Source organism: Prionailurus bengalensis, chromosome C1 (genome assembly GCF_016509475.1).
Source record: "Prionailurus bengalensis isolate Pbe53 chromosome C1, Fcat_Pben_1.1_paternal_pri, whole genome shotgun sequence".
Lineage (NCBI taxonomy): Eukaryota > Metazoa > Chordata > Mammalia > Carnivora > Felidae > Prionailurus > Prionailurus bengalensis.
In genome coordinates this window covers 194,662,566-194,806,744 of record NC_057345.1, presented here as the reverse complement: position 1 = coordinate 194,806,744, position 144,179 = coordinate 194,662,566, and the positions used below count along the sequence as shown (strand labels likewise).

General features: G+C 39.9%; 2 protein-coding genes, 1 long non-coding RNA gene and 1 other non-coding gene across 13 annotated transcripts; 2 read left to right on the top strand and 2 right to left on the bottom strand.

Moving 5' to 3' along the window:
- Positions 1-26,576: 26,576 nt before the first annotated feature.
- On the bottom strand, positions 26,577-108,943 carry PIKFYVE (phosphoinositide kinase, FYVE-type zinc finger containing). 8 transcript variants are annotated; one of them, XM_043577660.1, is made up of 43 exons: positions 108,882-108,943; positions 105,266-105,446; positions 102,825-102,977; positions 102,527-102,562; positions 99,230-99,348; positions 98,351-98,522; positions 93,227-93,434; positions 90,961-91,050; positions 87,850-87,988; positions 86,408-86,565; positions 85,104-85,215; positions 84,025-84,172; positions 83,316-83,483; positions 75,574-75,633; positions 73,563-73,692; positions 72,966-73,146; positions 72,243-72,317; positions 70,183-70,290; positions 65,590-65,730; positions 64,845-64,971; positions 63,403-64,562; positions 59,944-60,044; positions 58,597-58,668; positions 57,755-57,926; positions 55,592-55,770; positions 53,877-53,990; positions 53,055-53,163; positions 52,790-52,944; positions 51,130-51,220; positions 47,878-47,938; positions 46,419-46,556; positions 45,229-45,349; positions 43,216-43,311; positions 41,423-41,506; positions 40,236-40,333; positions 38,331-38,495; positions 35,827-35,886; positions 34,985-35,161; positions 33,897-34,000; positions 32,758-32,886; positions 31,411-31,672; positions 30,932-31,006; positions 26,577-29,830 (listed from the first exon to the last, which is right to left on the bottom strand). In XM_043577660.1, the coding sequence occupies exons 2-43, from the start codon at positions 105,435-105,437 to the stop codon at positions 29,715-29,717; spliced, it is 6,336 nt and encodes a 2,111-aa protein (XP_043433595.1). In that variant the 5' UTR covers positions 105,438-105,446; positions 108,882-108,943; the 3' UTR covers positions 26,577-29,714. The 8 variants fall into 8 exon arrangements, with proteins under 8 accessions (XP_043433595.1, XP_043433593.1, XP_043433596.1 ...); XM_043577658.1 differs by lacking the exon at positions 108,882-108,943 and adding an exon at positions 108,738-108,875; XM_043577661.1 differs by lacking the exon at positions 108,882-108,943 and adding an exon at positions 108,738-108,875 and having other exon boundaries at positions 84,043-84,172.
- Positions 108,944-108,989: 46 nt separating this feature from the next.
- On the top strand, positions 108,990-110,656 carry LOC122479721. Its single transcript, XR_006296414.1, has 2 exons — positions 108,990-109,436; positions 110,199-110,656. It is a non-coding gene; the product is annotated as an uncharacterized LOC122479721 (long non-coding RNA).
- Positions 110,657-115,074: 4,418 nt separating this feature from the next.
- On the top strand, positions 115,075-133,314 carry IDH1 (isocitrate dehydrogenase (NADP(+)) 1). 3 transcript variants are annotated; one of them, XM_043577656.1, is made up of 10 exons: positions 115,075-115,276; positions 116,332-116,397; positions 119,012-119,196; positions 121,788-122,079; positions 124,651-124,756; positions 126,500-126,677; positions 127,703-127,854; positions 129,772-129,912; positions 131,023-131,185; positions 132,367-133,314. In XM_043577656.1, exons 3-10 carry the CDS (start codon positions 119,075-119,077, stop codon positions 132,455-132,457), a joined length of 1,245 nt encoding a protein of 414 aa, XP_043433591.1. In that variant the 5' UTR covers positions 115,075-115,276; positions 116,332-116,397; positions 119,012-119,074; the 3' UTR covers positions 132,458-133,314. The 3 variants fall into 3 exon arrangements, with proteins under 3 accessions (XP_043433591.1, XP_043433592.1, XP_043433590.1); XM_043577657.1 differs by having other exon boundaries at positions 115,111-115,225; XM_043577655.1 differs by lacking the exon at positions 115,075-115,276 and adding an exon at positions 115,902-116,162.
- On the bottom strand, positions 122,989-123,093 carry LOC122482245. The gene has a single exon (XR_006297050.1). It is a non-coding gene; the product is annotated as a U6 spliceosomal RNA (small nuclear RNA).
- Positions 133,315-144,179: the final 10,865 nt, after the last annotated feature.

Below are 144,179 nucleotides of genomic sequence, written 5' to 3'. Positions count from 1 at the left end.
TAAATTAAAAAATATATATATACATATATATGTGTGTGTATATATATATATACACACATATATATGTGTGTGTATATATATATACACATATATATGTGTGTGTATGTATATATATATAAAATCCCCTTCGGGGATGCCTGGGTGGCTCAGTTGGTTAAGCATCAGATTCTTGATCTTGGCTCAGGTCATGACCTCATGGGTTTATGAATTTAAGCCCCACATCCGGCCTCATGTGGAGTCCCAAATCGGGCTACGCACTGTCAGTACCGAGCCTGCTTAGGATTCTCTCTGTCCCTCCCCTACTCATGTGCATTCCCTCTCTCAGAATAAATAAAAATTTTTAAAATACCTTTTTGCAAGTCTTGGAGCCCAAAAGTATGGGAACAGTGTTGAAGGCAGGAAAGGATACTGCTTTGCCAGGGGAGAAATGCTCATCTTTAACACTTGATGTTGTGTTTCGGGACCACTGGAACATACAGGTGGCAGGAGGGGGAGAATGGCAACAGAGGAGAACGTGGAATCGGAGTGGGGCCACAATGACAGCCCTGAAGACAGATTTAGGAACAGTCCTGATACAAGCGGAGGCTGAGACCACAGAGTGGATGAATTACTTGAAGAAACTCAATGTATGCAAGAATACAAATGACTTCCTTGTATAATTTGTATACACACATCCAGTATACCCAAGCGTGGCATAACCCTGTTATGCATCGTTCACACACCTGGGGTAATGGACGGGCGAGCAGAGGGCTACAAAAACAGGCCCACCACCTCTCGTATCCTATCCAGTTGGTTTCTACTCCACAAATACGAAGTCAACACTTGTCAAATATTTATTAAGATTTACTATGAAATGTGCATTTATCTTCTCCAAAAGACTTTGTTTTGCTTTTTAGGAAAGATATGAGAGATACAAACATGTAGTTAAATATCCATTTAGACACCAAATATCTTTTGATAAAAGACTACCTTGCTTAGTTGAACATAACACACATACATCCTATTTCCAATAAAACATAAATAGGCTGAAAAATTAAAGAAATTATTCTTAGCAATTATTTATTGAACTCTCATTGGCTTAACTTGAAAATATTTAGATAAAATTAAGTTATTGTCTGATTTTTTCCATATCTAAAATAAGTTTCCCTAAATTAAATCAATGGGGTCTGTAGAAAAAGTTATAGATAATATAATAAACCTAATACCAATGTAACCACTAATATAATTTATTCAGAGCCATCCCTTAGCAATCTGGGCAATGTTGCTGTTTTTACTGCATTACCAGGCTAAACTAATATTAGGGGAAAAAAGGTTCTAATGAGACATTCAAATAGCTCTTGCCACTTTTGAAAATTTAAGAATATCCCACTGCAGTATAAATAAACATATCTTTTCATTTTAGGTGGTCCCAAAGATAGGTACTGTTGACTAATTTAATAACTAAGCAGATTTTTTTGGCAACTGCTTCTAAAGAGAAAGAGAAAAGTCTACTGAAGTCAATTCTATCCCCTTACATTTCGGGAAATTCGAACATTACTATTTAGAATTCATATTTTGTTTTGTTGGCCATAAGCAAGTATGCTACCAGCCTCTGGACATATAACCACCATAATATTTATTTTAGTAGGCTATAAAGAGCAGCATTGTCTGCAGAAACAACATGGGCCAAATAACTAAAAGTAATAGCTAGAGATTGAAGATCTATTGAAATAAGTGCTTTTTTTTCCCCCCCATGGGATTATTAATGAAGGTTTAAGTCTCTAGAGACAGAGTGAGTAGAATGTCAATATAAAGGGCTGGAGGGATATTACACAGGGATTTGGAGCTCCACGCTGAGAAAGAAAAGGTTAAGTTGAAGGCAGGCAAACTTTCTATCAGAAAAGAAAGTCGGGGGAACCTTGGTTAAGTGTCTGACTTCGGCTCAGGTCATGATCTCATGGTTCATGAGTTCAAGCCCCAAATTGGGCTCTCCACTCTGAGCAGGGAGCCCGCTTCAGATCCTCTGTCTCCCTCTCTCTCTGCCCCTCCCACGAGCTCTGTCTTTCTCTCAAAAATAAATAAACATTAAAAAAAAATTTTTTTTTGAAAGAAAAGTCAAACCTCAACTCTCTTTCAAATGTGCTGTGTTGGGGGTCTCCAAGCACACCATCTTCACTCTGGATGATTTGCTAGAAGGACTCAGAGGACTCAGAAGCTGTTATACTCATGGTCTCAGTTCATGGCAGTAAAAGGATACAGATGAAATTCAACAAAGAGACACAGTGCAAAACAAAGTTCAGGAGGAATCAAACACAAGCTTCCAGGCGTCTTCTCCCAGTAGAGTTGCACAGACAAGCTTACTTCTCCCACAAATGAAACATGACAACTCATGAGGAGCACTGCAAACCAAGGACACTCACCCAAGCTTTGGGGCCCATGGTTTTTACTGAAACCTACTCCAGCCTCCCACCTACTGAAGCAAAAATAGGCATTTTCCTGGGATCACATTTTTAGCATAAACTATCTGGTCAAACTAAGGCATACAAAACCACTCTTATCCAGAAGAACATTCCAAAAACTCAGATCTCATCTCCCAGGAACTTTTTTGGGAATGTGCAGGGTTTGAGCACCCCAAGCCTACTGAGTTAACCCATTCCTGCACATACACTGATGACCAGACTTCCCAGTAAACTTACTAATGGTACTTACTAGGAGTGGAAAGATGATGATCTGTATCTGCAGAATGTTTTGGGAGGACATGTCTTAATTATGTAGGTTGTCTATTATAAATACACTTAGCATTTGCAGATTTATTGGTGGCACAATTCGTTGCAAAACAAGGGCTGTTCATGCAAACAGTTAATCAATGGGATATGAAGAAGAGATGTTCCCTAACCCAAATGACTCCCTTTGTTTGAACAATGTTTCTACATACCCTGCTTAGGAAGAGTCTTGTCTATTACATCTAAACCAAAGCTCCTCCTACTGCATAAGAGTAGGACCATTTTAAAAGCCATACTGAATGGTCTCAAACTTCTCCAAGAAAAGACTATTTTATTTGTGCCTGCTGTTCGCCTGATCTTTTGAATCATTAGTCAAGTTTAGTGCTGGTTAAGAGCTAGTATTCAAGACGGTGTAATGTGATAATTCAAGCCTTTGCTATGTTATCACAAGGGACACAGGTCAATGGGACAACTCTTCTCTGCCTTAAGAACCAAATTGTCTGGCACAAAAACAGACACATAGACCAATGGAATAGAATAGAAACCCCAGAACTAGACCCACAAACGTATGGCCAACTCATCTTTGACAAAGCAGGAAAGAACATCCAATGGAAAAAAGACAGCCTCTTTAACAAATGGTGCTGGGAGAACTGGACAGCAACATGCAGAAGGTTGAAACTAGACCACTTTCTCACACCATTCACAAAAATAAACTCAAAATGGATAAAGGACCTGAATGTGAGACAGGAAACCATCAAAACCCTACAGGAGAAAGCAGGAAAAGACCTCTCTGACCTCAGCCGTAGCAATCTCTTACTCGACACATCCCCAAAGGCAAGGGAATTAAAAGCAAAAGTGAATTACTGGGACCTTATGAAGATAAAAAGCTTCTGCACAGCAAAGGAAACAACCAACAAAACTAAAAGGCAACCAACGGAATGGGAAAAGATATTCGCAAATGACATATCGGACAAAGGGCTAGTATCCAAAATCTATAAAGAGCTCACCAAACTCCACACCCGAAAAACAAATAACCCAGTGAAGAAATGGGCAGAAAACATGAATAGACACTTCTCTAACGAAGACATCCGGATGGCCAACAGGCACATGAAAAGATGTTCAGCGTCGCTCCTTATCAGGGAACTACAAATCAAAACCACACTCAGGTATCACCTCACGCCAGTCAGAGTGGCCAAAATGAACAAATCGGGAGACTATAGATGCTGGAGAGGATGTGGAGAAACAGGAACCCTCTTGCACTGTTGGTGGGAAAGCAAATTGGTGCAGCCGCTCTGGAAAGCAGTGTGGAGGTTCCTCAGAAAATTAAAAATAGACCTACCCTATGACCCAGCAATAGCACTGCTAGGAATTTATCCAAGGGATACAGGAGTACTGATGCATAGGGCCACTTGTACCCCAATGTTCATAGCAGCACTCTCAACAATAGCCAAATTATGGAAAGAGCCTAAATGTCCATCAACTGATGAATGGATAAAGAAATTGTGGTTTATATACACAATGGAATATTACGTGGCAATGAGAAAAAAATGAAATATGGCCTTTTGTAGCAACGTGGATGGAACTGGAGAGTGTGATGCTAAGTGAAATAAGCCATACAGAGAAAGACAGATACCATATGGTTTCACTCTTATGTGGATCCTGAGAAACTTAACAGGAACCCATGGGGGAGGGGAAGGAAAAAAAAAAAAAAAAAGAGGTTAGAGTGCCAGAGAGCCAAAGCATAAGAGACTGTTAAAAACTGAGAACAAACTGAGGGTTGATGGGGGGTGGGAGGGAGGAGAGGGTGGGTGATGGGTATTGAGGAGGGCACCTTTTGGGATGAGCACTGGGTGTTGTATGGAAACCAATTTGTCAATATATTTCATATAAAAAAAATTGTAAGCTTAAGAAAAAAAAAATCTCTGGACCTCAATTTTCTCATTAAAAAAAAAAAATAGAAAAAGAACCAAATTGTCCCAGGTATGTATCAAATGGCACAAAAGCAAGATAGCAAAGTAATTAGTAATATAATAACTTTGGGGAAGAGAGAAGTCCCCTTAAATATTTTTAACAGAACAGTCTAATTATGTTCCTAAACCACGTCCATATACCTCATATACTGGCTCTAAAAGGACTCCCTTAATAATGATATCATGAGCCTTAAAAAGCTTTTCTTTTTGAATGCTTTCTTCCTTTTTTCAGGCTCTATGTCTAAGGACATACATCTAACCCATCCACTAAATCACCACAGTAATTGGAAATGGGTGGAACACTGATCTAGCTGCAACAAACAAATAAACACTTCCAACCAAGCATTTCTATAAACCCACAGTGAATTTGTCAGTCCATTTCTTGCACAGGATGTGTTTGGCTTTCACGGCCATCCGGCAACAGATCCTTCTAGACAATACCAAGGAGTGTTAAGTGTGGGACCTAAATGCTACATATTAAAAATTAAGTAAACATTATCATTTCAAGAAAGATAATGAAGATACATGTGCACTGAAACTTAAAATACATCATTCTAAAAGAAAAAGAAACTAGTATTTTTGAGTGAAGTGCTTAGGGTGGTAAATTCAGTGTTTTCCAAGATTTCTATGGCTTAAAGAATCTTAAGAAACAAAGACCCCCAAAATTAAGTTTCTATTGTTGAGCATTATTTTTAGACTGGATGAATAAATTGCTTTTTAGTCATAAATCACATGTATTACAATGATTATTATTCATTGGATAAAAAATATTTACTTTCAACAACAATTTTATGGTACGTGGTATTTGGAGACCAAGAAAAATATTAGTACCCTCTCAAAGACAGGACTAAAAGCAACTTGTTCATCTTTTCAACAAATATTTCTTTAACACCTACTATGTGCTGATGGCTATTCTAGATTATTGCAATATAGCTATTTTTTTTAAAAATCTTCTTTCAAGAATCTTAAAAATTTTCTCTTTGATGATTTGCAATAAAACATCAATGTTAGAGGCACGTGGGTGGCTCTGTCCGTTGAGTGTCCGACTCGATTTCAGCTCTGGTCATGATCTCGGGGTCATGACTCAGAGCCCCGCATCGGACTCCACACTGGGCGTGGAGTCTGCTTAAGATTCTCTCTCTTCCTCTAGTGCTCATGCTTTCTCTCCCTCTCTAAGAAACAAACAAATACATCAGTATTGAGAACACTATGTTAGCCAGAGTCACCTTAACCCTGATACACTAACTTCTCCTCATGGGCCACATACAGCTTAGACTTTGAGGAAAAGTGCCACTCCAGAGTCAACCTGCTTTCCATTGACAACCTGCAAACTAACATGCGCTAAATTGTATTTGTAGGCTAGAAATTAAAAGATGCATTTAATTATCAGTCCTCCAGTGCTTCTGCTATCTTTTGGCATTTATGAGAGTTAATAAACTGCCATGGTTTCTGCAAACAGAACTGGCAGTAATCCACAATTGATTGAATTAATTAAGCAGAACAATTGGCAAGAGCTAAAAATAATGAGAAGAATTTTAATGAAATGGTGCATAATGCTGTAGACCTACACTAAGGAGTATAGACAATCTATTTAGAGATTTTTTCCTAATAAATTATGTGTGTGCTTGCTTTTAATGTACCGCTGTAAAAAGCATGGCATATTTCTAACATTCTTAGTAATGGAAAATAGCCTAATAGAAATTTAGTCTTTTCTAACATCTTGAATGTGTAATATTCTCTAATGCTTAAATTCAGATATAATGAGACCATCTCCATTATGAACACCCTATAATTATTAATCAGAATCTCTTGATTCTAAGAAGAAGGGGGCAAGGATGTTGATGCTAAGGCTACTTTATTCAATTCAACATATTCATGAAATGTTCAAATAATCTTCCATTGCTTTTCTAAGTGTGTGCTATGCTCCAAGGAGTCTGTGCTACAAGATTTTGCTGGTTATGTCCATGAGTACCAGACTGGGTACCAGACCCTGGGTTTGTATTCTCTCCTCTAAAAATTGCATTTGAAACTGCTGGGGATAGAATTTCAACCAAACATCAAGAGAAGCAGAAATTTAAGGATATTGAGCAGTGAGTTGCAGTATCTTCTCCTAATAGTTTGGCCACGGTCTTTGACAGCTTTCTTTCTTCTTTAAAAAAATTTTTTTTTTAAATGTTTACTCATTTTTGAGAGACAGAGTGTGAACAGGGGAAGGGCAGAGAAAGAGGGAGACACAGAATCTGATGCAGGCTCTGGGCTCTGTGCTGATGAGCCCAATGTAGGGCTCAAACTCACGAACCATGAGATCATGACCTGAGCTGAAGTTGGACGCTTAACCAACTGGGCCACCCAGGCATCCCTTGACAGCTTTCTTTCAAAAGTCGTGTTTAGTATACCATTTCCATTTTGCCTAAATAATGCGATTCTTATGTCAACATGTCTGTAGCAGAGAAATTACTATTACTTGGACATTCAAAGCACACAATTTATAATGATGCATTTTATGCAAAGATAGAGGACTTCAGGATTTACAATAGCTATGTACCCACATAGTAGTAGGTAGATAGGAAGATAAATACGATCTAACAGGTTATTTCAAGCCTTGATGGAATGGAACCCAGGAGTGGACGCAACAGAAGAAAAGCTATCTATGACAGACAGTGTTGACCAATGGCCTGGAACATCACCCAAGGCAACACCTTACAGAAATCATATGTGGAATTGTAGCTTCGATGGTGTTGGGACCAACGCAGACTGAAGGGTGAAGTCTTCAACTGTTACGAGTTCACTCATGGCCTCCATCCCCAGCCGTGTAGCCTGTGTTCTGAGGAAGCATGGCATGGTATTGGGGGACTGACTTTGAGTGGGATAGCCCTGCACCCACATCCAAGTTCTGCCACTGCCAGAGTCATCTCTGATCCTGGGAGAAGTTATTTAACACCTGTCCACCGGTTTCCTGTTCTTTGTAAAATGAAGGGGTGAGGGGGTGGGGAGGGACGTCTGGATCAGAGTTGTTGCAATGATGTAATTAGTGACTGAGACAGATGTCATTAATTCCCCTTCAGAGAACAGTCAAGTAAAAAGATTTCAATAGTGTGACATCCTCTAGGTAATAACGGTATGATGGCAGAATGAAGAAGCAAAAGCACCTGAGCGATATTTTGCCTCAGTCATTTTCATTATGGAAAATGATCATCTAACTGCAAAGAATGGAGCCACACTTTTAAGAGGGGGATAAAGTTCTAATGTAATTAAGTGACTCCTCATTTCTGAGGCCCTTTTCTAAAGGAACTAGAACAGTAGTCAGGGGCTTCAGCAATCAGGAAGGTAGGGACAAAGAGTAGAATAGGGTAGAGACTTTCAGGAGGGTGTTCCTTTGAGGGTGCAATGTACTGCCTCATGGGATGGGGACACACAAATGTGCATTGGGACAAAGGCCTGTTTATTTAGGATTTAGCACCACTATGTTCTAGCTGTGTAATCTAACGCACCCTGGACTCCACCGGGAGCTTATCTGTGAAATAAATATATATGTCTTTTCTACCTCATAGAACGTTTCATGAGAAACCAAATTTGACACAACATATAAAACTGTTTTTCGGGGCGCCTGGGTGGCGCAGTCGGTTAAGCGTCCGACTTCAGCCAGGTCACGATCTCGCGGTCCGGGAGTTCGAGCCCCGCGTCAGGCTCTGGGCTGATGGCTCAGAGCCTGGAGCCTGTTTCCGATTCTGTGTCTCCCTCTCTCTCTGCCCCTCCCCCGTTCAAGCTCTGTCTCTCTCTGTCTCAAAAATAAATAAACATTGAAAAAAAAATAATAATAATAAAATAATAAAACTGTTTTAAAAATACAAGGTGCCATCTCTGCAAATATAAGACTATAGGATGCTCATGATTATAGTAGTCCAAATAACAATCCAGATCTCAAAAAGCAGAAACATTTAGTCAAACTGTTGTTCCTTTGCCTATGGAAGTTCAAGAACTGAAAAGTAGAAGAATTTTTTTTTTAAAGAGAGAACATAGACTACAAATTGCCATTTAACCTTAACATTAAAGCCTTATCTGCTATGGGTTTGAATGTTTGGTCTCCCCAAAACTTATATGTAACCCCCAATGTGATGTATTTGGAGGTGGAGCCTTCAGGAGCTAATTAGGTCATGAAGGTGGAGCCCCCATGATGAGATTAGCTCTTAGACACAAGAAAGCCGATATCCGTAGATAGATTAGATTAGATTAGATTAGATAGATACATGATCATTGGTAAACAGATAGATAGATATCCGCCATGTGAAGATACAGCAAAAAGGTGGCCACCTACAAACCAGGAAGAAGGAACCAAATCTTCCAGCACCGTGATCTTGGACCTCCCAGCCTCCAGAACTGAGAAATGTCTGTTGTGTAAGCCATTCATTCCATATTTTATTACAGCAGCCTAAACTAAGATATGACCAAATCAATTACATTTATTAGCAGGTTCTCTCTGTGTCTGTCTCTCCCTGCCTCTCTCTGCATCTGTCTTTCGGTCTCTCACTCTTTCTCTATTATTGATTGCAATGTTCCAAGTGCTATGCTAAGAGCTTCACATGTATCAACTTATTTATGCCTCACAACTCAATAAGGTATTGATGTGGATCCAGTCTAGATGTATATGAAATACATATGTAATTACACAGTTGTGCTGTATCTTTGCCAATACTCTGCCTACATCTACTTGTATCATCATCTGTGTGTACCTCCATCTAAATACATCACAATACAAATACAATGTCCTATACGTATACACATGTCAATGTGAGTTAAGTGAGTACAACTCATCAGGGCTTAATTCGTATGTCCATAAGATGAATACAACAACGAACATAAGTCTAAATTTCACTCTCTCTGGCATAAGATAATGAGAAAACCTCTTTGTGCCAGATATATGAAATGAATCAAAGATTTGATGATTCAAATATTTTCAGGAACTTTCTGTATCTGAAGAGACACAGGAGAATCGCGAGTGGGGGAACAGTGATCTAGCTGCTAAAAGTCATTACTCACAGAATCTGGTGAAAATGAACGCCCAGAAATTTGGGTCTCTGAGTCAAGGCAAAAGGGTGGTCGGTTTCTTCACGTGTGTTTCAAATGGGTAGAGTTGTTTTGTTTAATAAGAGAAAGCTTCTTTACAGTTTTTCCTCCGTTTCGCCCTATCGACCAAGTATTTAGTAATTTTGGCAATAAATTATTTGTCAAGGATTCTTGTTGATTTGTTTTTTGTTTTTGTTTTTTTATCTTCTGTGTCTAGCTCTTCAGAGGTTTTTTACAATGGAGCCGTGAGAAGCCACAGCACGTTTAAGAGCCTGATTCGACTTCAAATCCAGAGTCCTATAAAAAGATCCGACTTAGGAGCTTGACTGGTATTACTGAAAATTAGAGGATCAACCACTGCAAAAAAAGATTACAGCCCAGGGGAGGGAAGGACTGCTTTGCTCTGACGCCTCTGGACCTCATCAGGCTTTCTCCCAGATGACCACAGAGCAAAGTCTAGAAGTAGGAATGCTGGGTCAAAGCACAGGAACATCTTTAGAGTTTTTATTACGTGCCTCCATTGCCCGAAATGTGTTGGCTTGCAATCCTAGCCATAAAATTTATGCAACAATTTTCAGAAATATTAATTTGACAGGCAAAAATGGCATGTCATTATTTTAATTTGCATTTCTTTGAGTATTAGTGAAGGAACGTTTTTTAACACATTTATTAGCCACATTTACTGCTTGTTTTGTAAGTGACCTGTTCATATCCTTTACTCAATAGGCCACTTTAAAAATAATCACAGTACACACACAATTGAGTTAAAGGACACCGTTTCTTGGAACAGGTCACTTCCCCTGTATTTTTTAAAGAAGGGTACTAAACAAAAGTATTAACACTATCAGGTAGTGATTGTAACTTGGAGAACGGCAAGTACAAATAAAATTTCTCTATCCAATATTTTAAAGCACAAGTCTTTTATTTCTGTTCTAGGAAGGGAGTGCCGGAAGAGAGATGTGTGGTTTTTCAAATGTTCCTGCTGTTTTCGCTTACGCTCTTTTATTTCAGTCCAAAACTCTCAACCGGAATCCGTTTGCCATACAGACATAACAATAATCTCTCCTTTGGGGGTGAGCACCTAACTGCTTCGTTCTTTTATGGGACTATGTCACTTTTTAATTTAAAAAACAATTCATCTAAAAGAAACATTCTCAAGAGAAAAATGTGTGTGTGTGTGTGTGTGTGTGTGTGTGTGTGTAAATAAAGAAACTGGGACTCAGCAGTAGCACTGAATCAACAACTGTCTTTACACCAAGTTGTTAGCAGGGGTGCTATTCCTTGTGGGAGAGGTAACAGAAGGGGCGGATGTTTGGGGTTTACTCATTCTGCTGACCAACTTCAGACTTTGAAAAAGCTTTCACAGGTCTCTCTTCAGATCTCCAGAGCCCCTCGTCAACATGCCTCAAACTGGATATCGAGCCTCCCTACTTTCAAGGATTCCATATCACCATGCCCTACTTTTACTGGGTTTTCTGACACAAATAACTACTCGCTTGTCCTCAAATCCACTGGCATGGCTGGGTTTTGGCATGAGACACCCTCCCTTTCTTCCCACCAATCCAAACCCTGGTCAAGCACCTGGCCAAGCCCTACCTGAACCATAACACCTGCTCATACCTGTGTGCCCCGCACAGAGCTCACTCTGCTAACAGGTTTGTGCACTTATTTCCATGTGACACGTGCAACGGCTTGGTCAGATGCTCTCTGGTTTGGACAGCTAGTTTTCACAGTAAATGTTAGGTGGAAACATTCATTCCTTACTATTAGCTGACACAGAAAGGGTCCTAATTAGATGGAAAAGCCTGACTTTTTCCCATGTCTCACCCTCCATTTGCTCCTCTCAGAATACTACCTTCATCGCGGCAAATAGTCATTCAACATGGAGGAGATCAGTCTTGCCCCGAGCATGTGGGTCCCCCCCTGAGGCTCAGTATGGGACTGGGATGCGCCCCGGGTCTCAGCAGGGAAGTGACAGCAACCTGTTTTCACAGGGATGATGAACACCAGTCCTCACACTCATATAATCATGCTCAAGTTTGGCTGTTGGCAAGCTACATGTTCCCGGTTCATTACTTCAGGGGAACGTTGTATTTCTAGATTGTTTTCCTGGGATCGTTTATAGGTCAGAAAAAAATTTTAGGTAAAGAGGTTACAAGTAACCGTGCTTTTCTATGCTGCAAAATGTGGCCAGAATAAAATCAAGCTTTCGAGGTGTTAGAGTCATCACAGCATGAGGTATGAGTTTCAGAAGAATCTAAGCATTTCTACCTTTTGCAGTAATTCCATCAGAAAATTTAAGGAATTCTTTACATATTCTAAAGTGCCATGGGGTCCCTGATAATGTTATCTCTCTTCAGCTGTGAACACCACTCCCCTAAATTTCTCTTGGTAGTGACCAGTGAGCAGTTCAACAGAGGCAGCAAATCGTTGGAGGAGGTCATCGAGACCACATGACCACCGGCTGACATGCAAGCTGGACCCACAAAACTCACCATCTCTCATATCCTTGAAATGTACATTCTGCCCCCCATTCCCATAGCTGGAGCCATTTCCAGGATGCAACCTTGAGAGAATAATGTGTGGTTGAGAGCATCTGGGTGGTATACACGACCGAACCCAGTTAAGGCCTCTATATAAACTTTTAAGATTCTGGTGGGCCCGGTGAGAGTGGGGAGCGGGGGGCCAGGCTGTAGAGATCCACTCATCTTGCAACCGCCCAAGAGAAGCCCCCTATGTAAGTTTCCTCGAGTATCAAAACTGCCACCTACCAACGTGAAGTGGTCTGCCCCTTTCTTCAGTGTCTTCTTGTATCCCATGCACGGGGGCCAGGTTCAGATTCAGATAGGGAACTCCCGAGGCTGCAAACCAACACAGACACACCTTCATTTCACATCCGTACCCTCTGACAAATTTCTGCCCAAGGTTTAAAAATCAATTGATAAACATTACACTTAAAAGAAAGAAAAATACTTAGCACCTTACAGCTTCGAACTACTTCCCTCCAGGTATTTTTCTCACTGATGAATTTCTAGACAACCTAACAGTTTTACTGCAGAAAGGTTTCCATACATCCCTAGGTCGGCCCATCAGGGTGAAACAGAAAGAGGGAACTGATTAGCGTGTAGGTGCAGTTCTTGGGCAGAAGAGACTAATAACAATGATAAGCCGAAGCCCCAGGTCTCCCAAGGGGACGGCAATGGGAAGGTACAGCAAGGAGCTTGGCGTGGAGTCACTGCTAAAGACCCAGCCTTATGACCCAGGGCACACACCAACGGCAGGAAGCGAACCTCAGACAGTAACAGAATTCTAGTCAGCACTGAGCTAATAAATGTCCAGCTGAGTTGGCAGCTGGGGTGACCTGTACAGCTATCCAAAATTTCCCTGGAAGAGCTTACGCTCTTCCTGCCTCCATCTGATGGTGCAGTGACTAGAACAGAAAAGGGCCTGAAGGCTGAAGAATCCGTCTGCTTGTGAGTAGAGATCAGACTCTGGAATGCAGCGGGATAAGGAAACTAAAGCAAAACTTTCCAGCCCAAGCTTCCTGTGCACCTGCTTCGTCCATCCACACTCTCCATGCATTTCCCACACAATTTCCCACACTGATCGGGAGGCTATTTGATTCTCTAAGGTGGTGGACAGACAGCATCAAAATAGCTAATCTATGACTTCTTTTAAAAATCAAGTGTGGTAAAACCATTGTAAAAAACAGTTTGGTAACTCCTTCTCGTTATAAACATATACTTAACCACAGGACCTAGCAATTCCACTCCTACGTATTTACTTAATAAGGTAGCTATTATTGGCCCCATTTTATAAACAAGTAAACCAAGGCTCAGTGAAGGTAAGAGACTTGCCAAGGCCACAGCTTTCGTCTGTGGTGGGTGCTGAAATCGAAACCCAGGGGTGCTGTCCCCTCCTCCCTACCAAACCTGGCATCCCATCATGCTATCCCGTCCCATCATGTTATGGTGCCTCCTTAGGAAAAAAAAAAAATTTCAATCCAAGTTTAGCTTAAGAAGGAAGTAGTCAGAAAAATGAAAGGAGACATCCTTTTTAATGCTTCATTATCAAGTAAACCATATTCTTCTGAAGATTTTCATTGTACTGATTTTAACACCATTCACGTTTGTTATTTTATTAAAGCCTGGAAATATTTAATATGCCTAATCAATTTTCTATGATGCTGACTTCATGAAAATGGAGGCTGTACAATCATTACTGGAAGTATTCTGCTCAAGCTTAATGGAGACCAAATTCTCCTTTCAAGACTGGTTTGGGAACAAATAGAACCCAGTTACTTGGGTCGATGTCATAAGTTAAACAAGACCTCCCCCCTCCCTCCCGGAAAACAATTTTACATTCACTTGCAATTTGTTTGCTAGCATAATATTATACTGTAGAACCTACCTTCAGTAATTTTACTATCCTCTAGAGAGGTTTATGTTTATGTCTACAGAATAGAGAAATTACTAAAGGTAGGCTATACAGGTCTGTAATATTATGCTAGCAAACAAACAGCAAATGAACACAAAATTGTTTTCTAGGAAAACAACAAAATAATTATACACTTTGATTAATATAAATAGGCCGTGATTTTACCTCTAATTTAAGATGGAAACTATCTTAATGATTTATGAAGCCGATGGTTGGTTAGAACAAAAACCTTGATTGCACCAAAGGAATCTTCTACATCCTTTGTAGTAACAACTGGTTAGAATCCAAAGAGAACAGCTGAGAACAGGTGTCTCTATAATGTACTGCATTACTCCTGTTTGAGAGGAAGTAGCTATTATTGAATTTTATTGGAACAGAAATAACTTTCCATTGCAGAAGAGGGTCTTCCTTATATGTGAGTCATTATTTTCAGTCAGTAAAGATTTGACAACTAGATGAATCAAAAACAAGATACCAAACAAAAAAGAGAAATGCCAAAATCTACACAATGATAGACTGGGCTCTATTTAGAACGTCCATAGTCTTAACTTAGTTGTAAATGCTTGCCTGTGATTTCAGGATTTAAGCTAATTTAGCAGGAGCCCAATACAAATCTAGCAACAATTCTTAATAATTTGGCTACCTTCTTGCCTTCCTGTATTGTTTTTAATGTTTGTTTATTTTTGAGAGAGAGAGAGAGTGTGTGTGTGTGTGAGTGGGGAAGGGGTGGCAGGGGAGAGGGGAGGGACAGAGGATCCCAAGAGGGCTTGCACTGATAGCATTGAGTCCAATGCAGGGCTGGAACCCACGAACCGTGAGATCATGCCCTGAACCGAAATCAGACACTCAACTGAGCCACCCAGGCACCCTGCCTTCCTGTATTTTTCCATGTCATTATGAAATTCTTAAACTTTCATGAAAAGGCCACTATATTTCCAGTGTATATACTTATATATTTTTTAATTTTTATAACATTTGCATGTGAAAAGCCTGGGTTGGTCATTTTTAAATGTTTGCTAAATGTTTTTAAATTCACAGAGCAGTGGGGACTAGGGAAAGCACATACATTATCAGATGCCTTGCAAAGTCAATTCTACCTGGAAGCCCTAGAATGTCATGGCCACTGAGTTGGCTCTATACTTAAATTAAAAGAGATCTGAATTCTGTTAGAGTTCAAGTCAGTCTTTAGCACTAAGGAAGGATACCAGCTCTGTCTGGGAGACCAAATATAGCTGAATAACTGAATTTTCCCTCATTTTACTCTGAATTTCTGGTTTTAGGTTCATGGATACTGCATTAAAAAAAAAAAAAAAAGCACATATTCTCAAGTTCCTGAGAGAGGAGGCGTTAGGTGCTGAACTGAAGGTAGTTATCAATGAAATGTAATTTAGATATTTGAAAGAGGCATTTTTATTCACAAGGAGGTGGGAGGGAATGGGAGTGCATAATAAGGAAAGATAGAAGGAGAATTGGAATACTGCAGAAAACAGAGCCCATACATGTGAATATGATCAACACATATGCTAAATATTATGAGATCAAAAAATAAAATGTTGTGTCTTAGAGTGGAACCTAGACTTTAATAGAGGATTCAGATGAGTGTTTCCTTTTTTTCTTACTCTGACTTAATTGCCTGTGTGGGCTGGGAAGCAACTCCAAAAATAGTTAAAACCCTGCGGGTACTCTTTTACAGATCAATTTACTGATTGTACCTGAGCTTCTGCTGATCAATTCTTACAGAAACACGAAATTTCAATTTCAAACAAGGACAAGTGTTACAAAAGCATTTTCCTATCTGATGAAAATGGTCAGATTTTCCAGTCCTGATTTAAATTTTTTTAATGTTTATTTATTTTTGAGACAGAGAGAGGGAGGGAGAGAGAGAGAGAGAGCAGTCACCGGGGCAGAGAGAGATGGAGACACAGAATCCAAAGGAGGCTCCAGACTCTATGCTGTCAGTACAGAGCCTGATATGGGACTTGAACCCACAAGCCAGGAGATTATGACCTGAGCCAAAGTCGAATGCTTAACTAAGTCACCCAGGTGCCCCCAGTCCTGATTTTATTTACATGTACAAAACGCATTAAAATAGAACAGCGGGCATTTTGATTTAAATAAAACTATTCTAGGGGCGCCTGGGTGGCTCAGTCAGTTGAGCGTCCGACTTTGGCTCAGGTCATGATCTCACAGCTCGTGAGTTCGAGCCCCGGGTCGGGCTCTGTGCTGACAGCTCAGAGCCTGGAACCTGCTTCTGCTTCTGTGTCTCCCTCTCTCTCTGCCCTAACCCATTCGCATTCTGTCTCTGTCTCTCTCAAAAATAAATAAAAATATTAAAAAATATTTTTTAATAAAATAAAACTATTCTAAAATAAGATGAATAATAAAATCCTTTCTCAGGCTTACCTGGTTAATTTTGTAATACTTTTTAAAGTGCTAGCTTACATTAAAATCACAGTATTTCAAGAATACAGTTTAACACTCTTATTATATTGGCAAAAATGCAAGCATTACTGACTTGCAAACACAGAGTCAGCATAAGGCTAAATGTGAATAGGATAGTGAGGTCGGCATGTTGTTACAATGTGTAATATGGTAATGGAAGCATTAATAATTCCTTTTAGAATTATCACTGCCTAAATATTGTGTTAGCCTCTTACAGACTATGAGGAGTAGGCAATACCCACCTCATCTGATGGGCATCTGTTATGCACATGCCAGAAAGAAAGGAAACCCTAGGATCTTTATGGGCTTGCGGAGTTAGAAAAGTCATCCTTATTCATGAGAGAGTGGCCACTCAGACAACTCGAACAAGTGCTCGAAACACAACATCCAGTCAGCCCCTCAGAAGCCAGCTTTCTCTCACCCTCTCCTCTACTGAGCCCACTATATTCATGACCCAGACGCGCTCTCCGTTTCCCCCTCTGCTGCCTCAGCTTACACACAGTCCCTGCTTCCACTGCCTCCTCTGCAAATCAAAATGACCAAAAAAGAGAATCTGACTGAATCCACTGGGTACCATCCAACATGGAGTCTTTCTACTGGGCAGACTCCTCAAACTAGATCATCTCCTAGGCTGGTGGACTCTGTACGTGTAGCCTATTTGGAGAGTTGCTTGGGGCATAAAGACGTGTTGGGTCAACCAGTAAGGGTCATGATAAAAACCAAGTCAAACCAGGGGAGCTCACACGGAAGAAACCGTGAGTGCATAATTAGCGCTCTGTCCTGAGAGTGCCACGGCCTTGTCTCCAGTTCAACTATGCAGAGAACTGCTTTGGAGGACACAAGAAGCAAAGAAAGGTCCCTGCCTTCACAGGGACACTTAGGCATCTTCACAAGGGTTTTGAGTTATCCTCCTGCGTTAGCCTAGAGAACCTTCCTCACTGAGCAACTCAGCTTCCATGACAGATGCTTAAAATTGGCTGTTCGTGTTAAGCTTTCTCTTCCTTGACATTCAAATGGGGAAACGCAATACTTTACAAGGAAAACTGCCTCAAGTGTACATCTTCAAGAAAAAAATAAAATATTTTTGTAACTAACATTCTCTAAAATTAAAAAAGTAAGGGGTGCTTGGTGGCTCAGTTGGTTAAACATCTGACTCTTGATTTCAGCTCAGGTCACGATCTTACGGTTCATGAGTTCGAGCCCCACATTGGGCTCTGGTCTGACAGAGCGGAGCCTGCTTGGGATCCTCTCTCCTCTCTCTCTCTCCTCCTCTCTCGCTGTCCCTTCTCCACTTGCACACATGCACTCTTTCTCTCTCTAAATAAAATAAAGTCATTTCAAAAAACAGTAAAAACCAATCTCTTCTCAAGTCACTTAAACATAGCATACTTCAAATCGGCAAATTTGCATGTAGCCAATTGAATAAACATTCCCAGAGAATAAAGTTCACCTCCACTAACAAAACAGACATTTATCCGACTTTACCCCAAGTAATCATCTGGTTATTTGTTTTATATCCATTTCCACCACCGAACTGTAAGCTCCTTGAGACTGAGAGTGGGGACTCTTATCTCCGCAGCAGCAGGAACCAGTCCAAAGTACATGTTCCATGCAAGTTTCTTGACTGAACGAGCGAAAGTATTAATTACCAGCAGCAGACAACAGAAATGTGTGGCTGATTCACTATTGTGAATTGCACACACCACGTTCATGGGGACTAGCAGATAAAAGTCCCACTCCTGCAGCAGCCAGACAGAATGTACCGGACAGCAGCTTCCAGGCTTGGACTAAGACGAAGGTGGTGAGTGTCCACCTTCTGTTACAATTGAAGAGCTTGGATCTCTCAGAGCCATCACATCCATTTTATTTAGCATTACTTACAATGCATTCACTTCTGAAAGGCAGGAGGAAAAGGCAAGATCTCTGATATTAAGAGCAAAATCTCTCCAATTTCCACCGATGGGTCTTTAGAGGTGGGCACAGAGAAGATAAAAGAGGGCCCCTCTACACTGGTGGTGTGAAACCAGTTGAAACAGATGTTGCTACAGGAATCACTTCTAGAAAATCAGGGTGTTCTCTCCCACTAGCAGTTTGAGCTGGTCTCTCCTACGGAGCACTTCCTTAATGGTATGTTGTAGTTTGGCACTTTATGTGATATTACCGTAGGCAATGATGACAATCAGAGTATGGGGGGGTGGGGGCTGGCTGGAACTGCCAGATGGGTTTCTCTCCGATCACACAGCACGTTAGCAATAGAAATGCCCATGACATTCTCTGTGGAAAAATCTAGAGGTACCTACCAAGGTCTGTGGCCAATAAGCTACAGAGCAATTAGTTATGCCTATATATTCTTAAACAACCTTGAAGTTCCCCAGCATTTTCAAGATGAGAAGCTAAAAGGCAGACATGGTGGCAACACCAGGAATCTGGCTCAGGGTTCTTTGCTCCCCGGAACATGCTCTGCCCAGGTGATAACGTGTACCTGTGTACAGGATCACAATTATCTGCTGGTACCTCAAGGCATATAATTGCACACTGAATTTAAATCTTCTCTCCTAGTTACATTATTACCTCTCTATTTTAATTTGTTGCAGATAATAGGACTTCAATTAGAAGAGATAGGGTTTTTTTTAATCATTTTTAAAACAGTCATAAATAGGGTATTACTTTTTACTTTGACAGAGGAACACTGTATCAATTTCAACACAGCACTTAGATATAATCTTTATAAATTCCATCTGCTTTGGGCTCCTGCTTCCACCAAAGTGAGGTAGGAGGGTCCAGATTTTCTGAAGCCATCATGAAAACCAGGAAAAATACATAGAACAATGTTTTTCAAAACTGGTTATCAGCCAGCAAAGGAAAAGGAAAAAAAGTGGATCCTTTTTTGTTTTTAAACCATTTATTTAGAATTTTTAAACATATTGAATGGTTTTTTATGAATATAATTTATTGTCAAATTGGCTTACATACAACACCCAGGGCTCATGCCAATGAGTACCCTCCTCAATGCCCATCACCCATTTTCCCCTCTCCCATACTTCCCCCATCCACCCTCAGTTTGTTCTATTTAAGAGTCTCTTATGGTTGGCCTCCCTCCCTCTCTGTAACTTTTTTTTTCCCCTTCCCTTCCCCCATGGTCTTCTGTTAAGTTTCTCAAGATCCACATGAGTGAAAACATTTGATATAGGACAGCGGATCCTTGAGAGGTGAGAAACAAATGAGGTTGAGCCCAGTTTATCCCAGATTATGCTCAAAAAGCTTTTAGGTCAAAGCAGAGAAAGGGGCAACTGAGGAGGATCCTGTTCTAGTCCTTGGGGGAAGACCTAAGGCAGCTGAGTTCATGGGACAGAGTCTGGAAGGGAGAGGGCCTCGCAGCGAGAGAGCCCCAGAGATCTGCAGTTGATAGGTACCCGGCACAGCACTGCTCTTACCTACACGAGGAAACTGCCCACGGCAAGATGGTGGGAAGAAGCCATCAGAAATGGAAGTGTATTCTCTTTTCACGTGCCTATATCCTTCTAAAGAACAGTTGGTTCTTTGAATTGGGGAAGGAAGAAAGTATTCTAATAGGATAATAGCAGTAAAGGACAAAAAGACCTCCCCTCCCCATTTAATTTCATTAAGATCACATCTCTAAAGTGAGGTTATTCCTATCTACAATATCATCACTTATTTGTTTTGGATTTTTTGTTTTTTTGTTTCAGAAAAATAATTACAAAGGTAGTATAGACAGTTTCCATACCCCCAGCTTCCCCTACTATTGATATCTTACATTTACTAAGGGGTGATTGTCACAATGAACCAATACTGATATTTTTATTAATTAAAGTTCATATTGTGAGATTTTCCTAATTTTTCCTAATGTCCTTTTTCTGATAGTCACTCATTTGTACTTATGACTCTATTTCAGTGGTGTATGGACAGCAAATTTATCAAATACGTGCTCTTTCAAATGAAAAGCTGTTAATGCTACCTTCATTTGAAAAAAAGAATTACAATTCTGAGTAGAAAATATTAAACTATTTCTAACTTACACCTCCATCTGAAAACTAAATATTCTAACATATAACAGACTCTTGTCAAAAAGTAGCTTAGAAGGCACTTGGGACTCTGGTAAAGATTTTTGGGACTTGGGTCCCCTTGTCTCAGGGGTTTCCTATTGCTCTAAAGAAAGAATTCAGAAATCTTAGAACCAAGTACTTCAGAGCCCTCTACTGGCCTCTCCTCACCATTGCAACCTCATTTAGGTTCATTTCTAACCCTAGCCAACTCCCTGAAAATACCTTCCTCCCTCAACCATAAAAGCAGGGGCAGCTTTTATGATACCTTGCTAAGAGCCATAGAAGTGCAATCAATGTCTTAAAGGTGAGAATTTATAAAGTTAAAAGTTTTCTCAGTCCTGTTACACATATTCTGACAAACTTGAAAAGTTTAAATGTAGTCAGTAAATAATAACCGATCAGAGCCAAATTCAAGAGAGCTAACTCCAAGGATGCATTAAAGGACATTTACTACAGTAAAATTATCATCTCATAGCTTTTGTTTTCAGTTTTAAAAACCAGGAATAGAGGGGCGCCTGGGTGTCAGCCGGTTAAAGCCTCCAGCTTCGGCTCGGGTCATGATCCCATGGTTCGTGGGTTTGAGCCCCGTGTCAAGTTCTGTGTTGACAGCTCAGAGCCTGGAGCCTGCTTCAGATTCTGTGTCTCCCCCTCTCTCTACCCCTCTCCCACTCATGCTCTGTCTCTCTTTCTCAAAAATAAGTAAGTATTTAAAAAATTTTTTTTTAAATCAGGAATAGAGATTTTTAAAAAAGTAAAAGAAACTTCTTTCAATAGGTGAAGACACTGGGGAAAATTTCTGGGTTAACAACTGGTAACTTAGTCACTTTCTCACTCCATGACATTCAATTTCAAAACACTTTCCTTGGATATCTACCTTCTCTTTTGTTTTAACCTAAGACATCAGAATACGTGTTCTAGAACAGAAGTTCTCTTTTGGGCACAAATTGTTAAGATTCGAATCATACCAAGTATCCTTATCAACCACGATGGAATAAAACTACACATCAACAGCAGTAGGGAAACTGGAAAATTCATAAATACACAAGAATTAATAAACAGCACGCACTTGAACAACCACAAGTTCAAGGAAGAAATCACAAGAGAGATTAGAAAATATCTTGAGACAAATCAACAGGCAGACACAACATACCAAAACTTACGGGATGTAGTCAGAGCAGAATGAAGAGGGAAGTTCACAGGCATGAACATGTACACCGAAAAAGGAAGGTCTCACATCAACAACATAGCTTTACATCTCAACGAACTAGAAAAAGAACAACTAAACCCAAAATTGGCAGATGGAAGGAAATAAGGATTGACAACAGAGATAAAGTAGAGAATAGAAAAAACCCCACAGGGGTGCCTGGGTGGCTCATTCGGTTAAACATCTGACTTCAGTTCAGGTTATGATCTCACAGTTTGTGAGTTCAAGCCCCGCATCGGACTCTACGCTGACAGCTCAGAGCCTGGAGCCTGCTTCAGATTCTGTGTCTCCCTCTCTCTCTACTCCACCTCTGCTCATGCTCTGTCTCTCTCTTGCTCTCTCTCCAAATTAAATAAACATGAAAAAAAATTGTTAAGAAAAAAACAAAAGGGCTGGGTTTTGGGAAAGATCAACAAAATTGACAATCCCTCAGCTGGATTAAGAAAACAAGAAAAAAGACTCAAATATGTAAAATCACAAATGAAAGGAGGGGCATTACAACTAATGTCACAGAAATGAAAAGGATCGTAAGCGAATACTATGAACAATTATAGGCCAAAAAACTGGGTAATCTACAAGAAATGGTAATTTCCTAGAAATATATAATCTACCGACACTGAATCAAAGAGAGTCTGAACAGACCTATAAATAGTAAAGAGACTGAATCAATAATCAAAAACCTCCCAACAAAGAAAATCCAGGACCAGACGGCTTCACTGCTGAATTCTACCAATGATTCAAAGAAGTAATGCCAATCCTATACCAACACTTCCTAAAAACTGAAGAAATGAAAATACTCCCAAACTGATTTTATAAGGCCAGCATTACCCTGATGTTAAAGCCCAAGAAAGACATAACAAGAAAAAAAAAAAAAAAAAAAAAAAGCTATAGGCCACTATCCCTGATAATATAGATGCAAAAATCCTCAACAAAATACTAGCAAACTGAATTTAACAGTACATTAAAAGGATCAGACACCAGGACTAAATGGGATTTATCCTCAGGAGGCAAGGATGCTTTAATTAACGCAAAAATCAATCAACGCACTATACCACATTAATAGAACGAATAAAAACCACTTAACCATTTCAATCGATGCAGAAAAAGCATCTGACAATACTGAACACACTTTCATGATAAAAACACTCAACAAACTGCAAATAAAGAACTACCTCAACATAATAAAGGTCATATATGAAGAGTCCACAGCTAGCATCACTGAAACCTTTTCCCCTAAGGTCAGAAACAAGGCAAGAATGTGCACATTCACCATTTATATCCAAAATAGTACTGAAGCCCTGGCCAGAGCAATTAGGCAAGAAAGCAAAAGAAAAGCATGTTAATTAAAAAGGAAGAAATAAAAAGATCTATTTGCAATTGACATCATCTTACATGTAAAAAACCCTGAAGAGTATATACACACACAAAACATGTTAAAATAAATTCAGGAGAATTGCAGGATATGAAATCAACACACTAAAATCAGTTGTGCTTCTACACACTAACAATGAACAATCTGAAAAGGCAATTAACAAAACAAGTTCATTTATAACAGCATCAAAAAGAATAAAATACTAAGAATAAACCTAACCAAAAAGTGAAAGCCTTGTACTCTGAAAGCTACAAAACACTGGGGAAAGAAATTAAAGGCAGCAAAAAAGGGGGAAAGACATCTTATGATCACAGGTTGGAAGATTTAATATAGTTAAGATGTCCAAGGGCGCCTGGGGTGGCTCAGTTGGTGAAGCATCCAATTCTTGATTTCAGCTCAGGTCATGAGCTCACGGTTCATGAGATCAAGCTCTGCATCAGGCTCTGTGCTGACAGACTGGAGCCTGCTTGGGATTCTCTATATCTCTCTCTGCCCCTCCCCAACTCACACTCACTTGCACCCTCTCTCTCAAAATAAATAAATATTTTTAAAAAGAAAAAAAAAAGATATCCATATTACTCAAAGCAGATTCAACATAATCCCTATCTACAGATTCAACATAATCCCTATCAAAATGACAATGGCATTTTTTTAATGTAAAAATAGAAAATTTCATCCTAAAACACATTTGGAATCTCAAGGGACCTCAAATAGCCAAAAGAATTTTGAAAAAGAAAAATAAAGTTGGAGATCTCAAACTTCCTTACTTCAAAATATATTACAAAGCCACAGGAAGCAAACAGTGTAGTACTGGCCTAGGGACAGATACATAAATAAATGGGATACAATAAAGAGGTCAGAAATAAACCCTTGCTTATATAGCCAAGTGGTCTTCGATAAGGGTGCCAAAATCACTTAATGGGGAAAAGACAGTCTCTTCAACAAATGGTATTAAGAAACCGGATATCCACATGCAAAAGTTGAAGTTGAACCCTTATTTTACACCATATAAAAAAGCTCAAAAGGGTTGATAAGACCTAAACATTAAGACCTAAAACTGTGAAGCTAGAGGAAAACAGGGGGAAAGCTTCAAGATACTGAATTTGGCAAAGATTTATTGGTTATGACACCAAAAGCACAAGCAAAAGGAGACAAACGGGACTACATCAAACTTAAAAACGTTTGCATATCAAAGGACACAATCAACAGACTGAAATGGCAGTCTATGGGATGAGAGACAATACTAACAAATCTTATGTCTGGTAAGGAGTTAACATCCACAACATGTAAGAACTCCTACAACCCAACAACAACAAAAAAGGAGTCCAATTAAAAATGGCAAAAGGACTTGAATAGACATTTCTCCAAAGATAATGTACAAATGATCCACAAGCATATGAAAACATGTTCAACATCACTCATCATGAGAGGAATGCAAATCAAAACCACAATGAGGGGCTCCTGGGTGGCTCAGTGGGTTAAGTGTCTGATTTCCTCAGGTCATGATCTCGTGGTTCGTGAGTTCCAGCCCTGCATCTGGCTCTGCCTTGATAGTGCAGAGCCTGCCTGGGATTCTCTCTCTCCCTCTCTGCCCCTCCCCAACTCACAAATGTGCACATATACGCACACACACACACACATCCCCTCAAAAATAAATAATAAAATAAATTCAAAACAAAACAAAACAAAATAAAACTTAGAGGGGCACCTGGGTAGCTCAGCTGGTTAAGCATCCAAGTTCAGCTCGGGACATCATCTCGTGGTCCGTAAGTTCAAGCCCCACATCGGGCTCTGTGCTGACAGCTCAGAGCCTGAAGCTTGCTTTGGATTCTGTGTCTCCCTCTCTCTGCACCTCCTCTGCTCATGCTCTGACTCTCAAAAATAAAGAAATTTAAAAACAAAAATTAAAAAAGAAAAAACTTAGAAAAAGCACATGAGATATTATGTCACACTCATTAGGATGGCTACCATCAAAATAAGTATCTAAGTGTTAAAAAAGGATGTGAAGAAATTGGTACCCTTGTGTACAGTGGGTGGGACCGTAAAACAGTAGGGCTGCTAGGGGAGACAGTGTGGAGGTTCCTCAAAACATTAAAAAAAAAAAAAAAATAGAACTGCCTTGTGATCCAGCAATCCCACTTCTCCATATTTATCTAAAAGAAGTTTTTGAAAGAATCTTGCACATACATTTGAATTTCCATGTTCGTGATAGCATTATTCACAGCAGCCAAGAGGCAGAAGCAATTTCAAAGGTGCACTGATGATGAAAAAAGAAATGTGGTGCCTACATACAATGGAATATCATTCAACCTGGAATAGCACTTAACAGAGGGAGGAAATGCTACAACATGAATGAATCTTGAGGATAGTACACTAAGCAACATAAGCCGGCCCCAGAGAGACAAATCCTGTCTGATTTCTCCTAAAGTACCCGAAGTGGTCAGATTACCGGGAACAGAAAGCAGGATGGTCACGAGAGACCAGGGTGAGCAGGAAGAGTTGTTAAATGGATACAGTTGCAGGCCTGCAAGATGAGTACGTGCTGGGGGTATAAAGTGCAACGTGAGTATAGTTAACACCACTAAAGTATAAACTTAAACGCGGTGAAGATGATACATTTGGGATTGTCTTAACCACAGTTTTTAAACGTGGGTTAACAATCTTAACTTTGTTAAGCACTGACCCAGGAATTGTACAAGAAATGAATTTCCAACACAAGACACTTCCTTCACGTAAGTGAGAACAGAGCACTGGCTGGCAGGTGCCTGCACTGTCTCTTTACCCGCAGGGCAGAGGCGGGGCGCAGGAGCCGACGCGGCGGCCGCCAGGTGGCGACGCTGTGTCCCGGGGGAGCCCAGGCGCGGTGAAAGGGAGCGCGCTTCCACAGCTGCGAGCTTGCAGCACAGCGGATCCACCGCAGGCAGACGGGTCGTGTCTGAACACGTCTGCGAGCAGCAAGGCTGAGAGCCTGCCAGAGAGGCGAATTCGGCCCTCCCTGGCTTTCCTGAGCGTCCTGCCAGGAAAACGGAAACACATGAAGACCAGGAGGAGGACAGAAGAGGCGAGGCCATTAGTGGTAGACGCAAACACACAGGTTTAAGACCCCCTTTCTGAGACTTAAGAAGGAAGGGCTATTTACTAGTGAAAGACTTAAATTCTCCAGGGGGAAAAATGATGGGGAAGAGAATGAACAGAAGGCAACGCTTTGAGGCTAGAGGCCAGGGGCGAGGGGCGAGGGGCAAGGGGCGAGGTTTGGGCCCCAAACTCCATCTCCCCTTGTTAATTTCCTGAAGCCGATTCAAAACAAACTGAAGTTGATTCTCAGTTTATTGTAAGTGTTCTTTATTTATAGTATGTCTCCAAAAGGTCAAGGCAGTTTTATCTCTTAAATAACATGTCAATCATATAAAACAGCTAGAACCAAGGTAGAGAAATATATACAATATAATACAGTAAGTATTTTCAATATTGTTAATTGAATTTTTCATATTAAATTAAAAGAGGATATTGTGATTTACAATGTCATTTCTCTAGTTAAAATTAAACCTGTCAAAAGGCATAATGTACATTTTTTACAAAACCAGCACAGCAGCATTAATAAAACTGCTCATGATTGTAATCTTTATTTTTCTATAATACACTGCACCCGTGTTACAAAAACAAACAAACAAAAAGGCATTGCACTAGATGGTCTGAATACTGCATAAGTCAGTATGTTAACACTTGAGGAATAATGAATGGCCTGACCTATTTCCCCACCAGGCTCATTCACAACAGTTTCACTCTGCTAGCTAAGCAAACTTTCTACAGGTAGGTTACTTTTCCTTGGCAGTTTTATACAAGCCCACTGCTAATGGGTAAAATGCCAAGGAGACACTGATGCCACCAAAACCAATACGACCCTATTTACAAAACCCAATAAAAGCCAAGGCTAGAAAAGCACTCACAACTGGATCAAGAAAAAAATTATAAGCAGCATATTTTGTAGGAAATTTTAAATGTCTAGAAATTTAAATTATTCAACAGACTACAAAAGGGCTTGCAATAGCTGGTTCCCCTTATTTTTCTCAGGCTTGGATAAGAAAAAAGGAAATCCTTTTTATTTTTCCATAAAGTTTTCATGGCATCAACAACCTTCACATTTATAAATAGTATTTTTATACAATGCAACACATTCACATAGTTTTCTTGTGCTACTATCAGTTATTCTTAGGATTCATATTTTATTCTAAGGAAGAAAGTACTCTGGTATCTTCCTCAGTCGTAACTTTCCAACATTGACATCCTCCAAGCCTCGAAAGGGAATTCAAGAGAGGCGAGCAGTCATTCAATGCTTACCACTGAAGAGCATGCTATTTGAAACACCTTATATATATATATGTGTATATATATATATATGGTAGTGGCCTCAACAAAAGCAGCAAGGGCTGAGGACATAGTTCTACCACTCATGACAAATTAATTTCCCTTGCATTAAGACAGTTTTAAAAGGACAGGTCACCCTTGCAAGGCAGCAAGTATTGCTTCAAGATTATATTATCCGGGAATTTTTTTAGCCACAGAATTATCTAAGAGGCAGCAGTGCTTTAAAAAATAATCTTTCAAGTCATGAGCAAGCCAAACAAAATCAACGTGACATATTATTATCAGGAGTTATTCCAGTGAAGGATCCAAGCTACACGTACACATAGTGTTGAGGCTAAAACTGAGAAACGACCTGATTACAGCTGAGGGAAGATACCTTGTGGAGGTGTGCGTGACTGGGGGTACAGGAAACGGACAAGATAAATACTCCCAAGTATCCTGACAGAAAAAAAGAACAGAGACAAAACGTGTTTACATTCAGAATGAGATGCACGATCCATATTGTTGACAAGAAGTTAACAATGTTCCAATGTTTCTCTTGCAGGACGCAGTCCTTTTCTCCTCTAAAACCACCAGTGTTCTGTGTGTTTTCAAAAGGCACACCCAGGTTTTTGCGGGGTTTTTTTTTTTTTTTAAGCTTATCATCAGTTTTAAGTCCTTGGCCAACTTGTTTCTAGTTCAAAAGAAACCACGTTTCCAATAAGCACCAAACACCCAACTAATGTTTTCATTCTCTAAAGCAAACTTTCCAAAATGTTCCTATTTCACATACTTATAAGTCTCTGTAACCGGAATGTACCCAGATTCCTTTTTCTTGTTTCGGGAAGTTACAATAGAAATGTGCTCTTACAGGAAAACCTGAAAAGAATAGAACTTTATATAAAACTTTATAAACCCCCCAAGTATCCTTGTTAGGGAAAGAAGCCACGAGGAAATATTTGGCATTCTGTTATTTCCCCAAAGATAGTTAGTTTAGTACTCTATCTGATCATATTTTAAAACAAACAAAACTCTATTAAACAAGAAGTTCCTTACTACAAATATTTTATCTCTTAACATTTCTCAATAATCAGAACTGGCCTAGAAACTGGCACAGAAAGTTAAGAAACAGGGATGTCCACACTAGAAACCTCTTGGTTTTATAGATGCCACTTAAATTGCTATCTGTATTGAAAAAGACACTTTACCTTTACAAAAAACAAGCAAGTGCCTACCTCTCACCCAATTTCTTGGATAAGGTCTAATTCATTTTTTACATTAAAAAAAAATCCTTAGTAATTCTCCCTTTGGGAATTTAGTCACTATAGACTCATTTACTGTTTCCCTGAAAGTGGAGGAAACCCTACAAGATGAGCAGGTGCAGATAAGTGTAGTTGAACATATTAATTGCAAAAAAGTTACAAACAAGCTTAAAAAACAGCTCCAAAAGAAGGCTTCGAGTTAATAGCTATAGTCTCCTGTCATCCACAGAGAAGAGAGAACCTAAAAAACATCAAGCATACTGAAAACCAGAGCAAGATAAGAACACACAACAGGGTTCCCAATTTAAGTCAAATTCTTCAATAAAACAAGAACAGACTGTGTCAATCTGTTTGACTGGCCATTAATAGTATAATTTGGAATTTTTTAAAGATTTCATAAATTCTGATAATACATAACATTACATTGTCACATAAGAAACACAAAGTCACCAGCTCTACAAATGCTTTCTAAGTAAAGAATACGTCCAACATGATGCCAGGAAACAATCTAGGAGACGTTATTTTCTTAACAGGATTGTTAACAAGTCTGACAACCCGTTTTTTACCCTATCTCATCTCTGACCACACATTTGTCTTTAATCCTTTGAAATGGGTCTATATTCCCGCTTAAGTGGAAAAACGTTCATGCAACCTCCCCGCCTAAGGACAGCTAATTTGTAGGTATCAAAACCAAAGTGCAAATCCATGGAGTTTTAACACTTCAGGTACACGGAGCCCACACAACCACAGAACGGAAAGGCCTTGGCATACTGTGGAGAATGTGATGAAGAAATAAAACATGTAGCTTATTTTTGGTCCTTTGTTCCAGGCACCTTTTCACTCATGGTCTATGTCAGCAGTTCAGACCTAAGCCTGTCCAGTGGTCTGGTACCATCAGGAAGTACTTGTCCATTGCTTCACAAAATCTAGTCCTGTACAACTCTGGAGAGACCACGGTGGGCATTTTACCTGAGATTATGAAAAGAGCAAAGGGAAAAAGCTGTTACATAGTTGATCAACAACTGATCTGAATAGCTATGTTCTTTCACGAAAACTGCCATAAAGACACACACACACCACAGCAGTCTCAGAAAGGACAGAGGGGTGTTCACTGTGCCCCATGACATGGGACAGGTCCTTCCTGCTAGGGGGTTCCATTTTAAAAGACTGGCTCTTGCCTAGAGATGCGAAATGTTTGAAAGCACAAATGGAGCTGGCAGTGCTCAGAGAACTTTGAAGATTGAAGCGTTAATTAGAGACAACCTCTTATTCAGAATCTATGGCCTTTTTTGGGTAACTTCTCAACTTGAGAACCCTTGGCAACTTAACACAAATTTAAAACCAATTATTCCCCCACCTACGCAATTCCCTTTATTATTTGATCATCTGGGAAATGATAAAATCAGAGATAACCACTTACTTTTTTAGAAATTAAAAAAGTACTCACTTTTTATTTCTGGGGTTTTTAATTTTTTTTTTTTTTTTTTTAGAGAAAGAGCGAGCATGAGCAGGGAGAGGAGCGGGAAGAGAAAGGGAGGGAGGGAGGCAGCGGGGGTGGGGAGAGAGGGAGAGAGAGAGGAAGAAAGAGGAAGAGAGCGAGAGACAGAGGGAGGGAGGGAGAGGGAGAGAACCTTAAGGAGGCTCCATCCATGCTCAGCACAGAGCCTGCCACAGGACTTGATCCTACAACCCTGGGATCATGACCTGAGCCGAAATCAAGAGTCAGATGCTTGGGGCGTTTGGGTGGCTCAGTCAGTTGAGCATCCGACTTCGGCTCAGGTCAAGATCTCATGGTTCGGGAATTCGAGCCCCGCATCAGGCACTGTGCTGACAGCTCAGAGCCTGGAGCTGGCTTCCGATTCCGTGTTTCCCTCTCTCTCTGCCCCTCCCTGCTCGTGCTCTGTCTCTCAAAAATAAATAAACGTTAGAAAAGTTTTTTTTAAAAAAAAGAGTCAGATGCTCAACCAACTGAGGCCACCCAGGTGCCCCAAAAAAGTATCCATTTTTTAAATGTTAACTGATAAGGAAGGCAGAAGAACAGTTTAAAGAATAAACAAAAATTCTGCTCACCTTGTCCCCCTAAAATTCCTGTTGATTTCACAACCATCTCAAGCTTTTTGTCCCATGTAAATGTTCGAATATAATCTGTTACAGGAGGCAATATTGGCAGTAAAGCTACGTTAGTAAGTGTGAGAAAATAACGACAGGAATTACTATTACTTCTACCATGTTTACTGAGTGCTAACAATACTGCCAAGTGCTATCCCCAAGGTTTGTCTCCATATTAATTCATTTAATCCTCATTACAACTTCACAGCGCTTCATTTACAAGTAACTTTTTCAATACAGATTGTTTTTGGTAAAGATAATGAAAATGAAAATGAGGACGCTGAATAGAAGGTAACTAGAATTTAAAAGCTATTGATTGTGAATTTTCAAGTGTAAGTTGGTGAAAATATTTAACAAGCTATTACGAGACCAGGCTGAGTATAATCTTCAAATATACTCTGGCTTCAATCATGAACTAGAAGGTATGCTTGCCAACTCACCTATAATTCCGACTACCAGCTCATTGCTGGTATCATCTCGTCCAACCAGCAAAGAATAATCTATAATGAGGTGGCTAGAAAGGAAGTGGGAATCACTACGGATCGAGGCTCTCAGCACGGCTTTGGAATGAGAACGGATATACAGGGGATTGTCTCGAACCATCTTTAAGAGATTTTCATCCAGCAGGACTACATCACAGCTCTCTTTCCCAGTATCAGTTTTTACATTTCTATTCCTAAGTGAACCCTTCAAATCAAAAACCTAGCAGAAAGGAAATTCTCTGTTATTTATGCATGAGTTGTGCAATGAATTAATGTAATTAAATTGGAAATGCAGAAAGACTCTTTACAGCCCATACCATTATATACACTGTTAAATTTAATTTTAAAACTTAATCATAACTTATAGAAGCCATTAAATGCATGCATTATAACTGTTCAATACATAAAATAAATGGTGATATGATTCATCATTGAAAATTAATACCCAGGTAGTCAACTACTCAAACATTTCAGAAATACACTAACACACTCAATCAACTTTAAGAAACATTAACAAATAACTCCAAAAGTATATCACTGGATGGTAAAGCAGTTAAAATACAGATGCAAACAGTCTTAGGAAACTTACAGCTTTGATACCAAAACCCTATGCAATACTTACGGCAATGTAGAAGCAACAGCAGGTCTCTAGAAATTTGGGGGTAGTAAAAGCCACACACTCAAAGGTCAGGGGACTTAGGTCCTAGATCAGTGCAACATGAAGTGTATTCTGCAGACTAATGCTAGTCAATTGTCGCTGGCTCATGACAACATAAGGAGCTGGTGCCAGAATGTGAAACAGTTGCATCATTAAGCACACTGTTCATTCAGCACAGCACCACACTCTCAATGAAGAAAGCAATGCATTGAATTATATTCTAGTATAAGCTCCTTACCTCACCAGACTAGGGACAAACAGTTCAAGGACCAACACTCTTGAAAGGTACTTTTCTAGAATCTAAAACAACTTGAGTTCTGGTAGTATCTGTGTGACTGTCAAAAAGTTAAATTTTTCTGGGTCTTAGTTTCTTCATCTTTAAAACAGAGATGATGGAAACAGATCTGCCTTCTAATTCTGTAATTCTGTGTTTCTACGATATTGGAGAGGTTAAATTTTAGGACCCATCTACAATATTCCTCTTTATTCTTTCCTACAGGGTTCAACAATTCCAAAGTTAAAATTGGCCTAGTCACAAAGGCTTAATACTATTAAATAAGATGTTATTCTCTAACTCCTTATAATCCGGAACCAGAAGTGCCAAAGTTTCCAGTAGCTAAGTGGCTTGCATAGTTCAATATCCTTACCTGTGCCATCTTTCTCCCATAGAAAAGATTTTCCATGACAAGGAGATCTAACTTCTTCTCAGTATTGTTCTGAGAATTCTTATAACCAATTCTGTAAACTCCAAGAATTTTGGCCAATGCAGTGGGCCTCTGATCAAGAAAAAAAAAAAAAAAAAATGAAAGTCAACTCTTATCAAAAATAATTATTTGTAATTTAATACCCATATCTGGATTATCCATGTAATATCCAAACTAATGTTCTATTAATAGGACCAGAGGGCCTTGAAAGAAACTTAAACCCTTGAATCTCAGAAGCAAGTGAAAAGTAAAACAGCAGTGCCAATAAAAACATTAATGATCCTTAATGTTTGCCCAAAGGATAAGGCTTTACAATTTCTCAAATCACAAATTTTACTATGACATATAATTTCCTCTAAAATATGCAATAAACCATAAGTGAAAAACAATCTATGTGACTCCCTTACACACTCACTGGGAAGATCATGGCTAAATGTCAAGTGGGCAAACCTGAACCACTGGTTGCCTCTCTCTCTACCTAAGGATCCATACACCTGTATTAACAAACACTTCTAGTTTCTGTCTTAACAAAATTACAAATTCTAATGTGCAGTCATTAGCATTCAATCTTAATGTTTCTACACACACACACACACACACACACACACACACACTCTCTAAATGCAACCTGCTCAAGATCTCTTGGTTCCTGGCTGGCAAAGGTAGGAAAGAGGGTTTGAAATGACTACATTCTCTCACACTTTAATAACATAACAGAGGGGCGCCTGGGTGGCGCAGTCGGTTAAGCGTCCGACTTCAGCCAGGTCACGATCTCGCGGTCCGTGAGTTCGAGCCCCACGTCAGGCTCTGGGCTGATGGCTCGGAGCCTGGAGCCTGTTTCCCATTCTGTGTTTCCCTCTCTCTCTGCCCCTCCCCCGTTCATGCTCTGTCTCTCTCTGTCCCCAAAAAAATAAATAAACGTTGAAAAAAAAAATTTAAAAAAAATAAATAAATAACATAACAGAGATCCAGTCATGTCCTGTCCCTATTTTAGCATGGAAAAGACTGCCATTGGGATGAATTCTCAGGATATGAAAAAGCCCAGAAAACTCTAATTACGGAACAAGGTTTGGGATTTCTACCTTTTGTTGAACAGCATTTGTAATATAATTGAAGTAGTGTGGTGCAAAGTCAAGGAAAGACTGGACTTCCAGACGAGGCATCTGCTTCAAAATGAATCTATCATCTAAAAGGTAGAAGTGTCACATGTGTTTATTCAGTCACAGTATTTCCTGAGGTAATCTATAATAAATCATTCCAAAGATCCCAAATGATTTGTTTGCTTCATAGCTTTAAGGGATATTTTCTAATGTCAAGAGAAAATTTTAATCAGAATATAGTTCTCAATGGGGTGCCTGGGGTGGCTCAGTTGGTTAAGCATCTGACGTGAACTGAGGTCATGATCTCACAGTTCGTGAGTTCGAGCCCCGCAGCAGGCTCTCGGCTGTCAGCATAGAGCCCATTTCGGATCCTCTGTCTCTCTCTCTGTCTCTCAAAAATAAATAAACAAACAAACAAATAAATAAATAAATAGAATATAGTTCTCAAGTAATTGAGGGCTCAACAGGTTCCTGAGGATTTATGTAGTCAAGAACCACACGTAAATTCATAACTAGATACTAAGTAAAACTACTTACTGAGTGCTAACTACTAAGTAAAATTTTATAAACTCCTTTGTTAACAGTGCAGTAAGTCACAGTTATGAAGGCTTGTATCAAGCAACATTCCTCCTGCGGCATTTTCTCAAATAATTTTGCTCCCAGAGTATGGAGGACGGAACATAAAGTACAAACGGTCATCACCTTCTATGATACCTCTGCAGGTGAAGAACCTGGCCTTCCGATTTTCAAGTTAAGTATTTGTATTTTTATCTTTCTCTCACCAGCTCTGAGGTACCCCTTTTGACTCTTCTAGAAATTCTCTGTTACTATTTACATTTGGAGAAGTCAGGACCAGATCAGAGTTTAGCAAGGATCGGATCAATGTCTGTCTCTAAATACACACCACACATATGTACACTCTTAAAAATTATTACATCCTTTCAACCATAAAAAAAGAAACCCTTGCTTGACGACTGGCAGTATCATACAACCTCAATTTAAGTGAGTCCTAAATTATCTGAGGGCAAAAGATAGCTACTACTCAGTCAGTAGAAGATAAAAAGACTTCCCTTCCGTGGCATAGAAGGCAGCTCCTGATTTGCCCCCACGGGCCTGCCAGGGCGACGAGTGGGAAAGAGAACGAATGAAATCTTCTTCACTGCTCCCCAGAATCACCTCACGCATCTTATGAAACTCTCCCGCATAGTAGAGCCGACAGTAAAACTTGGCATTCGCATCAGAAAATTCTATAAACAGAAGTGTTAAAGATAAAAGGGGGGTGAGGGGCTTTTATGAGCCAAAAATCTCTCTTCCTTCTTGCTCACTCCCACCACCAACAAATGCAACCATTTGGTTTTCTTCATGACGGCATTTCTCACGCCACATCTACATCCCTGTTTATCACAGTTCTGTTAAAGTAACCCTCAGGGAAAATTAAAATGCACCTTATGACCTTACAGAAAAATCAAACATGAAATAAGACCCATTTCTAACTTTATAGGTTACTGTATTTTCCTCATTGTGCTTTTACATCTTAAATTTTACTACATATTCTGGATGATACGTTTTGGCGCGCGCGCGCGCACACACACACACACACACACACACACACACACAAAATGCTAGACACCTGGTCACAGCTATAGCTCTAGACTACATAATAATTACTTAAATGTTAGAAATCAAATCATTATAAATTAAATTATAATTTAAACTAAGCTTCTTTATAAACTAAATAATGTTTATTTTATAAACTAAATCTAGATTAAATAAAGCTTATGTCAGGACACAGACTTAATATTTATTCTAAGAAACAGGATATTTATCTAGTATAAAACTAGAAGCCTTAAATAACAGTTTTCTCAATTACAGTCCCCGTCCCTGCACCATCAGTATTTTATCTCTTACTTACGTAGCTCCACGTGAGGATTTATGAGTTGTTTCTTTTGTGTATCTCCTCCATCTACCTCATCTACAAGGTTTAATATCATTAGTTAAGCCAAAGTTTTAAATGGGTTACCAGTTCATTTTGTTTCCCCCCCCCCACACCCCCGACATAATAATAAAAACTAACAAGTCAACCCCCTGTTATCCTGGTCAAATCACTCTCAAGCAAGTATTATATGTACAATTAAGCTTGTGTAGACTATTACAAAAATATAGGTACCTTTGGAAACATCAATTTTCATATGAAAAATAGAGAAATTCAGGTTGAAGAATAATTTTCTTGTATTTGATGCTTCTGATAGTAATATACTAACTCCGCTCTTACATCAGGTTTCCATTACTTTCTTTCTCAGTTTATGACTGTCTTCCCTGTGTGTGGAATAATGCTTCTCCAATAGCCTGAAATGCTTTTTTTTTTTTGATGGATAATCTTTTTTTAATTTTAACTCCAGTGTAGTTAATATATAGTGTTATATTAGTTTCAGTTGTACAATACAGTGATTCAACAATTACATTACACAGTGCTCATCATGATAAATACACTCTTTAATCCCCCTCTCCTATTTCACCCATCCTCACACCCACCTCCCTTCTGGTAACTATCAGTTTGTTCTCTATAGTTAAGAATGTTTGCTTTTTTTCTTTCTTTCTTCCTTCATTTGTTTTCTTAAATTCCACATGTGAGTGAAATCATATGGTACTTGACTTTCTCTGATTTATTTCACTTAGGATGACAGCCTCTACGTTCATCCATGTTGTTGCAATATATACATATATAAATGGTATAGATGCTACTTCTTTATACATTCATCTGTTGATGAACACTGAGCTACTTCCATAATTTGGCTATTGTAAATAATGCTGCAATAAACATAGGGGAGAATATATCTTTTAAAGTTAGTGTTTTTGTATTTATTTTATTTTGTTTTTTATTTTTTAAAATTTACATCCAAATTAGTTAGCATACAGTGAAGCAATGATTTCAGGAGTAGATTCCTTAATGCCCCTTACCCATTTAGCCCGTCCCCCCTCCCACAACCCCTCCAGTAACCCTCTGTTTGTTCTCCATATTTATGAGTCTCTTCTGTTTAGTCCCCCTCCCTGTTTTGATATTATTTTTGTTTCCCTTTCCTTATGTTCATCTGGTTTGTCTCTTAAAGTCCTCATATGAGTGGAGTCATACGATTTTTGTCTTTCTCTGACTGACTAATTTCACTTAGCGTAATACCCTCCAGTTCCATCCACGTAGCTGCAAATGGCAAGATTTCATTTTTTTTGATTGCCGAGTAATACTCCATTGTATATATATCCCACGTCTTCTTCATCCATTCATCCATTGATGGGCATTTGGGCTCTTTCCATACTTTGGCTATTGTTGATAGTGCTGCTATAAACATGGGGGTGCATGTGTCCCTTCGAAATAGCACTCCTGTATCCCTTGGAAAAATGCCTAGTAGTGCAATTCCTGGGTAATAGGGTAGTTCTATTTTTAGTTTTTTGAGGAACCTCCATACTGTTTTCCAGGGTGGCTGCACCGGCTTGCATTCCCAGATGCTTTCTTTGTTATACGCTAAGATATATATACAATACATAAAATATACTAGTGTCTACCTCAGAGCAATTTTTTATATTTGATTTGTGTGTCTAGATCTACTCTAATTATTACAAGTTTGGAACATACTTTAATAGTTAGAAGAAATAATCTTCTATGTCTCACATTTCAACATTAGTTTTCTAAGCACCAATGTCTTCCAAGGATTACAGCCCAACAGAAGCCTACAGAATCCTAAACAGATAGCTTAAGTACTAATGAAAATATATTATGCTATCTTGTAGACTACTAATTCATGATCTAACCCAGGGTCACCGAACTATTTCTGTAAGGGCTAGATGGTAAGTATTTTATTCAGTCAAAACTATTCAATTTTTCAATATAACACGAAAGCAGCCAGACAGTAAGTAAATGAATGGGTGTGCTTATGTTCCAATACAACTTTACTTACAAAAACAGGGGAGCATGATTTGCCTATGCCTGGTCTAACCTCATATCCAAACACAATCAAGCAGACATATTTTAAAGTATCAAAACGAAGGCAGACATCAATGCCCTCAACCCTATAGAGACTGGAAAAGAAAGGAAATGTCTAAGGGGGTAGTGGAGTGAAAACATCTGAATATATACTGTGACTTACATGTTTTACGTGTGTAATGTCACTCAGTCCTAGTAAGCCTCAGAAGACATTGCTTTTGCCACCTTACACGTATGGAAACTAAGGATTTCTGATTCTACCACACAGTAAGTGACAGCAATAACATCTGGCCTCTATCAGCACCATGCTTTTTCCACTCTGCCATACTGAGGCATGAGAAGACAGCGAATGTCTGAGTTTCAGCAGTAAGAATTAACTACTTTAGGCTAGAAAGAACACAAGCAGCTAAAATAAGCTCATTTGGTTTCCTTTAACACACCTTGAGACTCAGCACCTTGATTCTCCGTCCCCTCCTTGCTCGTCTGCCCAACCTGGTAGTAAGCACTGTCTGCTCCACGTAAGGTCTCTCTTTTCTGGGAAGAGAGATCAGGGCTTTTCCCTGCTGTCCCTCGGAAGAAGGACAGCATTCCAGAAGTCTTTTTGGCTAAAAATAAAAGGTAACATATTAAGTACAGGTCACTACAGGTGAAAAGAAAAAAAACGATTTTCAACTCATTCCTTTCTTAGCAAGAACCCATTACACGAAGGTAATAACATTATTCCATATGTTTTATGGGTTTGGGGGGGAGGTCGTTAGTCAAGCACTTTTATTATCAGAAACATAAAAGAAGAGCAATGTTCAGGTAGCTATATATCAAAATGAGAAATTGTACAGAAAAACAGAATTCAGAGTTAAAGGTAATATCTCTGTACCATTTGTGTTCCTATATTTTAACACAGCAAAATATAAGATTTTTTCATCATTTTTCAGAAATTAGTATAAGATGGCCAAAGCTTACATACCTTTTTTTAATGTATTTACTTGGGGTGGGGGGAGAGGAAGAGACAGAGAGGGAGAAATAGAAATAGAGAATCCCACGCAGGCTCTGCACCGTCAGTACAGATCCCGGAGGCGGGGGGGGGGGGCGGGGGGGGAGGGCAGGGGCTCAATCCCACCAACCATGAGATCACGATCTGAGCCAAAATCAAGAGTTGGACGTTCAACCGACTGAGCCACCCAGGCGCCCTAGCTCACTCTGTAATTTTATTCCTAGTTTTGAATTTGGTATATACATATATATCATCTATGTATCATCTCTGAGCTTAGCATATATGATTCTAATCTTGTTCAATTTACCATCTATAAAATCCACATAAAATGTCATTCATAAAGTGCTTATTAGTTTAGGGTGGCAGACCCCATTATGGCCTCCTTAATATCCAAGCCCACCTTGTTCCTTGCTGAAAGAACTGCAATTCTGGTTGGGGTGGCAATGTGGAGAACCCCAGAAAACGAATCACGATTTGTATGAGCAACCAGGACAGCGCTGTTGTTCCTTCCAGGAAGGGGTGGTCACAAGACTCCTCACTAGCCAATGAGACTGCAGGGGAAGCCTCTGCATTCCTCATCACAGGAAACAGCTGCAGCTTATACCTACTTCCCTTCTCTCTGCCTCAAATGGAGACATGAACTGGAACATTCTGATCACGAGGAAAATTTAAGAGAATCATAAAGAAACTACCCTCTCTACTGTCATGACAATGCTAACTGAACCAATGCCAGCAACTGCCTGCCTCCGGATGTTGCTTTTTTAGAAAAATAAACTGTTATTTGGTTAAGCCCCAGTAGTCACTTGAGTCTTCTGCTATTTGTAGTAAATAGATTCCTGACAAAGCCAAAGAGATCCATGCTCAAATCCCACCTTCCAGCTACTTCTGTAATCTTGAGCAAGGTACTTAAGTTTAACTTTCTGAAAACTGAGGATATATACAATAATTCTTAGTAGTTATTATGGGGATTAAAGGACATGACACATGAGAAGTTCTTTTCACAATGCTAACAATACTGTAAAAACTTTTTTAAGTTTCAAACACAAAAGTTAAAGTTTTTTAAAGCCACCCTTAGCTTGTATACTTCAAACTAAAAACTCTAAGGCAGATTCTGCTTCTTTTTGCAAAGACCTATGAGTTTCTAGAAGTTTCAAATCCAATAATCAGGTAAAGATCAAACGAAAGCAAAGTATGTATAAAAGAGGGCATACAAAAATGTATTAACGCATATAATACTGTAAAGACCAGAAGTAATAAATTCTTGCCAGATGCTATTTCTTATTTAATGTTTTCTTCTTCAAACCATAATTATAAATAAAACTAATAATAACTACTCCTCTATGTATAATCTTACTTGGCTGTGGTTCTGCTTCTGCTGTGCGGTTTGTCTGTCCTCCGCTGACCTCAGGTAATCTAATAGGGCTGCTGCTCTTTGGTCGGCTGTCCAAAGTACTGAAAAAAAAAAAAAAAAAGGAAAAGTTAGATTCATACTATTCACACAGAAAATGGTTCCTACATTAATTGACTCCCCACCTAACCCCACCCACAGTATCCAAAATTCAATTCATAAGTCATACAAACACAGGTTATAACACAGAAGAAAGATCTTCCTCTGAAGCAAAATGTTGTAACTATGAAAGTATACGGAAAATATATGACAGCAGAGCCTTTTACAATACTTTCCCCAAGTCCATTAGAGCTATATTAGCACCTGTAAGTCAAACAATTACAGAAAATACCAATTTCGTATTTCTCAGTCTAGTTACCATGTTAATAAATCAGATCAAATTGTGTCACATTAGTGAAAGTCAAAAACCTATGTCAATTAGAAAATAATGAGCCTACAACAATTTCTGTCTACATGTGTAAAATACCGAACATACTAAAAGAACCAGTTTGCGGGGGGGGGGGGGGGGGGGGGGGGGGGTTTGTTTTTAAACTATTAGAACGTTTAATTATTATGGAAAATTCACAAGTAGTTTAAATTACAAAGTAAAGCAGTGGGTTACTAATTTCACAAGTTACTATTATTTAAATAAAAACAATAAGGAGAATTTAAAATGCTGAAAGTTTAAATCTGCAATATACACTGAACTTCTATGGCTATGATCAGAAAACTACTATCCAAAAGCACCGCTGAAGGCCTTTTGCTATCCTTGAATTTCGTTCTGTTAATTGTTGGCTCAAGTTTGAATGCCACTGTCAGTATCCTAGAAACTTTCATGCTGATAATATATTACAATAAAATTGAAGTATGAGCATTTAAAAAATGATGACAAAGGGGCGCCTGAGCGCTTCGGTTGGTTAAGCCTCTGATTTCAGCTCAGGTCACGATCTCACACTTCGTGAGTTCAAGCCCCATGTCGGGCTCTGTGCTGACACCTCAGAGCCTGCAGCCTGCCTCTGATTCTGTGTCTTCCTCTCTCTCTGCCCCTTCCCCACTCGCATTCTGTCTCTCAAAATAAACTTAATAAAAATAAAAAACTAAAAAAATGATGACATATAGCCAAATTAAATAAATTCTACTCAATCACAGATTACCTATTTGTTGGAAGCCCTTCTTCGGCACTGTTCCGCTGAGTCGCTTTGGATAATTCCTCTAAGGCATTTCGGTATTCTTTACAACTTAGGGTAGAAATAGGTTGCAACATGTTAAACGTTAAACTTCTCTTCAAAATAACTCATATACTTTAGAATAAGCTCTGCATTACAGAAATACAATCGTTTTGTGTACCCATAACTAAACATGTTTGAGTCAACTAACAAAAGTTATCAAGTAGAAGCTTCATGAAGAAGGTCATCTTCACAGATAATACTGCAAAATACAAACCAACACACCAACCAGTATCAATATCCTAAACGGTGATTGTGAAAGCCTTTGTATTAATATTTAGACCAAATATCTTCAGGAATACAACAGGTAATTTAAAGTATAAAACTTCAGACTTTAGTGTAACTGTGAAAAGGGACGTGAGAATGTTTTTCTACTTAGAGGTACTAAACTTGAAGAAAAAAAATTCAACTCTTAGACTAGCAGTCTGGGAGCCCTGATTTAGACAGATGTCAGGGAACAAGATAAGCATGTATTATTTTTCCAAGACATTAGAAGAAAGTGACTTCTACTAATATACTCCATTCCTAACAGTACAATAGGAATTTTTTATTTAGTTGGCTTTCTTACCTTTCTATCTATTAATGGAGCAAGACTAAGCAATAAAGTAAGAAGCAAATACTAACTTCATAAAGGCCAAAAGGCAAAAAAAAAAAAAAAAAAAAAAAAAAAATTGTCATATGGAATCTCCTAAAGGAAAGAAATTCCTCATTACCCAAACGTGTGAACTCTAATAAATGCTAAGGCATATAAATCTACCTTGTTTACTTCTACATATCCAATACCTAGTATACCACATCTTATAGACATTTAAGTATTTGTTGAATAAGCAGCCTTCTTGTAAATAATATATAAAAAGAAAATTTTAAATTTCAATGTCTTCCAACAGAAAAAAAATTTTAATTAAACATCTTAGATTATACTTAAACTAAGTTCTGTCACTACCAAGATATTGTCTGTGCTGTCTTTTTAGGGGCGCCTGGGTGGCTCAGTGGGTTAAGTGTCTGACTTCGGCTCAGGTCATGATCTCCCAGATCTGTGCTGACAGCCCAGAGCCTGGAGCCTGTTTTGGATTCTCTCTCTCTCTCTCTCTCTCTCTCTCTCTCTCTGCCCCTCCCCACCTTGTGCTCCGTCTCTCCCTCTCTCTCTCTCTCTCAGAGATAAGTAAACATTAATAACATTATAAATAAATAAATTAAATTAAATTAAAAGTGCTGTCTTTTTAGACAGAAGATATAAATACTTTTATAGAGGAATGCTTGTTTAAAACATATGATAAGTGTGGGCATGTAAGTGGGTTAAGGCATAGGAATGGCATTACTCTAGTAAGGAAACTACCTGCTACGTGTGGGAAGCAAGAAGGAAAGGAAGACCACAAAAAGGAACTCAGATGACATAAGACATTCTAGTATATCAGTAAGTAAATGTAAGGAAGGGATACACAGAACAGAGAATGTTTAGAGGATATAAAGGTGAGTAAATAACTTGCCTAGTCAATTTACTAAGTAGAAGCTTGCTTAAGAATCATCCTGTTATTATGTGGATACAGAATACACTTTCATACACAAAGAGAACAAGCTATTGTGCCCTAAGAATATGTATTTTGGTTTATATTTAACCATTCTTCCCCACTCTCTATAAAAGATCTCAACAATAAGATGGTTAGTAAATATACATAAAATATAAAGATCTAATCACAGGTGAAAAGTCCCATGAATAATACCTGAGAGCAAAAGCAATGATGGAGCTGGGCTCCTTCTCACAAACAGCAATGGGTACCCGTTCGTGTTCATACATTAAGTAGTGCTTATCTGGATCACTGTTCAAAATTTTCAAATAAAGAAGAACAAAATTAGCAGAAAATCATCTACACAAACCACTAACACATTATAAGTAAATCTCATGACAATTTTAAGTTAGGTAAATACTGCATAATTACAAGAATATAACTAAATAAGCCAAAATGTATGTAGAATTTAACCAAACAGCCAAGGAAAATGTTATCAACAGAAAGTTTTTAAAGGTAATTGGAAATTGTCAGATCGGTTTTCAAATCGGAGGGTTCCGGAATAGTTACTCTATACAACACTTTCCACGTTTCCAAGAGGAAATAATGTAACACAGTTGCCACAAGACTTTTTGTTCAGGCTTATAGTAGAACAAAATCTTTCACACTTCTGCTATCCATTATAAATACTTTTTGAGATGAACACAGCTCCAAGTCTAGTATTAGTCCAACAAGAAATAATATAACACAGCCATTCTCCTATTTATCATATGGAAACTCAATGGTGTGACTCCATTTTAACCCAAATCTTGATCCCCTGACCTCTACCCTAAAGCTCCTAGGGAGGCATTCATTCATTCGTGTTAACAGCTATTTGCTGTGCCAGAAACACAATATTAAGAAAAACTATTACTGGGGCGCCTGGGTGGCTCAGTCGGTTAAGCCTCTGACTTCAGCTCAGGTCATGATCTCGCGGTTCGTGAGTTCAAGCCCCGTGTCAGACTCTGTGCTGACAGCTCGGAGCCTGGAGCCTGTTTCAGATTCTGTGTCTCCCTCTCTCTCTCTGCCTCTCTCCCACTCACGTTCTGTCTCTGTCTCTCAAAAAGATAAATAAATGTTAAAAAAAAAATTATAAAAAAAAGAAAAGAAAAACCATTACTAAGCACCTAACATGAACAAGATGTGAAAGCATCAAATAATCCTGCAAATAAATACAATCACTATCTGTGGTAAGCGCCACGAGGGAATCATGAGAGCATGTAACAAGGACACCTAATCTGGCTGAGGCAGGGAACTAGTGGGGACAGTCTAAAGTTTCCCTGAAAAAGAATTCAGAGTAATGACAAAAGAAGAAAGTGAGGGCATGGGCAAAGGTCATACAATAGGAGGAACAACAACCTAGTCAAGAAACTAAGTCAAGTCTGAAGCAGAGAAAACAGGGACTTTCACAGACTGTAGTGTAAATCTCTACTTGTCTCCTCCCTGAGACGGTGAGCTCCCAAGAGCAGTGATTTTCCTTATTAATCTTGTTCTACATCCTGGGGCACGAGAACTGGCACTCAGTACATTTAAATACTGACTAATAAATTAATACAAAGTTAAGAACAAAGGTCTTATGAACGAATGTCCACCTTTTGGATGCACTTGCAGCAGCATACAGGAGCAGCATCTGATGGCTACACAGATCAACCAGTGGGGAAAAAACTCACAGCCAACCTGTTTTCTTTCCTACTCAGTGAGCCCAGTACAAACAAGATCACATGAAAACTTGTACAGGTCATTGTAATTCATTGACTGAAAAGTACCATGTCCCAGAAAGTTATAAGTCAGTACTGTCATCTTCATACACAACCAGCAGTATGTTTTTATGACCATGGGATCAATAGATGTAGCAGTATGTCTTTAATATAGACAGATAGATAGATATAATATTTATATATAGGTATAAACAATTATTTTCACACTAGTAATCTGAAGCATTAAGCAACATTAATGTTTTTCTCACCCATTCATCTACTATATGATGATGGTTGCTATATAATAATTCTATAAATTATATTATACCAAAAGACACTTCTTTTACTATGATGGAAATATAATTTGAGAAGTATGCATAATGTTAAATAAATATATTTAAATACGTAAAGAATAAATATTTGGAACGAGGTGTTTAAAAGTAAGTGAAAACAAAACAACCCAACAACAGCCACTGACTTTTACAGTACTTACAACGGAAATGGAATAGGGTTGTAGCTATTTCCTGGAAGCAAATTTGCAAAGATGGCTTTCATGGTTGATTTTTCCTTCACCTGGCTGTCTGTGGATCCCAGCAAATGTCCATCAAACACATCTAGGATAAAAAATATTCTACTTATAAGTTAATATTCAGAACAAGTAAAAAACAGTATAAAGTATCAACATTATTTCTTGCCAGTTTTGGAATACAGACATGTATTCACACCATAATTACCAATTATGGTACAAAATTTCTGATCTAGGAATAAGGACTCTTTGGGGATGAAAGAGGAAACAACAGTGAAGCATACATAGCACTGACTCCAAAGATCACACTGTTTTACATTTCACCCTCTCTGAAATTGGAACCATCCCATAATCGATGCTTTATCATTGCAGGGGCCGGGCAGCAGCCATGATGAAATTACTGCCTGAGCATTCGTGAACGCAGCCACAGCTCTTCTTATTATCACTTCAACTCAGTTATATGCACTGTGGCTGTGACATCGGAGTTTAACTGCAGTTTAAAAGTTATTTTGGGGGCACCTGGGTGGTTCGGTCAGTTAAGCGTCCTACTCTTGATTTCAGCTCAAGTCATGATCTCAAGTTCACAGGCCACGAGGCCTGAATTGGGCTCTGCGTTCACAGCATGCAGCCTGCTTGGGCTTCTCTTCTCTCTCTCTCTCTCTCTCTCTCTCTCTGCTCCTCCCCCAGTCGCACCCTTGTTCTCTCTCTCTCTCTGAAAATAAGTGAACTTTTAAAAAAATTAAAAACTAAACGTTATTTTTAAAGTTTACACTACTTAAGTAGTTACTGCTTTGAACAGAAAGCAAGGAAAGAGAGAAACGAGGCATAAATTTGCCATTAGTGAAATAAACAGTTGTTGTGGGAGAAATGGCTGCAATTTCTCTTATTTTCTTACAAGGCAAAAACCATGCGCTTTGTGGGACTCAAGAAAGTAATATTCCCAGAAAACAGATGAAGCAGAATAACATTCTGCTCCTTAGATATTCCTATGTCAAGGAGCGCCAACTGAAGAAGTGATACGGTAAAAAGCTGAAACTAAAATAGCACTTCCAGGAAAGATAAAACGTACAAACTCTAAGAGATAAGAAAGCGTCGTATCAAAGCATTCACAGTGTTCTCTTTCGGATGAAGTATAGTAAAAATGACTTCAACTGTACCTTCAGAACTGCTGGCTGTATCGAGCTCAGGGGGCGCTCCCGCCAGCTGCTCAGGCAGGGCTTCCGGGGGGGTAGGCAGCTGCAGATGCGCCGAGCTGGCGGGGCTCTGGCTGGACAGGGTGGTCAGGAAGCGGTCCTCTAAAGAAAAACAGACTTCAGTGAGTCATTCAAAAACGCTGAGCCCATGTCTACCTAATAGGAATGTTTTTTAAATGCCAACTCATATTTCTGCCTCCTAAACCAAAGAATTTTAGCTTCCTAAAAATTACTTAGGCCATTTTAGCACACATTTTAGAAATAGATACAGGGGCGCCTGGGTGGCTCAGTCAGTTAAGCCTCCAACTCTTGGTTTTGGCTCAGGTCATGATCCCGTGGGTCTGTGGGTTCAAGCCCTGCATCAGGCTCTGCGCTGACAGTGCGGAACCTGCTTGGGATTCTCTCTCCCTTTCTCTGCCCCTCCTCTGCTCATGCTCTCTCTCTCTCTCTCAAAATAAATAAATAAACTTTAAAAAAAAATTTTTTTAATAGACATAGATACAAATATCCAAACAGGTTACATGACTTGACCTCAGTCAGCTCTTAGTGACAGCACTGTGGCTGGCCACCCAAGTCTGATTCCTATCTAATATTCTTTACGACTAGACCATAACTGGTTACCTAAATCTCAGTTCATTCAATTTAATAGGGAATAAAATCAAGACACCATTGGAAGAAAAAAATCACGTGCTCATTCTCAGGGGGAAAGTTTACTGAATCATAATAGAAAAATATCAAGAATTATGAGTTGTGGGGCGCCTGGGTGGCGCAGTCGGTTGGGCGTCCGACTTCAGCCAGGTCACGATCTCACGGTCCGTGAGTTCGAGCCCCGCATCGGGCTCTGGGCTGATGGCTCAGAGCCTGGAGCCTGTTTCTGATTCTGTGTCTCCCTCTCTCTATGCCCCTCCCCCGTTCATGCTCTGTCTCTCTCTGTCCCAAAAATAAAATAAACGTTGAAAAAAAAAAAAAAATTTTAAAAAAAGAATTATGAGTTGAGCTTACATTCCACAAAGACGATCCAAGAAAATGTCCCTACAAATTTTCTAGAATGGCACCAAGTTATTCAATGAAATACTGTGAAAGACAGCTTAGGTCTAGAAAAAGATTTTAGTGACATGAAAACAGAAATTAAACTTTCTAATATTTTTGCAGTGAAACCTGCTGACTTGGGAACAAGCAAAACAAAAATTCAATCTCCTTCTTTTCTTTGCTCTTCCCCCAACAGATCGTGTTATTTCTACCTCCTCATTGATCTTCTTGCAATATACTCTAAGATACACTGACAGTGCTATAATACAGGAAGGGAGAAAAAAGTCTGTAACGACTGCATCAGAAAATCTTCTCAAAATTAGCCATGGAAACAACTTCTAGACTAAGGAATCTCTTTAAATCCAGTGGCAAGTGATTAGACTCCAGGACCCACCTTTTTCTCCATTTTGAAGTCCTGGAGAAATATTTCGTGGAGCCGCATCCATTGCACTTATCTGCAGAGAAGTAAATACCTTACTCTTAAGGAAACATTAAAATCACATTTTTAAAATTTTCTAACCTTAAGCCTCTTTTTTTGTCTAATCTCTTTTTTTTTTTTAATTAATTTATTTGTTTTGAGAGAGAAAGAGAAAGAGCACAAGGGGAGGGGGCAGAGAAAGAGGCAGAGAATCCCAACCATGCTCCATACCACCAGCACAGAGCCTGATGCAGGGCTCAAACCCACGAACCATGAGATTGTGACCTGAGCCAAAACCAAGAATCAGATACTTACTTACGAGGGTCAGATGGTTAACCAACTGAGCCACCAAGCGCCCCTTATCTTAAACCTCTTAAGAATTAAGATACTCAGCTTTTGTTTATGTGAGCTATAGCTTTTGATTTTTACCTTATTAGAAATGAAAACTGGGACACCTGGGTGGCTCATTCGATTAAGGATCTGACTCCTGCTTTCAGCTCAGGTCATGATCTCACAGTTTGTGAGTTTGAGCCCTGAATCGGGCTCTTTGCTGACAGTGTGGAATCTACTTGGAATTCTCTCTCCCTTTCTCTCTCTCTGACCCTCCCTTGCTCTCTCTCTCTCCCTCTCTCTCGAAATAAATAAATAAATAAAACTTTAAAAAAAAAATTAAAACGGAGAAAGTTTTAGAATATACATTTATTAGTTCATTTTAAAAATAGTAAACCCAGGGGCACCTGGGTGGCGCAGTCGGTTAAGCGTCCAACTTCAGCCAGGTCCCGATCTCGCAGTCCGTGAGCTCAAGCCCCGCGTCAGGCTCTGGGCTGATGGCTCGGAGCCTGGAGCCTGTTTCCGATTCTGTGTCTCCCTCTCTCTCTGCCCCTCCCCCGTTCATGCTCTGTCTCTCTCTGTCCCAAAAATAAATAAAAAACGTTGAAAAAAAAAATTTAAAAATAATAAACCCTTACATGTTAATGTAAACATTTAATTTAAAAATACCTATCAAAAAATTGGTAAAAGTGGCATTGTTTGACACTTTTACAAATACTTTAATGTCTAGCAGACAGCTAGATATTATCTCTGGCTTCTGCACTTCATCTATTGAGCTATATTATCATGACTGAACAATATAAAGAAAATCGAGCCTCACACAGATATGTAATTGAAAAAGGGAAATCTTGCAGAGACCTTGGAAGGAACTTAAACCTTCAGGAGTCCTTTAACTACACTCTGTGAACAGTGCTCTAAACAGTGGCTCACTTCCTAGCATTAAAGCATCTAAGAACTACTTAGGATTACCCATTAAATTTAGTAATCTTTTATTTTCCACTGGACTTACTCAAGTTCCATTACACATAGGTGAAATATATTTAGAATCACTATAAATCCTGTGTACAATTTGTTTACAGTCATTTCTTAGATGGCTATTTAGAACATTCTTAGATTTGCTCACCATTCCAGAGAGACCCCCGGCTACCCTATATAAAATAACCCACCACCACCCACTCCCTTAGCAATACTCTCCATCTCCCTTATTTTTTTCTTCATAGCCTTTTTCCCATTTTTTTAAAAAGCTTATTGTCCACTGGTTTATTATCAGTCTCCTCCTAATCAGACAAATGTTCCACAAGGATAGTAACTATGGCCTTTGTTCATAGCTATATGTCTTGAACCTAGAATAGTGCCTAAAGTATTCAAAAACTAGTTATCAAGTGAAAATACAGGCAGTGCTACAGACTTTCAAATCAACTTTCAAGTCTTCAAAAAGATGATCATCTACTAAATGATTTTGTATTTTTAATTCTGCACGTACGTATTATAATCAAAGGTCTTACACAACTAGCTGTGCAGTTTCTTCTGTGGGCAAATGGGAAGGCCATTAACAGTCTGTGTTAGCCATTAATAGCCCCAGATTACTTCACAAATACTAATACACAAACCACCTTCAGTAACCCTCACTCTTACTCTCACCTAACTTTCAGGGAAAGTAATTCCTACACAGCTATGAGACAAAAAGGAAGAATTCATTTATGTATTTCTAAACAACACAAAGATCTAAGGCACTTGAATTTATCATTCCATGAAAATACTTCTCTACAGATATTATTACACACTTGTACAAAAAAAAAAAATTCTTTCAAAGTCCCTCATCGTATTATTAAGTCCTTATACTATACTAACATTAGTAACTTATCTGAAAATATGGTTACTTAGTATGATAGGCAGAATTCTAAGATGGCCCAGGAGAATCCTGCCCCCCCCCATACACATCCCCCATCCACTGTTATTCACACACTAATCTAAATACTGCTGTGAAGGGATTTTGCAGATGTATTCAAGGTCCCAAATCGGTTAACCTTCAAATGGGGAGGGATTACCCAGGCAGTGATCTGATCACACAAGTCCTTTCAAATCTGTGTCTAAAGGTCAGAGAAGAGGAACTAAGGAATCTGAAGCATGAGGATTCCATGCATTGTTGAAGGTGTGAAGATGAAAGGGGGCTCACGGCAAGGAAAGCAAGCAGCCTCTAGGAGTTGAGAATGGGCTCTGGTCAACTGCCAGCAGCAAAAGTGAGACCTCAGTCCTAAAACAACTAGGAACTAAATTTTACCAACAGCCTGGATGACCCTGGAAGATGACCCTGAGCCTCAGATAACAGCCCTGAACCAAATCTTGTCTGGAGCTATGTGAGACTGAGCAGAGATCCCAGCCACACCGTGCCAGACTCCTGACCTCCATGAAGATAAATCTGTGTTTTAGGCCACAAAGTTTGTGGTCATTTGTTATGTAACAAGAGAAAACTAATACAGTTAGGAAAAGCCAATGAAATCAATGTGCAAAACTAACCCTCAAGAAAAACTTCCCACTTAAGCACAGAAATAAAGAACACACAAAACTACATATTAAAATAAATTAGGACTCTATTATACACTCAGGACGTCCAAAATCTCTCCTTTAGAGACCTACTGCAACCATGATGCTCTCTCCAGTGAAGCCCATAGACAGTAGCTTTTGACAAATGTTTGAAATGAACGAATTATAACAATTTTATTTCAAGCAAGATAAAAAATTCATCCAGGTCATGTCTCTTGGAAACCTCACAACTGCAGAATGAAAAACTATTTAGTATTATTAAATCTACGTATTAAATTACTACTTGTGAGCGTCTTAAATGAAATTAACTATAATATTTATATCAATGGAAGACCAAAGACTACATTTCATTACCTTGCTTTCTTCCCCCTGTCTCAGTCTTCCAGGACTCGGAGGAACTGAAGGTCGCTTTCTACCCTTTTCCTGCTGGAAAAGGTCCTGCAATCTATAATTAAAGGAGTTGGGGGGAAGAGAATAGTTTGTTTCTAATATCCTGAATAACATTTACAAATTTTGTGAAACCAAAACAATTAGATTTCCTACTTTGACTGCAATAGATATGAAAATTATGTATAACTAAGTTTCTGGTTTTTTTCTAATCAACTAATCAAGAGCTATTAGTGATAGGACTATAGTTATAAAAGAATAGCAAGTTATTATAAGAAACAACATAATGTAACCAAAACACACTAGCTTGAGTGACCAACAGACCTGAGCTCCAAACCAGCTCTGATAATTAGTAACTACACAACTTGGGTAAATGCCTTGGTCTCTTAGAGATACTGTTTCCCCCTCTGTAAAATGGAAACAGTATATACACACTGTAGGATTCACAAGACCAAAAAAAGATTAAACGTCCACCTAGTGCCTTACTTATTGCTTAGCATAATGCAAGTGCTCAATAAATAAATGCTATAATAATCCAACTCGACTTTTAAATAAGCATTAAAGGGAAATATCTCCCCAAATAAACATTTAAATAAAGGTATAAATAATAACATACTTGAGGGGCACCTGGGTGGCTCAGTCGGGTTAAGTGCCCGACCGGCTCAGGTCATGATCTCACAGTCCGTGGGTTTGAGACCCACGTCGGGCTCCGTACTGACAGCCTAGAGCCTGGAGCCTGCTTCGGATTCTGTCTCCCTCTCTCTCTGCCTCTCCCCTCTTTGTGCTCTCTCTCTCTCTCTCAAAAATAAATAAAGAAACATTAAAAAAGAAAAGTAATAACTTGGGGCGCCTGGGTGGCTCAGTCGGTTAAGCAGCCGACTTCGGCTCAGGTCATGATCTCGCGGTCCGTGAGTTCGAGCCCTGTTTCGGGCTCTGTGCTGACAGCTCGGAGCCAGAAGCCTGTTTCGGATTCTGTGTCTCCCTCTCTCTGACCCTCCCCCATTCATGCTCTGTCTCTCTCTGTCTCAAAAATAAATAAACGTTAAAAAAAAAAAAAATAACATACTTGAAAGTCCTGGCCTAAAAACCAATAATCACTCCATGGAATACTAATTCAGTTACATCACATGCAATAAGCACACACACTCCTCAGTATCTGAAACAGCACTGAAAGCTGCTCTCATCTTTGTTTCTTTATCTTTACAAACTACCTAAAGATAAGCATATATATTTTTTAAATTTTTTTTAACATTTATTCATATTTGAGAGATGGAGAGCATGAGGGGGGGAAGGACAGAGAGAGAGGGAGACACAGAATCCGAAGCAGGCTCCAGGCTCTGGGTTGTCAGCACAGAGCCTGACCTGATGAGGGGCCTGAGCTCACGAACTGCGAGATCATGACCTAAGCCAAAGTCGGACACTTAACCAACTGAGCCACCCAGGTGCCCCATGACTAGCATATATATTTTAAATAGTGAAGGGGGGGTGGTGACAGAAAAACAAAACCTTCTACAACTTGAGAGCAAAATGTAACATCCATTATTAATAAAGGCCTTTACATTAAAAACATCACGGCAGAGCAAATTTTGCGCAAACATTAAAGAAGCCCCAGGCGCGCAAAGCATACCTGTTGTTCCAAGCCTGAAGCACTTCACACAGACTCTGCTTCTTGGCAATGAGGGACTCGAAGATAGACTGCAGCTGCTGTGGGGCGTCCGCGGAGGAGGACATGAGCCTGGCTTGCATCTTCTCCACCCAGTTCTTGAACTCGCCTTCCTCCATCTACACAGAGCAGAAACAATTCGGGCAGGTGAGGACACACACCCCCAAAAGAAACTTCTGATTAACAGTTAACAGTTAACCTTTGAGTTTCTGTCAGAGAAACGAATTACCTCTTTTTGTGCAAAGATATCTTCCATTTTTTCCTCTCTTGTCTTGCTAAACGTATCGGTTTTCAAAGATGCAAGTCTTTCGTCAACAGCAAGATATACCTGTGAAACTCTGATAAAAACACGGATGTTAAACACTTCAGAAAAGTTGGAATTAAATCTTCTAATCTCTTATCAAAAGAAAAATCACACACACAAAACTTTAACTGTATTTAACCTAATTAAGAATCCTATACAATTCTGCAAAACAAAAAAGACCTAAAGGGATGTACAATCAAAATCTTAACAGTTTTTATGTCTAAGATGGTTTGATTTTTTTTTATACTTTTATGCAGTCTTACTTCTTTTTTGTAATAGGCATATATGCAACATATATTTAGAAAAGTATTTATGTTGGTATTATGCTAAGTGAAATAAGTCAGAGAAAGACAGATACCATATGTTTTCACTCATAGGTAGATCTTGAGAAACTTAACAGAAGACCAGGGGAGAGGGGAAGGGGGGAAAACAAAGTTACAGTGAGGGAGGCCAATCGTAATAAGAGACTCTTGGATACTGAGAACAAACTGAGGGTGGATGGGGGGGTGGGGGAGAGGGGAGAGTGGGTGATGGGCACTGAGGAGGTCACTTGTTGGGATGAGCACTGGGTGTTGTATGGAAACCAATTTGTCAATAAATTATATTAAAAAGTAATAAAAAATAAATGAAAACTTTAAAAATATTTATGATTTCAAAAAAAGCTACATGAATAAACCTGACATTTTAAAATATTTACAATTTTTTTAAAATCTGCAAAAAAAGATGATCGAAGAAACTAAAACTTACTTTTGAAAGAAGTCCTTTAGATCCTGAAGAAGGGACACTTTTAATGGGGCCTGACGTTTAATGAATATCTTAGGGAGTGGAACACATACTTCAAGAAGCCGAATGGGAGAATAACTGAGAGAAAAAAATACAAGTAATAGTAGAAAAGTAAAAAATACTTTAATATCTTGAGTAGAGGTAATCATAAATCCTATGAGGCATAAGAAAAAGTTTCTGTAAAATAGCATTTTACAACAATTATAAAAATATTGAAGACAACTTCATCCATTATAATACCCTCCCCAATTCTAGAAGGGTTTTTGTCTTGTTTATTTCTTCACTGTACTGTGATGTCATCATTTATCCCCTGAGGCTAATAAAAAACAATGGCTGGGAAATAAACTTTATGAATGAGAGGAATCCCTTTCTACAATTAGCTCATGAGCACATCACTTTCCCAGCTCCTGAGGATTCCTCATCAGTCTTTATTCTCATGAGTCCCTTAAGAGTCTTTCCACCCACGAGTTTATGTTGTCTAATAAATGCTATAACCTGTCCACACAGTAGGTTCACGGTTAAAGCTCTTGCTCCCAAAGGAAATAAGCTCTAATTCTAAGTATTTCCTGAAGGCCTATTTTGTGTCAGATGTTATTTTAGATGCTGAGGATACAGCATTCAACAAGGGCCAGAATTCCTGCCCTCATGATTCAGAAATAAGGAGATTCAGGAATAAACAAATACGTAAAATATACATTATTGCAGACGGTAAGTGCTACAGAGAAAAATAAAGCAGGAAAGGGAGACAGGGAGTGCTAGGGGTGAGGAGTCAGCTCAGGTAAAATATGAACAAAGACCCAGGAAGTAAGGAAAAGCAGGCAGATATCTGGGGAGTAGGCGGTTCAGAGAAGGAAGGGCAAGCACCAGGCTCCCAAGCAGGATCCTCCCTGGTACGAATGAGGCTGCACTGAGGGGACAGGAGGAGGAGGTGAGAACCCAGAGGAGGTACTGAGCAGTCAGAGCTTGCAGGAGCTCACAGGCCCATAAATAGGCTCTGGCTTCCACCCTCACTGAAACAGACACCCAGAAGAAGGCTCTACAGCAGAGGAGTGGCCTGAGCAGATTTTCACTGAGGGAAATCACTTGACTGCTGTTGAGATCAGACTGCAGGGGGCAAGGCCAGAGGGAAACTGGTTGAGGCCACTGCAATCATCTATCAAAAGGCAACAGAGGCTCAGTCCACAGTGGGAGTGGCGGAGATGGTAACAAGTGTTCAGATTCTGAATATATTTTGAAGGCAGAACCTGAAGGCTTTCTCAGATCATTCAGCACCACAGTGGACCCATTCTTTGAACTGGTGATTTTAGCTCTATCTGGAATATCCAATTAACCTTATGCTAATGTCTCAACAAAAATTCTGACAATGCTTCCATGTAAAACAGTGGTTAAGATTAACATGTACAGCAGATCTACTAGTTCACATCACAACTTCATCCCTTGCCAGCTCTCTAGGTGACCTATAAGCTCAGAAGTGAGGTTAATAATAATACCTATTTCTTAAAATAAGGATTAAATAAAATGACAACACTGAAAGCTCTTAGCACAGAGTATGACCCTCTGCATTTGCAAGGGTGGGAGTGGGGAACAACACACACCACAAATTAATTCAATCTAGTTATAGAAGAAATGTTACAAAGCCTTTAGGGACTAGGTGACTATGTATAAGGTCACTTTCCTACCTGAAAGATGCCACCATCTGATTATAGGAGAAATACTGGTGATAATCATGGTGGATGGAGTGACCACACGGCTCAGCATTGGCTCTGCGAGTGTACTGGTGCCCATAAAACCTAAGTTCAAGGTATTTTGCAAATGACATGGACCAGGACTCGTTGGAAAGAGCAACAACTGGTGTTACCTGAAATTCATATAAATCACTTGTTATGCAACCACATACTGAGAATCTCTTTTTTAAAAAATAATTTTTCTTTTCTAGTACAAATCTAATATTTTGACTGCAGAAAACTGGAAAAAGAAAGAAAGGTTTAAAGTGGGTAGAGTTAGGGATAGCTGGACATGCAGTATCATTGGTGATCCCACCACCATCAATATGCTAGTATTTTTACTTTCATGATGTATATACATACAAATACACATAAATGAATTCATAGAAGGTACCCAGCCAGCATATTTGTAAATAAAAAGTCTTTCCTATAATTAGTTTCATAACCCTGTATTATTTTTACTTAACAATGTATCATAAATATTTTCCCACATAAAATACTCTCATACAACTTGATTTCAATGGCCACAGAATATCCCATTATATGGACACATTAAACCAATCCCTACTGATATACATTTAAGACATTACAAGATTTTCTTTATTCTGATGATGCTCCGATGAATGAATATATATATATATATACACACACACATATATACACACACACTTACAAATATCCATAATTATTGCCTTGGAATAAATTAAGAAAAGTGGGGGTTGGTAGGTCAAATGGCATGAATATTTATGCAGTCTTGGAGACTTTTTGCCACACTGTCTTCCAAAATTGGTGCACTGGTTTACACAATCTCCAACAGTATCTGAGAATACCAATTTCCCCACTTGCTTACCAATCTCAGGAATTATAAATCTTTGAAATGTGATTTCTTAAAAACAAAACAAAATAAAACCGCACTTCACTGGTTTTATTTACACTTCTCTACTAACAACTCAAATTTATTTGCATACGTCTACTGGCCATTTGTGTGAAACTGCTTTGTGCCCTTTTTTTATCATGCCTTACAGGAGTTTAATATTAAGTATATTACTGTTTGGTCATATTATAACTTTTTTACACATGGAAATCTTTCATCTTTGTGTAACAAAAACTGTTTACCTTTTCCTTTCTAACATAGCCCCAAAGGCAGAAGTTTTTGTTTTAAAATGAAGTATACACACCAAAGCATGTAAGATATAAAAATCAAATTTAAGTTATTCATTTAATTCACTGCTCAATCTATAGAAGTTCACATATTCCGCAACAATATATTACCAGCTGTCTAACAGGAACCATACTTGCTCCTGTAAGAACAAGTATAAAAAGTAAGATCATTGCAAGAAATGATCTCACGGCTATACGTGTGCTACTGCAGAAGGAAAAGACTTTCATTTTGGCTTCCTCAACCACTGATACTGACATACGTCACACTATTATTTTATCTGTAATTCTCATATGTGTCTTCTGAAAACACACTCCAAAATAAGCCAATGAGGTTAAAGTTGGCATAAGCTTGCTGCAAATAATTTGGATAAAAAGTAAATACTGAAAGCATAATATTGTCACCAAGTATATCCTCCAGAGTTAAACAAGAAAAGAAGAAATAAAACACATGCTCCTTTTTCTCAAAAATGGTCCTTTTCACATGGCACATGAAAACCAGCAGAGATCAATTTAAACATGGTCTCAGCTGTATCTCTTAAGATAGAAATGTTGATATAGGCTCAAATAGCCACAAACATCCTGGCGTACTGTAATTACTGTGTTACAAGTCTTTCTCCTCCCCAGAGGACAGACGCCATGCCAAGCCCTTACACAGTCCCTGGCACACAGATGGTGCTTAAATAAGTGCTGAATAAATAAGCATAATTGAGAATTGTCAAAATATAATCTCCATAATTTTACCAAACAAGGTATTTATATTTTGTATAATGACTGATAAATTCTAAAATGGAACCTAAACAAACACTAAATGGAATACACAGCACTGGAAGATAAAATAAATGAGAGCCCAATGACAAATAAATCCAAAGTAATACAGACCACCCCCTCCCAAAAGAACTATGCAAATAAAAAAAGAAATAATGTTGTATGAAATTTACAGTAACAGGGCACGTTTACCTGTTTGCAGATTCTGCACCAGGAATAGGTAAGAATTGTATGTTGATATCCAGGTACTGGAGAATCTAACTCCTTCAGAATTATCTGCACACAGCCTTGGCCATGGACAAAGCGCCGAATATGATGCACCATGGGGGTATCACAGAACATGCTAGGACACTGATAAGAAGGCCTTTGACAAAAAGAAAGTCCTCACATTAACCATGAAACCGAGGAGCAATGTAGAATGAATACTGGCTAACTGGACCCCATCTCCAGAAAGAGCAGCATCCTCTCCGGAGTCACGCTGACCGGTGGACGATCCGCACGGGGTGCCACCCACACTGCTTGGAGTCTGCAGCCGAGCATCCTGTCTTCAGCTACAGCTCAGTGATAGTTTCCAGTTATTGAGCACCTTCTATTTGCTTAGCATTTTTAAAATATCAACTCATTTTTTTACCTAGTCAAGCCCATGACACATCTGGAGCTTGTTATTCCCTGTAAAGGGGGCTGGTAAAAATCACTTGCTCTTGATCATGTTAAGTGGCAGGTGACAGCACTAAGACTCAAACCCAGGTCTAGCTGTTCTCATGCTTCTCCTGCCTCTCATTTCAATCACTCTAAAGATAAACATCCTAAAATAAAGTCTTAGGGATGGCAGTGTAATTAGACAAAGACTGAGGAACAAACTGGATAAGATATCCTGGAGTTGAATGTGAAATAAATTCCTTCTCTGTATGGTATACAGAGTGTGGTATCACAGTGAAGGCCACACAATACTCCAACTAATGTTCACGTTTTAGGTTGAAATCCTGGGCATCTGAAAAGCATACATGAAACATAAGGAGAAAATTTGTTCTTACCTGAAACAGTATCTCTCTAAAAATATGCCTAATGTAAGATCATTCTTTCCATAAAATTCCATTGTTACAATCCTAAAAGAAGACAACATTTCTCAGGAACATATCGTAAGAATTGCCACACAGCAAAGATACTTCATGAGACTACAAACTGATTACTTGTTAGATGTGACTAGAAGGCAGTATTAGAGTAGATAATATTTTGCTGTTCTTCTAGAACAGGTTTGACCTCAGCTGATAAAACAGGTTTGGACTAGCTCCTTATCCGTTCCCAGTCCATTAGCATCTTATCAAACTACATCAGGATGCATAAACAATAACATTACATGAGTAAAATAGACATGAGCCAGGAAGAGATAAAAGCTTCCTTCACAGAGCCCTTCTGCTCTATCACCATAAAACAGAACTCCTGTCTCTTGCTCTCTGGTCCTCATACCTTTACTGAGCAAGAATAGCAGCAGCTCATATTCTTCCGGGAGAGCCAATTCCTGACTTATAAATGCCCACAAATAAGAGAATTTGGTTATAGCCCTGCTGTAGCCTAAACCTTATTCAAGCCTTGACCTAAGGAGTCCGTAAACCCCCAGAGAAAATTCCTGTGGGTTCCCCAGCCACGACTCAGTCCGCTAGAGCTATACAGGAACCAGAAGGATCCCTGATCTCACTGGAAGCAATAAGTGTTTCTGGAGACCAAGATTAAATACAGAACACATTCTGTCAAGGAAACGGTGCTCCACAAACAAGCAGCTACATTCCAGAGTACTTTTAAAACTAAAGAGAAAACTATGCAATAACTAGCCTTTTTCTATCAATCTACTGAGAATTAAGTTTTAGGACAAAATCCGTTAATAAGGCAAAAGACTGACCACTTCTTTGAAAATGATGCCTTATGGAAAACTTGCCTATATTGTACATTATCATCAAAATGCTTAAAACTAGCTTTTACAGGCACACCTGGTGGGCTCAGTCGGTAGAGTGTGTGACTCTTGATCTCCAGGGTTGTGAGTTTGAGCCCCAGGTTGGGTGTAGAAATCACTTAAAAATAAAAAATCTTAAAAAAAAAAAAATAGCTCTTATGTATCAACTTTCTCACTTTTATAAGTACAAATGTCCTTCCATCCCTCACATCCTTTTCACTCTTACTCAAGGTACCTTTCATTTACTTCTCATGAACCAACACAAATTTCATATTTAATTCACAAGTTTAAAAGTTCTATCAATTCATATACAACGAGCAGCATGCCATGAACCTAAAAACAGATCGTAATGGCTGATTTTTTTTTTTTTTTTTTTAAGTTGCTGGAATTCTGTTCTTAAATACAATGCAACAGTGCAAGAGGAAAACCCTACCAAGGGCTGACACAGGCACTGGGGGCGTTGCTGGACTGGGCAGAAGAGCTGCTGAAGAGCACACACAGTCTCTGGTGGTTAACAGGGTTCAGACAGTCCACCTGAAAGGGAAGAAACGGATGAGCACCCCAAGTGGCACCACGCTCCAACCCCAACGCAAGCTTCTAATATCCAACACATTCCTCTTGACTTGTGAAGCCTCCAGTCCTCACTGTAAGGGTTCCACAGAGGACTGAAAACTACCAGAAACTAAATATAAGGAAGAAGAGCAGCTCATTTTTGAGACAAACCAGTGCAAAAACCTTAAGCTAACTTAAAAATACAAACAGATGTATAGCTTGTTTTCTTCAGTACTCTTTTTTACTTATAAAAGTGCATTGAATTATTTTGGAAGTAAATAGTTGACTAAATAGTCCATATGATACAGTCTGAACTGGGGCACCTGGATGGCTCAGTCGGTTGAGCATCAGGTTCTTGATTTCATCTCAGGTCACGATCCCAGACTCATGAGATTGGGCCCGTGTCAGGCTCTGCACTGAAGCATGGAGCCACCTGGGATTCTCTCCCCCTCCGCCCCCGCCCCTCCTTTGCTCACGCTTGTACCCAAGCGCATGCACTCTCTCTCTCAAAATAGATCAACATTAAAAAAAAAAGTCTGAACTGATGGCTGGATATAACATCAATCTGAGAAAAACTCTCAGGTATTTATTTACTTATACTTTATACCTGTTCTTGATTATTACAAAGGCAATAGGTGCTCTCTGTCAAAAATCAAATAGTGCAGAGTTAAGTGAAGAAATTCATGAAGTACATAAAGCCTCTCCTCTGTTGAGGCCACCCTACCTCCCAAAGTGATTGCTTTCATTATACAGTTAAAAACATGACCTCTTTTTGCTAGCTTGCACGCATGTACACACAAAAACACCCACATACGAATACACAGGTGATAGTGTTTTTATAAAAATGAGAGGATTCCGCATATAACACTACTTGCTTTTTAACCCTTGAAAATGTATCACAGGCTCTACCTGGGTTATTCAGTGAGATCCAACTCATCCTTTTTATTGCAAAAAACTAGAAACAAGGCTTCAGCAAACATCCCCGCATATATATTCCTACAAACTGTAAGCATCCTTACATAAGATGCTTACTTATATCTGCAGAATAGGTTATAAAAGATGGGAATCCTGAGAATGGCTACAATTAACAACACAGGAAACAACAGGTGTTGACAAGGATGTGAAAGGGGAACCCTCTCACACTGTTCGTGGGAATGCAAACTGGTGCAGTCACTCTGGAGAATAATATGGAGGTTCCTCAAAAAGTTAAAAATAGAACTACCCTACGACTCAGCAATTATACTACTAGATGTTTACCCAAAGGATACAAAAATATAGATCTGAAAGGGCACATGCAACCCAATGTTTATAGCAATGCTATTAACAGCCAAACTATGGAGAGAGCCCAAATGTCCATTGAATGATAAATGGATAAAGAAGATGTGGTATATGTACATATATATACACATACATATATTTATATATATGTACATATGTGTGTATGTATGTGTATATGTGTGTATACATGTATGTGTGTGTGTATATATATATACATATATATATATATATGTATATATATATATATATATATAAAATGAGAATGTTACTCAGCCACCAAAATGAATGAAATCTTGTCATTTGCAACAACATGGAAAAGCTAGAGTGAATTATGCTAAGCGAAATAAGTCAGAGAAAGACAAAGACCATATGAGTTCACTCATGTGTGGAATTTAAAAAGAAAAACAGATGAAAACATGGGAAGGGGGGCGGGAAGAGTGAGCGAAACAAACCATAAGACACTCTTAATGACAGAGAACAAACTAGGGTTTGATGGAGGGGTGGTGGGTGGGGATGGGTTAGATGGGTGACGGGTATTAAGGAGGGCACCTGTGATGAGCACTGGGTGTTCTATGTAAGTGCTTAATCACTTCTGAAGCCAATATTACACTACATGTTAACCAACTAGAATTTAAATAAAAATTTGATAAATATAAATTAAAATTTTAAAAAATTGGAATCCTGGACCATAGGTATGTGTATGTGTGTACGTATATACACATACATACATACATACACACACACACACACACACACACACACACACACACACACAGAAACTAAAACAGATCTCCCTATCATTTTCTATAAATTTACATAAATGTATATAAACACAAATTTACAAAAAATTTATTATAGCTATTTTTCCACACCATGTTAACCATGACTCTTACCACTTTCTTTTTTTGCCAATCTCACAAACAATAATGTACCAAACAGAAAATAGTATATACCATTATTATTTAGCACTTCCCTAACTGCCAGTGAAATTAAACATCTTCTTATTTATTCTATTAAACAACTTCATATCCTCATTTAGAGATGGATGTTTTCATTAGTTTTATTACAACCACCATCAGTATGTCCATAAGCAAATCTTAATTTCCCCTCAATTTCTGTTTAAAAAAGAATAAGGGCATAGGGCGCCTGGGTGGCCCAGTGGGTTAAGTGTCCAACTTCAGCTCAGGTCATGATCTCATGCTACGTGAGTTCAAGTCCCTCGTGAGTTCAAGTCCCACGTCAGGCTCTGTACTGACAGCTCAGAGCCTGGAGCCTGCTTTGGATTCTCTGTCTCCCTCCCTCTCTGCCCCTCCCCCATTCACACTCTATCTCTGTCTCTCAAAAATGAATAAACGTTAAAAAAAAAAAAAAGAAGGGCACTATCATAGTTAAATAATGCAAAGTGTTTTATGCTAAATAAATAAATCTGACATTTTCTAAAAACACATCAATTTTCTATAGTAACCTTCATCTTGCTCTCCCTCATAATCATTAAAAGGATCAAGGATGCATCACACCACACCCAAGTTACCCTGCCACAAATTTTTACATGGGTCCACCCTTCTCCCTACGGCAAAGTTCTTCCTACTTTATTATGAGCTCAGCATGAAACGTTCAAAACTCAAGTTTCATTACTTTATACTCTTATTTTATTTTTTTTTATGTTTATTTATTTCGAGAGAGAGAGAAAGGGAGAGAGAACGAGCAGGGGTGGGACAGAGAGAGAAGGAGAGAGAGAATCCCAAGCAGGCTCCACACCCAGGACAGAGCCCGACCCAGGGCTCTATCCGATGACCCTGGGATCATGACCTGAGCCAAAATCACGAGTCGGATGCTCAACCAACTGAGCCACCCAGGTGCCCCGTCCTACCTTATACATTTGAAAGCAATACATGAGCCAACAGACTCCGGGCAAAAAAAAAAAAAAAAAGAAACTAAAAGAAGAAATACATAATAAATCTGCAGGCAATCTATCATATTCATGGGGTTTTTTTAACCCTGCCACAGCAAGTTTTTCAACACTTTCTAAATTTGCACAAGCTCCCAAAGTGGTCTGCCTCACCTTTGTTGACCACACTGCATCACTCGGAATCAACCCTTTCTCCTCGTCACCATCAGTTTTGCTTCCTGATCTGCCACTTGAAGTACCAGGTACATCCTTTGAATGAGCAAAAGGGTCTGCATTTTTTTGCTGAATTCTTCCTCCTCTGGCCCGATAATCAGCCAGCATTCTACCCAAGCTCTGGCTATCCCCAAGATGCTCAGCAATTCTAGTGCTCACTAGCTCGTGCGAGGGCAAGACTTGAATAGCCTTGGCCTGAACACTTCCGTTCATGCCTTGAAGACCAGAGAGATCCCTAAGCAGCTGCTTCTTCCGCCTGCTTTCCACTTCTTTGAACTCTTTATTGAGGAGAGGAGACCAGTAAACCTGCTCTGCGAAATAATCTCGGGTAGAGCATCTCATCCCTTTTTCAGTTAAAAGGAAGGGCTCCCGGAATGTGATTACTGGGGAGATACAGAGGATCACGTCTTTCAATTCCTGTTTAAAGGCCAAAGAATAAGTCTTTCGTTTATCTTCAGAAGAGGTAACCTCCTCAGTAACATACAATCCAGTGTCATCCTGCAAAGGGTCTCTAAAGGCTCTCATCTGGCTTTTGGGATCCTGTAGCTCATCTGGGTGCTGCAAAGCCTCCGGCTGCTCCAAGCCCACAGCATCCTGCTGGTCGTCCACGTGCAGCGGCAACAACGATTCTGGGACCGATGGAAAGAGAGCACAGGGGATCCCTGCGGGGCAAGCCGTTGTGGCATACTCTTGATGCTTCAAACAGGCAACATCCTGTGGAATGCTTCTATTCTCCTGGTCACCCTTCTCAAACACAATCCTTGATTCTAGCAAACTGCTATCATCAGAGGGCAGAAATTCTGAAGGAAAGTCAGGCTCCCGGGGGAGGGGGCTTCCGCTGAACGGCTCTTGTGCGGTCCCTTCATCCTCCCGCCCCTCAATCAGAGAATGGAAGGAAGGGTTTTGTGTTAACGTAGGAGGCATAGCAAATTCATCCATGAGGAAGGAGATTTCTAGTTGAGAATGATAAGCTACACAGATCATAAATATTAGGATCTCTTTAACTCGAGCCAGCTCATAATCAGAGCCTCCTCTAAGCTTGATTGTACAGCCCAGGTGCTGTGGACAGCCTTCAAAAAACATCAGTGTTTTGGTTTGCTCTACAAATAAACATATAAAAAGTTTAAGAAGACATAGTTGGCATTCCACAAGCCCAGACAGAATTATTTCATTATCTTGACCTCTACAAAAGAAAAACTTTCAAGTAAGACCACAGTTACCAATTCTCATTTAACAAACACTGCTAATAGATGTTAGTATTATAACTAAACATTATTAATGGATTATTAGAAATTAGGACAAAGTAAACACTGTAGTACTGATGAGTTTACTCATTTCTTCAATTCTCCAATCTCAGGTCAATCTATCTAATGATCACTCACCATTAGGCAACTGAAAGATCTGCATATAAAATTTGTGACAGGTGCCCAGGTGGGGTTTTGTAAGCAGCTGGTCCATCGACATTACTAAATCACCTTGGGTCATCCGACTGATTCGTTCTAAAACTTGCTAGAACACAGAAAAACGTTTTATTACAAAATTAGAGAATAAAATTCTTAGTAAATTTTATCTGGAAAATAGGAAAAATTTAGACATAAACTTCACAATTAATTTTCTTAATTTTAATTATATAATAATTTTTGACTAGATTACACGGTAAGTAGTTGCTCAGTGATCAATATGTTCCCACGAAAACAAACCAGACTCATATTAATAACATTATTAAAAGACATGTGAGCATCGTGCATTGGCACAGGACTGGGGGAAACAGGAAATTTCCTAGAGGTGGCCTCTATTCTGAAGAGGGTAACTTTTCAGCAGTGAGAGCATCTTCTACTCGTACAATTCCCCAAACAAAACAAAGGCTCAACAAATACTAGTCATTACCAATTATCTATTACATCTTTGGTGTTACAACTATAATGAGTGCTATATAATTTATTACCCTTTCCTCCAGTCTGAGATTCTCTAGTCTTAAATAAAGAAACGACCGTCGTGCTTACTGTCCTACTTTCAATAAATATGGAAGACCAAACAGATAATCAAAGATCCCTGCATATCAATATGATGCATATAAATTTAAAAACAGAGATTTTTTTTAAGTGATAGAAAAATAGGAAGACTCACTGATTTTACATTAATGACCAAAGTAATGCCATGTTCTAGTAACATGTCTTGGGCAATCCGAGACACTGTTTTTTCAACTAGAACCAATGTAGGTCGAACATCAACTATTCGCTGAACATAATTCTTCAAGAATTCCCTTTCCTAAGGAAAAAAAAAACATCAAAAATATTATACCTGCTTCAATTCAAGATCTACAAATATTAAAACACCAGGAGGGTTTGACTAAGTCTCTTCATCTCCAAATAAGTCTATAAGCAAGTCACTTCAAACACAACCAAGAATATTATTCATAAATCTGAACTGTTGGTTATGCTAATAAAAAAGGGTTTTAGGAGAAATTCCATTTTCTGACTCACTAATTGTACTTTGAAGGATTTTCAATTCTTAATAACTAATAATGTGAAAGCCAAGAATCCAATTAGTTTGCTCTTAGAGATTAAAAGAAAACAAACAAACCTAACCTCAGTGAACCTAACTCCCCAATGAAAGCAATTTCTCATTCTTTAAATACAGAATCCCCCTTCTACATTCTGCAATTAACTAGAGTAGCTCTTCTTTGGGTATTGGAATAAATAACTCTCTAACAGATGCTATTTCAGCTTCTCCCTCATTTCAATCTCCCAGAAGATCATCTTCTACTTAGAACAGCTATAAAGACCTAAAACATACCACTTCATACAATTTCTTGACGAAGGCTTATTTTCAAAGCAAATGAATACTACCAACAATGACCAGAGTTAAAACAATACAAATCACTGACTGTTTCATAAAATTTATGGGCTCCAGAAAGGAGACACTTGAATGTGTGTGCATGTCTGTCACTTCTGCTCCACACGCCCGAAGTGTCTTTTGAGCAAGTCTGTATTCATGGTCAGTGCCGCCAGCAATGGATGAGCCTACTCCCTGCAATGAACCCACCACTATGAAGTACATTTCTACCGTTTTCTGTTTACTGATAGAAATCGTACATTTTCAACATCTCCAATTACTAACGAAATGGAGTTTTTCCCTTGAAACGTGTTAATTTCCTACTCTACTTACCAAATGGTCATTTAATGGCATTTTCAATGATTTTATCTGTGCAGCTTCAAAAGTGTAACTATAATAAGTTGATTTTTTTTTTTTTTTAATTTCTGGCCTTTGGCACAGGGATGGCAAATACAGTCCTCTCAGTCCCAACTATAATCAGCTATCGTGACTGCACATGAAGCACCATGTTCAAAGGAGGCCTGGGCCAGGCCCAGCAAGGACAGAATATCAGGAAGTGGGCCATGAGCATGGAATGGAGCAGAGGCACACCAACAGACCTAGTAGTGATGAGGGAAACAAAGGCAAAAGAACTGTAACTTAAATTAAATTTCCTAACAGCTTACAGCACACTGATACCTGAACATGCAGAGTGTGACCTTCTTCAAGGAACTCAGGGCTGCCTTAGGGCCTCAATGTTTATGGTTTACTAAAGACTAAATGTAACCTTATCTTAATAGCAACTAGCCCGTCAAGGTCCAGAAAGTCTTGCTTCCAAATTCCTTAGAGACTTCTGCTATCCCTAACCCTCACTAATTAAAAAGTATATAATCAGTCACTCCTCACAATTCCAGGGCAGCTCTTTCTGCTCAGTTACATTTCTTTTGCCTCTGTTTCCCTCTTTCTCCCCAAGCTGTAAGAAAATCACCTCTTTACACCGAAAATGTCTCAAGAATTCTTTCTTAGCCATTTGTTCTCAAACCCAAAACTTCCAAATATCGTAATTCCACCAGTAGTGCCAGCTTTGTGAAGACACTGTAAAGCCCCAGCGTAATTACCTGCTTGGCCTCTGTCACTCATCCTCTTTCTAATTACAGGCATACCTTGTTTATTATAGTTTGCTTCACTGTGCTTCGCAGGTACTGCACTTTTTACAAACTGAAGGTCTGTGGCGACCCTGTGTCAAACAAGTCTATTGGCACCATTTTTCCAACAGCATTCGCTCATTTCATATCTGTGTCACATTTTGGAAATTCTCGCAGCATTTTACACTTTTTCATTCTTACTATATCTGTTATGGTACTCTGTAATCGTGATTTTGAACAACTCACTGAAAGCTCAGATGATGGTCAGCATTTTTTAGCAGTAAAGTGTTTTTAATTCATGTATGCTTTTTTTTTTTTTAGATATAATGCCATTTGCACACTTAAAAGACTACAGTACGGTGTAAACATAACTTTTATATGCACTGAGAGACCAAACAAGTCACCTAAGTTGCTTTATCACAATACTGGCTTTACTGCAGTGGCCTGGAACCGAACTTGCAGTATCTCTGAGATACACCTGTATGAACCAAAATTTCAGCTTCTTCTTTGCTTATTCCACATTGATTGGACCAAACAAAAAAGGAGAAAAAAATAAGCTGATGCTTTATATTAATTCAAACTAAAAACTTCTATAGGGCAGGTATTAGAGGTATAAGAAACTATGTTTCAAAGCACAACCAAGATGCTTTAGGTTATGTGAATTAAATCATGTCTCTTAGATACATGTTTGCCCAGAGCAAACTTCTCTAACACAAAAAGACTTTAGTATGTTAACCTACTTGCAAGAATGGAGTTAAAATGGAGTGAATAAATTTAAGTATAAATGTTCTGTAAATAATTACCTGTGGATTTCAGCTACCCAATTCATCAATTACAAGACCTATAATTTTATACATTTTAACAAATGCAATCAGGATAAGCCCTACAATCAATGCAGTTGTGATCTGATCCTATAGAAGTTTTCCACGGACCGCTTCATTGAGATCAAGAAAATTCCCAGCATTAAAGAATCTGAGATTCCACAAACAGTAATTGTGTTTCCCCTAATTCCTTATTTCAGGTCACCACTGAGAAGGCACAGTACATCAGAGCTAGTAGGGAGGGTATGATATAGGCAGAACCCCTGATTTGCCCTTATTTATAACTGAATTCTAAAGAGGAAAGAGCCCCAAGTAACAGAGTTCATTAAGCAATAGAGCAGAGTTCCACAAACCACAACGAAGTTTCTTCTGTTGGTGTCTATGAATTCAGTACAAAAGTGACTGCTCCTACCACTCTCAGAAAAATGTGCCTATCACCCACGAATTTTCAAGTTTCTCTAAATGTTTCTGGAACTGAATGTGTTTCTACTATAACATTACAGACACATTCCTGAAAACCTCCCATTTTGAACAACAGCTGATTAAAATTAATAGTATTTATGGTAGAAAAGAAGTCGGGGCAAAAAACTTTTTAGACCAATATAACTTCATATCCAGTGCACTAACAAAAGTAATCAGTACCTTGAGAGAGAATGTGGGCAGCCCCAATGGGTAGCTCAGCACAGCTGGAGGCTGCCTCATGCCTCAAGGGAAATTTTAAGTGTACAAAAGCAACTGCAACAGTACAACCACAAAAGGAGCTCTGAGCAGTGGAGCCATTAAGAAGCACCCAGGGCTAGGGGTGCTTCCCTCCAGGGAGAGAGCCCTTCCAACAGCAGAGCACTTTGAATTTCTTAAAAAGAGCCAAAAGGGTTCCTGCCTTGGTAGCAGCCAAGCTGAGGCGGATTCTTCTTTCCAGTTGAGGGTTATGAGGGTTATGATCCTACTGCAGCCATGCTGGGTCCCCTTAGCTAAGAAAAATCACATAGAAACCAACACAACTTCCATCTGATGCTGCTCCCCTTTACCAGCTGTGTACAAGGTAACTGGTGTTCCAGAAACAAGTGTTTTAGTACAACAGACTATATGAAAAGCCAGGTATTGCCACTGGGAAATCTGGTAAGTTAGAAAAATACTTGAAGTAAATCAACAACCCAAGTGCACACAGAGGCCAGAATTCAGATTTTCACTTTTTCTTCCGTATATTCCCAAAAAGTTCTAGGTTCCCCTTAACACTTTGAAACTCTAAAAATAAGGAATGACAGGGGTGCCTCAGTGTCTCAGTTGGTTAAGCATCTGACTCTTGATTTCGGCGCAGGTCATGATCTCATGCTCACATGTGAGCATGTGAGATCATGCCCAGTGTTGGGCTCTGTGCTGTCAGCACAGAGCCTGCTTAAGATTCTCTCTCTCTCCTCTCTCTCTCTTTCTCTCTCTGCCCCATCCCCCGCTTGCAAGTGCATGCACTCTCTCAAAATAAATAAACATTTAAAAAACAATAAATATAAATAAAAATGAGGAGTGACAGAGGTTTTGGTAAGCTTCCAAAGTAATACATAAAAATGTCTTTTATAATGATTTAATAAATTAAAAAAATTTTTTTTTAAGTTTATTTATTTATTGGGTGGGAGGGGAGGGAGCATAGGCGGGGGAGGAGCAGAGAGAGAGAATCGCAAGCAGGCTCCGCGCTGTCAGTGTGGAGCCATACAAGAGGTTTGATCCCATTACCATGAGATCATGACCTGAGCCGGAATCAAGAGTCAGATGGTTAACCAGCTGAGCCACCCAGGCGCCCCTATAAAAAATGTTTTTAATGAAACAAATGCAATCGAGTTTCTTTGCCCCTCCAATTTAAGCAGCTGGAAAGAGTTCTAAGTGTTTGCAGGCACTACAGTACACAAACATCCCTCCAGATCACTGTTTCAGTAAGAAGTTCTTACCTGCAGCACAATAGGATCAATGCAGGTAAATTTAGTTTCTTCTCTGTAGAGATACTCGATGGAACATTTCAACAGAAGAATTTTGGGATTTTTAATACAAGAATTCATCTACAAAAGATGAAGTTTGTTAAAAGATTTTAAAGTCTATTATGATACAGACCTCCTTTAATCACTAAACTCACACAGTTTATAATTCCTCCTAAATAGATTATTTCCTTATATCTGTAATGAAATACTCTCATTTAGTTCTTTTGTGGTATTCTCTTAAATATTTTTTCAAAACAAATAATGAGCTCAGAGCAATGCAGACTTCCTAAAAACTTGGCTCTATACTCTCTTAAAAGGTTTTTGTTTTTTTAATATTGCAAGAAAAGATATCAAGCCCTGGGTATGGAGGAGAGGAGCTTAAAGACAGGATACTTTATAAACTCATAGAAATCAGCAACTTTGAAAGCCTAACTTAACCTTTCTAAAATTCAAGGACAGAGGGAGAAAAGAATGAAAATGCCCCCTGAATAGATTCCAAGAAAGTATAAACTGGCAAGCCAAAGTGGGTAAAAAGTTTAAAAAGGAAAACCTTAAAGCATATCCAGAAGCACAGATTCCAACAATACACCCTATCCATGTAACTAAAACCACAGGCAGAAGAGCCTGGGTCCTGCAATGGAGGTTTCAGACTGACCGTGCTTGTAGACTCCAAACTGGCAAATGATCTTGAAACAGTGACTCATCAGTTGGGGAACTACATTTAGGGATTTTTTACCAACTACAAATTAAAGACTACCTCTAAATATGGTCAGTGGAGCAAGACAGTCATTCATGCCTATGTTTCTACCACAACCACATACAACTTTCAATTCTGGAGATAATCTCAACATACTTACCTTTTAATTCAACACAGATCATTTCATTTGGCTTAAATTACTACTTTGATGGGTAATGTGCCTGGTTTAATAAGATTCTATGTATAAATACTGACAATAGTTCAAATCCAAGCGTACTTTTATTTATCTATGGTCACTAATGATTTTCAGGAGCCTAATGCCTTTACCAAAAATGAATTAGTCTCTGCTTAGAAAAGAGTGAAGATAGGACTGCAGTTCACCCACCTAGTCGTTCAGGCTAGAAATCTGCCTAAGCTCTCATAGTAACCAAATCAGTATTCCCAGAGGTGGGGGGTCAGGTTATCTCTATTTGAAGTAAGCTCCCATAGTGATTCAGAAGCACAGCAAGTTTGAGAGCACTGCTAGACTGATGGCTTCTCAAAACGTGAGGAGCAACAAATGACACTGGAAACATCTGGAACGCCTACTTTAAAAGCAACCCCACCTCCCCACCCCACCAACTCCCTTATACTGAATGAGAATTTCTAGGGGTTGGGCTTAGGACTCTACATATTTAACTACGTGCACAGGTGACCCTAATGTACTATGCACTTTGAGAATCAGTGGCCTTCAGAATAAAGTTCAAGGCCCCTACTGGGATACAAAGCCCTTGCCTGCTTCCTCCAACCTCATCTCCTTTCTCATCTTGCACCTTAGGATCTCAGAGATTCCTTAACACACCAGGTTATTTCACCCCATTTCTTTGTGTTAGTGCTAGAAAGAGACCTCAGGCCTGAAGGCAGAGATAGAAGGTAAGAAAGATAACAGACTATCAGTGATAATTCTGCAGCTCAGCCCTAAAACAGCAAAGTTTTAAAATTCTAGGCCTCTGGAAGGACTCCAGGCTATTAGAGAAACCTTGTCTCCCTAAGATGTGGCAGGGTCAAGGGAGAAATGATACCAGTATCCTATCATTCTGTTGGTCTGGAAGCCTGACCCACCCTCCCCCTACCTCCTTTTGTCCGATGAGTTCCTATTATCCAAATCCTAATCATCATCAGCTCTGGGAGACCTTTCCTGAACCTCCAAGATTTCACCCCTATAGCAGACACTGCTAAACTACTCCTTGATATCCATTCTCCTTCTCTTCTGTGATTAGAAGTTAGTACCCCAACATGTTGGCTTGGTACACAATCATAGTTTGCTGACCTTCACTGTCGGAAAAGATCACATTACCTTTTTATGTGCAATATTTTTGGTACAAACAAATCCATTGACAACCACAGAATCAAACTTCTTTCCACCTGGAATCTAATGAAATAAAACAAAACTCAATAATATATCCTTAGAATCCAGTTGTTTGGATGTTATTATTTAGTTCCATTTTTAATTTTAACTATTATGTAATCAAATCAGAACAGAAGTTCCAGAATATAGCTCTTCCTTTCAACCAATAATTAATGGCATCTAGCACGACTGTCTATTTACCCATTTCCCACTCTCTACAGTATTAGCTGGTGCTCTAAAATACTAATCTGACCGAACAAATTGGCAAGTAAAACCATTACTAAGTCAAACGTCATAGGCAAAAAATACATACAGGACTCCATTTCCAGCTAAATAAAGCAATTACCCACTGCTTTTCCTCAGAACAGTGACAGTAATCTGTGGGAAGAGGTCTTCTCATAGACGACACATCAAGCAAAAGGAAGCAAGAAAGGAAGAAACCATATTTGCTTGGTTTCCCAATTCACTCCACGCCCAACTCACCCCTTCCATTCACCTCTCACTTCCTATGAGTGGCTTCCATGACCACTGAGTTCATTGTTAACAAACATATCAGGCAGAAAAACCTTCCCCTCCTCACCGAGAACCCCCTTTAGATGACCATTAAGAGCCAAATTACTGCCAGGCCCACCGATCAGCACCTAGCATTAGAAAGGCATTAGCGGAACTCACTTTTTTAATATGGACAAACTGACGGATGTCCATGTCATCATCCCGGTTCTTGACATCAGGTCGGACTGTCTGAACAACCTGGCAGACCAGTGATACAATGATGTCCCTCCAAGATGGTGACAATGACTCATTATGGAGCAACTGTTGGAGTAGTGCCATCATGTGGTTATGATTAGCTGAGCTACAAAAATGTCACAAGAAAGAAGTTTGCAGAGTTAATACCGCCAGAGACAAGAATTCTGAAAATCAACAGGCACTCTACAAAGAAATAAGCATGGGAATTAGGGCTTGAAGATCTGTTTGAGTCAATCTTATTTTATCTGCGCCTTAATGATCTTGCACATGAATGAAATCTGTGAGTATATTCAATTAAGATAACCCCTTTAATTCAATGAAATTTTACCCCATAAATTACAGTGGGCACAGACAATCACAGTTGAGGACTCTTACAAGAAAGTTCATCAGAATAGGCTTTATTTCCTAAGTAATCTTAGTATTTTTGATTTCATGAGGAAGAAAAACTACTATGCATAAGCCCACCAAGTCACCGAACATTATAAAAGTGGAAAATTAAAATCAAAAAGCTCACTGCCTTACAGCAACCTCTCCATGGCTTGTTTCTCTCCATTCTCCTCCCTCAGCAGCTCCAGGTTGTTATGATGCCAACCCAAAGGTGTGAAAGGCAGCTCTTTGGATTTTTCCTCAACTCGACGATTAAATAAGGATTCTAAGTATAAAATAAGAAATTGTCTTTCGCTGTTGCATTTTATACCATATACTTACAGGTTAAGAAAGTGCCAAGTTATCCTTTGAAATTTTTTAAAGTCTGTCAGTTCAAACTATTGGTATAAAAAGGCAAGGACATGTGTCAATACACAAATAAAAAAATTAAGTCTGACTTAGATCATCAACTCATAACAGCCAAAATCAGAGACAGAACACCAGAAAGCAAATTTACGTAAGTGACTAGGACTCTTAAGCCAACAATTTTAAATATGGCTTCTGAGAAACAAATGAGATTTTTTTATAGTCCTTTTATTCAGCTGGGGACATTAAAAAAGGAGGCCAGCTTTCCTTATAAAACACAAACTAAAAACTGCATTCAGCACAACTCTGAATGCTGGCAGAACAACATGTGATAGCGTGGGTGCTGAACTTGAAAGAGAAAAGCTCAGCTCTGATACGTCTGAACCAGCATGTGACAGTGTAGAAAGTTTATCCAGACAATTCTTAATAGTGTTTCTTTCTCAATATAAAAAACAAAGGCCTTTTTTAAAGCCAAATTTTTATAAGTCAGACCCAAAAATGAACTACAAAGAAACATTAAAACATGGTAACAATCTATGTAAAATTTTGTAAAATCTTTAAATTTTTAAAAAGAATGAAAGTGGATCTAAACAATAAATAGGTAACATTAAAAGTTTTGCAAAAAAAAAAAAATGCTCACTATATAACTACTGAAAAATGTGACTGAATAAATAGAAAGAGGTGGGAAACGTTTACAAAAATTCTCTCATCCTTCCCCCCTCTTAAAGCCAACCAAACAAACAAAACAGCTTCCAACATAATGGTCCAGCACTATAAAGTAAAGAACATGTCCACATGCGAGGAACAAAAACTGTACATTTTAATTATGTAAACAGCGGGCCTATCAACTTCTGGTTGAACCAGGTGTTCAGAGGTGAATATAGAAACCCTGCTAAATTTTGAGATCAGCTGCGAATGGCCCCCCATGCACCAGCCTGCCCCACCTTTTCTCTTTTATTTGAAGCCCTCCCACTGTCTAAGGTCTAGGCTGTGGAGGGTTATGAACTAATTAAGCATGTCAGTACTCCACAGTAAGCTAAGTAGGGAAGGTGTAAGAGAAGATGTACTCTTCCATACTGCCTTCCGTCCCCAAGATATGGACCAGCAGAATCAGTTCTTTATCTCCTCTGCCCACTTCTCTTCCCAGTTCCACAGGGCAAGCAGCGTCCTCAATTGGATGAGATCTCCTTGGAGGCTTTCTGACAGGTTTGAGAATCCTTGATGATATGTATGTCAATACTTAATATTATATTCATGATTTGGAAAGCATAAGCTATGTATGCCTTTAAAAGAATAAAATGCAAATTCTAGGGGCGCCTGGGTGGCGCAGTCGGTTAAGCGTCCGACTTCAGCCAGGTCACGATCTCGCGGTCCGTGGGTTCGAGCCCCGCGTCGGGCTCTGGGCTGATGGCTCAGAGCCTGGAGCCTGTTTCCGATTCTGTGTCTCCCTCTCTCCCTGCCCCTCCCCCGTTCATGCTCTGTCTCTCTCTGTCCCAAAAATAAATAAACGTTGAAAAAAAAAAATTAAAAAAAAAAAAAGAATAAAATGCAAATTCTATTTAAAAGCTTTTAAACAATTACCCTTCAGATCAGATAGCCTGTCTCAAACCAAGTCCAAGTTTATATTCTTCACTCCCAACATTCTCAGAGTCACCATATGTATCAAAAACTGTGTTCCCATTATATTAAAACAATCAAATTTATTTGCGGTACCTACTCTGTGCCAATCAGTGTGCTAGGCCCTAAGCACATCCTCACAAACAAGACACAATATCCCGTGTACAGCTTTTGAGAAAATTACCTTTGATGAAGGCGTCACTTATTGAGAGTTGTTGTCCTCCATTGTCAGATATCAAATACTCTGCATACCAGGGAGAGAGCAGAGAGAGTGGGAAGAAAAGCAGAGACTTATGACTGTAACTTGCCAGCGTAATTATACAGAGAACACACCTACACACGAAGTATTACTCATACTAAACCCAACACTGCCCAGCCAATTCAAGAGAGCGTTAGGCTAAAAAGCATCTTTAGACTTATTCCACACACTTCATACTAAACTTAACAGACTTGAAAGACTTGAATAATAACTCAAAAGAACCTTGAAGCAGTAAAGTCAGATAATCTTTTAACAGATTGCTTTTCCCTTATCAAAGCTGAACCAGTTTACGAAAATTGAGATCTTCAGTAATTTAGGCATGAAAAGCCAAAAAAGTTACACTATTTTTCTCATGAACAGCTGTATGATTTCACAGATAATGACTCTGTCTATACACAAAGTAGTTCTTGGGTAGAGAAGCCACCTGAAAAAATATATAAGGTGTTTTTGTTTTTTTTTTTAATTTCAGACTACAAGCTATAAAGCAAATGTAATACACAAGTGACACTGGCAGGGAATAGAGATAACTCATCAGGATTTCTAGGAGTTTCTGAATTAGAGTTTCAGTTTTTCAAAATTCTAACCAAACACTGCCAAATAGTTGCCAGAAGGTAACTGAACACATGCTGTGTGCTTTTAGAACTTTCAGAATATTAAATACTTCTCTTACAAGTGAAACTTATCCTTCACTTCCCCTGTAACTTTTCTAGGTTCTTTCTACTATGCAAACTAAACCACAACGTATTTTAAGCCTTTTAAATAGATTTCACTTATAACAAACAAGCTTCAGAAGTCATTATGTTTATAAGCCAATATGATCATCCTTTGAACAAGAAAGCAGACAAAAATTTTTACATAGAAAATTCATGTGTACCAACTCAAATACAATAAATCAAGTATGTGGACAAATAAAAATAGATGTTATACTTCATTTCTGTACCTCCCACACAGAATGAATAATGCCAACCTGTTTGTTCAACTAATATATTGGCTTTGCAAGCTTTACTTTTCATATACATTTACTTTTATATATATGTACGTATGTAATATATACTTCCTAACTGCCCCCCCAGGAGTGATCATTTTCAAACATACAGAATATCCTGTATACCCTTCACCCAGATTCAACAACTGTTAACTTACCACATCTGATTTCTTTCCACATATATGTATGTTTTTCCCCAACCATTTGAAATTACACACATCATGACACTTGACCACTAATACTTCAGCGTGCATCTCTTAAAAATAAGAGCATTCTTGGGGGCACCTGGGTGCCTCAGTTGGTTGACCATCCGACTTTAGCTCAGCTCATGATCTCACAATTCAGGGGTTCACATCGGGCTTTGCACTGACAGCGCAAAGCCTGCTTCAGATTCTGTCTCCCTCTCTCTCTGCCCCTCCCCTGCTCGCTCTCCCCCTCTCTCTCAAAAATAAACACTAAAAAAATGTTTAACATAAGGGCATTCTTCTCATAGCCACAATACCATTTATACACTCAAAAAAATTGACAATGTCTTAATATTGTCAAGTTAGTGCACATTTGAATTTATCTGTTCCTAAAATGCTTTAATAAATTTTTTGCCTCAAACCTGGATCCACTAAGATTCACACATTGCATTCCCTTCATTCTCTTTTAGAACAGAGCAAACTCCCTACCTTTTTACTTAGTCATGATATTAAATTTTGAAAGAACCCAGGCCAAAGGTCCTGTGGAATGTCCCATATTCCGGATCTGATCGGAATGCTTCCTCATGGGGCGGTTTAACTTGCTATGTTCTCCTGTAAATGGGAAGTTAGATCTAGAGGCTTATGGAAGCTATGATTTTCACTTCTCTAGGTTCTACTCACAAACTTGTCAAGACTCGTTCAGAATCCTGCTTCAACACAAAATAAAATGTACTTTAATTGTACTACTCTCCAAATTTTACCACCAGTGAATAATTAATCAAACAAGATCCCACTGTTTCAGTTTTATGAGCTTATGAAAATGAGGGGCTTGCTTACATAAGATAAAAAAACAGCAGATTGTTTTTTAAGTGCAGATATGTCAATCAATTTTAGAAATCCAAATTTCCTTAGCCTCGGAAGATAGAGGATGATTCCTAAGAAAAGAGTTCATAAATATTACCTTTAACTTCAATGGAAAGCTAAAAAACCACCCATTCCCATTTGTATTTTTAGAGGAATGAAAACCGGAGGCAGAGGAGTGTTTTATTCTTTCACTTTACTACCAGTTCACTCTGACGATATTTACTTTCTGGTAATCAGTGTCAATCTTAACCACAATGCAGAAGAAACACAATACTGTATTTCAACTTCACAAGAAAAGCAGACAAAGGATAATTCTTGTTAGTATGCTAAAAACTAACAGGAGAGAACTGTGAAAGCCAGAAACATTTATTAAGTCCATAAACACCTAGAAAGTCCTTAAATTTTAGACTCTCTAGGTTGCAAATGACCTTAATAATTACCTTCTTTCTGATGCTGAATCTCTTCTATTCTGTTCTTACTGAATAGGCTGAAGGATTCCTTACATTCCTTACCATTCTTTTAAAATGTCAAATCTAGATTTCTCTTTTCAGATTCAGAATTAAAAGGAAACTTAGAAGTCACCAAGGTACCTAACCTTTCATCCAATGTAGGCATCGATCCTCATTAACTCTGAAAGGTGGACATTCAACACCACCTGGGCACCCCCAGCGCCCAGCAGCAAGAGCTCACTACTCCTAACTCCTGAACCTAGCTTCTCCTTCAGCCATATACAAAATAAATATAATTTCTCTCAGACAACATCACACGAACTATTAAGAACAACTTTCGGGGCGCCTGGGTGGCTCAGTCGGTTGAGCATCTGACTTCAGCTCAGGTTATGATCTCACGGTTCGTGAGTTTGAGCCCTGCTTTGGGCTCTGTGCTGACAGCTCAGAGCCTGGAGCCTGCTTCGGATTCTGTGTCTCCCTCTCTCTGTGCCCCTCCCCTGTTCACGCTCTCTCTGGTCTCTCAAAAATAATAAACATTAAAAAAAATTTTTTTTAAAAAAAGGACAACTTTCTCCAGAGTATTAATAGTAGATGTTTTAAGCCTAATTACATTATTTTACGTTTAAAGGCGTTAAATTTCATCTTATTAGCCTCAGTCGATTGCTTAAGAAAATCAAGATATTTAGATTTCAATTCTGCTATCCAATGTGCTAGTTATTCTTTCCATATTTTAAAAATTTGTGAATCTGGAAAACATTAAAAGTGCTGACCAAAAAAAACAAGCTTGTTGAGCAAGAACTGAATACAGATAGACAGCCCTACAGCATAACCTATGAGCATCCCTTTTCCGTTGATATCAGGTTACTCTTTCAATATCTGGCACAACCATTAAAGTACAAATCCATGTGTTATATTAAGAGTGACATCCTTAAGTTCCTACATTTGCCAAACACACTAATCTCTTTATGTGTGTTTTTTGTACACAGACTCATAGAGACTCGAGTCTGTGCTATTAACAGGTAAACATGACTATTGTCTATAACTACCTCCTTAGTATATAAGTGCAAAACTGTCCTCTTTGTCCACAAAGTTATTGAGACCATTAAATGTCTTATTAACATCAAAGACAACAGGATCCACCACAGTCTCCTGACCTACCAATCTCCTACTACCATAAAAGAAGGAAATAGGGTTGTTTTGAAAAGACTTATTATAGTAAACCAACACTGGTGCCCACTCACCACCACTCCCCTTTCTAAATACAACAGTACATTCTTTTCATTACATTTTTCTACAATTTTGCCAACTTTTTAAAAAAAATTTTTTTAACGTTTATTTATTTTTGAGACAGAGAGAGACAGAGCATGAACGGGGGAGGGGCAGAGAGAGAGGGACACACAGAATCGGAAACAGGCTCCAGGCTCTGAGCTGTCAGCACAGAGCCCGACGCGGGGCTCGAACTCACGGACCGCGAGATCATGACCTGAGCCGAAGTCGGACGCTCAACCGACTGAGCCACCAGGCGCCCCCAATTTTGCCAACTTCTAATGTCAAATCAAGAACCTACTTTTTCAAAAGTTTATTGCCTCTGTCACTACAGTCATCCTTTTCTCCACCCTCTCCTTTTCTCCACAATTCTAAGATAACGAACTCTGGCCCCCATGATCACAGCTCTAAATTCTTTAAATAATCTAGTATATATTTTGACCGAACCTGACAAAAGACTAAAATAACCAGGCATTCTTGGGGCACCTAGGTGGTTCAGTCCGTTAATCATCCAACTCTTTATTTCAGCTCAGGCCATGATCTTGCAGTCTGTGGGACGGAGACCCATGTTGGACTCCGCGACTACCTCTCTCTCTGCCTCTCCCTTGTTTGTGCTTGCTCTCTCTCGCTCTCTCAAAATAAATAAACATTAAAAATTTGTTTTAAAAACCTGGCATTCCCTATCTTCTCATTATCTTGGACTTCACTTTCCTTTTAACCATGTAAATTCTTTCCTGATAAGATTATCTCAATGGAGGCGAGGGGGGAAGCTTAAATTAATATTATATAAACTTCCTCGTATCGCTGGCATTATTTTTTCTTTCTTTACACCACAATTTTAAAAATCTTTTCTGAGGGGCACCTGGGTGGCTCAGTCAGTTGAGCATCCAACTTCAGCTTAGGTCATGATCTTCACGGTTTGTGAGCCCCACATCCAGCTCTCTGCTGTCAGCATGGAGCCCACTTTGGATCCTCTGCCCCGCCTCTCCGCCCCTCCCCCCCGTCTCCCCCCCAAAAATAAAAAATAAACATTAAAAACCAAATCTTTTCTGAGATGTCCTTGGCATTTAGTCCATCCATCAGCACAATTTAGACTTCTACTATCCCTTTTTTAAGTGCTAGCCCCCACTTTCAGATTCATCCTCATATAAAGGTTATCTCTCACAAGTTTTGCAGACCATCTTTTTAAAGGGTTGAGAGCAGAGAGGTTGCAAAAGATTCATGGTGATTTTTTTCAACTGCAGATGCTTCCCCTTTAAAATTCCTTAGGGATACAATTTGAGGTTGTAAAAATACTGTACAAATTTCATTATCGAAGTTTCTTATTTCATTCCTCTCCCAACATTACAAGGTCAGGCATCTAAAGCAAATTGTCTAACTGCCCAGCAGTCCACCTTTTGCTATAATGAAATCTATAAGGACCGGTCACTTTCTTCATGGTTTTTTCATAATTTGCTTAACTTTCCAAGGTGTGAAATCAACATCAAGTCAAACATGTATTTCACATTCTACTTTCAGCAAAACAAGACTGCATTGCCAACACACTCGTCCAGAGAAGAGCTATCCTCTGTCACAACAGATGCCACCTCTGACCCACGCCTGTCATTTCCAATACAAATGCATCACCCAGTGTGCTCCAGGGGACCAGACTACCGTTCATGTCACCCAAACGTCCGTGTCTAGTGGACTGTCCTTTCACACTCGCCCAAATGCTCTCCACCGTTTTTATAATTTTTGATGATTCCCATAAAGACCTGTATCTTACTCATGTTCAATGCCAGTCAGGTCTCCTCTTTTACCACATCCTCTCTAAACTTCTATTTTTGAATAAGACAAACATTTTTATTAATGTAACTTTTTTGTTGTTGTTTCAAGTTTTTATTTAAATTCTAGTTAGTTAACATATAGCGTATATGAGCTTCAGTAGAATTTAGTGATCCGTCACTCACATACAACACAGAACGCTCATCACAACAGGTGTCCTCCTTAATGCCCATCACCATGTAGCCCATCCCCCACCCACCTCCCCCCACCAACCCTCAGTTTGTTCTCTATCGTTAAGAATCTCTTTTGGTTTGCTACCCTTTTTTTCCCCCCTATTACTGTAACTCTTAAACGCTATTTTACCACTCCTTGAGCATAATGGTTAATATTGACAACGATGAGGGGCACATAGGTGGCTCAGTCAGTTAAGCGCTCAACTCTTAATATCAGCTTAGATCATGATCTCACAGTTAGTGAGTTCAAACCCATGTCAGGCTCTGCACTGACCGCACGGAGCTGCTTATGCTCTCTCTCTCTCTAACTAAATAAATAAACTTGAAAAAAAAATATTGACAACCATAAGAAATTTGTCGTAGAAATGGGGGTTTGTTTCCAATTATTTTAGCATAGATGTTTAGGTTCAAAAATTTCTCTTTTCTGACCATATTTTTACACTCAAAATAAGAAGTAGCAAGGAATTACACAAGCATTTCCAATCTGAGGAAACAATTCAACTTCAGAGAGCTAAATGTTAAAATCCAAACCTCAGGTGAAATCATAGAACAAATTGTTTCATCTTTATAATAATGATTTTCTAGTTACTACAACATAATGAAACCTCACAATTATTTATTTACTTACCTATTTTTTACTTTTACATAATTTATTTACTTTTACATAATGCCTCTTTAGGGCTAAAATTTAATTTGGCTTTAAAAAATTTTTTTTAATGTTTATTTATTTTTGAGAGAGAGAGAGAGAGAGAGAGAGAAAGAGGCAGAGCACGAGCAGGGGAAGGGCAGCGAGAGAGGGAGACACAGAATGTGAAGTAGGCTCCAGGCCCTGAGATGTCAGCACAGAGCCCGATGCAGGGCTCGAACCCAAAAACCATGAGATCATGACCTGAGCTGAAGTCAGATGCTTAACCGACTGAGCCACCCAGGCACCTCAAATTTGGCCTTTAATTATATCCAAAAGAGTAAACCTCAACATCCATTTTAAAAAAGCATTTCATTTCTTAGGTACTGCCACTAATGGATTTTAGCAATGCTTTACCTTATTTTTCCTTTTATATCAAATGTCTTTTGAATATGGCCATTATTGTTTGTGAGTCAGTAGAATACAGCTTCAAATAAGACAGCTAAAAATAATGCATTCATTTTGTATCACTCAGAGAAGAAAACTTTTTCACAAATATGGCATAAACATAACAAGCGTTTTTTCTGAGGTGGACACAAGAATGATATTTATTAACAAAGGGAAATAATAACTAGTACGTGGCCTGGAAGTACACGTGCGAGTATGATCAACACAATCCTTCCCTGCAAACAAATATCTGTGAGAAGCTTCTTCACAGTTAGAAACCATGGAAAAAATACAATGATATCAGGAAATAAATTTGCATCCTCGGTCTGTTCTTTCCATAATAAGCATTTTAAATTCTAGTAGAAAGATGTTTTGGAATGTGTGAATATCCCCCTGCCCCCCACCGAATATAGTTCAAGCACCTGAAAAGGTTTAGTGAAATACTACATTACTGGTTAATAGCACAAGCATATAGGCTTTAAAACGTTAAAAAAAGAAAGAGAAATAAATAGAGCAGAACGTCCATGTTATAAATGCCAAGAAATGCCACCTTGGAAGTTGCACATTATGCTACAGGGAAGAGCAGTCTGATGTAGTTCCTTTGAAAGACTACAAGCTTTATTTAAATTGGGTGTGGTGGTACTGAGGGAGAAAACGAGAAATAAAAGGAACCGACCAAAAAAAGTGTGGGGAGGGGGTGTGGGGAAAATGAGAAAGGGTGGAACAAAACCCACACCACGTCCCCTCCGCCGTGTGGGACCGACGAAGCCAGAAGGACAGGCTGGCGTGAGATCCTACGGCCCAGCTCTCCAGCCTGTGCTTGGATTCCAGACGGTGACTACCTCCTACCTTTTTGGTCAGCAGGGTGAGGGGGCACATGTGGGTACTTGGAGGGCTTCTTGATATGGAAGTTCACGTTGTCCAGCTCCACGTTCAGGCTGATGGACGCGGCTGAGTCACTGTCCACTGTGGACTGGAAACTGCTGACTGATGTGCGCTTGCTAGGACTGGCAGAATCTTTTAGTGTTGGGGAGGGGAAAGAAATATAGGGAGAGGAGGGGAGTAAAAACGGGTTTCATCAGGGTATTGGAGGAAAGGAGAAAAATGTTTTTTTAATATACAAGCCCAATGTGCAATACCAAAATGGATACAGTATTTTCACGTACTTCTGTGTAGCCTTAATAAAATTTGAACATATTAAATATAAAATGAATTTTTTAAATGGAGAAATATATTGGAGGTTCTGCAGAGAGAAAGTCTGATATCATAGTGAAGAGGTGAGAAAGTTGTCTGCTGCGATATTATTAGCTCAGAGTTATTTTTAAGCTGCTGCAAACTAGAGACTATGGCAAAATCTGAAAACGCCAGTAGCCTAACAAGTTGGTTTCTTAAGAAAATACTGTATCTAGAACAAGGATTGCTATCAGATGTTTATGTTTAGTTGGAGCCAAAATACTTAAAGTAGGATTCTTTCAACTAAACAAACAAAACATTCATTTTATCAGACATACACAGTAATGAGTCATAAAAATTAAAATGTTAGAAAGTTTAAACTCACTAGTCAAATTATCGTCACCTTCTTCAGCTATCTGTTCCGTGTCACTGTCATCAAACTTTATGTCTTTAAACCACGATGGCTCAGAGTGTCCTTCCACAGAGTTCACGGAGTCGCTGTCTGGAGAAGGGGTCTCGGAAAATTCTGTACTCTGGAAAGATCAAGACAAGAGCCAAGTCATTCACTTTCAACAGCAACGCTGTGAGGCTGTCACACTACAAATAAACGCTAGCCCAATACTTCTACAAAGCTAACCACTCAAGAGATTTACATAAAAATAAGCTAATTAATACAAACTAAGTTGCAAACCAACGTTATGCTGACAATTCCACTCTTAAAATTATAATTCTCATTAATCAGTAGATTTAGGCAGCACATTATGAGCAGAACATAATATACAGATTTTACAGTGTTTCATTTCCACCTTTTTAGTCCTGAGAGTGAACATGGCTTAGAATTTATTCTAATCCTATGTCAATGCTAGGACACATTCTGGAAAGCAACTGTTAAATTTTAACAAATAATACCATACCTTTGTCTTTTCTGACCTCTGAGTTTCCACTTTTAGCTCACAAAGGTACGACTAAACATTATACACAACAAATTAACATAAACCAAAAGTGAAAGCTTATCTGCTTAAAAAGTTCTATTTTAAATAATTTCCACTTCCCTAATTAAAAGACATATACACACCCATCATTTTACCATTGCTATACAATACTGCTAATGCGTCAACATCTACTGCATGGGTGATACTAAATTTTTTCAATCGTTTAATTACGTATACTCTCTCTTAGTCCTAAAACCACAGGCACAGTAAAACTGAAAACCATTAAAGGTAAATAACAGGCAATGATAATACAGGGTCAAGCTTAAGAAAAGCCATACCAATTGAAAAGTGTCTCATTCCAATTGGTTTTTCATACCACTGCTACCAAGTAAACCTGTGTTTAACTTTCAAACAACAGAGAAAACATGTTAGGAAAATGTATCTGTGAGTAATTCAACTACTTTTTATTCCCACTGATCAAGAAAGATTTCCCAAGCGAGCTATGTGCTCACTGGCAGACACGGAAAACTACCTGCAATGGCCTGTACAGCGCATACTCATCCCTGAAAAGCTGGTCGTGATGACTGACACAGTCCAGCCAACGTCCATCGACCATGGCTTGTCCAATTGCTATAGCTTGTGCCCTGAATTAAGACCAAAAAATTAAAACTTTTAAAAGTTAGGATAATTTCACAGGTACAAGATGAGACACAAGATGAATTTTCTTTCCATTCTAATCAGTTGAAATTTCAGATGGTCCATGGAGAGGTGAGGGGTAAAAGAAGCAAGACCTGGAGCTATATTAAAAGATTTTTCCAGATACCAGAATAAAGGAGAACCTGCTGATAAGGCAGTCCTACCAAAAACTAATTTTATTTACAACAAACATGTATGAAGTGCTCAAGTGCTCAGTGCGAGCATACCTCTGTACTTACTAGAATAAAAAAAAAAAGGATAACATGGTTCCTGCCCTCAAGGAGCTTACAGTCTTGATGAGATGACAATACCACGTATTACAGACATAGGTATGAAATATATATACATAAATACATGAAATAGACACATTTTATTTATACGGCATTTCGCAATTTATAAAGCTCTTTAGCCCATATTATGAAATAATATCCTCAGGGCTTCTTCACAGGACCATATATTTTCCTCACATTGGAATTGAGAGCTCTAAGTCTCAGAGAGATTAAATAAACTGAGTAAAGGCACAAAACTAAGAGAAATACAGGCACAACTGGAACCCAGGGCTTCACTGCTAACCCTTTACTCTCTCTTCCTACATACTTGTTTCTTCCCAGGAAAGGAGCAGCAGCTAATCTAATCAAGTAGAACAGCTTAGGGATGTGATATCTTGAAAGGTAACAGGACCTGTCTCTTCTTCACAAATGAATCATGAGGCGAGCTAGGATACTCCAGGCATGACTTATGGACTCAATTCCCAAGATAGGTTGTAATGTCCAGATTAGGGAACAGTAGCAGGAGAATCCACTGTGCTTTTAATATCTAGCTACATTCCCCAATCCTGCTTAATCAGAGAGCTTTGTGTTGTGGGAATTACTACAAACTTCTGCTTTTAGTAAATAAGGTAAATTGCGACCCCATTTGGCTCCTTGCATCTATCTGCTACTATCTAAAAGCTAGGAGGGAGAAGGGGTGACTAATTAGCACCCTAAGCACCAAATGCAGAAACAAATAGCACCCTATTCACAAAACATAACATTTGCTCCTCTTACTTATATCTCAATGTTATAGCCTCATTATAAATAAATAAATAAATAAATAAATAAATAAATAAATGTCAAAAAGTCTTTCTTAAGATTACATTACCTTGTAGCAATGTGCCCATTGCGGATCAACCAGTTGACTAATTCTTTTCCCACAATGCAGTTGGGATGCGTTCTCAGCCAGTAACGGTGATCCTGAAACTCCATTCCACTACTGTGATGGCAGATTTTCTTCCACAGGTCCTTTAACTGAACACTGTCCTAAAATCACATTATAAGCAAATAATTACTCCTGAGAAGGATATGACATACCTTTTCAAATTCTCTCCTGTGATTTTTAGACTCATAAAAGGAAATTCAACTTGAATTTGTCAGAGCTAACTCCCTTGATTTAATAGAAATGACGTGCATGGGGAACAGCTTGAACTCAGCTCATCTAATTTCAAACATAACATTTTCTCTTAAAAACCACCATTCCTAATCAATTTTTTCAGTCAATGGCGTGTATGATCAGTCCCCTAGTTATCTAAGTACAACACTGCATACTCCTCACTGGAGACAGGGCAAGGGAGAGGACACAATCATCAGTCACACTAATCTGTTTCTTGTGCCCTTCACTCCACCAGCTTCTCACCATTCTCACCTATACCTAGCTGTCTGGTGAATTTTCCTGAAGAAAGGCCTTCAGTGCATTACTCCCTGCTCAAAAACACTCCCAGCACCTACAGATTCAAATCTAAACTTGTAAAGGCTGAATTCACCATGTTCTACCAGGTGACCCCAAGTAACTTCCATTCTCACTGCCCACAGACTCTAACTTAATCTCTCCCCCAACCTCACCTAACTTATAAACCCTACTTTGGTCCATGGAAAATGTCATGTTCCTTTTCACCTCTATACTCTGTCACACCTTTAAACAAGATTTATTTTCCTCATTGCCTTACCTAAATCCATTCCATCCTTCAAGGTCCGGGTCAAGCCCTTCAGTTGAAAGCCTTTCCTGACTCCCTCACTACTAAGGATCTTTGTATTTATTATTAAAGTATTACTTGTTTTACTATTTAGGACTTGTCCATCAGCCTCAATTCTACCTTCTGAATTGTAAGCTTGAGAACAGAAGCCATTTTCATTTCTTTAAGTCACAGGATTAAACACGGTTATCTGACACACAGATAAATTCAATAAACAACTGATTATTATCTCATATAAACATACAATAGTAAATGTACGCAAAGCATTTCATGTGTATGCAAAACATCTTTCAAAGTTTAAAAGCAATCTGGGACCTAACTAAAAGTGGAACTCTTATTATATAGATACCTGAATTCTGATCTTACCAGATGAAAGGGGTCAAGCAAATATTAATACAAATATATGAGCATGCAATGCTTAACCACTTTCTTAGGTGATTATAATAAAAACTTTATTTCCTCTATTAACTTATATGCTAAGTGGCTTTTTGTAGGTTTCTTAAAAAGAAAAATCAATAAAATAAACAATCTTCATGCTCAAACTAGCAATGGGTCAAAGATACTGGACCAGTACCAGAAGAATTTTGCGTTCATCCTCAGTGGTCTCTGTCCTAACGTATGTCCGGTTAGCCTGCGGACTAACAGATGTCTCATATGAAGACACCATGGGAGAGCCAGATCGATCTAGTGACAGGTTAGTAATGCTGGCTGATCTGGAAATAAAAACAGAAAGTGAAAACACAATTGTAAATTCTTCATCGATCAATTACGGTGAAAATTCATTTTTAAATAAATGCTTACTTGCCAACATTAAGGGTACTTTTATTTTTTTTAATTTTTTTTTTCAACGTTTATTTATTTTTTGGGGGACAGAGAGAGACAGAGCATGAATGGGGGAGGGGCAGAGAGAGAGGGAGACACAGAATCGGAAACAGGCTCCAGGCTCTGAGCCATCAGCCCAGAGCCTGACGCGGGGCTCGAACTCCCGGACCGCGAGATCGAGACCTGGCTTAAGTCGGACGCTTAACCGACTGCGCCACCCAGGCGCCCCTTAAGGGTACTTTTAAATGCAGTTATGATGGCTATGTATGATATTATCATTGGGAGAAGCTGACAGAAGAGTTATCTAAAAATTCTCTATACTGTATTTCCAACTTCTATGTTAGTTTAAAACTACTTCAGAATAAGTGTAAAGGAAAGGCACTATGGAAAAGATTACAGGAGAGTAATGGCAAATGTAGTTCATATATCAGTAATATTTCAAAGAAAACATATACAAATTCTTGTTAAAATGCTGAAAATTCGTGTGCGGTTTTTTTGTTTGTTTTTGTGTTTTTAGCTGACAAATATAAAGAATCACAGACTAAATGCAAAAATAATCTTGCAGATCAGCGACAGCAAACTATGGCCTACAGACTAAACGGTTTTTGTTATAACTGATAAACTAAGCGTGACTTCAGATGAACATCTATAATGTTCTGATAAAATACTAACTTTGAACCCCACTAAGCAAATGTTACCCCCCTCAAAATAATTCCTTTCTTATTAGACCTACGTTACCTTCAATTATATTTTGAATTTGATCAATTAAAAAATGAGTGAAAATTTGTTTCCTCTCTTATATTCTGACATAATATCCTTAATTTTGTCTTTTGGCAAAGTTACCAGATAACTGATTTGTAAGTGGAATATCAACAGCATCAAGCAGGCTTCTATTTATTAAAAAATTATAGCTAAAAATTTAGTTAGCTTCTACTTAGAAAAACTGAACCCAAATTTTAGCTTCTATGTAAAGGGTAAAAAGGCAGGAGCATCTACAGTAAGTTAGATACTATATGACTCATTTAATCTGCACAGGCACACTATGGAGTAGGTACTAGTAAATCCATTCTACATATAAAGAAATCAAGAATCAGAGATTAAGTAATTTAAGAGAACTCAGCTAATAACAAGGCTGCCATTCAAAACCAGGTGTTAACTGAAAAACTGCTCTCCCCAGGTCAAAGATAAAGATCCTTTTAAAATAACTTAAGGGGCGGAGCACCTGGGTGGCTCAGTTGGTTAAGCTCCAACTTCTGCTCAGTTCATGATCTCAGGATCCACGGGTTTGAGCCCTGCATTGGGCTCTCTGCTGTCAGCATAGAGCCCGCTTCAGATCCTCTCATTCCTTCTCTCATTGCCCTTTCCCCGCTCATGCTCTCTCTCTCTCTCCCTCTCTCAAAAATAAACATTAAAAAAAAAAAATTCTTTTTTAAGTTTTTTAAAACAGACTCTCCAGTAGCTTCCCATTTCACCCAGAGTAAATGACAAAGTCCTTACACTTAACTGTAAGAACACTGTAGTCCAGGTACACGGGACCTCTTGTTACCCTTTGCCAGGTGTGCTCCTTCTAGGAATTTGTCGTTTCCTGTTTTTGCGGTACATTCTTCTACATGGTGAACATTCCACATGGTTCATTCCCTCACATCCTTGGGTTTTTGCTCAAATGTCACCTTCTCAGTGAGGTCTTCCCTGACCTCACTATTTAACATCTCAACCTCTACCCCTATGTTTTATTGCTTATTTGTGCTTTCAATTTTTGTGTTTGACTCTCTGCTGTATTCCACTATCTAGTTTATGGGTACTTAATGATACTTGTCGAAAGAACAAATTGAAAGTATGTTAAACCATAGTCATTCAGATGTCTAGTTCTCCAGGTTTATAACTACTTAGTCAACACTTAAGCTTGTAAAAAAGAAAGCATTTTCAGTGAAGAGGTGTGAACATTAGTAAGATCCAGTAAGGTGAAAACTGAGGAGGAAGTTTGCAGGTATAGAATGACTACAGGCAACTATTTCTTTTTTTTTTTTTTTTTCAACGTTTATATATTTTTGGGACAGAGAGAGACAGAGCATGAACGGGGGAAGGGCAGAGAGAGAGGGAGACACAGAATCGGAAACAGGCTCCAGGCTCTGAGCCATCAGCCCAGAGCCTGATGCGGGGCTCGAACTCACGGACCGCGAGATCATGACCTGGCTGAAATCGGACACTTAACCAACTGCGCCACCCAGGCGCCCCATCCAGGCAACTATTTCAAGGACTTTGGCTAAGAAGAAAGGAAATAATTGAGAATACAGGTCCTAGAGATGAACCATAAAGGAGAAATTTTTGTTTGTTTTTAACAGGTGACCTGAGTTTGTTTAAATGCTAACAGTAAGAAGTCAGCAAAATGACTATTAATGTACAAACATCAATAGGATAATTAATAAAAAATGAGCAGGGATGGGATCCAGAATACAAATGGAGAATTAGCTTGGTCAAGAGGTAGAAAAGAAAAAAAAAAAAAAAAAAATGAGCTCCAAATGTAATCAAGTTGGTAAGTGGTGGTAAGAGTTAAGGAAGTGCCCATCTGTTACCTCCTCTCTTCCCTATGAAATAGAAAATAAGGCCATCTGCTAAGCTAGAAGACAGAGGAGGCTGTGGGTTCCAAGATCTGAAGCCAGTGGAAAATATTAGAAAAGAGACACTGAAGAGAATGCAAGCCAGAGCTAACTAGCAAAAGGGAAAACAACAGTTTAATTCAGCTTTTAGAGCTAAGAAAGTATAACAATCAATCTCACCCATTTTCATCTGTTTGTTCTTCTCATTACTATGAAAAAGAGAAAAATTCAAACACAGAATATAAAGCTTTCATTTGGCAGCTTACCTATTTCGAGCAGGAGATTTCCCAGCATCTTCTTGAACAGATACAAGCCTTGTTGAAAGAGGAGTATTTGAGGAGTCTGGATGAATCAAACTATAAAGAAAGTAGAAAAATATGGAGATGCTTTGGGACAGTAACAAGCAAATCCAATTTCAATGAAGTGCTTTAACATTTAAAGGCTGATTGTGGGGCGCCTGGGTGGCTCAGTAGGTTGGGCGCCCAACTTCGGCTCCACTCAGGTCATGATCTCGTGGTTCATGCATTGGAGCCCCGCATGAGGCTTTGTGCTGACAGCTCAGAGCCTGGAGCCTGCTTTGGATTCTGTCTTCCTCTCTCTCTGCCCCTCCCCTACTTGCGCTCTGTCTCCCTTTCTCTCAAAAATAAAACATTAAAAAAAAATTTTTTTTAATAAAAGCTGATTGTTTTCCCCTGCAGTGATGAAATTATGCATCAGTTTTATTTTATTTTAATTAAGGTAGAAACTATGTTTTTTTACATTAAGTGCATCAAATGCCAAAAGACTGGTAGTTTAAGTATATAGTATGCCCTTAAAATAATACATTGCTTGGATGGGTATTCCCAGCATTCCTTCATCAATCATATACACAAAACTGAAGTTACCTTGGGGGGAAATCCTGAATTCATGTATTTTATTCTCAGTCCCCATAACCCACTGGAATAGCACTGCAGAATCGGACAAACCTAGGTCCAAATGCAGGCTCTCCATCTGACTACCTGTATGAACTTGGGTCCATCACTCAATCTCTCTGAACCTCAGCTTCTACATCTGTCAAAAGGAGAAAGCAGTGCCTATCTCAGAGATGGGAAAACCAAAAAGAGAATGAACATCAATCAGCACAGAACTAAAATTATTCTACCTTTGACATTAATCCTACATCTCTCAAGAAGCTTTCAAAATCTGGTTTATTAGATGATACTTGCCAATTCTGGGCTCACACAATAGGGCCAGGTACAACTAAAAGGCATTACTAGCTAACGTAAGCAAGAACTGAGAATTCCTACATTTTTTTATTGTTCTATTAAATGTAGAATCAATCTTTAAAATTTATAAAATACATGTAATGTATAAAGAATCATGATGCCACAAATAATAATGCACCATTAGCACTGACTCCGAGATGCTTATATTCCCCTACCCAATCCCGTTCCCCTCTGGTCTCTGAATGAAACTATGGTTGTAAATTTTGTATATAGCATTTTGTTCCTTTTCTTTAAGTTTACCACGTTTGTATACCTAGACAGTGTGGTTTTGTATATTCTTGAACCTCATAAATAATCACTGTTATATATGGGCCTTTCTTTTGTGCTCCACATTATGTCCCTAAGATTCATACACATAGAATGTAGCTATAACATAGTAATTCTTGACTTCTGTTTAACTTCATTAGCTATGTATTAATTCCTCATACCTTTAAGGGGTGATCGATAAAATAACTTGTAAGAAAGAAGTTAATTAAAACTCTAAGCTATTTGACATGGCCAGATTTAGTGTTACGCATAAGAATATAACTTAGCTAACAAAAAACAATCAGAAACTGATGAATTTATGATTCTAATTCAAACAATTCCAGGTAACTTCTAAGAGTTAATAACATCCTTCACTAGCAGGCGATGTTGCATATTTAGACCTATGGAAAAACATGAAATGTTCCTTAGGAAGGCAATATAATTCCATTTACACATATTATAAAAACAAACCTTAAGAGCATTCTCTTTCTCTAAGAAAGCTACATTAGAAATTAATCTCAGGGCGCGTCTGGGTGGTTCAGTTGGTTAAGCACCTGACTTCTGATCTGAGCTCAGGTCATGATCTCAAGATTTATGACAACGCAGAGCCTGCTTGGGATTCTCTCTCTCTCCCTCTCCCGGCTCGTGCTGTCTCCCCCTCTCCCTCTCTCAAAATAAATAAACTTAAAAACAAAAGGAAATCATTAATCCCAATAACTTCTGTTGCCTATTCAAGAAATATTATCAAGATCATATATACACCTTACACTGTTCTCGGTGCCAGTGGGTAGAACAGTGAGCAAGAATGATACAAAGTCTCTCCTCTTGCAGAGCTTACATCCTAATTAGTCAATATAATCACAATAAACATTCTGTGATCCTTTTGAAGAAAGCCAAAGAAAAAGGTGGGGAATTTGTAGGAAATAATAAAAGAAGATAAATATTAACTGAAGGCTCTCATGGGTCACAAGACTATCTGTAGCTCTCAAATATAAATAAAATTGTAGTTAAGTGATAGTACCTTTGCCAAGCAAAATCATCCTCCAAAAATATGTTGCGGCTGGCTTTTCTACTTCCAACCGGTGTTCGAGGTTCATTTGGATCAAGTACAGACACAGAGGAAGCAGAATCTGAAAGAGCATTCAAGTCTTCCCCAATGGAATTACTGTCTGTGGAATGAGCATAACTTAAGGCTATTTTTCTACAGTATGTGCAAGCTCGGAGGTCCCCTAAGAGGGAAAACAAAAAAAGAAAATTAACTCAAAAGATAACAATAACAATTTAACACAACACATTAAATTCTTGGGTTAACAGTTACTCGAGTAACAGGAAAACGTCTTCAAGTAAAGACCACCAAAAAAGAGGTTTTAAAAATGCAAAATAATTTTGTTGGCTCATTTATATATTTTAAAAACCATCATTATGATAAATTCACCCACGCATCCAAATTACCTCAAATATTTATTAATGAGTTAAGAAAATAGCACTCTGATACTAGAAAACTCTATTTTTAAAAGAGTATTTTTCGGGGCGCCTGGGTGGCTCAGTCGGTTAAGCGTCCGACTTTGGCCCAGGTCATGATCTCGCAGTTCGTGAGTTTGAGCCCCGCGTCAGGCTCTGTGCTGACAGCTTGAAGCCTGGAGCCTGCTTCAGATTCCGTGTCTCCCTCTCTCTCTGCCCCTCCCCAGCTTACGCTCGCACTCTGTCTCTGTCAAAAACAAATAAACTTAAAAAAAAAAAAGAGTATTTTTCAAAAAAAAAAATGTATTTTTCAAGATTCTAAAAGTGAAACAAGGGGCAGTAGGCTCAAGGGAAAAAAAAATTCAAATAGATTAAATAACCAATACAAATGAAAACAACATATTTTTCCTCAGCAAGAAAAGAGGAAAAGAGGAAAGCATTACGGAGGTCTCCATTGTGAAGTCCTAAGAGGGGCCTCCACAAGGGGGCACCATTGTAAAAACAAACAGAAAATGGGCTTACACACAGTATGAAGCACATAGGTGAAACTATTACAGAAATTCTTATAATGAACGTTAGTATGGAAATGAAATATTCTTCAGAGAACAAACAAGGTAATTTAATACTCTCGTACATTGTAAATTTTTTTAGAACACAGCCCCCCCCAAATGTTTTCATTTCTACCCTGATTTTCTGTAACCACTATTCATGTGATTGATTTTGTAACAGTTTAGTGTACTAAAAAAAAAAAAAAAGATAACTAAACTTCACAAATAACATGTTATTTAACAATTCTACCTTAATTTTTTTTACCATTAGCATTAGAAAACTGAAGTGACATGGAACAGAAGATTTCTTAAAAGCACCTGTACTCTGTTTTTACCATAATTACTACCAAGTATAGTAAATGGTGTTTTATGAGGTACCCGAATGGTTCAGTCAGTCAAGCGGCCGACTTCGGCTCAGGTCATGATCTCATGGTTTGTGAGTTCAAGACCCGCATCGGGCTCTGTGCTGTCAGCTCAGGGCCTGGAGCCTGCTTCAGATTTTGTACCACCCTCTCTCTCTGTCCCTCCCCCACTCATGCTCTCTCCCTGCCTCAAAAATAAATAAACATTAATAAATAGTGTTTTAGGTTTTTTTCATTTTAACACTACAACTATGTAGTGCTCAGTTTTTGTTAAGTTATGCATATATTTTAAGCAAAATTAAATACCACTTGTTGCATTAAAACTAAAGAAAAATATATCCACTGCAAACAGGACTACAAAAAGTGACCTCCAGTCTGGGATAAATGACAGTGTTAGGACATACCACCATCAGCTGACCAAAGTAGAATTGCAGTAAGGAAGTGAAATCACATCCTGCAGAAAGGTCTTTAAGTTCCCACAACAAAGGCTTGGTTTGTTTCTTACTCTAAGGAGAGCTCCCTTAACCAGTCAGCGATCAGAATAAAAGTGACCAGACCAACACAGCCAAGCCTGAACTTGAAAGTTTTCATTTCATGAAGAGTCTTTATCAGCAAGTGCCTGCTGAACACATGCCTGTGTTATGTGATGGGATACAAAGATCGATGAGACAGCTCTCCCGCCAAAGAACGCAGTCGGCTGCGGTGAAAGACACATCTAATGAAGAAGTTACATGACAGATACAGAGATATTACTGCTACTACACCAATAACTGTTCGATATTCATTCATCCCTTCCCATGTGCCATACATTATTCCGGGTACTTTTACGTTTATTCACAACTACAACATACAACTGCATCCAGCATGTCTTATCCCATTCGCAATGGGTTGGTTAATTTTATGTGTCAACTTTATGTTTGGTCAAATAGTAGTCTAGTTGTTGCTGCGAAGGGTTTTTATAGATATGATTAACGTACACAATCTGTTGACATTAAGATTACCCTCCATAAAGTGGGTGGGCCTCCTATCTTAAAAGATTTTTGTCAATTTAGCAGGTATAATGAGATAGACTGGTTGCTCCTAACTGCACTAGACAAAGTGGGGGGAAAGAAAAGGATGACCTCAGAAAGTCAAATTCCCAGGTCAAGAACTGTACAAATTACCTAGAAGTTCCTATGTCTTCCCTGAAAGAAACCACTATCTCCTATAGCAAAAGAGCTGAAAATCAAACTAAGAGTTTCATCCTGCAAGTGGCTAAATTACAACGCACACTGAATTATTAATCTTGTAGTATGACTGCTACTAAAATAAGGGCACTGATTAGGGAGGAATGGAATCCTGAAAAGTAGAATGGGGATATATGAAAAGATCCTGATGAAGCAGGGGACACTAAACCCCAAAATTCTGCTGAGTCTTCTTTGCCTTTCTTAGCCTTCGCACCCTGTCAGAGATTAACCCTGCTTTGCCTGAGAAATCCAAAATGGCCTGAGTTTGCTACCTTACCAAACACTGCTTATTCTGCTCAGGACCCACTCCCACCACCCTCTTTGCTTCTAGAGTTATAACATGACTCAAGTCCCCACAAGCCCTGAAAGGTAAGGTATAGTGCGACCCATGAGAAGGTGCACTACACTCCAAAAGAACTACATGATTTTTCTAACTTACAGGGACAGAAACTCAGGGAATAGGTGTGGAAGCAGACATCAAAGATATAGAATAGTGGAAAGAACATAAAGTAGGACCAAGCTGATTTTTGATATGAGCCCACTAAGCAAAGATTCTGGATGGAATATCATAGCTTAAGGGGTAAAAAAAAGGGCTCTAAGAGTCTGGTTGGTTGGTTGGTTGGTTGGTTGCCTGGCTGAAACATGGACCAAAAGCAGCTTATACTAAAAGAAGCTGAAAGGCCAGAACTGCCCTGGTATACAATGAAGGAAGGGATGCAAAGACATAGCAAGATTATAATGTCAAGAGTGAGCAAGACCTGCTCACTCACCCAGGAGGATCTGGAGCCTATGCCTTTCATGACCATGAGAAATAAATTTGTGAGGGGAGCCCCAGCATCCCTGTAGAGCTTTGTGGTCACTGTTCTCTGTAGGTCAGAAATTACAGTGGGAAAACTGCTGCCACCGAATTGGAAAACCTAAATGCAATGGAGACCATTAGATCCCAGGGTGGCGGGGGCCAAGTGGTGGCACTTCATCACCAATGACAAGGTGGGCATGCATACCACAATAGACAGTAGAGTCAAAGCAGCAATCAGAATAGTCTGACTTATAGTGACCTGTGGCATTGATCATGGTGTTCCTAGAAGCGAATTCAATGGGCAGTCCACTAAATTCTTACTTGATTTGTAGAAGAACTCTAGATCAAGTGGACAGTAGTCTAACTTAAATCAAAAACAGTCATGGCCCTTCAATTCTCAGACTTGAGCCATTTATAGACCTAGAATTCCATGAATGAAGCAGGAAGGCTGGGTCCCCTTGAGGAAGAACTCCGCTACACTGCCAAAAATGTATACAGCCTTCCCCAAAGGGACCTACAGTCTTTTATCAGGGTGACTGTGCATTGAGAAAAACGTTAACAGTCAAACTTTGGGGAAGTTACTGGACTTTGGCTCTTAAGTGACACTAATTCCAAGGGACCCAACATTTTACTGTAGTCTGCCAGTCAGAGTAGGGGCTTACAGAGGTCAGCTGATCAACAGCATTTTAGCTGAGATCCATCTTCTAGTGGGTTCAGTGGTTATTCTGTCATTATTCCTCAGTTCTCAAATATATAATTGGAATAAACATACTCAGCAAATGGCAGAATCTCTACATTAGTTCCCTGACCTGTGAAGTGAGAGCCATTATGGTAGTTCTGGCCTCCAGAACTGTGAGAAAGTAAATTTCTGTTGTTGTAAGCTACTCAGTTTGTGGTATTTTGTTATGGCAGCCCTGGGAAACTGACACACCAACCATATTAACAAGACTGGATTTTATCCTAAGGGTAATGGTCGCTCTGAAAGGGTTTCAGGCAGGGGAATATCCTGACATGATCAAATTAGCATTTAACAAAGAATAATGACCAGAATGTGGAAAAGGAATTAGACAAAGCAAAAAACTAAAGGTAAAAAAAAAATCTTTTAAAGGCTATAGCCATAATCCTGATGAGAGACAACTGAACTCTGAAATCTGTAGCAGTTTAGCGATGGGAAAAAAAATGAGTAAAGCTAAGAGGAAGATCTGCATGGTAACAAAAATAATTTGAGAGACGCCGAGAGGGTTTCTCTTTTTGGAAACTTCTGTCCACCTTGCACTCCCAAATCACTGTATAAATCCACACATCATTATTTTTTTCTGCTTCAACATATAATTTTAAATCTCCATATTGCTACAACTCATGAAAGAACATGAGTAAGATGCAATTTTCTAAAGCACAGTATCATACAACTCAAGGAAGATCTGCACTTTGTAAAATGAAAACTCTCGTGGTAATATACATTAGTAATGTCCCCTAACCATCTTGTCTAACAAATATTAACACTCCTATGGTCTTTGCTAGCACCTATGGCACACTATCTTTTACCCTAGTTATTTATGAACATGTCCACCTACTTTATTATTTGACTGTAAAGTCCTTTAAAACAAAGCTGTATCTCCCTCACTTGTGTCCCCCATGTCTCACACATGAAGCTCCAAAATAAAAACTGGCTTCACATTGGTCCTATATTATAACGACTTACAGTTACGATCTTTAAAAACTGTAAAACTTTCAATGAAATGCATTTACCCGTATAGCCCATAAATTTTCCAGGGATTTCTTGATTACAGCAACGACTGCAAAAAATCTGCCCACACAAGCGGCAATGGTGTCTGCGCCTAAAGGTTGTAAATTTCTCACTACAGTCGTAGCACTCTTTACATTGGCTGTCTGGCATCCAGTATTGCTTCAGGTCGCTATCCTGTAACAATAAAAATATGCGAAATCGGAAATATGAAAAGATGCAATGACAAATATAGTGCTAATCAATACCCTACGAGGTTTCTTTTGCAGAAACTGACAAACCATTTCGAGAATTCATGTGGGAATGGAAATGGCCAAAATGACCAAGGCAATCTGAAACAAAAACAAAGTTGAAGGACTTACATTACCAGCCATCAAAATTTATTCTGAAACTATGGTAATTTTAGACAGAAAATCAGTTCAAGGATAGAAAAAAACGGGAGCTATATAACAGAAAAGAGAGCCCTGGTACACCCGCACACATGTTATGTGGACTCGTGACAAGATTTATAATGCCATCAGTGAAGAATGGTCTTTCAAAACCAAAATTGGTGCTGGGTCCATCTAGACATCCATGAGAAAAAAATAAAGCTTGACCCCAAAACTTCACATGAATAATGAAGTTTCTTGAAGAAACTATGGAAGACTATTCACTGACGGTGAGCTAAATAAATACCTCTTAAACAGAAAAGCACTAACTTAAAACAAAAAGCACTACCCATAAAGGAGAAAAAAATTTATAAAATTAAGAACTTACATGTAAAAATACACATTCATAGCTGAAGGAAGTACTAACTGGACATTCTTTCAGGCGGCATTATGCCAGTTTTAGTGGGTATGGCATGAGGCCCATAGAAATATTTGATAAATGATCTTCTCAAGTACCTGGCTTTTCCCCTCCATGATTTCCTTGAGGCGTTTTAATACCGTGCTGAGGCTTCGAAGCTGAACAGCTGTACGAGGGTCATGACCTCCAAAGGCAGGCTCTGCTTTCCTTCTTGTGTCTGAGTCAGATTTACCAAAAAAAAAAAAAAAAAAAAAAAGCAACCGTGTTATTAATCCTTACTGTCTATGCAAAAACAAGGCATATATGAAGATATATATGTGATGCATAGTGCCTTTTACTATTAACATAAATTTATGTTCTCCCAGCCAGTGATATGGATTGAGAGTTAAAACTAGTCTTTATAGGGGGTGCCTAGGTGGCTCAGTCGGTTAAGCATCCAACTTCAGCTCAGGTCATGATCTCACGGTACATGAGTTCAAGCCCCGTGTCGGGCTCTGTGCTGACAGCTCAGAGCCTGGAGCCAGCTTTTGATTCTGTGTCTCCTTCTCCCTCTGCCCCTTCCCCGCTCGTGCTCTGTCTCCCTCTCTCTCAAAAATAAGCAAACATTTAAAAAAACAAAACAAAAACTAGTCTTTATAAAGGTAAGAGGCTGTTGAAAGTATTTCTTACTACCATGTAAAACATTGCTTCATAGGCAAGTAAGGGCTACCTAACACAAGCACTGTCTAAAAAGACCACTGAGAGTTTTGAGGCCTCTGCCAGATGTACTGCTTAAATGGCCCCAAAATTCATTAATGATTTATTGGGCTCTTTGGTCCCAAGCCATAATCAATACCGGCCAGAAATTTAGCAGAAGAAAAGGCAACCCCTGTGAGTTAACCTAGCTTAGCCTCTATAGTCAAACAGTAAGCAACAGTCCAGTTCAGTCTACACACAAACCACCTAAGCCTCATTGAGCAGATGATCAGAAAGTTTAATAACCCAGCCCCCAAAGACTCTGACATAGTTCAGAACATCCAGGGTGGTAATTTACCCACAAAAGTCCCTCCCTCAAGTCTAAACAGATAAAAATGCCAAAGAATTGCTAGAACTCCAATCCTACCCTTTCCTGCCACCTCCTTAACCCTGCATCTCCAACTGGAAGGGATCACTTACACTTTAAATAGCAATACTTATGCCAGTCCTATCAACAGTAAAACAAACCCAAATTCAGTTTTGTAGCCAAAACGGGTGTGCCCACCAAAGCTGTCATGTTATTTCATTTTGGAGCCAGATTACCACTGAAGCTACCACCTATTCCTGGCTCTGGCAGTTACAAAACCTAAGTCAAGCGAAGGTGGCTTGACAAAAAGGCTGACATCTCTGTTAGCTTAAACTCATTAACCTAATAACCTATGGCAGATCAGGATGGAAAATACATCACCTTAAATCTTCTCAAACTCACTTATTTGCTAGTTACCTTAGCTGTTCTTTGTCTGGGCTGGATGGGACAGAAAGGATTACCAAGAAATGAGAGGTTGGCCTCTAAACTGACAAAGAACTCTAAAGACAACTGAATCACAGAAGTGATTATGGAAACTGTACCTGTTAGAAAACTTAAAAACTTTACCTTTCTATAAATAGTATTACCCTAATTTCAGCAGATAACTCAGATGTGTTGTTACTAGAATAAAAGGTACAAGTATTAGAATGACCAAAATTGTGAATATCACAATATAATAAAAAGCAACTCTCTGTAATTTGAGTTGAAAAAAGAGGCAGACGAAGCTGTTAGAATTCCAATAGCTGTGCTCCCATGCAGGGACAACAAATAATCATGAAGCCCCTTCTAGCTGCTTAGAGATATAAGAGAGTACTAATAGCATCATTCACTGGAGAAGGAAGAGCGGCACTGTTCCTGGAACCAACAGAATCACAGGTATCCGATGGAGGTGACAGAGATCTGAGAGGAAATCTGGTCTAGCACTCTGCCCTAAATAACCTTAGTTGTTTCTCTTGTAAAATGGATATTGCATAATTAAATGACTTTCCTAAAGTCACATAGCAAGTAAATTGTGGAATTGCAGCCTTTTGTTAGAAAAAGGAACTTGAGGGCACCTGGGTGGCTCAGTTGGTGAAGTGTCCGACTTCAAATCAGGGCATGATCTCACAGTTCGTGAGTCCAAGCCCCACATGGGGCTCTCTGCTGTCAGTGCAGATCCCGCTTCAGATCGTCTGGCCCCCACTCTCTCTGCCCCTCCCCGTTCATGTTCGTTTTCTCCCTCTCTCTCTCTCTCAAAAATAAGCAAACATTTAAAAAAAAGAGAGAAAGAAAGAAAAATAAACTTGATCGGTCAGTCTCAGGCTTCTGAAGCTTAAATGCTTCTAGCAGCTAAGGCAGAATCAAAGAATCAAAGGGAGTTGAAAGAAAGTAAGGAGTAGTGGGGATTGCAGCAAACTAGACATTACAAGCTCCACCTTGTGATATTTAAATTCAAGTTCATCAAAACACCACGACAAGGTGTGGTAGGCTGTCAGTTTGTAACCCCTAAGAGATTAGATTCTAGCCCAACTCCTCAATTTGACAAATAAAGAAATTCTATGCTTAATTCAGCATAGGATTTAGTCAGACCCCTCCACAAACACAGTAGTGTTTGCCAGAGGTCAGGTTCAAAAGCAAAGGAGCTTACTGAGCTTAAAGGTTAAAGTAAGGATGGCCTCCTTTCTCTCTCCCCCACTTCCCACCTTCTGATTCTTCCTTCCAAATGGCTGATGTAACCCAGGCAGAGGCTCACTGCTCTGGGAAACCTGCAGTGGTGATGCAGCCCGCCCCACTCCAGTCCTTAGGAGGTCGTAAACTGAGTCTGAACTAGCTAGAAGAGCTCTCTCGCCAACCACCATTACCTGTGCCTGCCCACTTTTCACTGGAGGATCTCACGGGGAAGACTGGCCAGACAAGACAAGATCTGGTGTTCAGGGACACTTGACTTCCAATGCTGCCCCCTCTATTATGTCACCTCTCACTGCCTTTCTTTTGCCCCCTTGAGCTGGGCAAGCCACTGTGCTGAGTTTAATAATCTAACAGAAACTGACTAACATAGAACTCTAACATAGAATCTAACATAGAACTGACTTTGTCTAGTCTCTCATTCAGACACTGATCCCCAGCCTATACTCATCAGAAAAGCATGAAAATGAAGGAGATGACTACAGTAGACCAGGACAGAGAACAAACAGGCAAGAGCTCAGCTTATCCAGCCACAATGACAGTCCGCATCCCAACAAGGACAGGAGGACAAGAGCAAGGGGCAGCCCACTAACAGAGTTGAGAGTTCTGCAGCCAGAGGCATGCACACCACATTACACTAGCCATCCCAAGAACAGATGCAGAATTAATTCACAAAGTTGAAACTAACCTGTATTCTCCTGGGGATGTTGCAAACTGTTCTCTTCTGAAACCCAAGCAAGTAATTAATCAAAAAAACAGTCAAGATATCTGTGCTTGGCCTAAGTTAAAATTTAACAAAATGCTTAAGAATTTTTTTTTTAGGTATCAACAAATTCTTTCACTATCTAGGTAACAGTTTCATGAATCCTGAAGAGCACCTGACTATTCCAAACAGCAGAAAAGTTAAGTCACTAAATAACCTGGGAAACACAATGTCTGGAAAAATCTAACACACAGAGAAGAATGAAATAAGAACACTGTCTCACCTAATACTGCTGAAGATCGCCGCTGGAGTTCCTCATTAAGCTGTTTTTTATAAGGTGTAGGTGACCTCACAGACTGTGTTCTTGAAGGGAGCTGAGGGCTGGCCCAACTTCCACTTAGAGACGGCTGCTCTCCCTGGCCCCCTTCCACTCGCTCTGTAGCAAAGGAAAGCTTGGCATTATTTGCAAAACTAAGACTCAGAGTTCAGCAAAGAGAAGGAATAGATAAAACTGTTCTGAAGATAATGTATATACGTAATATATGCACAACTAAAAATTAGCTTAAAAAAAAAGATATTCAAGAAAGTGGCAAAATTATGGGCCAATATTTCTTCCTTGGCATGTGATCTTCAGTTTGTTTCACTTTTTCATTAGAAATACCTTGAGCATATTAAAGGAAATAGAATGTAAGCTTCACACAAAGGCGAAAATTTTTTTTATCTGCTTTGTTTATGGGATAGATCCCATGCACTATTAAAACAGTGCAATAGTGGATAGTAGGTACTCAATAAATATTTGCTGAATAAACAAAAAGATTATTGTCTTATGATGACTAAATATATAATGTGTAATCCCACATGAGATCCTGGAACAGAAAAAGGACTTTAGGTAGAAACTGAAGAATGAATACAACACATACTTTAGTTTATAATACTGTGTCAGTAACGGTTCATTAATTGTAATAAGTGCACTATACTAACGTGAGATGTTAATAACAGGGAAAACTGGGTGTGGGGGGATATGAGAATCCTGTACCATCTTCCCAATTTTTCTGTAAATCTAAAAGCAAACAATAAAATTTTTCTAAAAAGTCATTACCTTAAAAATGGACTAACAGGAGGAGATTTCATAGAACTTTAAATTGACTACTAATAAAAGTCAGTTAATACTGGAGCACCTGGGTTGGCTCAGTCAGTTCCAACTCTTGGTTTTGGCTCAGGTCATGATCTCACGAGTTCATGGGATCAAGTCCCCTGTCAGGCTCTGTGCTGACAGTGCTGAGCCTGCTGGGATTCTCGTTCTCCTTCTCTCCTCTGCCCCTCCCCTGCTCTCTGAATGAATGAATAAATAAACAAACTTTAAAAAAAAAAGTCTGTTAATACTATTAAAATTTCTTCTGAACTAATTAAACTATTAACCCTCAAGTTCCTTACAAGAGGGATTACTTTCTAATGCATTTCAAATAATACAGCCAAATATAAAGCAGAGATAATAGGCCATATTTTAAAAAAATTTTTTGTTAATGTTTATTTACTTAATTTGAGTGACAGAGAGAGAAAGAAAACACCAGCAGAGAAAGCGAGAATCCCAAGCAGACTCCATGCTGTCAGTGCGGAGCCCAACGCAGGGCTCCAACTCAGGAACCGTGAGATCATGACTTAGGCTGAAGTCAAGAGTCAGATGTTTAACTGAATGAGCCACCCAAGGCGCCCCTATTTTTTAAAATTTTTCTTCCAGGTAAAAAAATACCTTACTTCAAAAGAGCTCACTTAAAAAGTACTTTTTCCCTTCTAGTTATGGAATGAAGAAGTCATGGATATAAAAGATACAGCATAGGGAATATAGTCAATGGTACTGCAGTAAAGCTGTATGGTGACAGATGACAGCTACACTTGGGGGAGCGGGGCATAATGTATAGACTTGTCAAAATCACTATGTTGTACACCTGAGACTAATGTAACATTAGGCATCAGCTATACTTTAATTAAAGAAATAAAAATAAGCAAGATCCCAATTAAGGAACATTTTGTAAAATATTTGGCGTGTTCTCTACAAAAATGTCCATCTCACAAGACAGAGAATAGGATACAAAAGATAGATGAAAACTATATGCAGTATGTAATCCTGGACCTGATCCTGGAATGGAAGTTTTTAGGGCAATGCATTTGTTTGGAATAGACTGTTGATTAAATAAAAGTCCTGCATGATGTTAAATTTCCTTATATAAATAGGTAAAAAGTATCTTTTCACTTGATATTGTTACACTTACATCTTAATCTAACAGGTTTAAGTCAAAAAGCGTGCTGACAGTTTCAATTTTGGAAAAATAGGAATCTTTCCTCCCAGGTGCTGAGTCTTCTAGTTTTATGGCTTTAATTAAAATCTTTTGGCTATTTACCCCCATAAAAACAAAGTCCATTCTGTGAACTTAAGAAAGTTGAAACATATTAAGAAAGGAAAAAAAAAAATGCTACCTTCAAAGAGGGATCTCCTTTTAACATTATTTTTCAATTCAGATCTTCAGTTACCAATAACTAATAAGATTACAGGGAAAATTCTAGCTTTCTTCTCTTGAGCAGCAAACCCCAGTGACCGATGATTAAAGCTATCTCCTTGTTGATATTTCACATTCTTGCAAAGACACAGCATGAAAGCTGAGCTGAACAAGAGAATTTTAGAAAATCAAAATTACAGGTTCTCTGATCCATAAGAACAAGTCTTACCTTTGTTAAATCGAAAGAGATTTACAAAAGAACTATACGCTGATTTAAAAGGAGGTTCGTCCTGATCAGGAGTCAAAGGTTTAAAGTGTGTGAGATGAGAAGGACTAGTAGGAGATCGAGGCAAATCATTAGCAGAGTCCAATGTTGGGGAAGTCTTATCATCTGTGGCCATTTCATGAGTCTAAAAAACAAAAGATAGGAGTTCCTAAGGAAGCCCAAAATTTGATTCCAAACAGCATACCTAAATATCTGGAAATCTGACTCTGAAAACTCTGATCTCTGAAACCAAAGAGTAAATAAATCTAGTTTAGTATATATTGCAAATTAAGGCTTAAAAACACTGCAGTCTAGATCATAAGGAAGGGTGTCAGACAACTGAAACTACGATTACACAGCCAATCTAATTTTCAACATTGCTATTTAATCTACAGAAAATATAAAAATTATTAGTAATTTGGAGGTAAGGTACAAATGTGAGCAGGAAAAAAGAAATAAAAAGCATTTTCACATAATTTATATCTTTTCCATTTTAACATTTTTTTTGGAAAAAGATAACTCAACAGCTGTTTAAAGTTATAAGGAAAACTGGTTTTACACAACCATATTAATTCCTCAAAAAAAATTTAATTTATTTCCATTTTTCTTTTAAAAATATAAAACATAAATATTTCCAAGAAAAGAAAATGAAACAGTCATCCCTTAATGACATTTCTGTACAACCTCAAAGATTTCTTCAAACTATGCTTCATCTCCTCAAGAACTATTCAAATCACCAAGCTGTTCCTGTCATCTCTCCTCCTAGGCACGTGAGTCTGGTTTTTCTCCTTTTAAGCATAACCTCATATAGACATTAAAATGAAGATCTTAAAGAGCTTTTTTTTTAAATAACCAAAAATGATAGTTCAACCAAAGTAGTAAAGGTAAGCACATCACCAGATGGAGGGTAGAGAAAAACACTGATGTCTCTTTAACACTTCAAATTAATGACAACCATGAACTATGCATAACTGTAGTCATTAAAGTACTACAGATGACTTTTGATTTTTGTCATCTACTTTATATCTTACAAAGAGGACATCACACTCCCACAAAACGCTTTTCAGTTTCAAAATCGTATCTACCACCTTGTTTTAATTTTACAAAAATCCTGGAAAGCGCACAGAGCTGGCCTTACTACACTTTGCCTTTGAGGCAACCAATGCACACTGAACCTAAAGTGACTTTCTTGAGGGTCACACAACTAGTCAGTCAGTGGTAGAACTGTAATTACACCCCAAGTTTTATCCCAGAATTCCTCTTTAGATCGAAATTATTATTGTAGCTCTTCACAGACTTCAATTCCAGCCTATCTAAATTCCTGATTAATAATTTAATTGATTAAAGCAGAAATGAAACCATGGACTTGAACATGATTTGGCAATAAATGTTTATTGGTATGGGGGGGGGGGAGTAGAGGAGGAAGAAAAAGAGGAAGGAGTGATGAGGAAAAGGAGGAAGGAGAGAGATGGAGAAGAGAGAGGAAGGAGGGAGAAAGGAGGAGAGGGTGGGAGGGAGTGAGGGAGATGGAGGGAGACAGAAAGGGTCTCTAATACCACCTTCTATTGGGGAGAATAGTCAACAATTCTAAATCATCATGACAATCCATATTCCAGCATAAAAGATTCTGAAGCAAGCTGCTAAACGAATTCGTGTCAACTCAAAATGGGGGGGGGGGGGAGAAAAAGGGGAAGAAAAAAGTACTAAAGACAAAGGATTGTGTGATTGCAACAACCACCCTCAGGCTTGGAAAAACAGTCCACATTCTACTGTGACATAAGTAGCATCTGAAGCAGAGTTAGCAATCTGCATGAAGAATCTCAGCGTTACTACTGAGGGTCACCCATATACAAAACTATTAATAAGCTTTGGAGATGTGAGCATAAAAATTACCATGAAAACGCTCAGCAAGTGCAGTCTCTGAAACATAAACACAATCACATAGCTAATCTTAAGAATTTCATAATGACACCAGGATCTTGAAAAAACTGCCTTACAACTCTTATTCTCTGGCAGCTTAATTACTGTCTGGGATATAAACTAGGCCTCCTTGCTGACAGGCAATTAGAAATATTAACCTGGCCTTCCAAATGCCAGTACTTTGCCTCTTATTTCAAGGCTACCCCACCACACAGTATCTCGGTGATGAAGCCAATGTGAAGGCTAATCAGGTATTACATGTAGAACACAGGCCAGATCCACTAGCCAATTTCAAAATATAGTGGATGAAAAAATCCAAGTATCAGCTGAATAATTTCTAAATACAGTTTTTAAAAATACTCAAGACATATCTAATAATGCAGGCCAGCTGAATACTAGAATTGTCAGTTTCCATCAACAAAGATTTTGTTGTTCAATTTTTGACCAACATGCCAACAGAAACACTAAAGGAAGACCACAACGTGATCCACATTACTCTTCCCAGAAAGCAGAAAATGGGAGCCCACAGGAAAAGAAAAAGGGAAAGTTGTTTTGCTCCACAGAACAGACGACCTGCCCAATCTTTCTCAAAAGCCCAAACCCAACCAAAACAAACAAACAAACAACTAAGGTTATTTTTGAATCCTGGTAGAATGAAAGTTTTGGAGTGGCAGAAAAGGAGATTCAAGTAAGTTTGAAATAAGAGAGTGCAAAACCAAACCACTACCTCTGGTTTTAAAACAGAGTATGCACTGAATCAGTAAATGATAATTTAACACATACCTACACATCTCAGATAAACATAAATAACTTGCTTTCTACAGAATTCTAGCACTTCTCATATTTCTTGAATATCTTAAAAATAATCTCTATATTGGACACATCTTAATTCTCTAAAAACATCCATCGCATTTCATCCTCACCCTTTTGCTGGGAACATTATAAGCAAAGGTAAAATACTAAATGGGAAATCAAGTCTCCTCCTCAAGAGACTTTGAAACATAGGTAGTAATGGGATGGACTCAAGTAGAAGAAACAAATATTTTTAAAGAGGTATGTTCATATTTGAAAACCCACTACTGGTGTCGTTTTCTGCAGCTCAAGAACTTTCTTTTTCAGTCTACGGATGCACCTCTGACACACAGACTAGGAGCTGATCCATCAGAGAGGAAGGAGGAACGGGACTGTGCACCTCCGAAATAAGCTGAGAGACGTGGGACAAGAGAGGGGCAAGAGAACTTCAAATGTTTCCAAGGAAACCTCTTCAAGAACAGCCGCACCCGGCTCCCAGACCAGGGGCAACCGGGGAATCGGGGAGCCGGCTTGCTGCGGGTACCGGTTCTCTGCCCTTCGTTGCCCAGCCTCGGCCACAGTCCGGCCTCCAGCCACGGTGGTGAAGCTTCAGCTCTCGCCTTCACTTCAGCCTTCCCCTCGGCTCTGGCCCCGGAGCTCCCCAAACCGGCCTTCTTCCTCACTCTCAGCGCCAGCCGGCCGCGCGCCAGGCCCCCTCCCTTACCTGCGCCTCCCGCCTGGGCCCCGCCGGCCACCCTCCACCCCGGTCGCCGCTTCACCCCGTTCAGGCGCGGAAAGCCAGCTCCGGAGCGCAGCGACGGGGGTACTCGGGCCGCCGGCGGTTGCTGCAGGAAGCAAAGCCACTTACATGGTTGATGCGGCTTCTCCCTTCCCCCGAAGGCTCCGCCCCCTGTCCCTCCTTCTCTCCAATCCGCAATTCTCCCGGCCGCCGGCCCCGCCCTCTTCTTCCCGTCCGCGCCACGTTTGGATCAGACGCCCAGGCAAAAAGAGTCGAGTTCAGATAGAGTCGTCCTCGACAGCTTGGCTGGTTAGGCCGCCTCCTCCTTCCCAGAGGAAGGCAGGGCGACTGCATGCGTGAGCATCACGCGTGTCGGGTCACCGGACGGGTGCTGGCTGGGCCACCGCGGTTACCGTATGTGTTCGATGACATGGGCTCTCGTAATATGTTACCGCGCTCAGCGTTCCTAGGGACTGACACTCAGGAGAGCGACGACTGTTGTCACACTTAAGTGACTCCGTCAATAACTGGCCAGGTGACCTTAAGCAAATTACTAACTTCCTTAGGCCCCTGCCCTCTTAACTGTAAAATGGGGCTGATAACAATACCCACTTCACGGGCAGTTTTTTTGAAGATGAAGGAAAACAGGGCACGTAAAGCCTTTGGCACAGCGCCTTACCCAGAGTAAGTCATGGGAGCTCTACAGCTAGTGTTTTCATTCAAGTTGTGTGTTGCCAAGACTGGGTGCCAAGAAAATTACCGAGCCTGGTCTTGCTCAGCCTGTCTAGCATTAATCCATCTTTTTGTCCTGCTGTGAGCGTTGTGCCCTTAGCTGAAGACAACACGCCAAAACCTGCTGCCCCCAATCGTGGGACTTGGCAGGGAGGTCAGAAAGTTAATGAAACCCAAAGTGAGGTGCTATTTTAATTCAATTCTCCAGGCCCTTTCCTCAAAAGTTTTGGCAAATCCCTACCCAGTTTTCCTCGAGTTGCCCTCCTCAGCGGATGGAGAATGGCGTCAAAACCCGAAGGCTGATACCACTACAGGGAAATCCCGATCACCATCCTCAGCTGGGTCCCTCCGCAATCATCCTCAGAGTGGGTAGTCTGCCCCCTCTCCCCTCCGTCACTACTGTTCCACATCACACCGTTCCTCGTGCCCCATTACCTTGACTATTGATCTCAGCAGAGAATCTCACCTACCTGAGTCAAAAGGCACAAGCTATTGGGTGTGACCTCTAACAAACCTCCCACATATTTATGATTGAGTCTATTATTATGATGGTACTATGCTTATATTCCTTCCTGTATTATGTATTAGTTGTATGTGTACTGAAAATAACTTTTCCTTTTCTTCTTTTTTATATTGATTCGTATTGTCCAATTCATTAAACAAGGAGGCCATCAGGCCATTAGTCTGAGACTTTTTTCTTTTTTTTTTTTTTAGAGAGATAAAGAGAATGCCCATGTGTTGGGGAGGGGCTGATGAAGTGAGAGAGAGAATCCCAAGCAGGCCCCAGTGCAGAACCGAACTCGGGGCTCAATTCCAGGGCCCTGGGATCATGACCTGAGTAGAAATCAAGACTGGGATGCTCAACCAACCTAGAAGGCCCCAGAATGAGATGGTTCTAATGATTGAGTAGCCTCTGTAAGTAAACCAAAACCGAAGCCTAGAATGCCTCAAAAGTTATGAATTTGAAACCTAAGGACAACCAATCACCAACAGCCACCTAGGCTTTCCTAAATATGCAACCGCCTAAGATGTGGTCAGTCAAATAATGTTCTTGCTTTGCTTCTGTCTCTACAAGTCTTTCCCCTAGCTCCTGTCGGTGGAGTGCTTCCGATCATTTCGCATTTGGCAACGTCCCATTCCTGCTCAAATAAACTCTTAGAAATTTTAATATGCCTCAGTTTATCTTTTAACAGTATCAGTACAGACTTGTGTTTTTTTACACTGTTATAATTCATTACTGCCACCACTCTTTTTGATAGTCAAGTTGTCCCTAATTTGCCCAGTGAGAGCCCCTTCAAGCAGCTCCTGTGTACATTTGACATGCCTTCATCACTTTTTGAGCACTTCCTTACTTTTTTACCCAATAAAATATGCCAGATTCATCTTGAACTATCCTTGATCTAAAATTAGTTCTGTAAGGATCCCTGATTCTCTTTAGCAGGAACGCAAAGATATTTTTAAAAATCATGAAATTCAGGGGCACCTGGGTAGCTCAGTGGGTTGAGCTTCTGACTTCAGCTCAGGTCATGATCTTGCATTTCATGAGTTCGAGCCCCGCGTCGGGCTCTGTGATGACAGTTCAGAACCTGGAGCCTGCTTCAGATTCTGTGTCCCCCCTCTCTCTCTGCCCCTCCCCTGCTCATGCTCCCTCTCCTTCTCTCTCTCAAAAATAAATAAACATTTTTAAAAAATCATGAAATTCAGTTCTGGCTAGGAAGTAATGAAAGTGGCACTCACATTCACTGCACATGAAAACATAAATAGGTATATCCCTCCTAGAAAATGCTTTGACAGATCTAACAAGTGCCTTTAAAATGTTCATACTCCTTGATCCAACAATTACAATTCTATCAGTCGTGCCTAAGGAACGGAGTCGCGTACAAAGTATAGCTAAATATGTTTTTCACAATTATTCAAAACAGTAATAAATAAAGAAGGAAACAAATTTCCAATGAACACAAATAACATGAAAGTAATATAGTCAAATGATGGGCAATTAGGCAATCATTAAAAATTATGCCAAGACTTTCTAGAGCATTCTTCATGATCAATCTTCTTGAAAAAGTTTTGTCTCCCTTCCAAACTTCAATCCTCTATAGTAAGGCTTCTATCAGAATCATTCTGATAAGATTTATGCTTCTTAAGGTGCATTCGTGAGGTCTTCCCACTTGCTAAAATTAATTTCAGGCTTTGTCTTCCTTGCCCTCTCTGTAGTACCCCTTCCTTTTTAGAAACTTTCTCTTTGTTTCCCATCAGTCTGTGCTGATTTTTCTACCACCTCCTAGATAATCCTTGCCATTGTCTTTTGGGGGCCACTTTTCCTCCACTTAGCTGTTAAAGGTATTGAGTATTCCACAGAATTCTCACGGAGGTAGACTTTTCTTCTTACTGTATACTTCTAGTTTATGACCTCTTAAATTCTATGGCTTCGACTATCAACACATGCTTGTTCGTTTGCTAGGGCTGCCATACCAAAATGCCACAGATCGGGTGACTTAAACAACAGAAATTTACTTCTCACAGTTCTGGAGGTTGGAAGTCCAAGATCAAGGTGCCTGCAAGGGTTACTTTCTCCTGAGGCCTCTGTCATTGGTTGCAAATAAATGGCCACCCTCTTGCAGCCTCTTGACATGATCATCCCTCCGTGCATGCACATGTGTCCCAACTTCCTCTTCTTATAAAGACACTAGTCCAGGGGCGCCTGGGTGGCTCAGTTGGTGAAGCATCTGACGTCTGACTCTTGATTTTGGCTCAGGTCATGATCTCATGGTTTGTGGGTTCAAGCTCCATGCCAGGCTCTGCACTGATAGTGCTCTATGATAGTGCTCTAATACACACACACACACTCTCTCTCTCTCTCTCTCTCTGCCCCTCCCCCCTCAAAATAAATAAACTTTAAAAAAAAACACTAGTCAGATTGGATTAGGGTCCACCAGTATCACTTCACTTAACCTTAATTACCTCTTTAAAGGTCCTCTTTCCCAACACAGTCACGTTCTGAGGTACTAGGGATCAGTGCTACAACATACGAATTTGAGGGAAAGAAGGACACACACTTTAGCCCATAACAATGCTAAAGAGTCTCAGATTTCTCTCTCTAGCCCAGACACCCCTCCTGAACTGCAGATGCAGCTAAATGCCTCCATAACATCTCTATCTGGCTGTCCCACAGGCATCTCAGATTTAACACATCTTAAACTCAACTCATGAAAATCTGTGACTCTGTCTGTATTTGTTGAAGGGCACCCTGTCACCCAAACCCTATGCCCAGAGATCACCTTTACTGTCCTTTCTCCCATAATCTTCATGGCCAATAAATGTCAATAAAGTGAATTTCCACAAGGTAGAATGTTTCACTGCATTTTTTTTTAGATCATCAAAATGAAAACACAAATGCCTTAGACTATTTCTGACAATCCTGTTATCTGGATGAGTGTCTCATAACCAAATACTGACAGAAATTTCATAGCCCATGTTTCTATTTGTGTGTACAACAGTAAATAGGACCAGCTCCTATTAAAATATCCAGATTTTTTCATTGGCCAAATGAAAAACAAATGATGTCAAGGCATGCAATATTAACAAAACAGAAAAATGGTGTGCTAAATGAATTCTCACACGACACCCAGAATAGGCAAGCTAAATTCAAAACAGCAAGAATGTAAGCAAACATCATGTGTTACATTTAGTTAACGTTGTCAGTGGGTAATGTATTATCTTATAGTTTTGTTTCTAGTCATTTTGTCTATAAATTTATTTTTAGTTGTATAAGAGCTATCAGCATAAGGAGCATATATATACCTAGTTTTGCATATACATATTTGCAGTAAAAAAATCAATTCTAGGGATCTACAAGAAAATATTTTCAATGAAAAAGGAGTCCCTGTGTTATTGGCTTAGGAAACACTGTTTCAGGATGCTGAGATTCCCATCCATAAGTGTCCCACAGTGGCTCAGAGCCAAATTTGCAGCCCATCTCCAGAAGTGTTTAGGATTTGATGGAATACATTTTGTGATTCAATTCATCTTGGTTCTGTATAATTTCCTATATGTATTCTATCTTTTCCTCGTTTTCCTCACATATATTCAATGTGTTTTATCGTGCTATATTGTGTTATTTTGAAGGCTTCCCTAAATCCTTTCTGAAACAAGAAAGAATATACTTTTAGTAGTAGGCAAAGGGTGAACCTGATATAAAATGAGAGTAAGTTTACAATCTCAGGTGACTTTGGGTCTCAGATTCTAGATGAAAATACAAGCTTATATACCTCTATAATCATTTCTACAAGAATAAATGGAGGTAACTGCTACTTTCCATTAATCCACTTCAAAAATCAAGTGCAGGGCACCTGGCTGGCTCAGTGGCATAGCATGTGACTCCTGATCTAGGGGTTGTGAGTTTGAGTCCCACCTTGGGTGTGGAGATTACTTGAAAATAATATATTTTTTTAAAAAATCAGCACATGCAATGCTATGTATCCCTTCCCCCCCCCCCTTTACTTTTCTCTTGGGAAAAATACCAGTGCCCTCTAGTGTTCAAAATGTACCTTGTGTAATGACCTTCATACCGGTTTATCTTCAGAGTAATTGTAATCCGATATTAGAGAAAAAAATGTTTTATTATTTATTTATTTTTTAATGTTTATTCATTTTTGAGAGAGAGAGAGAGAACGACGCAGGGGCAGAGAGCTGTCTGCACAGAACCCAGCGCAGGGCTGGAACCCAAGGACCACAACCCCAAGATCATGATCTAAGCCTGAGCCAAAGTGGGCTGTTTAAATCGACTGAGCCACCCAGGCGCCCTGAGAAAATGTTTTAAAATAAGTTTTGGGACACTGAATCCTGGGCAGTAATATACAAGCATTACAACCACTACAAATCAGTCTAAAATGCCCCTCCCCCATGTTTTCAAGAGTAAGGAATACACAAAAATAATTCCTGTAGCTGACAGAATTTTTTTATTCCAGTGTTTCCTAAGGCTTCGCATCTTTATTCCAACTTCACTGGAATCCAGACAATAATCTCCTATATTTATCTTCTAATGCAAATGACACCTGGGCCTATTGATAGTATGTACTTAGCAGTAATTAGAAATATAGGTACAGAAGTTCTGAAGACGTAGTAGCGGAAATTTACCGTGGCATGCCTACCTGTGTATTTAATTCTTTGCATTCTAGTTGCTCCGAGAAGCCCCCAAAGCGACCCCATACTGCCTACTCCCGCCCACACTCCTCCTTCTGCCAAAGGCTCGTTCCGGTCTACCGCACACCGAAGTAGCGCCGGAAGTCTTTCCTTTGCAGTCACTGAGAACCTGGAAACTCACTCCGCAAGGCCCTAGGCGGCGTGGGTCTTAGACTACAGCCCTGGCGCTCCCTGGTCGCAGGACTGCAAATGGCATTCACGTCCTTCCGCGGCCAGGTTCCGGGGCCGAGTCTAGGGGGCGCTGCGACCCCTTCCCACACCGCGAGCGCACAGAAGGCAGCCGCAGATCTCGCCCAGAAGTTCCGGGACCCGGCCCTGCCCACCCAGAGCGATCGGCGCGCGATGATTGGCGGTGTGGAGAGGGCGGGGCTCCGGGAGGGTGGGCTGAGGGGGCGGGCCTGGGAGGGGACAAAAGCGTGTCCGTGCCAAGGCTCCGCCCTGTCGGCCGCCTCCTGGGTTGGTGCGGAGGCGGTGTCAGAAGCCGAAACAGCTGGGGCCCAGCTGGCATTACCAGTGTAGACCCTTGTGAGCTTCAACGTGTGAGTGGCTGTGGCGCCCCCGGCTTATCTCCCGCGTACCTTCTCCTGCAGGTAACCGCAGACTTCGAGGGGCAGCTCGGGCCCCTGGCTTTTGCGGGGAGGCTCTGAGAGCCCGCCAATAGCTGGAGTGGGGAAAAAAGGAAGAAAGCTCAGATCTTGGATCTGGAGGGAGAAATTTAGCGGCGAGCCCTGGTCGAAAGGAAGCGGGGGAAATCCAGGCTGGGAGTGGGAAAGAGACGTGGGGAGGAGGAAGGTGCTGGATCCCTGTGTATGGGAAAGAGACGTGGGGAAGAAGGTCCTAGATGCCAGAATGTGGAGAAGGCCCGCTCTTGGTCTCGGAATGGTGAAATTGAGCGGCACAGTTGCTTGCAGTGACACATAGAAGGCCGGGTTTACATGCAGAAAGGAAAATCGAGCGGTGGGAGAATGCCAGTATGCGTGGAAGACTAAGTTTTGGGTTTAGGGAGAAGAAAACGTGCGGCAGTGGGGAGCTGCATGCAAAGAAAGGTGGAAGCCATGGACTTGGGCGTGTGCAGCGAACTCAGGTGGCTGGAACTAGCAGTGCAGTAGAGTGGAAGCGTCCTCTCGGGGTCGTGGAGGGGGTGGAGTGGAGGTGGAGGAGACCCCTCCGCCCCCAAGCGGATCTCCATTTCCCCCGGCATGCTCCTGGCGCCAGAGGTTTAAAGGTTCCTGCGCAGCAGAAGGAAGGGGTGGGCTTGCAGACCTGGAGAGAGGAGCGGAGCAAGCGTGGTTGCAGCCCTCTTGCACAACGGCCACAAGGACGCATGCAGGCCTAGAGCCCGCTGGTCACAGCGTCACCTAAGGACGTGCAAACCCCAAGACCAGCTAACGGACGACGAACCCGGGACGCGCCCACTGACGTGCCCTCCAGTGTGTGGGCAGGCAGAGATATTTGTGCGCTCTTAACCTTTATTTGGTAGGTGCCCGCGCGCCTAAAACTGGCCTTTGGTCCACTGGGTACACTCAGCTCTGTACTTTAAACCAGATAAAGTGGGCTGTCTGGCCGGTATTAAAAACAGCTAAGTCCTCCTGACAGGCGTATTTTGATCGTTAAGTTTTTCTATTCCTCTTTTGTTTTGTTTTAGGAAATAAACTGCACTCATCTGAGTCTGCAAGACTGAAGGAAGTTGGGGTGATTAGAAGTTGTAAAGGTGAGAATTAGTACTTTCTCCCCTTCTGTACTTCTTGATGTGACAATGCTGCATTTAATTGGTCCTGGAGGTCTTGAGTAGGTGGAGGCACTGCAAGGGAATGAGTCAGGGATATTTCCAACAACAATCTGCAACTGCTTCCTTGTTTCTTTCAGCGCAGCTCTTCTCTGCAAGAGACTATTTTTGGCCGAGAAATAATTGTAGTTCATGAACTCTGCTTTTTAAAAACAATGTGGCTAAAAATTTGGGGTTGATGAAAAGAAAATTAAGCTCAAGCAACTTTTTCCTTACACTACTCTGTATTAGTCCAGGTGTATCTTGTGCAATTACACAAGTGTGTCAGGAGATGGGAATTCAGCTGCTTTCAGAGTCACTAAACTGGCCTGTTGGAAAAGTCCTTCCTTCTGAAGTCAGGGTTTGGGTGGAGAGGGAGAATCTGGGGAGCAAGGGTTAGAGAAATGAATTCAGTGGGGCCTGAAGCCTACCCCCATGGAATTTAAGTCTAAAAGAAATAATATCCGACCTTGAAAGAAACAATGGTCTACAAAAAAAACTTTACCTTTTTTTTTTAAGTTTATGTATTTATTTTGAGAGAGAGAAAGAGAGAACCCCAAGCAGGCTCCACACAGTCAGTGCAGAGCCTGATGTGGGACTGGAACTCACAAACCATGAGATCATGACCTGGGCTGAAATCAAGAGTTGGACACTTAACCAAGCTACTGAGCCATGCAGGCACCCCAAAAAGACTTTACTTTTTTAGTTAGGACGTGGTAAAATTTTAATGGATAATGTGAGGAACTCCTGAAATGTTTCAGTTATGCATTATAAGATACAGAAAAATTACTGCAGTAAATGTTTGTTTTGACTGAGAAGGAAGTAGTTCTAAAAATGCAATTACTCAGTATCAAAATTTCAAGGATGCTATATGACCTATCAATTGTATTTGCCATTAAGAAAAAATAGCCAAGTCATAACTCTTATATAATATTATGTAGGAATGTGGCCATGGAGCTGTATCAAGACTAAGATAAGTTTCCTGCCTCTTGTTTTGTTTTGTTTTAAATACAAGGACAGATGTGACAGTGGGCTCAGCATGACTGAATCATATAAAGCTCCACTGTAAATTACACTTGTAAATTACATGCTGGCAATGTGGAGCCTGCTTGGGATATTCTCTCTCTCTCTCTCTCTCTCTCTCTCTCTCTCTCTCTGCCCCTCCCCCACTTGTGCTTTCTCTCTCTCAAAAATAAAGAAACTTAAAAAAAAAAAAAAAAGGTCAAATTACTTCAGTTCAACTTTGTCAAGTGATACCGCTTATAAGCCCCTTACCTAATAGCTGCTTAAAATAGTTCTCAGGCCTCAGTCTTATTGATAACTTCAGAGGATAAAAGCCATTTTCAGTTATATTGTCCTGGGGAAAGAGTTTCCATTAGAGCATCATGAAAGGGAACAGATACCTACCTGCAGTGGACTCAGGGCCCCTCCTCCTCTCTGGAAACACACCCAGGACACGGTTTTCCGTTAAGCCTCATAGTTTGACTTCTTCCAGAGGGTGTACCCTGTTCCTTCTGGGAATCAGATTAATTTGCATTTGCTACCCTCACATCCCAGGAAGACCTCTCTTCCTGGAAAATTTCCATTTCTCTGTCCCACCTTCTGGCAGCTTACATTTGCCCAGGAACAGTCCAGGAGTTAGGATACTGAGGAACAGGACAGGACATGCTTGGGTCCTAGGCAGCAGCCCTTCTATATACAGATTTTTCTGAATTGAGAAATCACTTCTGTATTTAGTGTGACATCCCCAATATCCATTTTGTCTCTAGGAAAACATAATTCCACCAGAAATTTTTCATATTTTAGTCTTAAACGTGGTTTAAAGAACTCATTGAATCCCTTCAATCATAGTTGTTTTATTTTGGTTGGTTTGTTTTAATGTGTATTTATTTGTTTGAGAGCAAGAGAGAGCATGAGCAGGGGAGGGGCAGAGAGAGAGAGGGAGAGAATCCCAAGCAGGTTCTGCACTGTCAGCACAGAGCCCGACATGGGGCTTGATCCCACAAACTATGAGATCATGACCTGAGCCAAAATCGAGAGTCAGACGCTCAACCAACTGAGCCACCCAGGTGCCTCTGTTTTGTTTTTTGTTTTGTTTTGTTTTGTTTTGTTTTGTTTTGTTTTGTTTTTAAATAAAACAGCCTCTTAAAGGAGGGGAAATACTAGCACCTCTCATTTTGCTCATTTTGAGGGTACAGTAAAATGAGAAGTTGGATAGAAGGATTCAACTAAACATGGTATTGCAGAAATAATCTCATTTTATAAGATGACCCATCAGGAGTGGTGATTACATCATTAAGGACATGTTAGAATCTGGTTCCCCCACGCTCTAATGGGACAGCCTTGAGAAAGTTATTTTCCTTCTGTCAAAGTAAATTGGGAAGATAATTTCCAGCTTACAGGGTTGTGAGGGCTGGCTCAAAAACCACACACGAAGCACATAACAGTGCTTTTTACAGAGAACGTGCTGAATTCTAATGGTAAATATATTGTTATAGTTTTTTATGCAGTTTCGTGTTTAGGAGTCACCAAAATGTTTGAATTTGTTTTTATACTATAGTGAAATAAACGAGAAGACCTGTGTCCTATCTTTTGTTCTTCTGAGAGGTTTCTTGAAGTCAAAATGTCTCAAAAAATCCGTGGCGGTTCTGTGGTAGAGATGCAAGGAGATGAAATGACACGAATCATTTGGGAGTTGATTAAAGAAAAACTTATTTTTCCCTACGTGGAACTGGACCTACACAGGTAAATGAATCAGTCTTCTAAGCAGCAAGCTCAGAAAGCATAATCTAAGTGATTTCAGGATATAACTAGCTGTTTCACAGAGCTAGCGCTGTATCTTAGGAATAAAACTTTTGAGGGAGGGATGCCTATGCATGAATCTTCTATTTTAATTTTAACATATTGCTAGAAAAACTGGACTTGTCATTGTTCCACAGAAGAGAATTGTGGTGGGAACAAAGATTCTCAGCTCTTTCTAAGCCTCTTCTGTTTATATAAATCAGTGGTTAAGAGTAGCACAAGGTATCAGTGGAAGGGAAAATAATAGAGGTACATTCTCTACTGAACAGTAAAGTAAATGTAGTTCACACAGTTTTGTCCTTTCTATCGCTGTTTTCTATCACTCTGCTTAACTAGTCAGTGGACCTCTCCCCCTGTTCATTCCTTGGCTCTTGCCCTTTACACACAACTGTAGCACAGAAAGAACCCTTGAAATTATCTAACACAACCCCCACCTTTCAGTAGACAATCCCTTAAACCTTTCGTGTTCTAAAGATTTGAGCCTTTGCCCTGTCTTTACCATGTTTGGAAATAGGCATGAAAGTCTCTGTGGAATTCTTTCTGCTTTGTTCCCTGTGATTTTTCATAACCTTGCTCATGCTCTGTGTGCATTTGAACAAGGTAGAGACAGAATTGTTCCAACGGGGCCGTGGCTGAAGCCTGGCATGGCAAAATGTTGACCGACACAGTTCAGCCGGACTGCTGGCACTTCTAAGTGTGTTTGCGTTGACCCGGAATTATTCATAAGACTGTATCCTGAGGACCTGTTGTTTGCTTAGGTGTAGATACTTCATTCACGTGGTGTCACTAGACACCCTTTTTAATTATTCTAAGCCTCAGCCGTTGATAAGGTCTATATTGCAACCATGAGAAGAAGCAAATACCTGCAGAGGTCCACCAAGCATACAGGAAATGAAGCATAAAAAACATCATCCAAGTGGGTTAAAGAAGCATTTTATGAGCACTCTTTTGCAATTTCTTGCAAATTGTATAATAGCTGCAAAGAAGCTTTAAGCCTCATTAGCCTTAGGGGCATAAGGACTTTTAAAGGACAGTCATTATGGGGGCGCCTGGGTGGCTCAGTTGGTTAAGCATCCGACTTCGGCTCAGATCTAGCGATTCATGGGTTCGAGCCCTGCATCAGGCTCTCTGCTGACAGCTCAGAGCCTGGAACCTGCTTCGAATTCTGTGTCTCCCTCTCTCTCTCTCTCTGCTCCTCCCCCACTCATACTCTGTCTCTCTCCATCTCTCAAAAATGAATAAACATTATAAAAATTTTTTTGAGGACAGTCATTATGCCTAGAAGGAGAACAGTGACTGTCTGCAGAGTGAAGAATTTTGGGAGGCTCAAACAAGTTTTAAGTTGTTTCAAAATTGCTATTATTATTACATCATGGGTTCTTTTTGAGGGGAGTGGAGTGATTTGTTTGTTTTGTTTTCTGCAGGCTATACAGGGGTCCAGACCACTTACTCATTCTTTTCTGTTAGAAATATTAAAAGAGAAGCAAAAATTCCACTACTTTGCTGGTAGATGCTGCTGATGAAAAATGGTTCCTACGAACATGAAAAGTGCTGACTGCAGTCCCTAGTTGAGTTAGGATTAGACATTTGTAAACATTCAGCATTTCCTATGCCAGAAGATAAGAGAGTCCATGGATTTGTTAGACTTCCGTGAATTACCCAAGGTCAAAGCAGTTTGGAATAATTTTTATTTGGAAATACCTTAAGATTGCTACCTTGGCGTTTACACTGCAAGTTGGGATAGCTAAGGAAAGGAAAACAAAAACTAAAAGGAACTGAAAAACAAAGTGTTAATGGTTTCACAAGTTCTGAAAGCTGAAAAACGTTTGTAAAGCCTCAGAAAACAACACGAATTGTTATGTCACCGTTTTGTCTCTCCTGTTTTTGACAAACTGTTCCATACTTTAGATAAGCCTTTAATTGTTCTCTGTGCCTGATGAACAATCAGCACTCTTTCCAGTTCTGAATAACCTGCGGCCTGGGAGTTGGTGTATATTAAGCTATAACTCTCTGAGTGAGCTGTCACATGTATAGCTCCCAGCACTTGAATACAAAAAATCCTTTAAACCCTCTGACCCCCTTATTTTTACACACAATATTTACCAAGGAAAAAATAAGGTGCTTAGGCTTCTGTTTTTATGCTAATTTTATGGAAGGAAGTCTGCTCCTGTCCTATTATTGCCTCCTTATGGTAAAGAGCACACAAAGGGCCAGAGCACAATGGATTCTATTCAGGTGCCTTCTAGACGTCTTCCCACACCACAGGCAGGTGAGGCCCCGAGTCTTAGCCTCTCTTTGTGCTTTGTTTGGTTGACAACCATCTTCTGTGTCCAGGGTGCACTGACCCTAAAGGTTGGCAGATTTGGGTGTGTTTTGAACCATCACGTTCTGCGGGGCAGGCTCCGCCTGCCATCACCATGCATAGAATGGTGCGTGGTGATAGAATGGTAACTAATGAGTTACCTTAGACCATAGTACCTCCATCACTCATCAGTTTGCCTGGAGAGTTACACTTCACGGTTTTTCCCTCCCAGCTATGATTTAGGCATAGAGAATCGCGATGCCACCGGCGACCAGGTCACCAAGGATGCTGCAGAAGCTATAAAGAAGTACAACGTTGGTGTCAAATGTGCTACCATCACCCCCGATGAGAAGAGGGTTGAGGAGTTCAAGTTGAAGCAAATGTGGAAGTCACCAAATGGCACCATCCGAAATATTCTGGGCGGCACTGTCTTCAGGGAAGCTATCATCTGCAAAAATATCCCCCGTCTTGTGAGCGGTTGGGTAAAACCTATCATCATAGGTCGTCATGCTTATGGGGATCAAGTAAGTCGTGTTGGCATGATTTGGTTTTCCATGCCTTTTTTTTTTCATGACCTGTGGCTGCCTAGAAGTTCTGATTTTCTGTTTTATTCTTTTGGTGTCTAGTCCCTTTAAGTGAGATGCCAAATTGAGAAATATGTATGTGTATATCTGTATATTTAGGCATATTTAGGTATACCTAAATATAGATAAACTTACAGGTAGGTACCTGTGTCAACACAAGTGATTTTTTTTTTCAGATGGGTTTTTTTCTTCCTGTATCTGTTTTTGCACTTAAACTGTATTATATTGCCATTTTTGTGTCCTTTCCCATGGTTCAACCAGTTTAGTGGCTCTTCGCCCTGGCTATGCAATAAGATCCCTTTCTGGGTTTTTCAGTTTTTGTTTTGTTTTGCTTTTTAAACAAATGTGTTTTTTTTTTGTTTTAATTCCAGTGCATGAGTTTTACCCTACACCAACTGAATCAGAATTCCATGGGCTTCAGCCATTTTAAAGCTCCCAGGCGATTCCAGAAGGCAGGCAGGGTTGAGAACCACCAAAGATTGTACTGAACATGACTTTATACGTAAAAAGAAAAACTGATGCAGTAGTTGAAAGCATTCTCTTTAAAATATTCCTTTTCCTACATGGGGGACAAAAAAAGTATAGTTTTTGTACTTTCACACAAGTGGGCTCATTGCCAAGTTAAACAGAAAAATTGCCAACTGAACAAACACGGTGCTGAAAGAGAGGTTTCAGTCTTTCATAAAAAGCAGCTTAATGTCTTTTTTTTTTTTTTAGCTTTATTTATTTATGTTGTTGTTGTTTTAAATTTACATCCAATTAGTTAGCATATCATGCAACAATGATTTCAGGAGTCGATTTCTTAGTGCCCCTTACCCATTTAGCCCATCCCCCTCCAGAAACCCTCTGTAAAAATACGGAAGCTTCACGAATTTGTGTGTCATCCTCGCGCAGGGGCCGTGCTAATCTTCTCCGTATCATTCCAATTTTAGTATACATACTGCCGAAGCAGGCACAGCTTATGTCTTGAAAGAGCCTTTCAAACAAGAACCTCGAACACTGAGATCCAGAGGCTTCGACATAGCCATCCTCAAAAGCAGTGTGGCCAGGGCTGACCACTCTGTTCCTGGGGACAGAGTCACTGGGTCAGTCCTTGAGGGTCAGTTCACTCTGCTCCACCCTGTGGTTCAAACTACCCCTTCGTCCTGGCCAAACCTTTCACAGGTCCCTCCTGGAGGCCCCGGAGAGAAAATGTAGACCACAGCGCTACAAACTCACCAATCCTGGGAATACTGCTCTTAAGTTCTTCTGAGCGCAGCGGTGTCTTTTTCACCTCCCCCATCCCCCTCCTCCCGCCTGTCTCAATTGTTTTGGTATCAGTCACTTGGAAGAATGGTCATTCTCTATTAAAGTCCAGATTGAAAATTCTAAGCCTCAGGTTGATTCAACCCTAATCATTTAACTGTACATAAACCTCTACAAAGTATCCGTGGTGCTTTGGTGCCTCCATGTCTTCCTTTGGAGAAATGGGAATAAATGACCACCCATAGGGAAGGACTTTACGTGGCAGAAACACACTCTCGGTAGAAAAGATATTTACAGCTCTTCTACCAGCCATCGTCAGTGTTACTCTGTACAAACGTAAGTAAGTAGGGTTGACTGGTACCTGACTGTGAAACTATTCTAATTTAAATCATCAAAGAGGGTACAGTGCAGCAAAAGTTGACAGATGCCCAGTATGGGCTGGCCACGTGTTTCCCTAGAGTAGCTCACTCTGGTGAGCCAAGATGACTGTCCTCGTAAGGTCCTTTCCTAAGGGCCACCAAAGTGTCGCAGCTACTTCCGCAATCACTGCTGCTTTCGGATAAATCCTGGACTGGTGTTGGTAGTAATAACAACCATGAATTATAGTAGACTGAGTCCTGTGGGTCTAAGGATCGGATCCCAAGTCTTTAGACCCTAGATGTGTTAGATGTGTTCTCTTTACCATATCACAGTTCCTTCCTTGTAGGACCAATGTAATACTCAGATGAAATGAGATGATTGTAGTCAGTCACTTAAAGCACCTGTCAGTGAGGACAAAGCATTAGCTGTGTCTCACCACCATCAATGTTGTAGCTAGTGTGCTGTCACCCCCCTGTGGGAAGACTTCCCTGACCTCCAGGTCATGGTCATTTCTCTCTGTCATCGTGTTGCATTTCTTATCTAAGTCCCTTTTCTGCCATTTGAAAGCTCTTATGTTGCTTCTCACTTTCGTATGTCTTTATTGAGTTATAAGCTTCCTAAGAGAAAATGCTTGATGTTATTCTCCTCTTTTTATCAATGCTCAGAAAACTGCCCTGTACATGGTAGGCAGCCAATAAATACTGGTTTTCAATGTACGCTAGGATTAACTTGCTTTGGGAAAGCTCTGGACCTTTTTTTTTCCCATCTCTCAAATATATGAAGGTTGAGCCACACTGCCCTTTTTGTCCAGGTATCTTCCAGCTCTGTATTCTGTGATTTTTGTTTTTCTTATAATTCTTGAAAGGCTATTTTATTTTCTTTATACCTTTTCCACCCCCTTCACAGTATAGAGCCACTGATTTTGTCGTTCCTGGGCCTGGAAAAGTAGAGATAACCTACACGTCAAGTGATGGATCCAAAAAAATGACATACCTGGTACATAACTTTGAAGGTAGGTCCGTCGCGAGCTCCCTCTTTTAATTTTTTACAGATCATTTAGACAATGTCATTGCCGTTTCTTAAAACTTAGTTACTGGGGCGCCTGGGTGGCGCAGTCGGTTAAGCGTCCGACTTCAGCCAGGTCACGATCTTGCGGTCCGTGAGTTCTAGCCCGCGTCGGGCTCTGGGCTGATGGCTCAGAGCCTGGAGCCTGTTTCCGATTCTGTGTCTCCCTCTCTCTCTGCCCCTCCCCCGTTCATGCTCTGTCTCTCTCTGTCCCAAAAATAAATAAAAAAACGTTGAAAAAAAATTAAAAAAAAAAAAAACTTAGTTAGGTGGCTGCCAAAAATACAACCTGGAAGCTACAACATTTCTATAGGACCCAAAATCTAGCATGGAGAAGTAATTGACTTCCGTGCCTTCCCACGGTGTGGAATAAAGACACAGGAGACACTAGCCACTTAATTGGAAACGCATGTGGGCAAAGACAGGTAGATACTTGCACTTCTCTTAAAACATGGAGGGAAGGTTGGCAGGAATCTGTTGTGCATAAATTGTATGAATCAGACATTAATAATCCCATGTCACCTGTCATGTAATCTGCCGTTTGCTCTGGTAGGGTTTGTATTGAAAATGGTTGCGTTATACATGTGCTGAATTTTCTTCTTGGTCCGCGTATTTATTCAGTTTAAGTGAACGTTTGTCTTTTGCCTTTTCTTGCCCACCTGCTGTCTCAAAGTTTCGTTATGGCAAATGCCACCCAAAGTTTGCTGAAAGAACAGAGAACCCTCTTTCTCCACTATTGAAGTTGTTGAAAGCACTCACACAAACAAAAGCTCAAAGCCTACTTAGCCTGTGTTCTTGTTGCCTCCTCTAAATAATATCATTTTAATAGAATCTAGTCCTGCAGGATTTGGCCTTGCACATTTTGAGGCTAAATTGGCCCTGGGCAGTGGCACAGATTCAAGTTCTAACTTTCTGGTAATTACAGAGTTCAACTAATAAAGAGTTGTGAAACACTAGTGGTTACATGTAACATAATTATTTCTGCCAGTGGGGTATGAATCTTCAGTGTCCTCCAGGAAATTATGAGAATTCTCATTCAGTATTTGAAATGCAAATTTTTTTCAATGGCTGAGGATGGAGCACACACTTAGAGTTTAAAACACATGAAATTTTAAAAGTGTGAAATGCAGGGGCACCTGGATGGCTCAGTCAGTTAAGCATCTGACCCTTGATTTCGGCCCAGGTCATGATCTCACGGTTCGTGAGTTTCAGCCCTGCATCAGGCTCTGCACTGTCAGTGCTTGGGATTCTCTCTCTCTCTCTCTGTCCCTCCCCTGCTCGTGCTCCCTCTCTCTCTCTCTCTCTCAAAATAAATAAACTTAAAAAAATAATAAAAGTGTGAAAGACAGCCTAGATATTCACCCCCTCTTGAGTGTATTTCTGGTTCATATCAGTAGTTTTTCGTATCTTGATATCTTCAGGATCCTATAGACCATGTTTTTCTCTCTTCTGTTGCCCTTTCAAAACAAGTTAGAATGTCCTTACCGAGAGGTGACTTTGTTGCAATCACTTGCCCCAGGAACTCATGGAATATTCACGTTTGAAGCCTGGCTGGGACTTTTGGAAGCCTGGGCCCAGACACGGGAGCTGGGGATTGGGTGCTTGGGTGGTGGTAGGTGGATTTGGACTTGTTACAACTCTACCCCATTTACCCTTCTCCTTTCTTCTCTCATTGGTGTCCCCCCAACAGAAGGTGGTGGTGTTGCCATGGGGATGTACAATCAAGATAAGTCAATTGAAGATTTTGCACACAGTTCTTTCCAGATGGCTCTGTCTAAGAGTTGGCCTTTGTATCTGAGCACCAAAAACACTATTCTGAAGAAATATGATGGACGTTTTAAAGACATCTTTCAGGAAATATATGACAAGTAACTACAGTTCTTTCCTTTTTTCCTTTTTCTACAATAAGCTGGCATTTGTAGTATAGAATTTGCATCCTTATCCCATTGATTCTGGGGCAAATGGAATGAAAACCATCTCTGTCTCATAAAGTTAAGGGCAAACTAAGATTTAACAGACATGAAACAAAAGCACTTCTGAGTTGCTTTTACAAGGTAAATGTTTTCAAATAAGGGTCCCACATTTATTTTTTTCAGAGCCAGAATTGTTTAATATTTGAATGCAGGTGCCCTGTGACTGATAGAAAGTTCTAATTTTTCAGGGCACCTGGCTGGCTCAGTTGGTGGAGCATGCAACTCTTGAACTCGGGATTGAGTTCAATCTCCATGTTGGGTGTAGAGATTACTCAAAAATAAAATCTTTACAAAAAAGAAAGAAAGAAAGAAAATTCTGATTTTTCAAACATATGAGTTTCTAAGTTGGGCACATTTTCACTCTTTCTGAAGCCTGTTGTGATTTAGAACTCTGCGGGGGCTATTTGAACTCAAGTCTACTTTTATAACAGCTTCAGGTTCAACAACACGGGAGCATGTGTTAACTTTTAAGATGGCACAACTCCCTTTCAGGTGCACGTGTTGAGGCCAGGGCTTGGATTTTAGGTATCTTTCTTAAGACATCTTAATTCCTCTTCTCCTACCCATCCGTACCAACTCCAGGAGCTGTCCTAGTTTCCCGAGAGATACATTATTACATTCTTAAAGTAAGCTATGTCTCTAGAATCTGATCAGCAGTGTAGTGAAAACTAAAAATAATGCTGGGGACATTCTCACATCTCTGCAAAGGAGGTGAAATTGCTCTGACAGGCAGGGGGCTTGGGGGATCACAGCTAGAAAATGGGCAGGATTTGAGCTTAGGTCTATCAGCTTCTCAAGTCTGTGCTGCTGCCACTAAAAAATGCTGCTTCTAGCCCCATCCCCACCCCCTTCGGAGAAGCAGGTGCTGTCCCTACCAAAACCAGTTCCTTTTTAATTCCCTTTTCTCTCTTGCTTCTTAGGCAGTACAAATCCCAATTCGAAGCCCAAAATATTTGGTATGAGCATAGGCTCATTGATGACATGGTGGCCCAAGCTATGAAATCCGAGGGGGGCTTCATCTGGGCCTGTAAGAACTATGACGGCGATGTGCAGTCGGACTCCGTGGCCCAAGGTAAGGAGCTGAAGGACCAAGTAGAGGTGGAACTCAGCCTGCATCACGTTGGTCATGCGGGGTAGTTCTCTAGTTCGCAGCCCATTGTTTGTAAAATCACGAAGTGTTAGCAGTGCAGGCCATTCTGTTCCATCTTCTCAGCTGACACGAGGAATTGAGCAGAGAAGCCCCCGGGCTGTTCACAGAAATTCCAAGAACCGGGGGCTCCATGCCAGAGGGAAGGGCCAGATCGGCAGAAACTCTCTCTGCCCCGATTGCTTCAGTACCAAGTTGCCCTTCAATTTCAGTTACCCATGGCAAACTCGAATCTTCCCTGATAAATGGTGTGTTAACCTTAATTATGTTTGCTTTTCCCCAGGAAGTGCTACTTTTTCTTTTCTCTTATGAAAAGTTAAGTATCTCCTACCAGTTTGAAAATCAGTAGATGAACCCAGTTAAAGAGAAGTTTGATGTCCGATAAATGACTTAGACGACTCTCTTTACTCTCCTTCTGTTTCTCCACATCCTCATAACCCTTTGTGCTGAGTACATAGAGGAAGGAGTGGTGCTTTACGAGGCTTCCACGGTGGATAAGGGAAACTGTTCCTTGTTTTCTTGGATTTCTTGGAAAGGGACCCAAATCTCTCCACTGTTTCTAAATGTCCTTGTAGCAGCGAAGAGTGTCTCTGGAGGGATGTTGTCAAGATATTTCAAAGGACTTTGGAATAGGACTTCTGAAGTGTATTGTCCATTAATGCACTGATGAGATACCTGGAGCAGAGCCTATAGATAAATGAGACCTCAGTGCAGCTGAACAGTCAAAAGGGAGCAAGGCCGTCCTCGCGTGCATTCTTTTCTAGAGTATGAACTACTTTGGACTCACACCATTTCTTGTCCCCAGTTTTGACAGTGGTACTGAGTGTCTCCTAGTATTAAAGATCAACAGACTCACTATGGATATGGTTCCTGACCTTCTCCAACCAATAAACATTTGAGAGTCTACTAAAGCCTCAGACCAACACAATGATATGAAAGGAGCTACTAATCCCTTGCAGAAGTCTGTAACGATACTCAAAGATGAGTTTAAAAGAAAACAAACAAAACCACTGTTTATTTATGTACTGTCAAGCCAGAAAACAAAAGTAACAGCCTATGATACATTTGCATTATTAACTCTACAGAGGCTATTGGGAGGTAGCAAAAATGGAGAAAAATATTCTTTGAATTCAAGGGTAAAAAAAAAAAAAGATGGAAAGTCAATTTTCTGGACTTAAAAGTGTCAGTGTCCTTCTCTGACAGAATAGGACTGTTTGTGGGGCTGTTACAGACAGCAAGGGCAAGAGGGATGTGCTTGGATCATCTCATCTTGTTTTCAACCTGCTGTTCTTTCCAGTCTCAGTGAATCTGAGCAGAAAGATGGCAGGACACAAATCCCATTAATCTTTATTTTCTCAGAACGGCAGAGCATCTGCACATACGAATAGCAGCAATATACTGAGAGCTCTTACTCTGTGGCAGGTACTATTCTAAGGAATGTTAATATATAGTCTTTTCATATATTCACAAATATATGTATATTCATCTAATTGTCACAACAACCCGATGAAGGAGGTGTTTTTATTACCATTTTACAGATAAGAAAATCAAGCCCCAGTAGCGAGGAAGTCCCAGCTCTAGGGTGCAGTATAAGCAGGTGGACCCTGAGCTCTCCCATCATGGGGCAGGTGCTTCTGAGATAGATAAGTGAGGAAGAAATGCAGCCCCTCCAGACTCCCTGATCCTGGGGTGTGGAGCAGGGACCGTCTTTCTGAAAGGCAGAAGGATCGGTGATGACTACACATGCTTATGTTTATTTGCTTTGCTGAGACCTCTCCTCTCCGAGAGACCCAGTGTTCTTCCCGCACTTGTACCCAGTACTTCACGCTCTGCCACATACAGGTTATGGCTCCCTTGGCATGATGACCAGCGTGCTGGTTTGTCCAGACGGCAAGACAGTGGAAGCAGAGGCTGCCCATGGGACTGTAACACGTCACTACCGCATGTATCAGAAAGGACAAGAGACGTCCACCAATCCCATTGGTAAGATAGTGTTTTCTGCTACCTTGATTTCCAGCCAGAGAGTGGAGATCTCTAAAGGAAATCAGACATGTTCCTTTGGCTACCCAATGCTTTGTGTATAAAGTCCTCACCAAGCATCGGGTCTGTTCTAATAAGAGCTGTTTGAATGTACTATTTTTTTTTTTAATTTATTTATTTATTTTGAGAGAGAGGCAGGGAGGTGGGGGTGGGGAAGAGAATTCTAAGCAGGATCCACACTGTCAGGACAGAGCCCGGTACGGGGCTCAATCTCACAAACCTGACCTGAGCCAAAATCAAGAGCCGGGCACTTAACCAACGGAGTCACCCAGGCGCCCATGAATGTGCTTCTTGAAATATACACAATGTAGTATATGCTTTTCCGTTTTGTGGTAGAATGCACATTACAGAGAAGAATGTTGTCAGCAAGCATTTTCCTTTTCCTTTGGTACAGCGAAACATCGCAGATGGCTAAGAATCTAAAAGCCACACAGATAGATCCTTCTAACTGGGTTTCAAGGGCAGCACTTTAAAAAGAGATTACAGCTTGGAAAGAGGAAGGGAGGCCAACATAGACAAGAGAGAGAAGAGATTGTGACCTATTCCAAATTAGTAAATCCCTTAAGCTTCAAGTGCTACAAGCACACTGTGAAAATGTGCTTTAAGGCTCTAACAAAACCCAAGACATCTCCTCTACAAAAAGACAGACATTTTTTAAAGTTTCTATTCAGTAAAATATTTCCAATTGTTTTTTTTTTTTAATGCTTATTTTTGAGAGAGATGGGGAGATTGAGCACGAGCCGGGGAGGGCAGAGAGAGAGGGAGACGCAGAATCCGAAGCAGGCTCCAACTCTCTCAGCCCAACACAGGCCTCAAAATCATGAACCACAAGATCATTACCTAAGCTGAAGTTGGGTGCTTAACCGACTGAGCCACCCAGGCACCCCAAAATATTTCCAATTCTTATAAAACTTATAGCCTATGTGGATAACATCTAATGGAATCAGTCACCTAAACAAAAAGAAAAAATAATTGTTCTGTTTTTGAGAACTGTGAAACATTTGGGAATCCCTCTTGGTCTGGTCTGAGTGCTGTTTTGTTTTGCTTTTTTAGCTTCCATTTTTGCCTGGACCAGAGGATTAGCCCACAGAGCTAAGCTTGATAACAATAAAGAGCTCAGCTTCTTTGCAAAGGCTTTGGAAGAAGTCTGTATTGAGACCATTGAGGCTGGCTTCATGACCAAGGACTTGGCTGCTTGTATTAAAGGTTTGCCCAAGTAAGTATGAGATTCCCTGAGCCCCGTGGCCAAATTACCACTTATCTTTATTGGGCTCAAAAACATCAGTGCTTTTCAGAAATATACAAATTGTTATTTACTACCTAGTTCAGAGGTCAACAGAAACTATATGTAAAGTGTCTACCGTAAGCATTTCAGACTTTGTGGAACATAGAGCCTTTTCAAAACTATACAGCTATTGAACTTTGCCACTGTGGAAGGAAAACAGTCACCAATGACACAGAAGCTAATGGATGTGGCAGTGTTCCAATTAAACTATGTACAAAACCAGGCTGTAGCCTGGATTGAGTCCATGGGCCAAACTGCAGTTTGCTGACCTCTGATCTAGTTGACAGTTATTGGATGACAAGGTTACGTTTTTATTTAACAAGAAAGTATAGGCGATTGAAAGAAAGGGATTGTTTTCTTTAATCTTTATTTTTGAGAGAGGGATAGAGAGAGTGCGAGCCAGGGGAGGAACAGAGAGAGAGGGAGGCACAGAATCCAAAGCAGACTCCGGCTCTGAGCTGTCAGCACAGGGCTCGAGACGGGCCTCGAACTCACGAACCGCGAGTTCATGACCTGAGCCGAAGTCAGATGCTTAACTGACTGAGCCACGCGGGCGCCCCATCTTTGTAGCCTATCAGCATGATTATGTTAGCCAGTCCCTTATATAAACATTTTTTTTAAGAGAGACAATGATAAAAATAAGAGCGTTAAACCTTTTTTCAAGACATGTAACAATTTGTGGGAATGTAGATAAAAGCATGGCTGTACCCTGAATAGGTTTTATTCTTTTTAAGGAGGCTCATGCCTTATCCAGTAAGTGACTGCGGCCAGTGGTTTTGTTATTTTTAAGAAGAGGAATAACAAGTGGGATGATTTCGGTCTCCCAAGCATTAGTCTGAACTGAACCTCTCTGATAGTTTCACCCCCAAAGAACTCAGGGCAAGAGACATCCTATGAAGGTGCGTGCGGGCCTGCTGTCTATAGCCTGGGTCAGCCCCATCTGCCTTGGGCACAGTCATCAGCCATACATTTATAGCTTGTTAATATTAAATAGTTTTCTTCTAGACATAAATAAAATGTCATCTACGTAGCATGTCTAGGACTTTTCCTCTACTTGCTCCCAGATCACAGACCAACTAATTAACCTTCTTTTCTTTTTCCTCCTTTATTAGCGTGCAGCGTTCTGACTACTTGAATACGTTTGAGTTCATGGACAAACTCGGAGAAAACTTGAATATAAAACTAGCTCAGGCCAAACTTTAAGGCCGTCCCTCACCTAAGGAGGATATGTGGTTTTTTTTGGTAACTAGGTCCACTGGTTTACATTTTCCTGTATAACACTCAAGGGTAAAGGTAAAATCAATTTTGTAATTTGTTTAGAAGCCAGAGTGTATCTTTTCTATAAGTTTACAGCCTTTTTCTTACACATATGGTTAGGCCACCCTCGTGAACGTGGCAGGGGACTTTTTTAAATTTTATTTTCTACTAGTAGCCTAGGAATTACTTTAATACTCATTTGTACTCATTGTCACTTTTTCTCATGTTCCCATACAAATGACCAAAATGAAGAGTGCTTGAAAGGGTAACCTCTAGTCATAGTATCGTTCCCTAAAACATATGTGAAGTAAAAATTCACTCCCTTCCCCACTCTCCGTGGCCCGGGCGCTGGGTGGTTTTGGTGTATCAGATGTCCCATTACGGGAGGTAGAGCTGTTATGTTAAACTTGGCTGTAATTTGGGACGAAGAGCATAGGTGTGACTAAAACGTGTTGGAGATGCCACAGTCACTTTTGTAATGAGCTCTTCTTGAATGTTTGGAAAAAGCTAAATATTTTTGAGGCCACGGGAGCATTTGTAATCCAAAATAAATACTACCTGGGGGTTGTCCCCTGTGTTTGTCTCATCCTCCCAGCCTTGTGTGGCCTGAGTATTCTGCCACCCTGAGCAGCATATTTCTTCCAAGTGCAATAATACAAGCTGTACCTTTTTTGGACTTCTGTTGGCCTGTTTTATTTCCCTTCTATAAAATGTGATTTTTCAGAAGTTGATTATTAAACACTATTCTAGTCTGTTCTTCATCTGAACTGTTAATGTTAATTAAAATCAAGTGCTAACGACTAGTCTTGGGTTTTTATTTACCGAGTATATTTTAGGTACCAGGCACCGTGCTAAGTCCTAGGCACAGGAATTCGATCTTAAAAAGTCTCTGCCCTGAAGGAGTTTACTGTGGGGAAAATGGGTATGTGAACAGTAAGAGGTAGATCCTACCATGAAGGGGAAAGAAGACCAAAGACAGAACAAAGGGGTAACTGGAATATTAGGGAATCAAGTCTGGGCACATGGTAAGGAGTATAGGTATGATCATGTAAGTTAATAGGAAGCCAGTGAAGTGAATAGGAAGCCAGAGAGGGACATGGTCATATTTTAATTAAAAAAAAAATAGCACAGCTTTTATGAAGAACGGATAGTAGTGGAGGAGGGAGTGGTGGCCACAATCAAGGAAGGAAGGCCAGTTGTAAGGGTATTGTAATACTTCAGGTGGGAAATGATGAGGTTCTGAACTGGGGCAATGGCACTGGGGATGGAGGGAGCAGGGTCTCCAAGAAGAGGAAAGAATGGATGGGGATTGGTGGGTCCCAGGGATGAGGGAAAGGAGGTTTCCCACCTGGAGAAAGGCTGGTCAGCATCCCAGCATTACCCATGTACTATGGGGAAGGAAACAGGCCTCCAGAGGCACTTTGGTCAGGCTTACACGATACATCAATGGCCATTTTGGCCTGGAAGCCAGGAATCCTTGTAGCAAAGCTCGGGCTCTTTCTCCTAGACCTGCCCTTTTGCAGGTTTAGATGGAGAAAGAAAGCATCACATGGATCAGAGTGATGACATTGGATTGGATGAGTCCCTCCAGCACTCACAAACATCCTGAAGATCAGATGAGTGATCATGGCTGCAAAGCCCCGCCCCCATGTCTATCTATCAGGATCTGTATTTGGCCATGAACCAGTTAATGTCCTAAAATAATTAGCAAATGAACAGCTGCTGACCAATACATCCAGAGGCTGATGGTTTATTTTGTAACAACATCAGGATCAGAACTGTTGACCTGGAAAATGACTGTTGGCTTTGCAGAACACTGAAGGCGGCAGGATGCAGGGACAGAAAGCAGGGGTTCCAGACTTTGAAACTCCCTAAATTGCAAGCACTGTTTCTTAAGTAGAATTTTAACTGAGAATACTTAAAAATTAATCTTCACAGTTAGAATCACAGCTCCCCTGTACTTTTCCCGGATACATACAGTCCTCCTAAGTCACTCCTGACGAGTGGTTTCCCATCCTGCACTTGAATATTTCTATCATGAAAAGTTCTTCCAAATTAAGGGTCTTGTCTGTTCCCGTTCAGGAGGTAAGATAGGAAACTAATATAAAAAATATTAAGAATGACTTTGTTTATACAAATACTGATAAAAATTTTGTACTTTTATTACCTGTCTACTATCAAATTTTATTTCACAGTCCCTGTTCTTAATATTAGGGAGACAGCATCCAAACTGCTAATTCCTCTGGAACAAGAAACTTGAATAACTCTGGATGGTATCTCAGACTCAATGTATGCAGACAGCATAGCATTGTTTGTAACTTTTCATTTTGATATTATTTCACACTTACAGAAAAATAGTATGAAGAAGTCCCATAATCTCTTGCCTATTTTTTACTTTTGCACCACTTGTTATTCTGTTTCTCACCTTCCTACACACACACACACACACACACACACTTTTTTTTTTTCCTGAACCATTTCAGAGGGATTTGAAGACATTGTGCCCCTTTACCCTTAGATAATCCAGTGTGTATTTCCTAAGAACAAGGACATTCTCTTAACGTGACCACAATATGATTATCAAAGTCCGGAAATGTAACATTAATATAATACGATACAGTCCCTATTCAAATCTCAGCAACTGCTCCAATAATCTTTACAGGTTTCCTTTGAAGGTCCAATCCAGGATCATATCATTTAGTTGTCATCCCTTAAGCCTCCTTTTGCCTATGACAGTTCCTAAGCCTTCCTTTGTCTTTCTAGACCTTGACATTTTTGAAGAGTACAGCCTAGTTATTTTGTAGAATGTCCCTCAATTTGGGTTTATCTGATGTTGCCTTGTAATTAGATTCAAGTTCTGCATTTCTGGCAGAAATACCATTGAAGTGATAATAGTATCCACAGTGGACTACAGTGGGAAAAAGGGAGAAGGACATATATTGGTTTGTCCCAATATTGGTGAAGCTGGCTTTGCTCATTAGGATAAGGTAGTCATTGGCCTTTCTTCTCTACTGTGAATTTACTATTTTCCCCTTCTTGAGCAGAAGTTACATGTAGGGAGATGCTATGTAACTATACTGTTCATTCTCACAGTGTGCCCATAGTTTAACATCCATTGATGATTTTATAACTCCATCATGTGTTCTGTAATTGTCATATATATTATAAATATTACATTTGACTGTAAAGAGCAATTGTCCCTTCTTCCCACTTATTTTTTTAAGTTTATTTATTTTGAGAGAGCGAGCGTGCATGCAAGCAGGAGGAGGGCAGAGAGGGAGAGAGAATCCCAAGCAGGCTCCATGTTGTCAGCACAGAGCCTGATGCAGGGCTTGATCTCAAAACTATGAGATTATGACCTGAGCCAAGATCTAGAGTCAGATGTTTAACCAACTGAGCCACCCAGGCACACACAGACATCCCCACTTATTTTTTCATTCAGTCATATCAATATGGGCTAATGAGCCCATAAATAAATAAAATGTTATTCAATGGGTTATAATCTAACACTATCATAATATATTTTGATATTTAAATTGCCTCAGATTTGGCCATTGGCAATCTCATCAAACCAGGTCCTGTTGGCATTGTAACAGCATTTTGCGAGCAATTCACTTGAGTAGAGAAAGACACTGATATGGCTTGCTATGCAGTATGAAGACTTCTCGTGAGATTGTCTCTGAGATGGGCCTTTAGATGTGATCTTCCTTTTCTACCAATAGAATGTATTGGTCCTTTTCTTCCTTTCCATTACCCCCGACCCCACAGCACCCCACCCCCACTGGCTCTGTAGAATGTGTTGGAATACTGTCATTTTCAAAATGGCTCTCTGGATGCTAGAGACCTATTTAACAATTTAATGCTAGCATTAAGGGACAGGTGTGGGTTAGAAGCAAATGAAGGCAGTAGAGTGCGAGGGTCACTAATTCCTGGATCCTTTGGGGAGATGGGTATATTTTTAAATTCTGTTATCAAGGCTAAAGTATAGTGTGTGGGATGCACACTTGGGTAATAATTAATGGAGGCAAGGGCAGAGTATGATTGTGGCAGGCACTTGGAGAGCTTGAAGGGTTCTTCCAGTGTCTGTTTCTTGACATGGGTGATAATTACAAGAGTGCCTTGTAATAAACTATTTGCTTTATGTGGTTAACTCTATCAACTTTATTTCACAATAAGAAGGTTAACAAATATATTAGGAAACCTGTTCTGAATCTCTTGGACAAATTGCACAGGGCCGCATTCTCCTGGGGCAAATCAAGAACTTTTTCTCCAGTGTCCACTTACCCTCCTGTCAAAGCCTCTGGTTTGCCTCTGAGTGACATATGCTGGTCACCCTGTCTCTAACCTTTTCAAACATAAGCTATGAGGTGTCTCTCTAAGAAGGTGCTCTTTCCCTGTAATTTCACCTGGATCACACACTAAGAATTAAGAGCAGATATGTGTGAGGATCCTTGGTTGGCTTTTGGGACCCTCCTTCTGTCACCTTGATGAATCCATGACACTTTCTTGTTAGGAGTATTTGGGTGTAAAGCGCTCATGTGATCTCTGCATAAGAATTCATCTCACCCTAGGGGCACCTGGGTGGCGCAGTCGGTTAAGCGTCCGACTTCAGCCAGGTCACGATCTCGCAGTCTGTGAGTTCGAGCCCCGCGTCAGGCTCTGGGCTGATGGCTTAGAGCCTGGAGCCTGTTTCCGATTCTGTGTCTCCCTCTCTCTGCCCCTCCCCCGTTCATGCTCTGTCTCTCTCTGTCCCAAAAATAAATAAACGTTGAAAAAAATTAAAAAAAAAAAAAAAAAAGAATTCATCTCACCCTAGAGGCACCTGGGTGGCTCATTCTGTTAAGCATCTGACTTTGGCTCAGGTCATGGTCTTGTGGTTGGTGGGTTCAAGCCCTGCTTTGGGCTCTGTGCTGACAGCTCAGAGCCTGGAGCCTGCTTCAGATTCTCTCTCTCTCTCTGCCCCTCCCCTGCTCATGCTCTGTCTCTCAACAATAAAGAAATGTTATTTTTTTTTTTTTTAAGAATTCCCCTCTTGCCGGTGGGCCTTGCTCTGTTTTGCAAGGTGCTTGTGCACTATTTACATGTTCAGAGACTAAGCTTAGAGACATTTTCTAACTGAATCCCATTTTCCTATTTTCAAATCCCTAGAAATTTTTTTCTCCTACTTTCCTTCCTACTTCAAGAGCCTTTCAGGCATGTCCCACAGGGTTTTAATACTGTGATCTTCCCAAGTAAGCCTTGAAATGTTTACATCGTACAATAGAAACTAAACATTTAACCTTCACTCTGAACTCTGATTCTGATACCGTAGAGCTACTTTCACCCATTTAAAATGTGCCGTATCTTCTGGTTGCAGTCACCCCATTTGCTAGAATTACTCAGTGACTTTATTTTTTTCAATCACGTGGCTCTTTTTATTGTTTGAGGCAGCCTACACATTGCTGCAAATTAGTTACTTATACTATTCCATACAGACTTACAACTTAGATCTCAGCCAAAGTTTTTCATCTGGTTCTGGCATCTGGATCAAATTCTCTATATGCCTTTTTTTTTCTTATACCTTTGAACACAATTCACCCAACAAACAGATTGGAGTATGTCTTCTAATCCTGACAATCTCTCGTGTACCAGTGTCTCCAAAGACCTACAACCTCTAGATGGGGGTACTTCCCTCCAGGTCAGGCTATACCAGGTACTCACATTGTCCTAGCTCTAGGAGCCAAGCAGTTTGGGTTTTGAGTCACTGACTTTGTTACAGTGTCTTAGTAAGATTCTCTACTACTAAAATGGGGATGACTTTTAGAATTTATTTGGAGTTAACTTGGGTCTCATTTTCCATGAATATATTCTCCAGATTTCCTAAAGCTATGGCAGGACAAGCAATATCTTTATCTGGACTATGAGTGCTGTAATCTTTGCCCTTTAGCACAGTTGTGACTAACTCACCTGGTTTGGTGATGCTTCACTTCTTCAGTCAGTTGCTGGAAAAGTGTCAGGCCTGATGCAATTGCTTCATAAACTCAAAGCTGAACATGGGAGATTTGAGACAAAAGATGGAATTTCCCTGCCCACACATTTACTCCTAGTCCAATTCTCCAATTTTGGGAAATGGTTGCAGGCCACAGCTTTCTCAAAGTCTCCAGCAGTGGACTCATTAGTGATTTTATATACAGATGTGGCATTTGAATCTTACTGCTTGCATTGTACATGAGACAGTAACCCATTTGGATTCTCAGTACATTTGGAATGCTTTTAGTGCTTGCATAAGAAACAAAGACACGCCTGGCATACCTTCTCAGAGTCAGAAGACGTAAGCCTTTCCACTTGAAATAGTTTGCAGGTGGTTATTTTAATTACACGAAGTGTCAGTCACCTTTGAGGTATAGCAGGCCACTAACTATTTTGCATGTAAATAGCATAGGAGGATCCAGTCAGTGGGTTATCTTTTATGCAGCTAATACCGTGTGCTTTTTCTCATGTAAACCTCATATGGTTCAAAGCCGCGGATTAAAGATATAAGGCCACTGCAATAACTGTGAGGTCATCTGGTCCTGCAATAGCTATAACCACAGCCCGTTAAGAAGAATCTATCAAAAGTCAGTGACAAGGAGAAAATCTTGAAAGCAAGAGAGAAGCTACTTGTCATGCATAAGGAAGGGATCCTCAACAAGATTAACAGCTGATTTCTCATCGGAAGTCATGGAGCCTGGAAGGCAGTGGATTGATATATTCAAATAGCCCTGATACACTTGAGAATAGTTGAATCTATATGTAGGAATGACTTTCAATTGGAATGATTTCTGAGGGTAGTTGGATTACTGTTGAACTCCCTTCTTTGCTACCAGAGTCTGTTCAGCCTAAAAACCTGCCAATGGATATATCCCAATGAAACATCCAGCATCTATCTTATTTAGTTTATGTCTATTGTAAACATATTAGGAAGAAGTAAGTATATATAGTCTAGAGCTCTGAACCATTTTGTTTAATCTCTTTATCAGCTTTGTTTTTAATCTTTTTTCTTTTAATGTTTATTTATTTTTGAGAGAGAGAAAGAGAGTGCAAGCAGGGGAGCAGCAGAGAGAGAGGGGAAGACACAGAATCCTAAGCAGGCTCCAGGCCCTGAGCTGTCAGCACAGAGCCCGATGTGGGGCTCGAACCCACAAACCATGAGATCATAGCTGAGCTGAAGTTGGGTGTTTAACCGACTGAGCTCCCCAGGCGCCCCTCAACTGTGTTTTTAGAGTTAATATACAACATTCAGTACATCTTCTATCTTGGTAGAAGCTGTTTTACATGTCTTTGGAGTGGCAGTATATTAGATTCTACATTATCTAATCAGCAGTCAGAGATTTCACTGATAGTCTTCAAAATAAAAAGAAGAAAATGCATTTTAAAGATCTGTTTTTCTGAGGCTGGATGAGTGAGTCACTTAAGGGACCACCGTCAAAAAAGAGAAGTCTCAAGAGGATGGCTGCTTCCAAACCAAAGACGAGCTCAGTCATGGACAGAGAATTGGAGACAGGACACCCAGCGGGGCAGTTTCAAGCAGCATCTGAGGAAGGATTGAAGTCAGGGCCAGAGGTGCAGACAATAGTTGAAGTTTTGCAAACAGATCCACTGTAGGAAAAAAGGGGCAAAAGGACAACAATAGATGGTCACTGGTTGGCCACGTTTAGGAAGCCAGAAGAAAAATCTGTGAAGGACAAAGAAGGAACAATCTGAAAGACAGGGTAGGTCAGTGTCAAAGTCAAGGGAACAGCTAATTCACACAGAAAGGGGTAGGCACTCAGATGTTAGAGATCGAGGTGAACATAAACTAAAAAAAAAATCACTGGCAACTCTTGATCATCCCAAGGTTTTTATTTTATTTTATTTTTGCAATTGAATAACATTTTATTTTATTTTATTTTATTTTATTTTTTCAATATATGAAATTTATTGTCAGATTGGTTTCCATACAACACCCAGTGCTCATCCCAAAAGGTGCCCTCCTCAATACCCATCATCCACCCTCCCCTCCCTCCCAGCCCCCATCAGCCCTCAGTTTGTTCTCAGTTTTTAAGAGTCTCATGCTTTGGCTCTCTCCCACTCTAACCTCTTTTTTTTTTTTTTTCCTTCCTCTCCCCCATGGGTTTCTGTTAAGTTTCTCAGGATCCACATAAGAGTGAAACCATATGATATCTGTCTTTCTCTGTATGGCTTATTTCACTTAGCATCACACTCTCCAGTTCCATCCACGTTGCTACAAAGGGCCATATTTCGTTCTTTCTCATTGCCATGTAGTACTCCGTTGTGTATATAAACCACAATTTCTTTATCCATTCATCAGTTGATAGACATTTAGGCTCTTTCCATAATTTGGCTATTGTTGAGAGTGCTGCTATAAACATTGGGGTGCAAGTGCCCCTATGCATCAGTACTCCTGTATCCCTCATCCCAAGGTTTTTAAATAAATGTTTCACTCATGTGTATGAAGCTTACAACATTCTCATCTTCAGAACTGACGTTCTCTGCCATCTCTGATTAGGAATGACCTTGAACAAAGGCAATGAAATAAATCATTATCGGTGTGGGAACAAAGTAAAGGGCATCACCTGAGCAAGTGAATAAAGCTCTTAAGAGAACCCTGGCTCCTACTGAAACTCTAAACTTATGCATTCATTCGACAAAACTATCTGAGGGCCCACTGTGTGCCAGGCACCGGCCTAGGCAGTGGGCTACAAAGTGACAAGGCACTTTTGAACTTTTAGTCTCAATTGGCATGATTATGTCTTAAGTATATGTGTTAACCTTATGGAAAATAAATCAGTTAATATTTTGGGAGATAGGGTGGACTAGGAAAGAAATACAAAGAAAAGAGTGAATCCCTACAGAGTTCTGAGATGGGGAGAGGGTGACAAACTCCAGGCATGTGGGAATGGTGGGGAGGCATAATTGGAAATGCCCCATGGAAACGAGTTATGGAAAAGCAGTAGAGAGTTCTTTGCAAAATAAATGCCCTCAGCATTTATGCTGACAATCTGTAGCATTAGAAAATGAGTTGTTTCAGGGTGCCTAGGTGGCTCAGTTGTTTGGGTGATTCTTGGTTTCGGCTCAGGTCCTGATCTCACAGTTGATGAGATCAAACCCCGTGTCGGGCTCTGCACTGACAGGCACAGAGCCCGCTTAGAATTCTCTCTCTTCTCTTTCTCTGCCCCACCCCCTGCTTGCTCGTTTGCTCACTCTCTCTATAAATAAATAAATACATTTATACATACATACATACATAAACATTTTTTAAAAAAAGAGAAAGTAAGTTGTTTCTGGGCACATGGGATTCCATAAATAAGGTTAACCTTGTCCCAGGTTCAAGTAGCAAGCTTGCAATCAGACCACGTTTCAAACGTTTGGATAAATCAGTTGTTTGGCACTAGAACACCATTTCTTGCAGAAGCAGTGGAGTAAATCTTCAGTCTGTAGCTGGGGTAAAGGTTGAGGGAATTCACATTTGTGTGTGTGGTCTGTTACATGCATTTTTAATTCATTCCCACCACAATCTTTCACTGCATTTTACTCAGGAGGAAACTGAAGCCCAGAGAATAAAAGTAATTTAGGTGCCCAGGGTTAGCTAGTAAGTAGCAGAATACAAGCCAAACTACCATTTTCTCCGTGCATCTAGATAAAATGTTTCCCAAATTACGAACCAAAGGCCCATAGAGGACTCACCAGGGTGGGCAGAACACTCAATTGGAGAATTTAATTGGAGACTCCCAATAGGATATACAAATGCAGATTCCTGGGCCCCACCTAGTGAACCAGCCTCTGAAGGCAGCACTCCAGGAATCTCCAGGTTAACAAACATCTTAGGTGATTGTTATGAATGGGAAAATTCGAGAACTATGGAAAGGGTTTAGGAAAAGGCCACCAGCTAGAGTAAATTTACACAAGGTTTTGGTTGGCTAATAGCATTCTTTCTAAAAAGAGGATGATGATGATGATTACTAATTCCTGATGGATCCGATTTAAGGTGTATTATTTACCCCCCTGCTGGCATCGGCAGCTTTTGTTTGTGGGAGATTCTCTAAGGTCCACTTTCCAACCTGTTTTCAACTTCTTTCCTTTCTTCCACTTCTGGACCCAGAGACTCTCTCAAGTAATAAAGTGGATTTGGTGTCACTGTCATTCCTTTAAGAACTCCCAATACTGGGGTCAGGAGAGTGGCAGGGCCAGCTGTGGTCCTTTGTAAAGCAGGGTCATTTGTAAGTCAGGAGTTCTTGATTCTCTAGCTGTTGGGATATTTGTCCTCATTTGCAGGCAACTCTATGATATCTCCCACCCCCCACCCCCGAATCTCCTGGATAAAATGCACATTTGCATTTAAAGCCACTTTGGGGAGCACCTGGGTGGCTGAGTTGGTTGAGTATCTCACTCTTGGTCTCGATTCAGGTCATGATCTCACTGTTCGTGAGATCAAGCCCCACATCAGGCTCTCTGCACTGATAGCGTGGAGCCTGCCTGGGCTTCTCTCTTTCCCTCTCTCTCTGCCCCTCCCCTGTTTGCATGCTCTTTCTCAGAATAACTAAACTTTTAAAAAGATGTTTTGAAAAATTTTAAAAAATAAGGCCACTTTGGATGTGAAAACCTTAATGATAATGGTCATTAATCAAAGATACAGCAGGAGGGGCGCCTGGGTGGCTCAGTCGGTTGGGCATACAACTTTGGCACAGGTCATGATCTCATAATTCGTGGTCTCGAGCCCCGTGTCGGGCTCTGTGCTGACAGCTCGGAGCCTGAAGCCTGCTTCAGATTCTGTGTCTCCCTCTCTCTCTACCCTCTCTCTCTACCCCTTGCCTGCTCACACTCTGTCTCTCTCTCTCTCTCTCTCTCAAAAATAAACATTAAAAAAAATTTTTTTAAAGATACATCAGTAAATACATTATCAATACCATGACAACTACAGTGGGAAGATGTAGTAAACCCAGGTTATATTTTAATGTTGGCTTGTGATAACTCAGATAAACAGGGTTCAAATTGGTGATGCAGAAACTGTTCCATCGTGTGTGTGTGTGTGTGTGTCTAGACCTCTGCTTCCCCCACTATTCGTCTCCACACCCCCCCCACTTCCCCTCAGTCCCACACATCAATTTTCTCTCATTTCTATCTACGGATTAAGTACTACTGACAAGATTGACTGGCCTGAGTTAGCCAGAGTAGATCCAGATTCCAAGGTAACCTCCAAAAACACATACAGATCAGGGGCAAGAACTGCCACCTAAGGATTAATGATTGGGCATTTTCCAAAGTCTGAAGTCTAAGTACTTTTCCAAATGCTTCCTGAGGGCTCCTACAGCACACCCCTGCCCTCCCAGGCGGCTGCAGGCAGCACCCTTGGGTGAAACGGCCCCTCCTTACTTTCTGACCAGACATTAGCCCTGGAAAGGAAATTCAGATTCCCTAGGGAGGGTGGTCTCAGGACCCCGGGCTCCAGGCTCCTCGTAATCAATCCTGCCTCCCTTTTTTGCAGATTCTTCTCTCCAAAGTTGTCTGTCTGCTGGCCTGACCCATAGGGAAACTGGCAGGAACTACGTAGCCAGGAGATAAGGGTAGGGTGGGAATTGTAATTCTTTTAAAATAAATGGTATAGTGAAGAGGACACCTTAAAGATAATCTTATTTAGCACACCCTGTGC

What these genes read in the sequence shown, in the direction of transcription:
- PIKFYVE (XM_043577660.1), bottom strand. Translation starts at nt 105,437, where the DNA reads ATGGCCACAGATGATAAGACTTCCCCAACATTGGACTCTGCTAATGAT. An exon ending in GGTGCAGAATCTGCAAACAG is followed by an intron (nt 55,771 to 57,754) that starts GTAAACGTGCCC and finishes TATGAATTTCAG; the next exon opens with GTAACACCAGTTGTTGCTCT. An exon ending in TGCCTTCTATGCCACGGAAG is followed by an intron (nt 34,001 to 34,984) that starts GGAAGTCTTTTT and finishes TCTACCTTTTAG; the next exon opens with ATGATAGATTCATTTTGAAG.
- IDH1 (XM_043577656.1), top strand. Translation starts at nt 119,075, where the DNA reads ATGTCTCAAAAAATCCGTGGCGGTTCTGTGGTAGAGATGCAAGGAGAT. An exon ending in GTGGAACTGGACCTACACAG is followed by an intron (nt 119,197 to 121,787) that starts GTAAATGAATCA and finishes TTTCCCTCCCAG; the next exon opens with CTATGATTTAGGCATAGAGA. An exon ending in GTCATGCTTATGGGGATCAA is followed by an intron (nt 122,080 to 124,650) that starts GTAAGTCGTGTT and finishes CCCCCTTCACAG; the next exon opens with TATAGAGCCACTGATTTTGT.